General features: G+C 46.6%; 1 protein-coding gene across 1 annotated transcript; it reads left to right on the forward strand.

Moving 5' to 3' along the window:
• Nucleotides 1-1505: 1505 nt before the first annotated feature.
• Nucleotides 1506-80359, forward strand: oma1 (OMA1 zinc metallopeptidase). Its single transcript, XM_039736115.1, has 9 exons — nt 1506-1708; nt 11277-11719; nt 21140-21368; nt 29711-29884; nt 39693-39800; nt 50677-50805; nt 69096-69170; nt 69693-69842; nt 79391-80359. The coding sequence occupies exons 2-9, from the start codon at nt 11307-11309 to the stop codon at nt 79634-79636; spliced, it is 1524 nt and encodes a 507-aa protein (XP_039592049.1). The 5' UTR covers nt 1506-1708; nt 11277-11306; the 3' UTR covers nt 79637-80359.
• Nucleotides 80360-144179: the final 63820 nt, after the last annotated feature.

Raw genomic sequence — 144179 nt, forward strand, 5'->3', positions numbered from 1 at the left:
GGACTGTGATATGTCCACCAACTGTAGGGCATGCGGGGCTGGCTGGCTGGCTGGCATCTGGCAGATTATGGTGGGCCAGTCTGGGCAAAAGTCCACAGCCAGTGTTGGTTTCCAGTCCATCCTTGCTTGTGGGCCAAGGTGCTCTGTCTTCTCGATTCTGTCCACCTTAATAAAAGGAGAAGTGCATTCCAACAGATGGCGTATCACAAACGTTATTGCTGCTTTTACAAATCCCATATCAAATCACATATAACAGAGGCATATGCATTGCATTTAAATTGCCAATGGATGGCGCATCACATACATTTGTAGTAAAGCATTTTAATAGTGGAAATGTTTGTGATGTTGAAATAACAAATGCAATGCGTCCACCCAAATAAAAAGGTAAGTGCCCACGTGTCATTCCAAGAGATGGTGCATCACAAACGTTATCGCTGCTTTTACAAATTCCATACCAAATGGCATATAACAGAGACATTTGCATTGCACGCTGCCTTGTAAACTTTAATGTTACCGTCTATGTTAATTATTTGGAGTTCAACGCGTCTTAAATGGGTAGCACATCTAGTTTGTTAATAAAAGAACTGTCTGTTGGTCCGTCTCTGTGTCTCTGTCATTCCAACAGATGGCGCATTACAAACATTTGTAGTAATAAAATGCATTGCACTTGTCATTTTACCAGATGATATATCTGAAACTTTTTCAGTTAAGTTGTTATTCCAACTTATGGCGCATTATAAACATTTAAACTACTTTAATAATAATACATATTATATACAAATAATATTTTAAAATAAGCTCTTAAAGCGCAGAGGAAGCAGTTATTTCTGTATTTCTTTTTCTTCTCCATTCATCTCTATTGGCTTATCAAACTTATCAATTTAGGTATGTTTACAAGTCTTACATTTTACTCCGTTGGCCTTGCTCTCTCTCAGGGGTGGGGGGCGACTTGTTTTTAATTCTACTTTTTGTAAAAATTGATTGATTTGTATGGAATGATTGTAATAAAATTAATAAAATCTAAAAAAAAAATAATAATAATAATACATTTTATTTATACAAGGTGCCTTTCTGAGAACTCAAGGACACCGAACAAACAATAAATAAATAAATAGACACATTATAAACAACTTAAAACATCAGAAAAAAACCAGAAGATATAAAAATGAAAACCAACCAACCAAACAAACAAATCCCATACCAAAAGGCAGATAGCAGAGACTCACACATTGCATGGTGCACTGCAAACGTTAATGCTGAGGTCTGCGTTGGTGTTAAATACTTAACTTCATTACACCTTATACGGGTAGCACAGCTGATGTAAGAATAAATCAGTCGCGATGAATCCTACACGTTTCTTCTCCACCTCTCCATTAAGCTCATCTCCCTGTTTTTTTTTTTTTTTTAAGTTTCAGATGTGGAATGCAGTGGCCTCATCCTTCACCCCCTCTAGGCACTCTTTAATTAAAGTAAACGGGTTTGTACGGGTGGTGTAACAAGACTACTTGCCGGCTCCTCTTGTTTACTTGGTAACCATGGAAGAGAAAGCCGCTCCAGAACGCGCGTGCGTTTGTGTCACTACGGACGCTTTTCGGCGCTGTACCGTCGTGAGGAGCGCGAGCTCGCGCCGCGCGTCACTTCGGTGAGAGTCAAAGAGGGCGAGCGGCGGGATTTGATCTGCACGAGAAGGTCGGCGCTGTCGCGACAGGTAAGTTATTCGTTGTTTGGTCGGACATTTGTGGTGACGTGTGTGCGTGCGTGAAGCGAGACAAACGAGCAGCCAATCATTAAAACAAAAGTGAGAAATATAATCTAAGAAACCCCAAGTATACGCGCCCGGTCTCTCTGTGAAGTGTGTGTGTCTAGTGAGACCCCTTCAGTGTACGCGCCGTGACCCGTCAGTGAAGTAACCGCCGGGGGGTGGGGGCGGTGATGGGTTTCAGGTCTTTCTAAACTCGCGACCCCAGCCGGAGTTAGTCAGCACCCAACTTGTGTCCCAGCAGCAACTGCCACAGATCGGCTCTCCTAATCCAAGTGCCCTCTGCGCGGCTTCAGTAGCCAGCCTAATGGCGTTTCTCTTCGCGCACCCCTCGAGACACCCAGCAGCATTAGGGCTTTGTACAGCGAACAGCCCGTCACCTCAATGGGCATGCCGCGTGTTTGCCAGCCTGGCCGGTGACTTTGTGCCACCAACTCCTGGTACTTTAAGCACTTTGTCGCTTTCTCTTCTTAGAGCTCCGCCATGAGCACCTGCTGGGTGACCTCCTAAAAGATGAGCCCCGACTAGCCTGCCTAGTGCTTCCTTTCCCATCTGGGAGGCCACCATGGATGAACATTCTGACAGGGACGTTTGATCTTTCTTTTTTATTAACATTTTATTGAATTTTTTAAAAGTCAAACAACACTCCATACAAGCAAGTCAGATTTTACAAGACTGGGTTTAAGTCAACCCTCACCCGTGAGAGCTCGGCTAACAAAGTGAAACTTAAATAGTAGAAAAGATAAGCAAGTAAATAAATAAATAAATAAATAGAATAAAAAGGGGGAAGAGAATCCGCTTCCTCGATCTAAAAGCTTATTCTTATGTTATTGATCAGATCCTGCCAGGCTTTAAAAATGTTATTTAATATTGTTATTATCAGTATACTGCTGCTGGAGTATGGGAATTTACCCTTGGGATTAATAAAGTATCTATCTATCTATCATATAGTGCCTTTCATATCTATCTATCTATCTATCTATCTATCTATCTATCTATCTATCTATCTCTCTATCTATTATATAGCGTTTCTATCTATCTATCTATCTATCTATCTATCTATCTATCTAACTTTTGCACGGACCCTCTAAGTGACACTTTGACTTTTTCTAATTTCAAGTCGTATTTACCATCAGTCACCCACTGCCTTGACAGTTGCCAGTTAGGATTCTTCCAGATGAGCGAGACAAGTCTACGTGCCAAAAGTGTAGTAAAGGCCATGACGGTTTGTTTGTCCTTCTCCACTTGAAGCCCCTCGGTGAGCCCACCAGACACAGCTGTTAGTGGATTAGGAGGGATTGGGATGCCCAGGTGTGGTTGCCTTTTCATTTCTCATTTGAGATGCCAGTATGGCCTAAGGACCGGGTTACGGGGTTAAGGACGATGTGATTGCCTCCCAGGGGTCGTGTATCCCCTCAGTACATTGATTGTCAGCATCCCCCCTGACGTGGCTCCTATTTGGACAACTTTGGGGTCACGTGGGAGTCGTAGCTGCTGTGGGAAGCCCTGTTGTGGACTGTGGGCCCTGCTAGAGGGCGCTGCTGGGCGGAGGGTTAGGTCATCCTGGCAATGGCACTCGTGTGGCAGGGGTACTCCTGGGTCCAGGTGAAGACCGACTTGCTGGGCACCGACACACACACATTGTGTTATTGTCACTGTTGTGAGGTGACATTCACTTCCGATGTTTGTCCACATGGCCTTCAGTTCATCTTTGAAGTTTGCTCATCAAAGCTCTTCAAACAGCTTCACTCTTCACACTTCCTTCTGTGTCTTTCACAGACCCTCGTGTGTATTTGTGAGACGTTCTCCACACTGTCACACCGTCACCGCAGACTGTGCTGTTGACACCAAGCAGGGTGGCTCCATGGAGATGTGTCACTGCCGTCAAATTCTTTTCATGCTTTTAGTGCGGTGCAAAAAAAAAAAAAACAAAAAAAACTGGGCTTTGACTGAAAATTCAACTTCGTTGCCCCGAGTTACCTGCCCACCTACCTGCCCACCTTCCTGCCCCGTCATGGTGTGTTTGGCTTTTCACGTCGTTCTCCTTGAAGAAACTGTGAAGGAAAGACGCGTGGTGACAGGAGGGAAGAGCCAGCCTGCTTAGTGCCAACTATCATCCTGTGACTTGATTTGTCATTTGAATGACGATGTGATGGCACCTGATGCTTGGCATACTGGGCTGTAGAATCTGTGTGAAGGTCGGGGGAAGGCGGCATGTGCCCTCAACATTTCAACTGACTGCCCATAAAATGAAATCCGGTGACATAATTGGTGTTCCTCAAGTTACAAGACTTGCATCGACGTGATTGCCATGAAACTGGAGTGGAACTCGATGGAAAACAGTGCCCATGCTGGCGTCATTTTACATTTTCATTACTCTGTGTGTACTTTACTTTAACTGCTATTATGAATAACCGTGGTGCTGGTGCTGCCCGGCAGTAACGAGACTGGCGTTTGCACGTCCTCTCCCTGCCAGTGCGGGTCTCCTTCAGGTGTTTCACTTTCCTTTCTTTAATGACGGCTTACGCTGCACAGACACAGGGAGTCATGACAAGTGCCAGTTCAGGAGTCGGGGCCTGATGGATGTGTAGAGTCGGCAGGTGAAGGATTTTCAGGATCAGGTGACGTTATCTGCCATCTGTCTGTCGGCTTCAAAGGTGTGCTGGGCAGAATTCTAAGGCCGAGTTTAGACTTCACGCGACGCGACGCCTGCTCCAGCGGACGCTCCTGCTTCGCAAGCGTTGTGCTGTTAATACCCGCGTGCGTACTTTACGTAAATCTGGAAGAATCCAGCAGGTGGCAGTACGAGACATCATCACGGTGAGCGCAGGTTCGGCTTTGCTGTGTCGTGAATTGTCTGGAACAGCCATTAAATTCCTAGTTCACCTTACCACAAAATCTCTGAAAAGAATGTTTAATGATTAAATCCATCAGTCCAGGGATCTGTCTATTCCAGGGAGCATTGGGCACGAGGCAGAAACAACCTCTGGATGGGGCATCAGCTCATCGTAAGGTGAATACAAGCACTCACACACACTGGTGTCATTTTAATGTTACCACATCTGCATATCTGGAAGGAAACTGGAGCACACTGTGGAAACCCGGCAGGAAAACATGGAAACTCCAGGCAGGGAATACCAGCGACGTGACTCCCTGAGAGACAGCAGTGCTACCTGCTCCGCCACCGTGTCACCCCCATGTGTGTAATTATTAAAAGTATTCAAACGAAATTAACGATTTATATTGTGACAGATAAGGGGCGCCCTTGAAATCCTCAGACCACACGTCAGACACCAGATAAAAGTCCGAGCAATGAATGTGATATTTCTACAATGTGCACCGAGCACCTCCATGATATTAACAAGAAATCAACAATCATCAATACAGTAATCGCAATCCTCCACTCCCAGACGCTTCGTCACCCTTCCTGCCAACTCCACTCAACTTGCTGGGGTTTCCCAGAGTCCTTTCTAGTCCTTGACCTGGAAGTGCTTCTGTCTTTCAGTCCACGCGATCTCATAACACTTCCGGGTCGGCTGAAAACTCCTCCTTTTCTTCATCCCGGAAGTACTTCGTTATTTCCATTCCCGTGACTAATAAATACTTCCGGGCTATAATAAAAATCCTGCAGCGTCCCCTGGCGGCCCCCAAGGTATCCAGCAGGGCTGTGATGTAAAACTCCACCGTCCATGATGCCCTGCTGGAACTCGGCCCCTGGGATTAATAAAGTATTTATCTATCTATTATATAGCGCCTTTCATATCTATCTATCTGGTATATAGCTTTCATATCCTATCTATCAATCTATCTATCTATCTATTATATAGCCTTTCATATCTATCTATCTGGTATATAGCCTTTCATATCTATCTATCTATCAATCATATAGCTTTCACATCTATCTATCTGGTATATAGCTTTCACATCTATCTATCTATCAGCACCTTTCATATCTGTCTGTCTATCTATCATATAGTGCCTTTCATATCTATCTATCCGTCTGTCTATATTGATTAGTTGTTTTTATTATGTATGTATCTCTTACTGTCTATTCACATTTTATCTAGCTATCTATGTGTAGTATGGTGTAGTTCTTCACTTATCTTGCTCTTGTCATCAGTTTCTGTAGATGTTGCACCAGAGTCCCATCGAATGTTATTTTGTGGCACTGTCTGCTGCAATATGGTGTATCGATGTTTCGACAATAAAGCCACTTGACTTGACTTGACGTTTCTTTTTGTAAACTCCACATTCGTTTTCTTGTGCCTTTTACTGAGAAGAGGCCTCTGTCCGGCCACTGTTTTAAGAAGCCCAGTTCTGTCTAGTGTTGTAGTGGTGGGAAACCTTCTGGAAGTTTCTCCACCTGCACATACAGTGCTGTGAAAAACTCTTTGCCCCCTTCCTGATTTCTTCTGCTTGTTTGTCACACAAAATGTTTCCGATCATCAAACACATTTAACCATTAGTCAAATATAACACAAGTAAACACAAAATGCAGTTTTTAAATGATGGTTTTTATTATTTAGGGAGAAACCTACATGGCCCTGTGTGAAAAGTAATTGCCCCTTGTTAAAAATCACCTAACTGTGGTGTATCACACCTGAGTTCAATTTCCTGATTACTGCCACACCTGTTTCAATCAAGAAATCACTTCAATAGGAGCTGCCTGACACAGAGAAGTAGACCAAAAGCACCTCAAAAGCTAGACATCATGTCAAGATCCAAAGAAATTCAGGAACAAATGAGAACAGAAGTCATTGAGATCTATCAGTCTGGTAAAGGTTATAAAGCCATTTCTAAAGCTTTGGGACTCCAGCGAACCACAGTGAGAGCCATTATCCACAAATGGCAAAAACATGGAACAGTGGTGAACCTTCCCAGGAGTGGCCGCCGACCAAAATGACCCCAAGAGCGCAGAGGCGACTCATCCGAGAGGTCATACAAGACCCCAGGACAACGTCTAAAGAACTGCAGGCCTCACTTGCCTCAATTAAGGTCAGTGTTCACGACTCCACCTAGGGCTGGGCGATTTTTTCGATTAATTCAATTTACGTTTTAAGACGCATTTATTTTTATTAAATCGAGGTATAGCGATTTTTTAATAAAAAATTAGATACATTGTAATTGCACCTATGGCAGAATAATTAAGAGGCTTGTCCGACTCCAAACACATGATGGCGCGCCTAATTAACCTCTCACCTGTGAGTACAGTGCTCTATGAAGGAACGTAATAGGCTACAGAAATAATATCATAGAGATGGACGGCTCTTCACGTCAGGATGACCTTGTGCCAAAGAAAGGTAGTAATGTTTCCTCTGTGGTTTGGAAATGGTTCGGATTCGAGAGTTCAGACGTCGAACAAACTTTTGTCAAATGCAAAATATGCAGAAAGTCAGTTTCAACCGGCAGTGCAGCTCCACTAATTTATTCCAACATTTGCGACAAAGGCACCAAGCTGAATGGGAAGAATGCTCAAAGTTAAGAGATGAAAACAAGCCAAATCCAAGTGCAAAAGTCCACCTAAAATTGCAAAACGCCAGATGTCATTAGCGGTATCATTTTCCAATTCCGTTCCATACGACAAAAGGCCCGATGGAAAGAAATGACAGATGCTGTGGCGTTTCATATCGCTAAGGACATGGTTCCCATATACACCATCGAAAAGCCAGGGTTCATAAAAATGCTACACACTGCTGATCCAAGATACAAGTTGCCGAGCCGCAAATATTTCAAAGACGTAGCTATTCCCCGAATGTACACTGAAACACGTGAAAAAGTAGCGGAGCAGCTTGAAAGGGCATCTTTTTTTTCTACGACGACTGACCTGTGGAGTAGTCGTACTCTTCAGCCTTACATGAGCCTTACAGCCCATTATGTTGACGCAGAATGGAAACTGCGAAGTTTTTGCCTTCAGACATGTTATTTTCCTGACGATCACACTGGGGAAATAATTGGTCATGGGCTTAAAGATGCGCTGGCGTCTTGGAAGCTTGTGGAGGATCGACAGGTGTGCGTGACCACTGACAGTGAAACAAAGATGATCAAAGCAATGAAGATGAACGACTGGACCCATCTTCAGTGCTTTGGACATCGTCTTCACAATGCCATTGGTAAGAATGATTAATAATTCAAGCATTAAAATCGCAGTTATTCAGATGTTATTTCATTAATAGCTGAAATGATGATGATGATGATTATTATTGTTTTGCTTTTGTATAACAGTGCCAATCACTTAACATGAGTTTGTTGGTTATAGATTCATATTCTGCAGTTATGAAGGAGAAAGCTCTTTACAATATTTCTGTCAAAGTACAATGAACTGCTATTTCAAATCTTTTTTTTTTTGTTTGTTTTTTGTTTACTGTTGAAAATTTGCATAACTTTTTGAGTTGACTGATGTAATGTTTACATTGGTTAAAATGGTTATTTTCTTACTATATATTCAGAAGTATTTAATGTTTAATTCAAATTGCACAATATTTACTTTCATATTTCATTCAAATCTTCTGCAAAGATATTTAACTCGTGAATTTGTTTTACATTTATTTACACCTTGTTGACCAATTTATGTATGGCATGGCCATTAAAAATACAATGTTCCTTAACCAGATGGTTTTTCAAGTTACTTATAAAGAGAATGTTACTTAAGTCATGTTGTTGTAATGTTTTAAGTTGACTAGTTACACAATAAAAAAAATCGAAATCGTGAATCGGTCAAACTTTATGAAAAAACCTAGATTTTTTTTTTGCCTTATCGCCCAGCCCTGACTCCACCATAAGAAAGAGACTGGCCTGCAAAAACGGCCTGCATGGCAGATTTCCAAGACGCAAACCACTGTTAAGCAAAAAGAACATTAGGGCTCGTCTCAATTTTTCCTAAGAAACATCTCAATGATTGCCAAGACTTTTGGGAAAATACCTTATGGACTGATGAGACAAAAGTTGAACTTTTGGAAGGCAAATGTCCCGTTACATCTGGCGTAAAAGGAACACAGCATTTCAGAAAAAGAACATCATACCAACAGTAAAATATGGTGGTGGTAGTGTGATGGTCTGGGGTTGTTTTGCTGCTTCAGGACCTGGAAGGCTTGCTGTGATAGATGGAACCATGAATTCTACTGTCTACCAAAAATCCTGAAGGAGAATGTCCGGCCATCTGTTTGTCAACTCAAGCTGAAGCGATCTTGGGTGCTGCAACAGGACAATGACCCAAAACACACCAGCAAATCCACCTCTGAATGGCTGAAGAAAAACAAAATGAAGACTTTGGAGTGGCCTAGTCAAAGTCCTGACCTGAATCCAATTGAGATGCTATGACCTGCATGACCTTAAAAGGCGCTTCATGCTAGAAAACCCTCAAATAAAGCTGAATTACAACAATTCTGCAAAGATGAGTGGGCCAAAATTCCTCCAGAGCGCTGTAAAAGACTCATTGCAAGTTATCGCAAACGCTTGATTGCAGTTATTGCTGCTAAGGGTGGCCCAACCAGTTATTAGCTTCAGGGGGCAATTACTTTTTCACACAGGGCCATGTAGGTTTGGATTTTTTCTCCTAAATAATAAAACCATCATTTAAAAACTGCATTTTGTGTTTACTTGTGTTATATTTGACTAATGGTTAAATGTGTTTGATGATCAGAAACATTTTGTGTGACAAACATGCAAAAGAATAAGAAATCAGGAAGGGGGAAAAGAGTTAGATAGATACAGTGGTGTGAAAAACTATCTATTATATAGCGCCTTTCACTCTATCTATCTATCTTCAGTGTTGTCCGATGAAAAGATATAATAAACTATTTACAAAACTCGGAGGTGTGGACTCACTTGTGTGAGATGCTGTATGTCGGCATTTTCCTTCAAACATCGAATCGCGCTCATCGATCTCGTGGATCCTCTCAGCAGGTGTCTGTCACCTGTCGATAGTAAACGGAGACCCTGACGTCCCGTTCCGACTTTTATCACACTGTGCCCCCCGACTTTTTGCTAGGACTGCAAGTCGTTTACACGTCGTGTTCATTTCTGAGGACCTGCTCGGAGGACGCGTCAAATGAACGCTGGGCACGCGTGGCAGCCATGATGTGTCCGCGTTCTGAGCGTGAAGTATAAACGAGTCCTAAGGCTTCCTACTCTTTCTTCACGTGCAGACCCCCACTTAGGTAAGTCACGCCATTCCAAAGAAGGCACAGAGAGGGTACAGTTTGACGCACACACGTAGTACACGATGGTCATCAGTCCGACTGCCCGTTTCCCAGTTGTCTTATAATGCTTGCCTAGCAGATCTTGTATGGTAATAATAATAATAATACATTTTATTTATTCGAGGCCCCTTTCTAAGCACTCAAGGACAGCAAATAAACAATAAATAAAAAAAAAAAACACATTCTAAACAAAACTTTATACATCAGAAAATACAGAAATTATAAAAATGAAGCCAAACAAAGCCGCTGTAATCGTAGATAAGAAGCCATTTTAAACCGATGGGTTTTAAGTTTAAGTTTGCAAGTCGAGATTGATTCGATATTTCTAAGCTCAGTAGGTTGTGAGTTCCAGAACGACTGAATGCCATGGTGGTCAGACACTCAAATGGAGGAGGAAGAGGAGGATCTAAAGTTACGGGATGGAATGGCGACATGACGAAGGTCAGACAGACACGGAGGGGCGAGGTTATGAATGGCCTTAAATGTTAACAGCAGAATTTTAAAGTCCATTCGAAACTTTGAGCCAATGAAGCTGCTGCCAGACCAGAGTGATGTGGTGAATGGATGAGGTTCGAGTGAATGTGGTGGGCAGCAGGATTGTGGTGAACCCCTCTGCTAAATCTGGCTCTGTGAGTAGAAAAGGTCCGATTTCTAAGATAGACTGGCACCGAGCACAGTGACTGACTTCTACTCTTATTATAATACGTGTGCACAGGTAACACGGGACTTGATTCTGTGACAGTCGATAACCTGCCACCCTCCATGCCACCCAGTCCCCCCCACTTGTGAAGTATCGGCTCAAACTGTTGTCCAGTGACGTGCCCATCTATCGGGTACCTGAGGGTCCTCTCACTTGGCAGCAGTTAAACGAATACTCAACCCAACGATTCTCGTTTTTTAGTCTGTCGGTTACCCTCGGGCTGTTTGTAGTGATGGCCGATTTAAAGGTTTTCACGGAGAGCGGAGGTGACAGAGTTTTGGGTACGAGAAGCTCCAGTGGGGCCCATCTTAGATGTTGAGCTACAGCAGAGAGTTTTAACTCGACAATCGAAGGAGAAACAATCAGGTGACACGTGTCACATGACCCACAAGTTGTTTATCCAGCTTTGTGCTCCCAACGTCCAAAACGCGCGTCTTCTGAGCTTGAATATGGTGGGTTGGCCCTTCTGGGAAATCGAGAGTCGTGCATTCAAAGTGAAGTGTGTGTGAACGGCACACCAGCGCCACCACTTCACATCCCGGACAGACCAGTTCTGGTGCTCCAGCGTGGTGCTGATTGGAAGTGAGACACAATTCTCATTGTTTCTTTTGTTTTACAGGCTCAGGAGAGACGTGTCCAAGTGTACGCCATGTCATTGGGCTTCTGCCGCCATCTTCTGAGAAGCTGCCATGGCCCTCAAGCTCCCTGCGCTCCTCTCCGGTTCATCTGGACCTCAAATTTTGCAGAATGTTCAGCAGTGTGGCGGCGGTGCGACTTAGCGGGCAGGTTTGGTCCGTCGCAGAGGGTGGTCTGCAGGACTTCAAAACAGAGCCCACCGTGTATGGCATCTGAGCACATTGCAAGGCTGAGCCAAGCAGAGCCACTTTCACGGAGATGCTTGCACGTTGCCATCCAAAGACAAGCTACCCGTGGCGCTCCTGTCACCAAGTGGGCAAACTGCCACTGCTTCCATACCTCGCCATCGGCCCGAGCCCTGCCTGCACCCCTCATCTGGGTGATTCTCAAGCCTGTGCAGAAGCTGGTGGCAATTCTCCTGGGCAGGTATGACACTGACACGAGCAGAAACACATACCCGCTTGGCACGTGGCTTCACTCTGAGATCTCCTAAAGTAGATGCCCTCTCTCTTGTAATTTTAGCCATGCCAAGTCTCAGGTGTTGGGCGCAGATCTACTGGCCGTTTGTTTCAGGTGGGCCCCCCATATACAGTGATGTGAAAAAGAAAGTACACCCTAATACACCTAATAAAGTCGCCGCTGGTCCTTAGTGGGTTCTAAACTTATTTAAATCTCACCTTCGGTGTAAAACAACATATGACACCCCACCGGTGACACATTTCACAAAAATGGAGAAGCCATGTGTGGGGAAAAAAAAAAAAGAACATCCCATAATTCAGCAGCTTGTCGAGGCCCCTTTAGCAGCCAGATCTTGAAGTCCTCGTTTTCTGTCTGACTCGATCAGTTTCTGGCATCGTTGGGGCGCCATTGTGGCCGACTCCTCTGGACCACGTTACTCGTTTCTGCACCGCTCTCTTAGGGCTCGTGTATACTTTACTCTCCGAGCGCATCACGGCGGCCACGCGTGCCCAGCGTTCATCTGAGCGCGTCCTCAGAAATGAATGTGACGCGTGCACGAGTTGCAGTGCCAGCAGAAAGGTGGTGGGGCTCAGGGTGAGGAAAGTCATCGCGTGGCGTCGGAGTCTCCGTTTACTATCTACAGGTGGCAGAAAGCCGCTATGCGGATCCCCCACAATCGATGTTTGGCGAACGGCTTGACGTGGTGAAGCAAAATGGCAACATACAAATGCAGTCGTGGTGCTTTTATATTCAAGCGTCGCACATTCCCCATCATAACATTTGAAACGTCTCGCATACCGTCTTCTGTTCACCTGCACAACAAGATCAGCATTTGAGCCAAAATGAAGGACGCGGTGAAAAAGTGGAAACTTTGGCTTTAACCTCGTAGTTTACTTGATCATTAAACGTCGTAAACGTCGCCTCCAAACCACTTTGTGCTTCTGGGGTTTCCTCCTGGCCTGCCAGCAGTAATCGGCACACCCAACACGTCACATTTCTGATATTCCACTCTCTGCACTTTTAATATCCTAAGATTTATACTTGATATCACTTTCATGATGTAATGCAGTAAAGTGTCTGTTACATTTTACCGATAAATTGTTAACTTCATTTAAATAATGAATACTAATGATAATTACAAATCTGGGGGCAGCACGGTGGCAGAGCAGGTAGCGCTGCAGTATGGAGTCGCGTCCCTGGTGTTCCCTGCCTGCAGTTTGCATGTTTTTCCTGGTGGGTTTCCACAGCGAGCTTCGGTTTCCTTTTCAAAGTCACAAAGGTTTGGGGATTTGGTGACATTAAAATGACACCAATGTGTGTGTGTGTGAGTGCTTGTGATCCCCTTGTGATGAGCTGATGCCCCGTCTAGGGATTGTTTCTGCCTCGTGCCCGATGCCGGTTCGATTGGGCGTGTTGTGATGGCAGATTTTGCATGTAAGTTGATAAATATTTTGTACGTCTTTATTTGTAATTTGGACAAAGCAATGGGATATCAGTGTCACATTAGTGAGATCATTCATGTTACCCCCCAGGACTAAGTCAGGAAAGTGAATTTTACGACAGAGTTGGCGTTGCCTGAAACCAGTTTAGCTGGTGTGTCTCTGAAGTCTCTCAACCCCCATAAGAAAGCCAGGCTGCCGAACTTTACCTTAACATCTGGTTTGCGGGGTGGCAGGTGTGAAGATGTTGGTCTGAAGTATGGCCATTTGGAGCTGGCTCGTATCAGAAGCCATTAAGTACCACGACGTCCTATTGGCTCTAGGGGTTGGACAGAGAATCTAGAAATGTGCTTTCTTAACCTCATACTCTCTCTTACCAAACTGAAAGACCATCACACACACACACCATGAACTGGCCAGGACAACACAATGAAGAGCACAACTCGGCAGCCATATTGAGACGGGCATGCGGCCTGTTCTGACGAAAGCTGACCACAAATGAACGAGAGACATTTTAAGTAACTAACAAGTCTGTGTGCCACCTGAAAGTACATATCACCATTGAGCAGGTTGTATGGTTGCCAATATTCAAATGTACTTTGCATATTGTTATTATTTATGAATATTATCAGTAACATATTGTTTAAAGTGTAACTTAACTCCTGCTTGTCTTTTACTACACCTAATTGCCTGAGGTTACCAATGTAGAAGGGAAGGTGGGGAGAAGTTATAAAGTACAATACTTTATAAACAGCGGTGAGTCTGTGAGATTTGAGGCCTTCTGGCAGAGGCTACACATTAATAATACAAAGGGGGAAAGTCGAGCAAAATATTACTCTACCAAAACCAAACGGGGCACATCTCCGGATTGACGGATTGAATCCTTAGACATCCACCCTTTTCAGAGATACAGTGGAACCTCGGCTCACGAACGTCTCGGACCACGCACAAATCGGGTTACGACCAAAACGTTTGCATCTGTTCACGATCACACACTCGGGTGACGAGCAAGCCAGTTTGTCTTCCGCACGCGCCGCTGATTTCCGCGTTTCCGTGTTCAGTCTCTCCCTGTGCAGCGCGAACGAGAGCGCGAGAAGGCAGTTAAAGAAGGCACCGGGCTTGTTTTTAAAGAGACTGCTTCGAGCGTTGTTTTAACCTCGTTGTATTTAATGAAGACTTTTTTTCTATTGGATTTTAACCTCCACTTCACTTCTGTTTTCATGGGATCGTTTATTTATTGAAGGATTCTGAACGCGCGGCACTTGATTTAATTTGGGCTTTGTTTTTGGTTGTTGTTTTGTTGATTTTAATAAAAAGCACTCGGCACCTTTTTGCACCATCCTCTTGCTCCATTGTAGCGCCTCACTGTCGTGCTCATCGGTAACGTTACTGACGGTGACGCGTTTAAGGGCTCCCAGAAGAGAGATGGGGGCATGCAGCGAACCCGCATCGTCACAGACTTTACTTCAAAACTGTAATCCCCTCTCCGCGCAGTTCCTCCTCGCTTCCTTCATTTCAAGACTTGACTCATGGAAGGTTAGTTTCTTTGTTGTTTATGGTTAGTTTTTGTATAAATTGTGGATTTTTCAAATGTTCATTTTTTTCCCCTGTGCTTCAAACTCATTAAACAAAAGTGTTTGCAGCGAGGGGGTCATAAGGCGTGAACGTTAGTTTTCTCTGTTGAAGGTTTTCTCAGTGTTATTCAATGTTCTTACGTTTAGTTTACTACTACACTGTACATTCTATGGTATAATTAACAATTTTTGTGATTAAAATCTTTTAAAAAAAAAAAATATATATATATGTACATACAGCTCGTACGGTCTGGAACGGATTAATTGTATTTACATACAATCCTATGGGGGAAATGACTTCTGCCGATTTGGTCGTGACCCGAGTTTTGGAACGAATTCCAGTCGTGAGCCGAGGTTCCACTGTATATTGCAGTAAGGTGTCCTCGGAGTTTAATGGATGTTTCAGGCAGTTCACAACACGGCGAAGCCGAACGTTTTCTCACTGTGATAATACCTCGCCCTGCCACCTGGTGGGATCTTCCAGATTTACGTAAAGTACGGACGCAAGTGTAAACGGTACGCAGCGGCGTCCACACGTCCCGTGAAGTATAAAGTTGGCCTCACGGCCCGCGAGGGTTGAGGTCTGGACTCTTCTCTTTTTCAGCCACTCTGTCGTAGATTTCCTGGTGTGCCGGGGCTCGTCGTCCTGTTGCGTCACCCAATTTCATCCCAGACAGACGGCCTCACATTTGACTCTGCGATACTTTGGCTTACCGAGGAGTTCAGTCGACTCGATGACTTCAAGGTCCACTGGTCCTGTGGCTACAAACCAAACCCAAATCCTCAGCCCTCCCTCCACCGCTGTGCCGCTGTGCTTGGTGGCCAAGCCTCTCCACTTGGGTCTCCTCTGCCCAAAGGACGTTGTTCAAGACTTTGATACAGCTTTGCAAACCTAAGCCGTGCTGCCATTTTCTTTTTAGAGAGAAGGGAGCCTTTCACAGCCAGCCACACTCGTTCAGTGTTTTTCTAATTGAGCCGTCATGAACTTTAACATTTCACATGCCAACCGAGGCCTGTAGAGCCTGACATGGAGCTCTTGGGTTTTTTCTTTCATTTCTCTGCACATTGCACAGTCCGACCTTGCGTTGAATTTGCTGGGACGTCCACTCCTGGGAAGATTGGCGACGGTCTTGACTGTTTCCCGCTTGTGAATAATCGTTCTCACTGTAGAATGACGGACTTCAGATTGCTTGGAGATGGCCTTTATAACCCTTCCCAGACTGATGGGCTGCAGTGATGGCTTCTCTGAGATCGTTGCTGACGTCTTCCCTCCTTGGCTTTGTCTTCACACACACGCCCGAGTGCTGTAAGTCGGCAAAGTGCCAACACTTGTGCTTGTATCGAGGTGGTCTCACGTGCTGAAGGTCAGTTAATCGAATGCATTTGGCCGGCCAGCTACTTACCTTCTTAATTCCTGTGGAAGCAATGGGGGTGCACTTAATTTTTCACACACTGTTTCTGCTTTATGGCGCAGGTTTTGTTAAATCAGTAATGACCCGGAGTCGTATGGCATGTGTTGTTGGTCATCTGAAGTTGTTTTTTTACCTCCCTTTAGGACCTGCTAAGGGCTTTTTATGATATCCTGATATGTAAAACCTGAGAATTTAAAGAGGGTGCACTTTCTTTTTCACACGACGGTATAAAGTGGCCCAGATTTAATTATGCAATTTTCATTATGTTATAACTTATTAAGTTTATTACATAGAAAATCACCCTAGAAATCCTGGACCATCGAGAAGTGTGAAGAATCAAAAGTCATCCAGACGATCGGGATCTGCATAATCAGATCTGGACCACCCTGTACAGTGTTGTGAACAAGTGTTTGCCCCCATCCTACCATCCTCTTCCTCCAGTACAAGCCTTGTGCTTCGGTTTCTTTTTGTCCCTTCCTTTTTATATTCTTATTCCCTACGCTGTGCTGACACCTCGCCATCTGTAACCAGACGTGCCCTCCTAAAACAGGGACAACTTCTGAGGGTCTTTGTTCACCCCCAAGTCCTGCGTTCTCAGCTGGCAATTACCGTGGTGCCCAAGTCCCTGCTGTGATGCCACCACAGAACGCCATGAATTCAGTGCCGTTCCTTAGGTGTTCGTCTGCTCCAGCGCTTCCCAAACTCGGCCCTGGGGACCCCCTGTGGCTGCGGGTTTCTGTTCCCACCCGCTTCTGTTTTTCATTGGACTGATTAAGTGAGCTCTTATTTCACAGATTCTGTGTTTGGTCAACAAAATAAAAAATAGAAAACTAAGTTTGGTTAAAAAAAAAGAAAGAAAGATTTAAATGTACTGAGCAGTTATGCGGAGAAAGTGTGTTTTTTCTTTCTTTTTAGTGTTTTCATCTTGATTTTCATTCTTCTTTTCCAGGTGCTCTCATTGTTTAATGAATTCATTCTTTACTAATCGGCGCGTCTGACCTTTGATTATCCCGCGTTGTCTGCTCTGCTCGTTTCTAATTGGCATTAGTAGGATACAACAAAGGGGGGAAAACTGCACAGAGAAAGAGCGAAATAGAATGAAATCCACAAAGAGAGCTAAGCATTTCAATCAATGGCGAATGTCTGTACTGTGCTGTATATATAAACTCCTAAGTCTTGTGGACGCTAGGGGTCGCTGTTGCCCCGTTGTACCCGCCAGACAGACGTGTTTAAAGCACCAGAAGATTCTTTAATAACTTTCTTCAATAAATAGTCCACCACGCACTGCACAAGCCACAATTCTACGGTCAATAAAATAACAATAATCAATAATCGCCAACAATCCTCCACTCCCAGCAGCTCTGTCCTCTACCACCCAACTCCGGCTCGATCTGCTGGGTTTCCCATAGTCCTTTATAAAGTCCCTGACCCGGAAGTATTCCATCTCCGGGTCAAACGCATTCTTCAGGTGTCCCGGAAGTACGGCGGGTTTCCGTCCTCCTGACTCCTAAGTACTTCCGGGTTAACGTCATAATATCCTCCTGGTTCTTGGTGAGCTCCCCCTGGTGGCACCCAACAAGGCTGAAGAACCAGACTCCATGTCCCATGCTGCCCTGCGGGAGTCTGAGGAACCATTTCCATCCCGTGGAGCTGCCATCTAGCGTCCCGGGGGGATGTATTGTCCTGCAAAGGCTGTTTTCTTCATTTGTGGGATATGCTGGCCGGCCATCACAGTCTGTAAGTCTGTCTGCTTTTCACGAGAGAACGAGTTCACCGATTTAGATTGGGTGTTTTCTATAATGTGCTAGAACATTCCAGTTGATTTTGCAACTTTTCTCATCGTGCTAAGAACCACAGTTCACTTGCCGTGACGATTTATTTGTGCGGATCCGAGAGACACGTGGCGATGGGGGCCGAGCCTTGGGGGCGCACCTTAGCGAGCGAACGAGAGAACGACTTACCGGATTTAGATTGCGTTTTTTCCTAGAATTTTCTGGTTGATTTTGTGACTTCTCTCATCAAGTTTTGTATCGTAGTTCGCTTGCTGTACTGATTTAATTGAGCAAATCTGAGAGAGACGTCCCGGGCCGAGGGGTGGCAGGTGGGGCCCTCCTCTCTCACGCGCCAGCCTCGGGGCATAACCTTAACTCCACTTAGCTAGCGAACGAGACAACGACTTAGTAGATTTAGATTGGGTTTTATCTAGAATGTGCTAGAACATTCCAGTTGATTTGTGCTAAGAATCAGAGTTCGCTTGCAGTGACGATTTATTTGTGCGAATCCGAGAGACACGTGGTGACGGGGGCCGAGCCTTGAGGCGTACCTTAGCGAGCGAACGAGAGAACGACTTACCGGATTTAGATTGGGGTTTTTTTTTTCTAGAATTTGCTGGAACGTTCCGGTTGATTGTATGTCTTCTCTCATTGGCCAAGTATCGTAATTTGCTTGTGGCACCGATTTATTTGTGCGAATCCAAGAGACACGCAGCGGGCCAAAGGGAGAGGGGGCGCCAGCCTTGTACTTGACCTCCGCTTAGCTACTGAACGACTTAACGGATTTAAATCGGGTTTTTTCCTAGAATTTGCCTGAACATTCCGGTTGATTTTATGACTTCTGTCATCTAGCTATGTATCGTAGTTCGCCTGCTGTACCAATTTATGTGGGCGAATCTGAGAGAGACGTCCGGGCCGAGGCGGTGGTGGACGGGCTCTCTCTCTCTCGCGCGTCAGTCAGCCTCGGCCGTAACCTTAACTCCGCTTATCCAGCGAACGAGAGAACGACTTCACAGATTCAGATCGGGGTTTTTTCTAGAACATTCCGGTTGATTTTGCGACTTCTCTCACAGTTCGCTTGTGGTAGCGATGTATTCGCACTAATCGGAGGCGGAGGCGTGCGGTCAGGAGCGGGGAGTCGCTCCACGTCTGTGTTTTCGAGTGTACCTCACCTCCGCTCAGCTAGCGATACCTGCTTGCTTATTGCTTTTTAAAGTTTGTCGTGTTTCACTACTGCGCGGGGGGAGCTGCGGGGGGACGCCAAGTGTCTTTATAAATGTGAAAATCCTACTGCGGTGCTTTTCTGAATGTAGAAGAAGAGAAGAGGAACACAAATACCAGCAAATTAAATGAGGTGAGCTATCAGGCGTTGTCACGGATTGGGAAGCTGGTTGGAACAAAAAGCCGCAGCCACAGCGGGACCCCCAGGTCCGAGTCCTCTGTGACCCTTTCAGTGAGTCGCCGCTGGCAAACCGGCCTTTTCCTCCATTCTAAACGTTCTCTCTCTGTTTTGAATAATGAAGTTTCTGAACTTAGAAGTGTCTTTGTACGACTTTCTCTGTTGGTACGTTTCAGTTTACACGTGTGGTGTGGCGGGTCCACGGCTCAGTTTTGAAATAATCCGTTTGGCCGCGTCAGTCTCGGTGGGCGCAATCACGCGGAGAGTTGAGTCTTGAGGGACGGACCGTGCCCGGTGACTAGGTGGAGGAGTGGGTTCAATCGAGGTGGAGTCCTCCCTAGGGATCTGAGGGTACGAGAAGGAAGACAGGAGGACGGCCAACTCTGAGTGGTCTGACAGACGCCAGCGTACGCCGCCAAGACGTGGGGTCAGTAGTGTGAGGACCACGGCGGCTGAAGTCTCTCTTGGGTGAGCTGGAGACACTGGAAGGAGCCGTGCTTGGCTGGTGTGGCCCCAGTGACGGAGGCAGCTTTTTTAAGTCTCGTTTTTATTACCACATTTGTCAGCTTTGCACTTTAGGGGGACACTTGAGTATTGCTTTAATAAAAGCACTTGCACCTCTTTGCCCCAACACCTTTCTCCGAGTGTGATTTGTCCCCATCTGCCTGTTGATCTGGTTACATTACCGACAGTGTTGGGTTCGAGAGGCTCCCAGAAGAGAGGAGCCGCACCGTCACAGCACTCTTTCCATTGGCCGAGGCCCAGCATTCCTCTAGGAGCTTTGTGGTGCCCACTTTACTGCCATGGGGAGGACTGGCTGCGTTCGGTCAGCTGACTCGAATTCTTAATTCTTAAAGAACATTGGTCAGCTGTTTGAAAGCAGAACAAAGGGGACAGTTTGCTTTTTCACAGTTGCTGGATGACTTTATTACTTGAGTTTCAAGTTACAGGTGGGTTTCTACGTTCACTCGGGTTACGCTTCTCTAACACTGCATGTTGTTGTAAAGCACTACGGCTATTTATTGTGTACCAATTCTGGGAAAGAAAAGGATTAGCAAATCAAGCCTCACCTTCACTCGACTCTGACCCCGCCCCTTCTGCTGACACCTTCACTCGACTCTGACCCCGCCCCTTATGCTGACACCTTCACTCGACTCTGACCCCACCCCTTATGCTGACACCTTCACTCGACTCTGACCCCGCCCCTTATGCTGACACCTTCACTCGACTCTGACCCCCCGCCCCCTATGCTGACATCATCACCACCATCATCACTAGCCAGGCTCTCAGTCGCAGGCTCTTCTTCTCCTACTTCTCTGCTGAACCCCACTTTCTCACCTGTGGGTCCTCTCTCTGATGATCCAGGCCATTTTTGCCCCCCCACCCCTTTACACCGCTCTCCCTTGTACTGGCTGTGAGGCCCCAAGAGACCCCTAATACCATTTATGTCCTGCCTGTCCATCAGCCATTAGACTCTCGTTTCCGAATCTTGTTTAATCCAGCCAATCTTGTGTCACTTGACCGTCCCCCATCTTGGTGTGTGGACAGCAGTTTGTGACGACCCTCATTATGGGTTATGTTTCATTGTGCTGGCCTGGCGCCCCTTTCTTTGCTAAAGCTGATCGATCCTTTTGCCTCCTGGGGGTCTCCATCCCCTCTTTACAGTTGTGTGGTCTTCAGGAGGCTCAGTGACCCATCAGTGCAGTGTTGTTGTCTCGGGCACACCCAGTGGTCCCAATCGCATCGTGACGACGCTGCTTATCTTTTTATTTTTATTTACATCTTTTGCAGAAGCCTTAGGCGATGGTGGAAGGACTTGCCCCCCAACAAAAAGGAGCTGTTTAAGCAGAGCGTGCGCAAAAACAAGTGGAAGCTTGCAATGGGCGGCTGCTGCCTTGGGGTCTTGTTCTCCATTTTCTACCTCACACATCTGGACGAGTCGCCCATCACTGGACGCCAGCGGCTTCTCGTCTTCAGCAAGCAACATTTCGGTGAACTCTCCGATTTGACTGCAAAGGCGGTAAGGATGAGGTGACTGGATGTCGTGCTTTGGAACAGGGAATGTCAAAGTGGGCTCACAAGATGAGCATGTGTGGGGGGGTTGTCTTGGTAGAGTAATATTTGTGAACTTCCCCTTGGGATTAATAAAGTATCATATCTATCTATTATATAGTGCCTTTCATATCTATCTATCTATCTATCTATCTATCTGTCTATCTATCTATCTATTATATAGTGCCTTTCATATCTATCTATCTATCTATTATATAGTGCCTTTCATATCTATCTATCTATCTATTATATAGTGCCTTACATATCTATCTATCTATCTATTATATAGTGCCTTTCATATCTATCTATCTATCTATCTATCTATTATATAGTGCCTTTCATATCTATCTATCTGTCTATCTATCTATCTATCTATTATATAGTGCCTTTCATATCTATCTATCTGTCTATCTATCTATCTATCTATTATATAGTGCCTTTCATATCTATCTATCCATCTATCTATCTATCTATTATATAGTGCCTTTCATATCTATCTATCTATCTATTATATAGTGCCTTTCATATCTATCTATCTATCTATCTATCTATTATATAGTGCCTTACATATCTATCTATCTATCTATTATATAGTGCCTTTCATATCTATCTATCTATCTATTATATAGTGCCTTTCATATCTATCTGTCTATCTATCTATCTATTATATAGTGCCTTTCATATCTATCTGTCTATCTATCTATCTATTATATAGTGCCTTCATATCTATCTATCTATCTATTATATAGTGCCTTACACATGTCTATCTATCTATCTATTATATAGTGCCTTTCATATCTATCTATCTGTCTATCTATCTATCTATCTATTATATAGTGCCTTTCATATCTATCTGTCTATCTATCTATCTATTATATAGTGCCTTTCATATCTATCTATCTATCTATCTGTCTATCTATCTATCTATCTATTATATAGTGCCTTTCATATCTATCTATCTGTCTATCTATCTATCTATCTATCTATTATATAGTGCCTTTCATATCTATCTATCTATCTATCTCTATTATATAGTGCCTTTCATATCTATCTATCTGTCTATCTATCTATCTATCTGTCTATTATATAGTGCCTTTCATATCTATCTATCTATCTATTATATAGTGCCTTTCATATCTATCTATCTATCTATCTATTATATAGTGCCTTTCATATCTATCTATCTATCTATCTATTATATAGTGTCTTTCATATCTATCTATCTATCTATCTATCTATCTATCTATCTATCTATCTATCTATCATATAGCAACTTTCATATCTATCTATCTATCTATCTATCTATCTATCTATCTATCTATCTATTATATAGTGCCTTACATATCTATCTATCTATCTATCTATTATATAGTGCCTTACATATCTATCTATCTATCTATTATATAGTGCCTTACATATCTATCTATCTATCTATCTATCTATCTATCTATGACTGTCCCCTTTTGTATTATTAATATGTAGCCTTTGTCAGAATGCCTCAGATCTCACAGACCTATCACTCTTTATAACGTCTCCCCATCTTACTTTTACACCCTCAGGTAATTAGGTGGAGGTGAGTGACACTTTAACTCTTTGAGGGCTGGATATTTTTTGCAAACTACCCCCTTTTTCTGAAAAGCACACAAATCAAAGGTTTCATACGCTGCTGTGGCTGCTGCCGGCGCCTGTTCAAGTCAAAGTGAACTTTATTGTCCTCTCAATCATATACAAGTTTACAGATAGACAACATTGCTTGGGGTCCACAGAGTAACAACATGAAGTGCAAATAGTGAATTAAAAATGGAATTCAAATTAAAACGCAAACAAGACGAAGCAAAGAAGTAGCAGCAGTATTGACGTGCAGTTGTCTCTTCTTTCGAGGAGCAGCCGTGACAACCCTGTGAGCAAGAAAAGTGGCAAACTCCCCACAGTGGGGGTCTTCATTTTCAATCTATTGCTTCAATCACTTAACATAAAAGAACCAAGAATAGAAAATGTAAAAGCAAAGTGGTATTTAGTATCCATCCATTATCCAACCCACTATATCCTAACTACAGGGTCACGGGGGTCTGCTGGAGCGAATCCCAGCCAACACAGGGCACAAGGCAGGAACAAACCCCGGGCAGGGTGCCAGTCCACCGCAGTTTTATTTACTAATGAATACTAAATACCAAATAGGACAAAATATGACAGAAAATAAAACTGATAATAAGAGTCTGCATATCATCTTAAGAAAAAGCTTCTGGAAAATCATCAGCGACCAGACGTAGGAGTCGTACCGAGCGGGTTTTCTTTCTTTCTGACACTCGGATGAAATGCTTACACGTTTCTCGGTCCCTGACGTCGATTCCTCTCTCGTCCTTTTTGTCCCTGCTGTTTTTTTTTTTTTTAGGTCTGTCAGACAAGCCATATTTATCTTAAAATTCCATGTGGGGCTTTGGGACACACAATGTGATTGGCTAGAAGTCCATATGATGGATGACTTTGCTCAAAGTTTTTGATCTTTTTACGCATCTCTGTTCCCAAGTTATAAAATAATCTGTACAGCCTGAGGCATTGTAGCTGTTTCCTGGTCTAGAGTTTAAGGAAAATAAGAAATAAAACCGTTTCTGCTTCAGTTATGCTGTAAACCGTCACAGCAGATGTTTTTAAGGTGATAGATTACCAGATGAGAAGATGCTTTGACGTGACTTGCCCCTGTAAGCGTTCTGTAAATTAAGTTCATCTTGTTGGATTGAGCAAAATATTTTAAAAGATAAGCATCTACAGTTAAAAAGTTAAAGATCTGCCAATCCAGGAGAGAGAGATGTGAAGAACCTTCTGGAATCGGGAGCTGAATACGCTGAGGTTTACAGTCCCCTTCCTCTTCTGCCCGGACTCACGAGCTCTGCAGATCAAACACAGAGAGATGAGCGGCCGGAGGCTCGTTTACCACCTCCATGACGCTGAGCGCACACACCTAACCCAAGGACGCCACATCGCTAAATGATACAGAGGGGCAGTGTGGTACACACACACACCCACACACACACACCCGAGCCGGCGAACATCGCGACTAACGCACCTCCAGAAATAACTTTTTGGGTTCCCCCCCCATCGTATACTGTATACGTCCATTAAACCAGAATCAAAAGCACATACAATGTTCTGAACCCCAAAATTGATCGTAATAACAAATTCTAGAATAGGTTCAGATTTGGACACCACAGGCATCCTTTAGAGCAGGGGTCTCCATCGCCGGTCCTGGAGGACCCCCTGTGGCTGCAGGTTTTTGTTCCAACCAGATTCCTAATCCGTGACAGCACCTGATGGCACTGATGTCATTTCATTAGCTCATATTATTTTTCTTTTATTCTTCAATCAGAAAAGCACAGCAGCCTGATTTTTACATTTATAAAACATTTAGAAATATTTCTGCTTTTGCAATCGGTTTAAGTGGTTAACTCTCTTTTGTTGATTTCATTCTATTTGGCTTTTTCTCTGTGCAGTTTTTCCCCTTCCTCGTATCTTCCATCCATCCATCAACTATCCAGCCCGCTATATCCTAACTACAGGATCACGGGGGGGTCTGCTGGAGCCAACACAGGGCGCAAGGCAGGAAACAAACCCCGGGCAGGGCGCCAGCCCAACACAATTGTATCTTAATAAGGATGACTAGCGACTGGGAGCCGATCGAATCGGGCTGCAAATTCTACGTTTGTGAAGTCCATACTTTCTCTGCAAAGAATGATTTGTTTTTTAAGTCCTTGAAATGATTTTGTTATCATGGCACTGATTTGTGCTTCAAACCGATGTAATGAAGAGCATTCTGTTTAAATGGGGCTGCGAGACGTGAACTCAGCTCATTTGATTTTTTCCGGCAATCAAATTTTCAAAACAAACCGTATTTTACGACTCTAATCAGAGTCGGAGTCATAATTATGTTGGCGAGGTCATTTTAGATCTGAGATCGGCTAAAATTTAAACGATGACCGTTGTTGATACCCTGCTGTCATTACTCAGCTTGCCAATAGATGTCAGAAGGACGGATGCCAAAACCGAACTGCCCAAAGATAGATTTCGACGTACCAAGCAAATCGTGATGCGTTCTAAATTACTTACGGTTCTGGAGCTGTCGAAGGGTTTAAATCACTCGACGATGTTAGTCCTGGAAAGTACGCCTCACCAAACCAACCGAACTTACTGCTATCTGCTCGAACCAACACCGACTTGCTATACTCGGCAGTCCGGCGGCTTCACTGAAGCATTCGAACATTCTTAGCCAATCATGTGACACTGCGTCCGCGTGTGCCACGTGATGTGCTAACTACAGAGGCAGAGTCCCATTGGATGGTCCTAACTTGTATTGAGCCGAGGTATTGACGTGAACAACATACATACGGAGAGTATCAAATTATATAGAAGGATTAAAAATGAGCAGAGCAGAGCAGACACACTTGGAAACAACACATCAAAGTCTGAAAGTACTTTAGCATCAGACAAACTAATTAGTAAATAATGAATTAATTAAACAATTAGAACACCTAGAACAGTAGAATAAAAATCAAGATGAAAATATTGTTAAAAAGAAAAAATGCATTATTCCCATATACAGTAACTACTTGGTACATTTTAATATACAGTATATATATATAATATATATTCCGTTATAACGAATATCTTTGCAACAAAATTTTCATTACGACAAAGTTTTTTTTATGTTTCCCCATATAACGCCAGTCGACGAAGTCCATTCAGCAGATACTTTCATTACAACGACGTGCCCAAAGACCTTGAAATGCCTGAATGAATCGTCCGCACAGCAGTTAGTTCTCTGGTCGCAGCTCAGTTGTGCACAACGATCCCCAAACAGAAACATTGTCGTTTTTTTTTCTTTCTTTGAACTTTCCTCATACTGTTTGTTTTTTTGTTTGTTTTTTTGCTGTTTTTGTTTCCTGCGGTCTTCAGTGATACCTTTTGCTTATCACTCGTCAACATTTAAAAAACATCCATTGGAATTGAACTCATTGTCACCCTCCTATAGAAACGACAGACACTTAAAAACAATAACAGTTCATATTAGAAAAAAAACTTTACGTGTTTGCAGCTCTCGATTGCGGAAAAAAAAAAAAAAGACGTTGCCAGTGAATTCGGAATTTTGCCATCGACGCTGTCAACTTTCTTGAAAGACCGAGCAAAAAAAGAAAAAAAAAATCTCGGGTTGCAAACGTATGTGAACTGCTCACATTTGAAGACGTCAAAAAAGCCGTTTTTATGTGTTTCAGTGACGCTCATTCAAGAAACATTCCTATTAACGCGGCGCTCATTCAAGAAAATGTGAGGTTTGTAAAGTCTCTTGGGACCTCCCCTAACTGGACGTCACGCCGTGAGCGTCCTGAAGTGCGATCGCCGTGTCTATGGAAGACTGTTTATCTGTTGCCGGGGCAACAGCTGGCTCAAAGATGTTCTGCGTCTCTCTGCTAAACCAAACGAGAAAGATATTGATGATGCAGTGATGCAGCCTGACTGCTGTGTCTGTGTAGAGCAGAGTGGCAGATCACGCTACAATAAATAAGTGTGCCGTTCCTGTTTCAAGCTGAATAAAGTTGGTTTTCCATAAAGTACTGAGACTCAGCCTCGTTTTTTGGGGTGCAGGACAGGGACTTATAGCGCGACTCCAATATTTTATTTGTTTCTGTCACGTCACTGCAGTGCTACGAGCCTGTTTTTGCTCTGCCCCGGCAACGGACAAACAATCCTCCACAGACGCTGCAATCGCACTTCAGGAAAGTGTATCATAACAAGGAATTGCTGAGAAAAATTCTCATCAGCATAACTTGTAGGCAGGAGGAGATTAAAATGAACACAAAAGACGCCACTGAAAAGATTACAAATGTCTGGACACAAGTTAAAGAAAACACTATAGTAACAAATACAGAATCACATTCAATGAAATTTTAATTATAACAAAATATTTTTTAGGTCCCTGGGAGTTCGTTGTAATGGAATTTGACCTGAATTTTATTTTATTTTACCAAACTTAGTTTTCTAATTTCTATGTTGTTCCCAAAACACAGAACCTGGGAAATATCAGCTCACTTAATTAGCCCAGGAGTCCAATTAAAAACAGAAGGTGGTGGGAACAAAAACCTGCAGCCACAGCCACAGCCACAGGGGGTCCACAGGACTGAGGTTGGGGAAACACTGGTGTAGAGCAGGGGTCTCCAACTCTGGTCCTGGTGGTCCGCAGCGGCTGCAGGTTTTCATTCTAACCCTTTTCTTAATTAGTGATCTGTTTTTGCTGCTAATTAACTTGTTTTGAATTCATTTTAATGGACTTGTTTTTTTTAAGATTTATTCCTCTGAATTGTTTCATTTCTTTCCTTCAGTGGCACCCAAACAGAAATGAAATGTGAAGTCAGTGAGCCAACAGGACACCAACGCAGTCAGGGTCTCAAACTCCAACCAGTTCCTTAATCAGGCGCCGAGTCTTGTCGTTCATTAAAACTCGCTCTTTAACTCCATGGCTTGTTGCTGCTCTCCTTCCGGCAGGAAGAGGCGGGTCCATGCGGCCGGACACCGGAAGTGACATCAGAGAGGTTGCAGCTGTCAGTCATCCGGTCTGCAGAGGGAGGTAGAGAACAAGCAGTAGAACAGCAGTGCCACCCCCTGGAGTGGCGGGTCATTACAATAGCCAGTGGCCTTAAGCAGTCCCCTCTGTGCACACATGTGTGACGGTCAGGCGTCCACAAATATTTGACCATATAGTGTTTATAGTGGTGCTAGAAAGTTTGTGAACCCTTCAGGATTTTCTCTGTTTCTTTGTGAATATGACCTAAATCACAAAAAATCACGGATCAGGCCTAAAACAAGAGGGTCCTGTTCAACAAATGACACCAAGACATTAGAGCCACTAAGAAGAAGCTCCGTGTGTCTGTCAGTCAGTTAGAGTGGCGCCGGTGTCCTGGTCTGCTGCTCATGCCTTGCCGTCTTTAAATTGAAGGACACTTGTATTCAGGGCTGGAGCAGGGAATTGTGGAGGAGAGAGGGGCTAAGTGAGCAGAAGGCCAGGGGTCCTCAACATCTGACTGGCAATGCAATCTGAAGTTTTAGGGCAGAGTTTGGAGTTAAAATATCAAGTTGTGCCAGTTACCCAGGATGGCAGGCTGTATGTGGCAGGGCACATCCATTGCGATGATCCCAGAGTCGTCTGTGTCTGTGTGTGTTGTGCCACTTCAGGCAGCTGCTGAATCCTCAGTGCCACTTTGGCACAAAGACGTTTGTTTATGAAGTGGGCACCAAACAGCGCGGTGCGTTCACTCGGGTTCCTTGTGCAATGGCAGACATTTCCAAAATTGTTGATTTTCTGTTTTCTGTTAAAATGTTTTGTGGACCTGAGCAGATCAGCATTCCTCCACCCTTTTTATTTTCAGATATTGTGTGACCGTCACAGTTTGCTGGTCCTGTTTTGGCTCATTTTGTGTCTCGTGATTGTGTGGCAGGTCTGAATCTTCAAGAGCAAATCGATTACAATGAATTTAAAAAGAAGCAAAATTAGCAGCAAAAACAGGTCACTAATTAAGGAAACGGTGAGAATGAAAACCTGAGGCCACTGCAGCCCTCCAGGACCGGAGTTGAGGAGCCCTGCTTTAGAGGCCACAGTTTGCTGGTCCTGCTTTGGCTCATCTTGTATCTCGTGATTGTTTGGCTGCCAATTAAGGGGTCTGAGTCTCGATGATCAAGTCAGTTAATTAAAATGAATTCAAAAGGTTAATTAGCAGCAAAAACACGTCACTAATGAAGAAAAGGGTTAGAATGAAAACCTGCAGGACCACCGGAGTTGGGGACCCTCTGCTTTAGAGGCAGACTGGACTGACGCAGTGCATCATGTGAAGGTTATGAGCCACAGCAGGCACAGTGAATATGGCTGCACAAAGGGAGAGGAGATGTGCAAATGTCATAAATGTAGCAATAAAAGAAATTTTCAATAATTTAAAGTCCAAAATAAATAAATAAATAATATAAAAAAAGTGTGGAACACATTCAGAACGGTTCACAATTCTAAGAGCACGACGCCTCCCTTTAACTCACCAACTTCTGAATACCATTTAATGGAGCAAACGTCTTGCCATGTGTCGTCTCCCCTGTGTATCTCCAGGGCACAGTTAACAGTAATACCCTGAGAGGAATGCAGGAGGTGTACTTCGAGGGTCTCTTAAGCGGTGGTCAGGACTTTCTTCACGTTCTCTTCCATATGTGTGTGTGTGAGATGTCAGTTCACCGCAGACTGGACCTCTGAGTCTTATGGGAAGTGTTTTAATGTCCCCACAGTACCTGGAAGACTTTAAAGACAACCTGGTGCCCGAGAACGATCCCCGGCATAAAGCAGTGACGGCTGTGCTGATGCATCTTGTAGCGAAGAACAAGGACATCTCGGAGTTGTCGGCGATGTCGTGGACGGTGAACATCGTGGAAAGTCCTTTGGTGAATGCGTTTGTGCTCCCGGTAAGACTGCACCCCTCACACTTGGATGAATGTTAATGTTGGTTACTGTACAGGGGAGCAGCACTGATTGTAAATGAAATTAAATTAAGCAGACAGAGAGAACATCGTGGCTTTTTACAGAAGCTCTTTAAATAAATAAATACATAAATAACTAAATATAGACATTCACTGGAATGACGATAAAGCAGGAAAATTCAAAAGAAAGTCCCAGTGAGGCGCCGTACAGGCCTATTGCTGTTGGTGTAAAGCCCCCCCCTAGTCGTGTTTCTCGGCCCCCTTCTGCTGAATGGTTTGTTGATTGAAAGTCCTTGCTGTTGGTGCGTCACAGACTGGATGTGCAGCGTCGGTCATAACGGCCATCAGTTTTGTTTCCATTCTCTCCTCCACGACGACCTCCAGGAGGTCCAGTGTGTCCTGCCCTGTTAATTAGCTTGTTGATTCGGCCCCCCTCTTGAAGCGACGTCACCAGCCCAGCACACCACACTGGCCATCACAGAGCTGTAGAAGATGTCGAAGGACGTCGCTACTCACAATTAAGGAACGCGGTATCCCCAGGAAAAAAAGAGCCCGCATGGCCCTTTCTGATACCAGTCCAACCTGTCACTGATGTGGACCCCCCCAGTACTTACAACAGTGGACCACCTCTACATCCACTCCTTGAATAACATCCGGACATGGAGGCTCTGTGGTGCGGTGAAAGTCAGTAAGCAGTTCCTTGGTCTTACTGATGTTAAGTTGCAGGAAAGTCTCTCCACTTGACGACTGTCCTCTGTCTCATCCTGTTTATCGATGCCCACCATGAGCGCAGAATCTTCGGAGCATTTCTGCAAGTGACGTGACCTGCTGTTGTATTTGGAGTCGGAGGTGTATAATGGGAGATCATCTCCTGCTTAGTCTGCCCTGTACTTGTCATATTTCTATTGTATTGAGGATGACTTGTGTTCTCTTCTGTATATTTTATTGTATTTGCCCCCCCCTTCCCTTTTTTTTTTTTTTTGTTTGTTTCGACACCCCCTGCACGCCCAACCTACCTGGACTCTGGGGTCGCTCTCTGAACTGCCTTTCCCAAAGTTTCTTCCATTTTTGTTTTTAGGAGCTTCTCCTTGTCGTCTTAGAGAGTCAAGGCTGGGGGGCTGTCAAAGCCCCCTGCGGCCCTCCTTGTGTCATTTTGGGTGAGGATACAACATTTAGCTGAATGGGCACAAATTCCAACAGCCACACTCCAGCATCTGATAGAAGGAAGAGTGGAGGCTTTTAAAGAGGGACCACCTCCATATTTAATGTTCATGGTTTTGGAATGGGATGTCCAACCAGCTCATGGAGCTTGTAAGAGATTAGACAGACCACAATAAAAAGCTGGGACGCCACCCGGTGACCCCCATATAAGCGAAAAGCAAAAGAAACGAGCAGTAATTGCAAGGAATGTCTTTTCAGACGGGAGTTCCACAGTGAACTGATTTCAGAATGGCTGAACTTGTGGTTATAGATAGATAGATAGATATGAAGGGCACTATATAATAGATAGATAGATAGATAGAGTGAAGGGCACTATATAATAGATAGATAGATAGATAGAGTGAAAGGCACTATATAATAGATAGATAGATATGAAGGGCACTATATAATAGATAGATAGATAGATACTTTCTTAATCCCCAAGATGATATTCCCATACTCCAGCAGCGGCACACTGATAAAGAACAATATTAAATCAAAGAGTGATAACAATGAAGGTATAACAGACAATAACTTTGTATAATGTTAACGTTTACCCCCCGAGTCGCATAGTGTGGGGTCTCCTCAGTCTGTCAGTGGAGCAGGATGATGACAGCAGTCTGTCTGTCTCTGAAGCTGCTCCTCTGTCTGGAGATGATCCTGTTCAGTGGATGCAGTGGATTCTCCATGATTGACAGGAGTCTGCTCAGCCCGTTGCTCTGCCACAGATGCCAAACTGTCCAGCTACGTGCCTACAATAGAGCCTGCCTTCCTCACCAGTTTGTCCAGGCGTGAGGCGTCCCTCTTGAGGCTAGGGATCTGCACTGGCAATCGGAAGGTTGCCGGTTCGAATCCCGTAAATGCCAATAATCTCTCTGCTCTGTTGGGCCCTTGAGCAAGGTCCTTAACCTGCAGTAGCTGAGTGCTTTGAGTAGTGAGAAAAGCGATATATAAATGCAAAGAATTATTATTATTAAGAGGGCGCTCACCACAACCGTCTGGTAGAACATCTGCAGCATCTTATTACAGATGTTGAAGGACGCCAACCTTCTAATGAAGTATAGTCGTCTCTGTCCTCTCTTACACAGATCATCAGTATTGGCAGTCCAGTCCAGTTTGTCATCCAGCTGCACTCCCAGATATTTAAAGGTCTGCACCCTCTGCACAGTCACCTCTGATGATCACGGGGTCCATGAGGGGCCTGAGCCTCCTAAAATCCACCACCAGCTCCTTGGTCTTGCTGGGGTTCAGTTGTAGGTGGTTTAGTCGCACCATTTAACAAAGTCCTTGATTAGGTTCCTGTACTCCTCCTCCTGCCCACTCCTGATGCAGCCCACCATAGCAGTGTTGTCAGTGAACTTTTGCACGTAGCAGGACTCCGAGTTGTATTGGAAGTCCGATGTATGTTGGCTGAACAGGACCAGAGAATGTCCAGTACCCTGTGGTGCTCCTGTGCTGCTGACCACAATGTCAGACCTGCAGTTCCCAAGACGCAAATACTGAGGTCTGTCTGTAAGATAGTCCACGATCCACCGATGCCACCAGGTGTGAATCTACTCCCGTCTCTGTCAGCTTGTCTCTAAGGAGCAGAGGTTGGATGGTGTTGAAGGCACTAGAGAAGTCCAGAAACATAATTCTTACAGCATCACTGCCTCTGTCCAGGTGGGAGACGGATCGGTGTAGCTTATAGATGATGGCAGGATAGCATATGTGTTCTTCCGGCAGGAAGAGGCGGGTCCATGCGGCCGGACACCGGAAGTGACATCAGAGAGGTTGCAGCTGTCAGTCATCCGGTCTGCAGAGGGAGGTAGAGAACAAGCAGTAGAACAGCAGTGCCACCCCCTGGAGTGGCGGGTCATTACAATAGCCAGTGGCCTTAAGCAGTCCCCTCTGTGCACACATGTGTGACGGTCAGGCGTCCACAAATATTTGACCATATAGTGTTTATATGAACCCTTCAGGATTTTCTCTGTTTCTTTGTGAATATGACCTAAATCACATAAAAATCCCGGATCAGGCCTAAAACAAGAGGGTCCTGTTCAACAAATGACACCAAGACATTAGAGCCACTAAGAAGAAGCTCCGTGTGTCTGTCAGTCAGTTAGAGTGGCGCCGGTGTCCTGGTCTGCTGCTCATGCCTTGCCGTCTTTAAATTGAAGGACACTTGTATTCAGGGCTGGAGCAGGGAATTGTGGAGGAGAGAGGGGCTAAGTGAGCAGAAGGCCAGGGGTCCTCAACATCTGACTGGCAATGCAATCTGAAGTTTTAGGGCAGAGTTTGGAGTTAAAATATCAAGTTGTGCCAGTTACCCAGGATGGCAGGCTGTATGTGGCAGGGCACATCCATTGCGATGATCCCAGAGTCGTCTGTGTCCGTGTGTGTTGTGCCACTTCAGGCAGCTGCTGAATCCCCAGTGCCACTTTGGCACAAAGACGTTTGTTTATGAAGTGGGCACCAAACAGCGTGGTGCGTTCACTCGGGTTCCCTTTTATCTATAATTAGGATTTGGATGAAGGTTTTGATGGCAGTTCACAGCCTGGAATATGCAAAGATTCTGAAAATCCCAAAGGAGAGGAGGAATTTTCACGGGAGCGTATTTACTTATGCACTTGATGTTTACGTCGCTTGAGATAAAAGTGTCAGCCAAATAAAAGTCATTTAACCTGTGATAAGAAGGGGGGATTACGCTAGTCGGTTATCTGAACACGTGGAATTATGCATGATGGAGAGCAGGTCCCGGTAGACCAACGGCGCTGTTAGTAGCTGGTGTAGTGAAATTGTGTGATCGATAAAATCAAAAAGCTGCTCGGAGCTTAATAATCATAACAAAAGGCGCCAGAGCTTCGCTGAGCGCTCACAATAGCAAATTAGTGAGCAAATGTTGACGGCAGCTTGCCCTGCACCCCTGTGGCTTCCCTGTAACTGAGGAAGCGTGCCAATGTGACTCCTCTTTCAGACAGTCATAGCCGTGTCCTTCACCGTTCAAGACGGCCCACCAAGTCACCCCCTCGGGGGTATCGGTGACCAGTTACAGTAATATGGAAGGTGAGGTGGCAGCTCGACTTTGTGTAGTCCTGCGGGACCAGATGTGATCCTGGGGATGACAACACACGTCTCTTTCACTTTATGGCGGTGTTTGGGTGGTTTGATCTTCTTCCCAAGTCCTTAAGGGCTCTGGATGTTGTTGGGCATCTTCAGCATGGTGTGGAAGTTGGGGACGGTCCCTCTGGGTTGGCAAACTGAGGGTGGTGGTGGTGGTGGTGGTGGTGATCGCCATCTTTAACTATTTCAGGGCAGATGTTGACTTCTGTCAAAAGGGGTTGACGGTGGCAGCCGACTGCAAACCCGCCGTTATGTTTTACTTGGACTCTTCTTTGCCAGAAGAGAAGTTCGCCTGGCTGGTCTGATTGGCCGGCCGAGAGTCCTTGCGCTCGTGTGAGTAGCAAATACGGTGAAAATGGCATCAACATCAAAGCGAATGTGTAAAGTAAAACGATGGATGACATTCTGCATATCATTGCTGCATTGGACTCGGACTTGTCGGACTCCGATTTAAGTCGTGCAGCTGACACACCAACTCAACGTTCACCTGGGCGGACCACCACTTACAATGACGAGAGGTACAAACCGGACTGCCAGTGCCACCCTCCAGCCGGACTGGCGGCCACAGTGCGCAGCAGCAGACATTTTATGTTGATCTCTTTTGTGAAACCTTTGCTTTGTGTGCTTTTCGGAAAAAAATATTCAGCCCTCGAAGAGTTAAGAAAGGGGGCCTGAAGGGGACGTTCCAGCGTTTGGGGGGGATTACTCACCTCGGCCTCCATGGGAAGGCCTATGCCAAGGTTCTGGAAAGGAGGACCAATGCAGATTTCATCCCCTGACCGGCTTTGTTACCCTCACGAGAATTCTGGAGGGCTCATGGGAGTTTGGCCATCCAGTTTAAATGTTGTGTTGTGGACTTGGCAAAGGCACAGCACCACCACTGCCACCCTTAGGGTGTCCTGATTGTGCTGTGGGAGTACGGGGGGTGCCGGGCCAGCTGTTTAGGTGGGCAGTTCGGTCCTTGTACCACCAGAGCAAACGACATTTATTGTTAGAGAACATTTTCATGCAAATGATGAAGCTCAAAGTGCTTCACAGGATGAAGACAGAAAAATATAAAAATAAGACTAGGCAATGCTAAGTAACCAAGAATAGAGTGAACAGGAAAAAAACAAGAAAAGACTCGAGAGGGCTGGAGAGGAACAAACAAAATCTGCAGGGTCTCCAAGGCCACGAGACCACCCAGCCACCAATAGTTTTGATTTCTAGAGCACATTTTCATCCAAATGATGTACATTGCAGGCTTGGTTCGCATTGTCAGCAGTAAGTCGGACGCGTCCCCAGTGGGTGTGGGATTCACGCCATTGTCACCGCTTCTGTTGATAATTTTTATGGGCTGAATTTGTAGGGACAGCCAAGGAGTGACAATGTCCCGCGTGGTGGCATCTCTGTTTTTTGTGGATGATGTTGTCCTGCTGGCTTCATGGGGCTGTGACTGCAAGTGTGACGTGGCCAAAATGAGGGTTGGCATCTCCAATTCCAGGAAAAAGGGGTGGCGTGCCCTGTCCAGGCTGCGGATGAGGTGCTGCCTCAAGCGGAGGAGTTTAAGTATCTCAGTGAGGGAAGAAGGGAACAGAAGATTCGACGGTCAGGTTGGAGCAGACACTGCACTGGTCAGCCATGTTGGAGAGGGAGCTGAGCTGAAAGGTGACACTCCTGATGTACGGGTTGTCCCACATTCCTTACCCTCACCTGTTGTTACGAGCTGACAGAACAAGATTAGAGAAATGAGTTTCCTTCCCAAGGCGTCTGGGCCCGGTCTCGGAGATACAGCAGGATGTGGAGGAGCTCAGAGTAGAGACGCCGCTGCTCCGCCACAACAGGAACCAGCTGGAGTGGTTTAGACATCTGACTGGGGTGCTTCCTGGACGCCTCCCAGGGTTGGTGTTGTTGCAGGCATGTCCAGCTGGGAGGAGACCCCAGGACATTTCTGAGATCTCCAGTATCTCCTTTCATCGTTTAGACGGCTGCCCCTGGCAACTCCAACCCAAATAAGCGACAGAAGATGAATTACCCAGCTATGTCATCACGAGCCCCACACACTCGGGTGTTTCTCATTCCTGAATCTCCGTTTCGAGGGGTGATGCCTACTGTAAGAGTTGAATTTGAACCCTGGTCCAATGTGCACCTGACACGTGTCAGAGTCTCGTATCCTTCTGAGCTTGCATTTAAAAGCTAATGCTGTTATTTTATTATTCGCTATGATTAACGTATTTCTTGTTATTCTATATAACCCCTTTAAGAGAAAATGTTATATTTATGGCATAACCATTCTTCTGTAGTACTAAGTGTCCTGTTTTTTGTACCCATCTGGATCATAAAAAAATTAGACCATTGTTCTTATTAAACCACGAGAGAGAGGATAAACGTGGAGAAACTCGCACGTCTCCTAAAATAAGAATAAAAATAATACATTTAAAAAGTCACTGTGGACTACCAAATCTGTACATTTTATACTTTCGTTATATTTTGCTCAAAACAATAGTAGAGGACACATCAAAGCGTCTCCTCTTCCTGATTGTACCTCACTTTTAAAACGACTGTTCAAACAAAGAAAGGCAGACATGCTGGTGCCACAGGCTATCGATTAGTATGTAACCTGGGCATCTGGGAGAACAAGTTGCTAAATTATTTTACAGCCTGGGAAAGGAAGACATGGCGACACCTCGGGCAACTTCAAAAAAAGTTTTATTGTTTGAAAAAAAGGACAGTGAATTCCTTCATCAGATTGACAGCCAGCCAATCAGAATATCTAACAATCACATCTTGTGAAACCCCCCGGTAGAATTTTTTATAATAAATTTGCCTCGTCTGAAGAACGACATGGGAGCGAGGGAGGAAGAAGGAGGGATGAAGACATCAGGAGAAGGGAACAGAGCAACGGCAACGTGCGGACATTTCCATCTGATTGTCAGAAAAGCATCTAATGAATAGCTACGAGTGCCTGCGACCTTGTCAGTTTTACTTTTTCGTAAGCTTACAGTATATCCAGACTTTACTATCAGTCCTATTTTCTATTATTTTTTGTTCCACTGGAATTATTATTCCTGTAATAAATACCATGCTGCTTTTAACTTTCTATGCTTTGTCTTAATGTCTAAGGTAGATTTCTTTGAGCACCTGATGCAGCCGGAGATTTGCCATATGCTTTCTGCTGCGAGGTTTATTAAGGCTGAGGGTGAGAGCTCCACCAAAAAGTAGGGAACAGGACATAAAGTAAGGCATTCTTGGCTGATAGTGAGGGATGCTGAGCCTTTGTATGTTTGAATGTATTCTAGTAGACCAAAAGTAATATTTAGGTCTAAGATACAGTGGGTATAGAAAAGAATCCCCCACTTCGAAACATTACAGCCTTAAATGAAAACACACACACAATATTTCTTCCCAGCTTTACTTACTCAATGCAACCTCTGACATCCAAGTGAAAGACATCACAGCTACAGTTCAGAAAAATTTTAATAAATCAAAAACAAGACCTACTGAGATTAATGAAGGACCCCCCCAATGTCAATGTCATTCTGTTGCTTTAATGACAGCCTTGAGTCTGTTGATTCTTCTCTATCAGCTTTGCACACCTCGACTGAGACCACTCAATATTTGCCCCCCACTCCTCTTTACAGTTTAACTGTTCAAGTTCGGTCACATTGGGTGGTGAGTGTTGGTGGTCTGCTACCTTCAGATCTTTCCACATATTGTCACTGTGATTTATGTCTGGGCTCTGACTGGACACACCAGGACATTCCCTTTTTTCTCCTTCAACCACTGGGTGGTCAATTTTGCTGTGTGCTTCGGCTCGTAGTCATGTTGAAAGGTGAACATACTGCCCGTCTTCACCTTTCTGGCAGAGGGTAGCAGGTTTTCCTCACGTATTTTGCACCATCCATTTTTCCTTCTACCCTAACGAGAGCCCCAGGCCCCCCACAACAGAATGCTGCCCACTCCATGCTTTACTGTAGGTATGGTGTGTTGTGGATGGTGAGCTGCATTGGTGGACCGTTTGGTATCGAGGCCAAATAGTCTGATTTTGCTCTCATCTGACAATAAGACCCTTTTTCCACTTGGCATCAGAATCTTCAAGGTGGCAAAGCTCAAGCGAGTCTTAATGTGGCCTTTCTTGAGAAGTGTGACCCTCCTGAACAAGCCACAATGGTGGAGCGCTTGTCAAATTGTTGTCACCTACACACCATTAATGACCACTCTGTGCCATCAAATCCTGTAACTCCTTCAAAGTGGCCATTGGCCTCTCTTACCAGTTTCCTCCTTGCTCTTCCGTCCAGTTTGAAGGGTCCTCGTCATACCAAACACTTCTTTATGATGGACTTTACTGAGATTGATAAAGACTTTGAGATTTTCTTGTCTCCATCTCCTGCCCGATGTCCATCCACAACTCTAACCCTGAGATCTTTTGAAAGTGACCTGCCAGCCATAGTCAGGGAATGAATGGACCAGGAACAGCTTCACTAATCCAGTAATCACACTCATTACAACTGATCACAGCCAGTAACCGCAATGGGAATGGTGGGCACTGACACCTGACTGAGTTTGGGTGTTGGGGGGCTTTGTGATCCTTTATTCATCTCAGTAGGTCTTGTTTTTGATTTATTATAATTTTTCTGAACTCTAGCTGTGATGTCTTTCACTTGGATGTTACAGATGGCATTGAGTAAGTAAAGCTGTTTTGTTTGTGTGTTTTCATTTAAGGCTGTAATGCAAAAAGATGGAAATATTTCGAAGGGGGGATTCTTTTCCATACCCACTGTAACTTTAAAACCTCACATGTTGTTCATGTCGATAACAACAAGTAAATCTCGTGAAGTGCTGAGAGAGTGACAGGCTGTGCCATTCCTAAGGCACTTGTGCCCGAGGTTAACCAGCTGTGTGTGTCATTCGTGGGGCACTGTTGAGTTTCTGTGTGTGTGTGTGTTAATCTTAAGGTGTGACCGCAGACCGAGCCGGTCACGAATGTGCTGAGTACACGTACCCCTTGGTAAAGGGTAACTAGCGGGTAGACCCGATAACACAGTCACGTACATCCTAAGCTAACAGGACTGCCCGTCAGATTGTGGTCATTTAAGGTGTCCCGTTGGCAAGTGAGGGTAACCAATCATGTTCAGAGTTTTCTGATTATGTAATGAATTCCTTTTTTCCAAGTAGAGACCTAATCACCGGATTGTATGAACGGAGCGCAGAGGACACTTTGTTTCTTTGCAATAAACAGTAATATGACAAGTTTTGCCTCCTGCGTGATTTACATAAAGAATAACGACTGACGCTTTCTCCTGCCTGTGTTTTATTCCTTAAATCGGGACGTTTCCTTGTCTACTTCAAATCATTTTCTTCCACACTACGGGTTGCTTTTTCTTTTTCACGTTCCACTGCTGCCCATCGCTCGATCACCGTTCTTTCCGTTTCTTGCACATCAGTTATCTTCTGCTAACACGGGATTCGGCCCCTTCGCTTGAATGCTTCTCCCAATCTTTTGTCTTGACAGAGAGGACAGGTGTTTGTCTTCACTGGAATGCTGGAGGCCGTGGCTGACATCCACCAGCTCTTTTTTGTCCTCGGGCACGAGATGGCACACGCTCTCATGGGACACGGTGTAAGTAGACTCTCGTGTTGGCTTTAGCGGTCTTGTAGGGTCTCGCTATGGGGCAGATATGGAGGGTCAGCTCTGTGTGTGGTTAATGTTGTGGGTGGTGTGGTGGCACGATGGCTAGCATTACTGGACCCAGCGTTCTATACTGGCATCACACACCTGTTTAAGTTTGCAAAGCCTCTCCTCGTTTCCACTGAGTGCTGCTGTTATTCTGTCACATTCAGGGCCGTCTTCACCTATGGGCACAATGGGCACTGGCCGGGGGCCCATGAAGTTTCTGATGCCCATGTATGTTTTGCCCGTTATGCCTCTGGTGCTGTTAAGATGGCCCTGCTCACATTTCTATAAATCCTGTGCTCCATGATGCACCAGAGTGTCTTTACGGGATCATTGCTGTCATCTTGTCGGTGCTGCTGGGATACGTTCCTGCGATGCCACAATAGATTAAGAGAGATGTGTGTATGTCTGGCACTGCCCAAAAGTTGCTTGTGAGAAAATGCTTTAAAGTGGGAATGCTTCCAAAAATAACTCCATGAAGAGTGAAACTTCTTAGAAAGTTCTGTTAACGGGAAAAAAAAATAAAACGAAAAACCTCAGTCCCTGGTGTGCCCGCCCTTCACTGATTGGTCGACTGTCATGCTGTTTCTGGAAGTCCCTACATGGCCTCTCATTCCACTGCAGACTTTGGCTGTCTGACGTCTAACCCTAAACTGGGGGTCACTGTCATGATGAGGATGACGTTTGGACCAATCACACGCCTCCTTGGTAGAGTAGTATGGGGTTTTGGCCGGCGGCGGCAGCATAAATTTTGATCAAATCACCACCTTGGGAACATCCACTGTGCTTCACTGTTTGCCTGCAGACGTTCATCCGTGACCCAGACAGCTTTGGGGGGACTGGGATGGGGTATTTGGGTGCTTTGATGTTCTTCCCAAGTCCTTAAAGGCTCTGGATGTTGTTGGGCTATCGTGACGGGCACTCATCTTCAGCATTGTGTGGAAGTTGGGGACGGTCCCTCTGGATTGGCAAACTGGGGGGTGGTGGTGATCGCCATCTTTAAGAAAGGGGCCTGAAGGGGATGTTCCAGCGTTTGGGGGGATTACTCACCTCAGCCTCTGGAAAGGAGGATCCGGGTGTTGGGTCAAGCAGGAGGAACAATGCGGATTTCATCCCCTGACCATCTTTTTACCCTCTCAAGAATTCTGGAGGGTTCATGGGTGTCTGGCCATCCAGTCTACATGTTGTTTTGTGCACGTGGAAAAGGCACAGCACCACCACTACCACCTCCGTTAGGGTGTCTTAATTGTGCTTCGGGAGTGTGGGGTACCAGGCCAGCTGTTTCGGTGGGCTATTTGGTCCTTGTACCACCAGAACAAGAGCTTGGCGGTGGACAAACTCCCTTCATTTGGTTCTAAAAATGTCACATTTGTACCCGTCACTCCAGGGTACCTACTGCCATTTTTCTGCACCCCACTGAAATAAGTACGTACATCGGTTTCGGTTAGCGCAGGGAAGCCGCCTACCAAATTTCGTGAAGATGGGGCCATAAATAAGAAAGTTCAATATGGCGGACATTGTTGATCGTTATGACCGTTACGTGTAGAATTTCAAAATGAAACCTGCTTAACTTTTGTAAGTAAGCTTTAAGGAATGAGCTGCCAAATTTCAGCCTTCTACCTACACGGGAAGTTGGAGAATTAGTGATGAGTCAGTGAGTGAGTGAGTGAGTGAGAGCTTTGCCTTTTTGTTAGTTTAGATACCCTCATTATATCCATTTTTGCCAATCACTAAGATTTCAGATTTCTGCTTATTTAGTTTGAGAAAATGAGGAATCGTCCATTCAGAAACACAAGGCAGACATTGGGGTCCGTGAACCAAGAGAGTCGGGGTCATCAGGTGCTATTGACAAATGCAGTTGTGTGTCGTCAGCAGAGCTGTGGTAGCTCACGTTGTGCCCCGAGATAATCTGACCTGATGGAAGCATGTAAATTGAAAAGAGCAGCAGACCCAGGACAGAGCCTTGTGGACCACCATATAAAATATCAGGGGTGTTTGAAGTATAATTGCCACAATTAACAAAGAATTTTCTACCTGTCAAGTAAGCCTCAAACCAATTTAAGACCCTGCCAGAGTGGCCCACCCACTGACTAAGACGATTTGTAAGAATATTGTGATCGATGGCATCAAATGTGGTGCTCAGATCTCGGAGGATGAGAACAGAGAGACGGCCCAGAAGATGGTATGTGAGACTTTTATAATGTATCGTGTCATTGTGATCAGGAATATGCAACGCTTGAATATCAAAGCACCACGAATGCATCTGTATGTTTTCATTTTGCTTCACCACATCGAACCGTTCATCAAACATCGAAGCAGTAACATCGATCCCGGAGGATCCTCAAAGTGGCTTTCTGTCACATGTAAATTGTAAACCGAGACACTGGCGTCACATTCCAACTTTGTCACACTGTGCCCCCCGACGTTTTGCTGGGACTGCAACTTAATTTCTGAGGATGTGCTCAGAGGACGCGTCAAACGCGTGGCAGCCATGAGTGAGTGTGCGTACGCGTTCTGAGTGTGACGTATAAACCGGCGCTAAGACCAACACGTTGGTGAAGTGCCTAAGATGTCTGCAGAGTACTGCTTGGGCGATTTTATTGCTCTGCTTTGCCACCACAGAGAACTTCATGAACCGCTGAAAGTGGCACCACAGCGCCCTCTGCTGGGAGGGACTCACCCTGTTGTCAGGTATTCTTCACGTAGCCCTTTGGCTCCAATGCCCTATTTTCTTGTCTTTCTACCAGTGCTGAGACCTACCATTGCTGCCTTTGGGATGGCCGTTTCGCCCAGTAGAAATTCATCATCCTGTTGAATGCCAGCAGCTCCCTAAAGTTTGGATGGATGACCTCGCTCTGCCTTCATTCTTCACGTGGAGCGCCGCCGCTCTGTTTCTCCCAGATAGAAAGCCTGAATCGACGGCCTGCGCCCTGGAGAAGAGTCATCTATTTAGCTGACATCTTTATAAAAGGCAGCGTCTGAGATCAGGGTGGGCAGTCAGCAGGCTGAACACTGCGTCGTAGTCGCCGTTTGGACTGGCAGCCTTGCTTGTGATTTCGACTCCCTGGCTAAATATGATTAAATCAGCAGCTGTTAAGAGTTTTCACCTCCTTGTAATTTTTCACGTTGTGTTTAATTTGGCATTAAGGGAAACGACTCTGTAGTGTCAACGTGAAAACAGATCTCTGCAAAAAAGTCTACATCAATTATAATGCATTTTATGTATTTAGCGCCTTTCCCTTCCTCAAAGCACTTCACAGAATTTGAGAAAGAACAGCAGGGTGTGTGCAACATTGGGTCCAGATATTTCTGCAAAGAACACCAAACAGATAAATACAGGAGATACAGAACATGAAATAGAATTAAACACAACGGAATACCAAGTTCAATACTAAAAGAAAAGCCTGAACAAATGACATCATCTGTGACATCACACTCACAAACACACACACAGATGTTATCGTGGGCATCTGGACAGTGAGGAAGACCTACAGAGGGGTCTGAATGTCCGGTGAAGTTCAAAGCCTCCCTGAAGTGACTGGCGTCTGCTGATCTCAGTCCAAAGGCTGGCGCTATAAAGATGAAGGCCCTGCTGTCACCCACAGAGTGCAGCTTCGGGTGGACCCCAAGTAGAGGACCTCGGTGGGCAAACAAGAGCCGAGTGATGGAGAAGGTCACTGCTGTGGTCCGGCGTGAGGCCATTTAGAGCATTGTAAGTTATTAATTGACTTTTACAGCGGGGAGAATAAATATTGAACACGTCAACGTCTTTCTCAGTAAAGATATTCCTAATGGGGCAATGGACTATGAGATGTTCACCAGATGTCGGTAACAACCCAAGTAATCCACACATACAATGAAATCGAAACAAATAAGTCCATAAATGAAGTTCTGGGGAATAAGAATTGAACACGCTGACTGAAATGTATTTCATACTTAATTGTGGGTGATGGGAGCTTCAAGACGCCTCCTGTATGGAGAAACAAGTCACATGAATTGCTCAGCTGTGATTTTGGCCCATTCTTCTGTCTTCACATCTTGAAGGTTCTGGGGGTCTCTTCTCTGAACTCTGATCTTCAGCTCTTTCCACTGATTCTCAACGTGATTCAAGTCAGGTGGCTGACTGGGCCCATCTAGCAGCTTCTTTATTTTCTTTATTCACTGACACCAATTGAGAGTTTCCTTGGCCGTGCGTTTGGGACCCTTGTCTTGGTGAAATGTCCCCCCTCGTTTCATCTTCAGCATCCTGGTAGATGGCAGCAGATTCTTCTCAAGAATGTCCCGCTACATTTCTCCATTCATCCTTCCTTCAATTCTATGAGGTCTGCCAGCCCCACACCATGATGTTCTCTCCTCCACACTTCACTGTTGGTGTTTTTGGGGTGATGATGTGCAGCTCCATTTCTCCTCCAATGACACCCAAAGAGTTCCATTTTGCTCTCCTCTGACCAGACTCTATTCTCAGTTATTTCATTGCCTTGTCCAAATGTTGTGCAGCAAACTTGAAATGAACTTCAATGTGCGTTTTCTTCAGCATGGTGAGCGTCCATAGAGGAGGCCATGACGGTGGAGGGCATTACTTACTGGACCTGCTCCTTCCAGGTCTTCCTGAAGCTCTCGACGAGTGGTCCTTGGCTCTTCTGATTCTTCTTTTGACAGAAATCTTTTGAGGAGAGTCTGGTTGTGGCCGGTTTATGGTGTAGTGATGTTCTTTCCACTTCAACATTAGGACCCCAACGGTGCTCACTGGAACATTCAGAAGTTTAGAGATGCGTCTGTCACCAAAGCCATCAACGATAAGGTTGTGAAGGTCTTCAGAGAGCTCTTTGCTTTTACCCATCATGAGATGCTTCTGGTGTGACACCTCAGTAATGACAGGCCATCAATGAGGACTAAAGCAGCGGATGTTCATCGGCACTGACGGGGGGCTATCAGAAGTGACAGACGTCAGCTGATTTCATGGCTTTTCAGGTCTTTTTGCACCTCCTGTTCTTCATGTGTCATTCCACTTTATTCCACATGCTGTAAAGACTCACGTATAAGTCAGGTCTTGAAGCTCAAATAATCGAGCATAAAATCAGACCCCGACTTACACTCCCGTTGAAAAATGCGACACCTTTCTTTTTTTTTTTTTACATCTTCTTGCCTCCTCCGATCTGTCATCAGTTTCTCAGACGCAGCGAATTTTGCTGCAGCAGCAGCACAGCTACCATTTTCTTTCGCCACTTCCCAACGACTTTTAATTTCAGACCAGCTTCCTATTTTCTTCTGATCGAACTCTCCATCGTAGATAAGGGATGCTGTGTAGCGGCCGACTCACTCTCACTAACCGGTAGCTACACCGCCAAGACCTGTGGCCGGGCAAGCTGAGGACGTTAGACCCGACAAGTCGTACTTCGTCCAAATAATCTTTCCCCAATCGACGATCAAAAATAAGCCAAATAATAAAGTGCGTATATATTGATAATGACAGAAATGAGCAAACTCCAAACAGTGTATATATCTATATATCACACCCCAACCAACCCCGACATAACACTCAACCCCAGAAGTGTGCGGCGGAAAGTAATAATAAAAAGAAACAGCGCAGCGTTAAGTTAATCCCCAACACAAACGCTCCCTCGACCGCACACCGAACACGAACTCAATAAAACGCACAGGAAGCACGAAACGCACATGAAGGTTCAGAAGATTTAACAGAAAATGTATAACGTTTGTGAGCCTGGGTCAGCTGGAAAAATTGTCCTACAGAAATTACACGGATGATAAAGATGACTACAACAAGTCACGGTCTCCCCGTGCTTATCCTCGGTCCGTGGCGTAGTCCAGAACCCCGGGGTTTCGCTGTGCAAAGCTGCTGTGGTCGGGCGTTGAAAATGGCAGGTAGGCAAAGGGGGGAATGGTTTGGATGGCTGCCCTCTCCTGGTTCTGGAGTTAATTGGCGGTCTGGTAGAACGGGATGTTTCTTTTCTTTTTTTTTTTTTGTCCTCCTGTTTAAATAGTGAAGGACCAGATGCAGGTGATAGGACTCACGGGACCAGTTATCAAGACGGACCCACGGTTCCACAGAGTTATCCTTCCCTTCCCATTGTTTCCAGGGAGCACATTTACATAGACACACACACACACACACACAAAGAGCATGTGAACAGGACAACGCGACGAAAGACGGGACTCGGCACAAAATAGACTTGTGACGACATTAATCATGTAGCACCGCTACAATACGAAAAACACTAAACAGTGCCAACCTAGTGCGGGTAGTACTGTGTGGTCACGTAGGCATAATACATAGGAAAATAAAGGCCGTGCGCTGCGTGGTTACTCTCTCAGGTGGGCGGGCGTTCGCATATCATAATCACTTGGACCAATAGCGTGAGTTTTACACATTTGACTTATACGATCATCGACATTATAAAATATGGGAAATTATACGGTAAAATCAAACCCCGACTTATCTGCGAGTACATACGGCAACTTACAGTAATTTATGGCCTTATTTTTGTTTTGATTTGTTTGTTTTTGTGGATTGCTTGGGTTGTGTTGTCAAAATTTAACATCTTATTGAAGAAAGAAACCTCCTCTGACAGGACAAATCGGTAATCAGGCTGGAGAAAAGCTGTTCATGGTATCTTTTAATGACTCCTTGGAGGGAGCCGTCTGTTACAGCCTGGTCAGAATGGTGCGAGAAACAAAGGATCGACGTTCATTTTCTAAACTGTTGAATTTACATACAGCGTCAATCAAACAGAAAGAAAGAGTACTGATGAATGAAAAGAACGAGAGAGAGAAGAGATAGTGAATCAGGACGTGCAACGGATTAGCAAGGAGGAAGTCAGGACAGCCATGAATAGGATGAAGGATGGAAAGGCGGTTGGTCCAGATGACATACCTGTGGAATCATGGAGGTGTCTAGGAGAGATGGCAGTGGAGTTTCTAACCAGATTGTTTAATGGAATCTTGGAAAGTGAGAGGATGATGAGGAGTGGAGAAGAAGTGTACTGGTGGGCCGATATTTAAGAATAAGGGGGATGTGCAGGACTGCAGTAACTACAGGGGGATAAAATTGATGAGCCACAGCATGAAGTTATGAGGAAGAATAGTGGAAGGTCAGATAAGAAGTGACATGAAGATTAGTGAGCAGCAGGATGGTTTCATGCCAAGAAAGAGCATCACAGATGTGATGTTTGCTCTGAGGATGATGATGGAGAAGTTTAGAGAGGAACAGAAGGAGTTGCATTGCGTCTTTGTGGACCTGGAGAAAGCAAATGACAGGGTGACTGAGAGGAGCTGTGGTATTGTATGAGGAAGTTGGGAGTGGCAGAGAAGTACGTAAGAGTGGCACAGGATATGAAGTGTGACCGTGGTGAGGTCTGTGGTGGGAGTTGGGATTACATCAGGGATCGGCTCTGAGCCCTTTCCTATCTCCAGTGGTGATGGACAGATGAGATTAGACGGGAGACCCCATGGACTGTGATGTCTGCTGACGACATTGTGATCTGTAGAGAGAGTAGGGTGCAGGCTACAGTGGCTGACGTTGGAGAGACTGGGTGGACAACAACTGAGCCCCGGTGCTTCAAAAGTGTTATCTTGATGGGAGAGCAGAACAGCAAATCAAACGCGCACAGCAGATCTCGGCAGATGGGCGGCTCTGAGGTCAGCTAGAATTGGGCTCAGTGTTCACTGTGAAGCGTGGAGGCGGCAGCATTGGGCCGTAGTGTCACTGCCGATCCAAATGTGATGTGGGAGACCCTCCGTGAGAAGACCCTGATGGTTGCCATTTGTTGTTTCACCTCGCAGGGCACCCGGGGTATCATTGGGAGGAGTCGCAGCACACGGCTTGATGCCAACTCCGTTCTGTCCTGGGCACTGAGGACGGCGGCTGTGAGGGCACCTAAGCAGGCGTTTTGTTAGAGGAATCTGTGAGCTGGTGACCTGCGTACAGAGGAGACGAAGCACTACGCACATCCAAATCTGTTCCTGGGGGAGTCCTGGTACAGTTTAGAACACAATACAATTTATTTTTGTATAGGAGGTCAAAATCACACAAGGAGTGCCATGGTGGGCTTTAACAGGCCCTGCCTTTTGACAGACCCCCCCTCAGCCTGGACTCTCTTAAGAAGACAAGAAAACCCTTGAGGGGAGAAAATAAACCTCAGGAAAGGCCGTTCAAAGGGAGACCCCCTAGGTTGGGCATGCAGTGGGTGTCTAAAAAGGGGGCGTCAATACAACACAATACACAGAACAGAACACACGTCATCCTCAATACAATAGAAATAGAACAAGTACAGAGCAGAATTTAACAGTAGATGACATCCCATAATAGAAGACCACAGCCATCAAGCTGACTCATTGTCCGTTCCACAGCTGTGTCAGTGCTGGGCCAGCAAATCCGATGACAGGACCCCTCTACCCGATGATTCCTGTAATCCTCCATTAGAGATGCCTTTACCTTAGGCAGGCAGGCGGGCAGTGGCACCAAGTGCCATATTTTAGTGGCGAGATGAGGAACCAAACAGGTGAGGGTGAGTAACAAATTATAACTATTCTTATTACTTCTGTTTTAGTCAGGGTGTGCTAAACTGAAGTCGTGAGCGGACAGGACAGCTGATGGGACGGTCCTTACAGATGGCACTGCAGTTGTGACCCGCTGGGCTGGTGATCCTCCAGCTAGGATTGTTGGCCATCTCTGGTCCACGGTTCTTGAGGCTGACTTTTCATTTAGCTGAGAAAACCCCCCAGTCTTACTGAGAGATGGCACAGGTGGTGCACCAGCTGAGGGTAGGGAAGGAAGGCTTGCAGGGGTCTGTGGTGTCCAGAGTCCAGGCGGGTGGTCAGGCTGCCCTTCTGGCACTGCAAGAAGTCTTTGCTTCCATAGTGAAAACTTGAAACGAGCAGCTGATACTCTCAAAGCAATCAATGGGCCTGAAATAAAGCCATGGAGTGAAGTTAAACTCCCCAAGGGAGCCGTGAGCGCCGGATATCAAATTAGAGGAAATGCGTAGATGAGATGGTCGCCGCTACCAAGAGTTGAAACTATGGGGGCGTTTACTTTTTCACATGAGTGAGAGTGGGAAGCATTTGTTCCTTAAATGATGAAAGTCCTTATTTTAAAGCGTCATATTGTGTTCAGTCAGATCCGAGGCCGTTCATTGTGCAAATAAACAGAGGCTATCGGGAGGGGGGCAAATACTTTATCACAGTCAGCACCGTGGATGACAAGGTGTTAAAGGTCAGCCGTCAATAGGTCCTGCTCTGGTGACCCCGTGTCTGTACTCAGTTCCACTTCTGTCATTTCAAGCTGCCACTCGGTTGTCCACATCTTTAAGATGGCGGTCGTCTCTTTGCCGTCACATGGAATTGTCACGTGCGTCTGTGGCACCTCCTCTTCATTCACGCTGGTTGAATGTTCACCCTCAGTGTCATTTAAGGTTGAATCTAAATCTGCACGCCCCGAAGCAGGAGGGCAGGCAGCTGCCAGGTGAGATTTCATGCTGTTGTTGTGACGACGGTAAGAAACGGACCCCCGGGCACCAGGGAGAGAATGTGGACGGCCCTGGGAGCAAGCGAACCTTAGTAACGGCACACGTGTCTTCAATCTGCCGTCGGGTGACGCGACAGCCTGGTGACCGAGGGCATGCGGCTCTTCCTGTCAAGTTTTTGAAACCCGAATGGAAACAACTTGTGACTGCACAGTGGCAGCTGAGCGTTAGAATGAGAACTGCAGGGTCTGAACCGAGACCACCAAGCAGGAACAGAAAAGAGACACCTTGCAGGAAGACCACGGCCACCAGGTGCAAATGAGCTGGACTGGGGAGCGCAACTGTTGACAAGCAAGACGAAGACGAGGCAAATCACACTTGAGCTCTCCACATAAAGAAAATGACAATAAAAATAAGGAACAAATGACAGCTGACCAGAAATGTAACAAAACGGCAATCATCTGAAAGGCCAGGAGCAGATCTGAATTCTTCAGACCTTGAAAAACCAAATCGTCAAACTAAATGCTGTAAACTGAAAATCAAAAATCGACCGACGTGGAGAAAACGAACACAACGGGTCACGGGGCTCAGGCCTGTCCCTTCACTAGGACTCGTTGGGGGCTGCAGCACAGTAACTGGGGGGAGTGGAGGCTCAGAGAAAGAGCGGAAAGATACGTCTACATCCAACTGAGCGCTGGAGTGTGCGTTAGGTCATATGGGCATCTTCTGGAATTACTCGGGTAGTTCAGCACACTGCACGCACGGGCCTGTTGATGGGCACCTGCATGTCGGAATGTCACAGGACTGTCAACTCCTGACAATAAGGAGGACCCTGTAAACGTATTATATAGCAAACATTTATATCTGTCTGTCAATTACTCTCTATCTATCTATCTATCTATCATATAGTGCCTTTCACTCTATCTATCTATCTATCATATAGTGCCTTTCACTCTATCTATCTATCTATCTATCTATCTATCTATCTATCTATCTATCTATCTATCATATAGTGCCTTTCACTCTATCTATCTATCTATCTATCTATCTATCTATCTATCTATCTATCTATCTATCTATCTATCTATCTATCTATCTATCTATCTATCTATCTATCTCACTCCCAGCTAAGTAGCCTTGAGTGTGCCCGGTGTCACAACTCTTGAAAGGGCACACTTAACTCCCTCCTAGGTGATGATGAGATGTGTGTCCCCACCAATTCAGGTGTCCTGGCTGGGTGTATGTGCCCGCCCTCTTCGGTGCTGTGCCCACGTGTCACAAACTGCCCACAAACTCCAGCTGGGCTCTTTTGACTTTTTTTCCTGTGTTGTCTTTTGCAGGCGGAGCAGGCCAGTCTCGTCCACTTTGTGGATTTTCTGTCTTTGATTCTTCTGATGGCAATCTGGGCCGTGTGCCCCCGGGACAGCCTCGCCCTCGTGGGACAGTGGATCCAGAGCAAATTGGTGCAGGTGAGGAAGGAAAAAAGAAAAAGTGGGGAGATTTTGGGAGGTGTGCCGGGCCCCCGGGGTCAGGATGTTGTCATTCATCACATGGTGGAGCCCGCCGGTCTGCTCCGCTTTTAATCAGCGCCCTTCCTATCTGTCTTCTGGCAGCTCTTGTCAGGCTCAGTGCCCACGCCGGCTCATGATGGATTGGCTGTTCGCATCATCACTTCATTATCCCTCTGATGCACTGAGTGGCGGCGGCTGGAGTGCCGAGCAGCGCAGCCTCATCTCAAGCACCCCCACCTATTGTTAAAGACAAAGTCGGAGTACCAGACGGGCACCACGTAGAGCTGGGGGTAAAGCGCTTTGTGCAGCTTGTAATCTACCACTCTCGTCCAGTGTGCCAGCTGACGTGCTGTATGAGTTAGTAGCCTTCATTCCTGCTAAAAAAAGACACAGCTCTGTGAAAAAGTATGTGCCCCCTTCCTGATATCCGCTCTTTCTGCACTGTCGAGAAAGGGACGCTGAACGAATGCCAATGCCGTTTTTAAAGCAGGGCTTTCATTTTTTTCAGTGACCCGAGTTCTCTAACTTTCTTGTCACTTAACAAAGTTCTTGAATGAATTGGGGTCATTTTTGGCAGAGTGGCATTCCTGCAGAATCTTCCCAACTGTTCCAAATGTTGTCCATGTAGACAAAAAGTCATTGCCCCCTGTAACACTAGAGGGCACCGTCGCTCCTCTAGCCCAACAGACAGACAGACAGACAGACAGACAGACTGACCACACGAGCTAAAAGCATCAAGAAGACTTTTTTTTCTTTTCTTTTTGTGACAGCCACAAGTACTAAACAGTCACACAGTTCTCTCCTTTTTCTTTCTTTCTTTCTTTCTTTCTCCTCCACACCTCCCAGCAGGCTTTGTCCACCTCCACCCGACTCTGGCTTGTCTGCTCCTTTAAATAGTCCTCGACCCGGAAGTCCCTCCGCCCTTCCCATCACGTGACTCGTCAGCACTTCCGGGTCAGATACAGAACTTTAGTTTTCTTCTTCTTCCGTACTTCTGCTCTTCCGTTCCTGACACCTACTAGCACTTCCAGGCTGCGTAGAAAATAAAGAGTCACCAGGTCCTCCTGCGGCGTCTCCTGGCGGCACCCACCATACCCAGCAGGGCAGGGTGAAGCCGAACTCAAGATCCCATGTTGCCCTGCAGGAATCCGAGGCACCGCTATGCTGCAGTGAAATCCCCATCTAGCATCCTGGGGGTGGCCAGTGTCCCAAAGTAGCTGCCGTCCCCCATCCTTCCACTCTTTGGGCGTCCCGGCTGTCCATCACACGCCACTCGGAGGTGGCAGTCATTCCAACTGAATGCTTCGTTTAGGTTGACGTCTGCCCTTCACGTTGCTGTTGAGGATTTTGAGCCCACTCTGTTGGTAGACGTGCCTTCATTGTGACACCGCGGTGGGTTTTTGGGCGCCGACTTCTCGTTTCAGCATTTCAGTTGGGCTTTGATTGGCTTCTTCAAGACGTCTGAGCCATTAAGTTGTGGATTTGCTTGTCCTGCTATGTGACACTCAGTGACACTTCAGGTCCGGACAGACGAGTGGATGTTCACCTTAAGAATATTCTATAAAGTGCACAAAAGTAAGGTGGCCTGCTAAGAAGCCTTACGCTGCCACCACCGTGGTTTGTTTTTGGAGGTCCATAGTAGCCGTGTGGTCCTAAGGGGTCCACTTTTGACTCGCCTGTCGTTATTCCCAAAGACACTGACGCCCATATTAGATATCGGAGGTCTCCTCTCTGCTACCCTCCCATTTTTCGGCCCTCTCTTTCTTTCTTTCTTTCTTTCTTTCTCATCACGGAGTCCTGAACGCCGACTTTAGCTGAGGCCACAGATGCCAGCAGTTCTTTGGATGTTCTTCTTGAATGAGCTGTCATTGAGCCCGTGGGGGCCGTTTTGGCAGGCTTGGCCGTTTCTGGGAAGATTCCCAGCCGTTCCAAATGTCGTCCGTGTGGAGTTTAATGGCGCTGTTGCTGTGCCCTTGAGGTCATTTTGGTGGCTTAGCCTTCCATGTGAAGATTCTCGATTGTTCTCAACGCTCTCCATGTGGCAGTAATGGAGCCCCAGGGCCTCACAAGTGGCTTTGTCGTCGTTTGCTTTTCTGATTGGAAAGTTTCAACAGCTTTTCTGCTCGTCTCGGCTGAGTTTGCTGCGATTGAGGCCTCGGGTTCTTCTGGTGACGACTTCACAGTCAGGGTGAGGGTCAGCATGTGCAGAGCTTTAGGTGAACAGGGCTGGCCGGCTGACCGGCCGTGTTCAGTAACTGAGAAATGGTGTCCTTACAAAAATCAGAAGCCATTCATTGTGACAACTACACAAGTAGAGGCTGGCAGGACGGGGCCCGAACCTTATCTCAGCACTCGGTACCCGTCAGCAGCCCAGCCCCTGTACTCTCTGCTCTGCCACCCTGGCACCTTTTCATTTGTTCTCTGCCATGCCTGCTTGTTATCGCTGAACACGCCATATTGTCATTGTTCTGTGGTCCTGTCACCCTGGAATGGCAGCCAGTAGCCCACCACCTAGTAAAGGACCACAAGTCCTGCTCCACTATCTTTGACCCTCGAAATACAAACTTTGGTCTCACCCAGCAGGTCGGGTCAGGCTGGGGGGCAGCCATTGGTCCAGAGTGTTGCCACACGATGAAACGGGAACCTCTGAGGCAGACACGCAGTCCAGTCCCGCACTCCGGAAATGACCGTCTATCTGCCACAGCATCCCCTCGGCCCGGTCCTCGATGATAAGGGGCCTGTGAGCCGGGTCACTCTCGGGTAATCGTGCCACATGGCCGTAGTGCCGTAACTGATGCCCCCGCATGGTGCAGGTCATGTGCCTCATTCGGGACTCGCTGGGCAACACAAAGTCACACCAGCGGCACCCAAGGATTCTCCGAAGAGACACAGGAGTCCAGTCTTGGTGTCAGGTCACTGGATAGCGGCCATGTCTCACAAACAGGGAGCCCCAGGACTCTAAAGACTTGGACCTTTGATATCGGGAGTGCCACACACCCCTTTAAAGTGACCGCTTGACCCCACACTGTCATAGGAAGAGTCACATAATTGTCACTGCTGAGGTTAGTAAACCTCTCGTTGACGAGGTCGACACTCTCTCCGCAGACGGACACACTGCTGATGGCCGTGCCCAGGTGGTCAGTAAAGGCCCGTCCAGCAGATTTAAGAAATCTGACAAACGACAGGAGAAGATCGTTAGTTTAGCTAATGGCTTTGCTGCCGTAATAGCTCGCTATTTAATGTGGCAGCTTATAAAGTGGATTACAGTATTGATCTTCTATATAAACGTCTGCGCGTCGAGGTCTGTCTGTCTGTCCGGCCCTGAAGTGAGAGGTGGAGTCTGGGTGAGAGCTCCGCCCCCTGAGGAAATGGAAAACTCGCTTAGCCGCTAATAACAGAAACGAGGCGGGCACGTCGGCAAAACGAAACCTCAGAAGAAAGACAAAGTCGCTTATCCGCTAACGTCGGCAAAACGAATCCTCCAAGGAGGGAGACGCCCAGAGTCGCTCCTTTCAATTAGCGACATCTCAGTTTTTTTTCTGACCGTTTCAGTAGTTTCTAGGACCTCAGGGCTTTTTACAGCACAGGCTTACACGACTAGTATAATAAATATATATTTTTTAATTTAGCAGACCCAAAAAATAGTAAAACTGTACATTATCTTTAGGCCTTTCAATCAAACTGACTGGCCTAATATCATCAAAACTTAGAATGATTATTTTTGACATTTACCCATAGTTCCTCTTTATGCTAGCGTTGCTAATGTATGCAAATAATGCAATTTTTATCATCCAATGAATGCTGTTTTGTCTGCTGGAGCTCTCTGTGACTCTGCTTCCCCCTTTTTGTATTCTTTATTGTGTAGCCTTTGTCAGAAGGCCTCAAATCTCACAGACGTACCCCTGTTTAGAAGGTGGTGTACTTTATACAATACAATTTATTTCTGTAGAGCCCAAAATCACACAGGAAGTGCCACAGTGGGCCCTGCCTCCTGACAGCCCCCCAGCCTCGACTCTCTGAGAAGACCAGAAAATCCTTGTAGGGAAAAAATGGAAGAAACCTCAGGAAAGGCAGTTCAGAGAGAGACCCCTTACCAGGTAGGCTGGGCGTGCAGTGGGGGTCAATACAATACAATACAATACACAGAACAGAACAAATCCTCAGCAGAGCATAGAAATAAAAATTTGACAAGTACGGAGCAGAATTTAAAAGTAGGTGACATCCCATAATATGATTTGGATTTGTTCAGAGTCCTGGAGACCTCGGCCATCAAGCTGCCTCCCCCATTTGGCCATTCCACAGCTGAAATAGCGCTAATCCCATGACAGGACCCCTCTTTCCCACGATTCCTGCGATCCTCCATCAGGGATGACTTTACCATAGGCAGGCAAAACAACTTGACAGGTGGGCCGTGGGCACCAAGTGGCACATTTGAGTACCGAGAAGAGAAACAGAATAGGTGAGGGTGAGTATCAGATCATAACTCTCATGTTACTTCTGTTTTAGTTCTAATGACTGACAGCAGAGATGCAGTCTGCACAGTTAATCAGCAGCTCTAGTCAGGGTGTGCTAAACTGAAGTCGTGAGTCTTAAAAGCTGAGACCGAAGGGGCATCTCTTATAGAAGCAGGCAGACCACCCCACAGTTTAGGGGCCCTGTAACTAACTTCTCCCCACCATCCCTTCCACATTTAGAACCTCAGGCAGTTACACAGAGTAAAAGACAAGTAGGAGTTAAGATACACTCTTATACACTTTAGATGATATTCATAAATAACTAGGGGCGGCCTGCTCGTCTCTGCCGCTCGCAGACAACCAATCTTTTAATTCTTGTGGCTACGCCTCTTCATTGGGAGGCAACATGACTTAAAGTTTGAAGCCAAACAATATCTACATACTTCTGTCATATCACCGATGTTCACATATTTGAACTCTTTTTGCTTTTCCCTTTTCGTCTATCGCAATGAATTTTGATTCCGTGTTTGGAATTCCATCGTGACAACGCCACGTATAACTGCCCGTGAGTGAATGTTGTTTCCTTCTCTCTACATGAAATACGTCTGACAATAGCATTCACACAGATGAGAGATGATTGACCCGTGGGCGTGGCTGTAAATGTTTTAGATGTGGGCGGGGATTTTCCAAATCTCTTTGCATAAAGTTTTGTCTCGCAGGCGGGATTTCACTTTCACCAAACAGCCAGTCTTTTAATTCTCGCGGATACGCCTCCTCATTGGGAAGAAGCACTATTTTTCCCAGATAGCAACATGAATTAGACGATCTACAAGTCTCCGACTTAAAGTTTAAATCCGAACAATATGTTCGATCTCTTTTCGCTGTTCCGTTATTTCACCGAGTAATATTTTCCATTTGTTTGCGCCAATGCGATCTTTACTATCAGTTTTTTTGAGATTTTCAAATTTCCGTACTTCCCTTATCTCTATCCCGCTCTGCATGTGTGTCGCGCCAACGTTTTTGAATTCTTTACGACGTTCTACTTTGTCATCTACTCTTTGTCTTTTATTTCCTTGGTTTAAACGCTTGGCACAAAGTCTCGTCTCGCGGGATGTGAAAGTGTCTCTCTGAGAAAGATGACATCTCGCCGCAGGATAAAAAGTCTCGTCTCGTCACAGGATTTTTTTATTATAATAGAGAGATGTATGTATGCAGGAATGAGGTTTTGGATGTGGCTGATTGGATCAAAGAAGATTTCCACTTGTGGACAGTAAAGTTAAACTAAACTAAATGGTGAGGGGAACCTTCTCAAAATGAAGTGCTGTTAAAAGTGGTGTCCACCAGGGGGCAGTGCAGGGGCCGCTTCACTTTTTAATATACTAGGGGGCTATGCCCCCCTGCTCGCTTTGCGCGCCAATCCCCGTGTAGGCCCTACACGCTCGTCATTCGCTTGCGACGAATTGTGCTTTGCTTTTGTATAAACACGAATATCAACTCTGTCTTTGATATTTACGTCTTTTGAAACTATTATCGCTGACAGTTTGTCACATGTTGGTTTATTATAAATGCGAGCGTGATCTTTTCGTATTCATACAGAAATCCAAGCAATCTTCTTTGTCCGTGTTTTTCAGATACATTTCGTGTAAAGAGCGATACTTCTAGACGTATGGATTTGTCTCCATTATTGGCTGTAGAAATTCTAAAACGTCCGATCGTTTAACTCTTTGGATTCTTTGTTGCGTCGCTTCTCCGTAGTTATAAATATACACCTGACCGAATTGTGGATTCTTTGAAATTAAACTTGTCGTAGCTTTAATTGTTGCGGGCCTGCAGATTCTCGTAGCGTAGGTCCTGAATCGTGTAAATCTAAATTTTGAGCACTGAATGATGTGAACGTGTACAGATTATTGTAGACTCGGATATTTTGCCTGCAGTGTTTATGGATTTCACTTTCACCAAACAACAAATCTTTTAATTCTCGTGGATACGCCTCTTCATTAGTTAGAAACTCTACTTATCCCTGATGGCAACACGAATTAGACGATCTACACGTCTCCGACTTAAAGTTTAAAGCCTTACAATATCTACATACTTCTGTCATATCACATATATGTCCATATTTTCGATCTCTTTTCGCTGTTCCGTTATTTCACCGAATAATACTTTTCGTTTGTTTGCGCCGATGTGATCTTTACTGTCATTTTTTTTTTTTTTTTTTGAGACTTTCAAATTTTCGTACTTCCATCATCTCTAACCTGCTCTGCATGTGTACAGTGCCAATGTTTTTGACCCCCTTTAGAGCGTTCTACTTTGTCTTCTACTCTTTGTCTTTTATTTCCGGCCCAGGTCCTGGTTAAATCTCTTACCACAGAGTCTCGTGTCGTGGGACGTGAACGTGTCTCTCTGAAAAAGTCTCGTCTCCCAGGGTTTTTTTATTATAATGGAGAGATAACAATAAGCAAAGTACAAGTGAATATTGCCAACCATACAACCTGATACATGCTGATGTGTAGTTTCAGGCGGCGCACAGATGTGTTGGTTACCTTAAATGTCTCGAGTTCATTTTGTGTTCAGCTTTCTTCAGAACAGGCCGCTTGCCCGTCTCAGTATGGCTGCCGAGCTGTGCTCTTCATTGCGTTGTCCTTTTCAGTTCATGGTGTCCGAGATGCTCCTTCATCAGTTGGTAACACAGACTGGGAGGAGTAAAGCAAACAAATTGATAGGCTCTCTGTCCAAACCCTACAGCCAATAGGGCGTCGCGCTACTTAAAGGGTTCTGATTTTAAACCAAACAGGCAGCTTTAGACCAACAGATTTCTGGCGTGGCACAGTGGTCTGTCTCACAACTGAGTACCATTCATTGAGCTGATGCTTGCCAGGTGGGTCGTCTGGCTCTCCTGTGGACATTGATTGAGAGGGTCCTGCAGAGAATCGCTGGGCAGACTGGTTTTAGGCAACCCTGTCATAACATCGTAGCCCTGGGGGGGTAAACAGGAATGAAACACTAATATTACATTTGCTTTGTTTAATTCACAAATAAAATGAAACAACTTGTATATAAAATTTGACACCACAACAAAAGCCCAGCATCAGTTTTTGCAGCCAGGGAGAACTTTTTTGGCGGGGCAGGAGAAAGAGCGCATGTGAAGAGTGCAGTCGTCAAGTCTCGGAGGGTGCAGAACAGCGGCAGGCGGGCTTTATAAACTTTGAGCGCCAGTTTTAGTGTAAGCCGAGTGGAATTGTGGGGGCGTACAGATCCCCAATACCTGGGCACAGACAGGCACAGAGACAAGGCGACACACGTTTATTGGTCGTGGCGCAGCGCTTTTCCCTCGCACAGTACATCAAGCACACAAGCCATCACGCTCAGTCTTTTTCTTCTTCCTTCTCTCGTTCTCTGCCGCCTCCACTCCTCTCCCAGCAAGCTTTGTCCTTCGCCTCCCGACTCCGGCTGTCCGAATGCTCCAGGTGGTTCATCAGGATCACCTCACCTGGCATCACTCCAAGGTGTGGTGGAAATCTATTGAATGGCACTGCAGCTCCCCCTGGTGGCCCCCAGGGAACCCAACAGGGCTTCACCAAACTCCAAGGCCCAGCATGCCCTGCGGGAATCCGTGGTGCCATAGCTGCCCAGGAGGGCTGCCCCTCCAGTGTCCCAGGGGAAGGTAATGCCTCGCGGTCCTTCCATCCAGGCGGGGTAATGGCCGAGTCACCCGTCACAGCGTGTTTGAGAGACGCTTTGGACTAAATCTGCCCAATGTCTGCAATGTCTGAGTTTGTGTCTCCTCTCTATGCCAGTTTAAGATTTTTATTTTTGATCATCATATACATGTTGGAGCTGATTCGTTTTGTTTTCCAACGATGTGTCCTGGCTTAGCCAGCCTGTTCCCCCCCGGCTGGTGTCCACAGTTGAGTTTCTTGTTAGTTTGGTTATTTTATGCCATTCATTTCTATTAAGGTTTCTTATGTTGTACAAGTTCTACTTTTCTTTTAGACCCAAAGAAGTTTCTCCGATGTCTTTAATTAGTTGTGTTAGTGAATTAAAGGAGTGGATGGATGAGAACTATCCATCCATTATCCATCCATCCGTCCATTAGCCAACCTGCTATATCCTAACTTTAGGGTCATGGGGGGGTCTGCTGCAGCCAATCCCGGCCAACATTAGGGCGCAAGGCAGGAAACAAACCCTGGGCAGGGTGCCGGCCCACCACAGGAATGAGAACGACTTGTCTTTAAACACAGATAAGAGAGAGATGTTAATTATTGGAGGGAGTGACGCTGATCACAATAATAATCTGTCATTTAACTCAGTTGGAGTCCCCGTTAATTTTACTGAATCAGCCTGCAATCTCGGAGTTCTCTTTGACTCTAGAAGGTCATTTAAAGCGCACATTACAAAGTTGATCAAATCAGGTTTCTTTCATCTTAAACATGTTGGGAAGTTAAGGCGCTTTGTAAATAAACAGGATTGTGAGAAATGAATTCCTGCATTTATCTCTAGTAGGATTGACGACTGCAATGCGGTGTTCACTGGCTGTTCAAACTGTTCTTTATTCAGCCTCCAGTTAATCCAAAATGCTGCTGCAAGAATTATTACAAGAAGAAGAAAATACGAACACATCACTCCAGTTCTTAAATCCTTACACTGGCGCCTGGTCAAGTTTAGGGCAGATTTCAAAATCCTCCTTTTAACATATAAAGCCTTAAATGGCCGAGGTCCGGCTTACTGGTCTGAACTTATCATGACTTACAAACCTGAGCGCACATTAAGATCTCAAGATGCCGGTCTGCTTAGGAGTCCAAGGATTAGTAAAATAATAGTGGGAGGTCGAGCTTTTAGCTACAGGAGCCCCTAAACTGTGGAATGGTCTGCCTGCTACTATAAGAGGTGCCCCTTCGGTCTCAGCTTTTAAGACTCACGACTTCAGTTTAGCACACCCTGACTAGAGCTGCTGATGAACTGCACAGACTGTCATTAGCACTTAGACATCAGTAACATGGTTGATACTCACCCTCACCTGTTCTGTTTCTCTTCTCGGTACTCAAATGTGCCACTTGGTGCCACAGCCCACCTGCCGAATGTAAAGTCATCTCTTATGAAGGATCGCAGGAATCGTGGGACTGAGGGGTCCTTTCATTGGATTGGCTGGCCCAGCACTGACTCAGTTGTGGAATGGCCAATTGGGGGAGGCAGCTTGATGGCCGAGGTCTCCAGGACTCAAATCATATTATGGGATGTCATCTACTGTTAAATTCTGCTCCGTACTTGTAATATTTTTATTTTTATAGTGCATTGAGGATGACTTGCGTTCTGTTCTGTGTAATGTATTGTATTGACCTCCCCTTATTTTTGACACCCACTGAATGCCCAAAGGGGTCTCTCTCTGAACTGCCTTTCCTGAGGTTTCGTCCATTTTTTCCCTACAAGGGTTTTCTTGTCTTTTTAGACAGTCAAGGCTGGGGGGCTGTCAAGATGTAGGGTCTGTTAAAGCTCATTGTGGCACTTCTTGTGTGATTTGGGGCTATACAAAAAATAAATTGTATTGTTTTGTGTACATTTTACTTTCTGTTCATTTGCCCTTGGGTTTTATGGGTGGCTCCCCCCAGTGGGTGTGGTCACATGCCAATCACCGCCAAGGACGGCCCTCCAGCCTATTTAAGGGAGGGCCTCCCATGATTCCTAGCGAGGGTGGAGAGTTGGCTCTGAGTATCCTTGGCCTTCCTTTGCTTTGCTTTTAGGATTTTCTGCGTTTCTGACGTCTGCTTTGCTTTGCACACGACTGTGGATTTTGTAACAGGACTGCGTGAATTGATTTTTCTTTTTGAACATCCACTCAGTTTTGGACTCCATATTGGAACTTTGCTCACCGTGTATCATCGCCCTGTCTGGTGCTCTGTGGAGCTCGGTGTATCGCAGAGCATTTTGTAGAAATAAACCTTTTAATTTTATAAAGATTTATTCTCAGCCCTTTGGGTTTCCAGTTGGACCTTTTGATGGTGCCCAAAAAACTAGTGGGCACCTGTCCTGTCATGGCTCAGCCAGCATGTTCACCCCTAGCTGGTTTCTTGTTTGTTAGGAAATTAAGCAAAAGATAAAAGAGACAAAGTTCAGGTCCAAATCTGGCCGTCCGCACTCCTAGCAGTTGAAGGATTCAAAATCTCCAATGAAGATCAAGTATTCAGGTGTGTTTTGAGATTTACGAGTTGAAATAAACGCCTGCAGTCCTAAGCTTTGTGATTTGGCCGAGGAAGTTAGGGTCATGCGTAAAGGTGAAAGGTCAGGTGTCCGCCCCTAGATGGCCACCTTGTGTTGTCACCATCAGGTCACATGGTTCACATTATGATGAGCCTGCAGTCCAGATCTCCTACTTTACATGTTTTTCTAGTTCACAGCTCAGTATTGTGAGTTTTAAACTTTTATTCTTCACATAACAACAACAACAATTTATGTTTGTGTAGCCCCAAATCACACCAGAAGTGCCGCGGTGGGCTTTAACAGGCCCTGCCTCTTGACAGCCCCCCAGCCTTGACTCTCTAAGAAGACAAGGAAAAAACTCCCAAAAAAACCTTGTAGGGACAAATTGGAAGAAACTTCAGGAAAGGCAGAGAGACCCCTTTGGGCATTCGGTGGGTGTCAAAAATAAGGGAGTCAATACAATACCATACACAGAACAGAACGAACCCTCAAAACAGCATAAAAATATTACAAGTACGGAGTAGAATTTAACAGTAGATGACATCCCATAATATGATTTGGATTTGTTTAGTCCTGGAGACCTCGGCCATCAAGCTGCCTCACCCAATTGGCCATTCAACAGCTGAAACAGCCAATCTGATGAAAGGACCCCTCTACCCGACGATTCCTGCGATCCTCCATCAGGGATGACTTTACCTCAGGCAGGCAAAACAACTTGGCAGGTGGGCCGTGGCACCGAGTGGCACATTTGAGCACACGCCTCAGTGAGCTTTGACAGACCCCCCTTGCTAAGATGACAAGAACAAAAACACTGCAGGGAAAGAAAACTGGAAGACATCTTAGCACAAGCAGCTCAGAGAGAGACCCCCATTTAGGTAGGGTGGGCACACAATGCATGTCACAAAAATGGGGTGAATACAACACACAAGACAGAACACAGGTGACCCTCTTCATGGGGCCTGATGGCCGGTCTGTCACTGTCACCGTGCGGTGTATTTCTGATCCCAAACAGACGCCTGGTGAGGTTTTGTTCATTTCTGCAGTCTGCGTGCGTCACGACCGACGTCTGGTAAGAGTCTCGCCAGGATGGAGTCTGAGACGAACAAAACGTGCGGGACGAGCTTCACGTTAAACATTGGACTTCTGTTTATCGGTTATTTGACATTGCATTGTTTTAAAGCTAATCATCTTTTATTGCTTTATATTATATTTTCCCAAAGTAGTAAGTGTATTAATGTTTGTGTCTGTTGTACAAAGAATACACAGGCTGGTGAGGCCCGTGTGTGTGAATCAGGTGTGTCACTTTGGGCCTGCCTGGCAAACAGTAAGAGTAAGTAATAAGTAATAGTAAGTAATGGAAATAATAAGTAATAGTAAGTTGTAAATGATTAATAAAGTATCTATCTATCTATCTATCTATCATCTATCTATCTATCTAAATAATAGTAAGTAATGGTAATAGTAAGTAGTAAGTATTAGTAACTAATATTAATAGTAAGTAATTGTAAGTAATAAGAGTAATAGTAATTGTAATAGTATTAATAGTAAGTAGTAAGTAGTAAATAATAGTAAGTAATAAGTTTTAGTAATGGGAAATAGTAAGTAACAGTAATAGTAAGTAGTAAGTATAGTAAGAGTAAGTGGTAATAGTAGGTAATTGTAAGTAGTAAGTAAGACTAATAGTAATACTAATACTAAGTAGTAATACAGGGTGGGCCAAAAGTTTCCATACATAGGCAAAATAAACATATGCATATATGCTAAAACATTTTTATTCCTATAATATGCTCTACATGACTGCAATTTTTTTGAAAACACATTTCAATCCTGAGCCGGCCATCAGTATGATTTCAATTTGTTGCTCTTTATTCAAACTCATTTTTTAAGGTATCTGAAACATAAATCATCTTAGGGAACGTATCACCAACGCGGTTACAAGCATAACTCCTGGCAGTCATGTAGAGCACATTATATAAATAAAAATGTTTATTTTTGCTATGTATGGAAACTTTTGGCCCACCCTGTAGTATGTAGTAAGTAAAAGTAGTAGTAATATTAAGTAGTAAGTGATAGTAATAGTAAGTAATAATAGTAATACTAAGAGTAAATAGTACTGTAAGTAGTAGTAATCTCTAGTGTAGTGTGTGTGTATGTGTTGAGGCTGGATGGTGTTGTGAGGGTTACCAATTGATGTGCATCATAAATAATAATAATACCTTTTTACATTTATGTGGCACTTTTCTCACAACTCCAAGTGCTTTGCCAACTCCACAGAGTGGGGACCCAGGGGCACAAGGCCGTGTTCTCCATACTATGAAGCAGCAGTGCCTGCCACTGTGCCACACTTTGCCTCAGGTGGTATTTATTCCACATGCTGGCACTGCTCCCAGCTACAGTATATCAGCAAGTTGTTTCCGGGCCTGCTGTCTGCTCTGCCATGCCAGCTGTTACCCACCTTCCAGAGCCCTCTACCCAGGTTACCCGTTGGACTGCTGCTGCTTTACCATGAGCTCCCTACATTATCATTCAGGAGCACAGGGAAATTCTCACCAACCTGCAACCTGCTTGCCAGCCTTTGATGCCATGATAAATAAGAACATAATAAAGTTCGGACCTTGACTTCCATCAGTAGAAGACACAGTAGATGAGAGTCCAGGCAGAGCTTTGTCGGTTTGCAGCAATCTCATCACACACATTAGCACCCACCAGTAATGCTCTGCCCCTTCACCTTCTTTGCCCGCTTATTGCCCTGTGCCCTGTTATGCCTGCCTCTCTGATTCCTCTTCCATAGCTGTGTTTTTTTTTTTTTTGGTCTGTCAGATGCTGTTTTTCTGCTTTTTAATCGTTTACGGTGAGAGGTCGGCAGCAGGTCGATTTCCCAGAAGACACTGTGGCCTCTCACTTGTTCTAATTGTTTGATTAATTGGTCAGACGTGCGGCACTCGCTGGCTGTTATTTTACTTGACTGTGAAGAAATGTGTGAATGGATCCCTCCATAGACAAAAGGCCTGAGTTAAACGTGGGCATCCCAGTGGTGGTCTTGAAGCACAGGGCATGGAATGGTGTCTTTTGGCTAAGGTGCCAGCGTCTGGTCCTATAGTCAGCTATAACCTGAAATGATTTACCAGGCAGGGCCGTTACCAGGTGTGTGGCAAGCATCAAGGACTTGAACTTAACTTGTGCTGCCACAAGGAGCCCATGTGGTGATCTGACAAAAGGGGGTGACGTGCCCGCCACTGTGCTGCTGCATTTTGAGTCATTGGCAGTGGCTTAGGGGCCCAGGCTGGCACCAAAACCCAAAAGCAGGACCAGGAGGCCGTCGGGTACAGTTTGATGGCCCTTATAGGACAAGCTGGTCATGGGGTCACCACCCCAACGACTTGGCCGGTGTCCGCAATGAGGAGCCAAGCAGACAAGCCGAGATAACAAGAAGCCAAGCTGGAGATGGTGTTCCTTGAGGTGTGCAGGGAATTCAGCTGGTGGTAGGAACAACTGGCAGACCTGCATATCATCAGCATGGCAGTGATGGAAGAAACCCATTGGAATAGATGAGGAAGGGGCCGAGTGCCCATTTGTGGAGCACCCTTGACATCTCCTCTCGCCAGGACACACAGTGAGATCTGCGCCATATGTTGGACTCGGACCACCTCATGGAAGTCCCAGTGACACCAGGGTCACAGAGGGTGACAAGTTGACTGTGCTGAAGGCACAAGAGAAAGATCTAGAAGGAGGAAGACAGTTTGGTAGCTCTAACGTGTCACCAGCGGTATGTAGAAATGTCTCGGCCCTCCTTGAAGCCTCACTGATTAGCATCAAGCAGTTTGATGTGCAGAAGGAAGGAAGACCCTGATGAGACGGACCACCGCAGTGCTTTGGATAGAAAGGAGAGGAAGGGGGGCTGCTCTGTAAATTGACCAACTTGAGACGGGTCAGGTGTGGGCTTTTTTAGAAGGAGAGGCGCTATGCAGGACACGTGTGGGGGGCGACATGTCGAACTGCAGAAACGAGTGAAGGCGAGACAGCTTGATATGTTAAAACAGGAAATTAAAAAAACTTTCACGTGGCGCACGTACAGTGGGCACCACAGCCACAATAGACAACCTGGGGCACCGCTACACTTCACTCCAGGGGTGCTGGAGCTCGGTGTCCACAAGTAACCAATTCAGGGGCGTCCAGGCCGGGCTGAGCTGCCGGTCGTCTCTCACAAGGGTTACAATGAAAACCTGCAGCCACTGCGGCCCTCCAGGACTGGAGTCTGAGACCCCTCATGTAACGGCCGACTCGCTCTCCCAAACCGGCAGCTGCACCACCAAGACCGGTGGCCTGGCGAGCTGAGGACGTTAGAGCCGACAAGCCACACTTCTTCCAAATAAACGTCCCGAATCGACGATCAACGATAAGCCGAAAGACAAACAATATGCAAAATAACAAAGCGAGTATCTCTCTCTGTTGTAGAAAAAAATCGTTTTGGAAGATTTTCTCAAGTCCTGCGAGACTTTGGCCATGACATTAATAATAATAATAATAATTCTACTCAGAGCGCTCAGCAATTGCAGGTCAAGGGCCCAATAGAGCAGAGCCGAGTCCCTTATGGCATTTTACGGTCAAGTCCCGCCCTCCTCTCAAACCACGCCCTCTCATGTTCCTCTCACCTCTCATTGGTGTGAGTGCTTTTGTCATCACACTTCCTGTGCTCTCAGCTCTTATTTATTTTTACGTTTTCCTCACTTTAAGTTCCCATTAATAGAAGACGTATTCTGTCCAAATCTTACTGAAGAATTTCATCCCGTTGGGTTATCAACAAAAGAAATGAGTACGAGGGTAATCCTAGCACCGAGAAACGATGAAGTCAAACGAATTAACGCGAAAATCGGTTACACGGCAAATTGGTTAAATGCGTATCAATAGACTCTGCTAAAACAGTTGGTGGTGATGGTGAGGAAGATGAAAACATCAACTTACAATATCACGAAGAAGATCTACAAGCGTTAACACCGTCTGGTCTTCCACCGGCCGGATTACTGTATCGTAATGTAATTGCGTAATTGATGTGTGAGTGATGGGCTGTGCAATAGCGAACAGTTCTGAAGTGTAAAAAGTTAACAGGCAACAAGAAAGGTCATGTAGTCCATCTTAACATCACACGCCAATGGAGATCTCGATATGCCATTCGTAGTAAAACGTTTACAGTTTCTCGTTAGAACAGCTTTTGCTATGACAATTAACAAATCACAGGGACAAACATTCGAAAAAGTCATTTTATTTATTAGAGAGAAAGAAACAAAATTCACTCGCGGTCAGTTATAGGTGGCGTGGATGCAAATGTAAGACTTCACATGAAAATTAAAATCTCTTTAAATTGTAAATCTGCATCCCCATACGCGAGCGGCACAGCAAAGAGGCGAGTGCATAGTGCTGGCCAGGGAGTTGGCGAGTGAAGCAAACAGGGGGCAAAGCCCCCTAGTGTTAATAAAAAAAAAAAGAAATGAACAAACTCCAAACGGTATATATATATATCAACGCACGCCAACCAACCCCGACATAACCGTCAACCCCAGAAGTGTGCGGCGGAAAGTAATAATAAAAAGAAACAGCGCAGCGCGAAGTGAATACGCAACACAAACGCTCCCTCGACCGCACACTGAACACGAACCCAATAAGACGCACAGAAAGCACGAAACGCCCATAAAAGTCCAGAAGATTTAAAGGAAAACGGATAACGTTTGTGAGCTTGGGTCAGCTGGAAAAATTGTCCTACAGAACTTAACACGGATGATAACGATGACTACAACAAGTCACGGTCTCCCCGTGCTTACCCTCGGTCCGTGGCGTAGCCCAGAACGCCGGAGTTTCGCTGTGCAAAGCTGCTGTTGTCGGCCGTTGAAAGTGGCAGGTAGGCAAAGGGGGGAATGATTTGGATGGCTGCCCTCTCCTGGCTCTGGAGTGAATTGCCGGTCTGGTAGAATGGGACGTTTCTTTTATTATTTTGTCCTCCTGTTTAAATAGTGAATGACCGGATGCAAGTAATGGGATTGGCAGGACCAATTATCATGAGGGTTTCACGGTGTCATCCTTCCCCCTTTGTTTCCAAGGGAGCACATTTACATAGGCACACACACAGAGACCGTGAAAAAAGGACAACCCAACAAAAGACGGGACTCGGCACAAAATACACTCACGACGGCGTTAATCAAGTAGCACCGCTACACACTGAGCGGCACCATAGAAATACACGTTGTTTAGATCATCGCTACGTTGTCCCCATGTCACCTCCTGATTCTTCTTACAGGCCGTCCAGGTTTCTCCTTCAACTCCGTGTCTCGCTGTTTTTTCCCCCCCCCAGTGTCCCACACTCCTTGCGTAATGAAGAGCGTCAGTCCTGATTGCTCCTCCCCTTTATTTGCACTGACGTCCTCGAGTCTCTGATTCGCCCTTAAGCTAAAAGAATTCTGCTGGGTCTGCTTCATCGATGGCTTTGAGGACTTTAAACTCCTGGATTAGGTGAACTCTTGGAGGCTGTCACAGTAGGTCATGTCCTTAACTCCCATGATGCTCTCCTCGGCACGCCTTCAAGTGCTGCTGTGTCTTTCTTGTGCTGCGGTGACCTGCACTGCACTTGTGACTCCAGATGTGGTCTCACTGGACCATCGCGTAGTCTGATTGGTCTTCAGTGTGTTGGGGTCTCGAAGCACATCGGACTTTTCCGTTATAAAATGTTTGAACTCGCAGTTTGGTTTTTTTACTTCTGCACAAGGCATTCCACTTGTTTCTTCCTTTATAAATACTTGGGTGAGACATTTATTCCGTTCGTTTGCCGTTTCGGTGGTTTCTCCATCCGTGTCCCTGCGGTTTCTTCAGTTCCCTGTTGTTGTCTTTTCTGACAATAAACAAGTGGCATTTGAAAATGAAGACCCCTTGTGGCCATATTGAAAACTGCAAAAAGAGGAAGACCAGCAGTGTTGGCTTTGTTAAAATGGCGGGTGGTGCCCTGCCTGTGATAACACGGTGAGAACAGTTGGCAAGTGATCACCCTGAGATGTCCATACTTTGCCCAGTCTGTAGGTAGCATCTGGCATAGCTGAAGAGCTCCAGGAATAGGAGTGGGGGCCCCCAAATCAGCACATGGCTTAGAACTTGAAGACCACCCTTGTGGAGGATGCCTGGGCTTTCAGGGTGTTTAGTCAGGCAGGTTTAACCTTATATAACGCCTTTCATTGGGAGCTCCTTCAGTTCCTTGAGTCGAGGGTCTGTTAAAGCCCCCTGAGGCACTTCTTGTGTGATTTTGGGGGTCTGTTACTGTGTACTGTTGTTGTTGGTGTCATAGACTTTCGCCTTAGGTTTGACTTTTTCATACTCGCAGTGCTGCCCCTCCAGGAGCGGAGGAGTAATCATCGGTGAATTCATCGAGAATTATTAATAAAGTCAATAAAAACTCCTCATGATGTCGATGGTCTCCCCCTATTATGCTAACGCTGCACAGCTTTCTCTGGTGGCTCTTTTTTCCCCAGCCGCGATCACCTTGGGTTGCCATGTGCTGTGCCACCTGGTGCCATCTGCCAGCACATTGTCACTGAGCCCCTCTTTGTCATTTTTTTGCAGTTCCTGTTTAATCGTCCCTACAGCCGGAAGCTGGAGGTGGAGGCTGACAAGGTCGGGCTGCAGTTGGCGGCCAAGGTAAGGCTGACCTGCCACTTTGACTTTTAGGGGGAATGCAGGGAAACGTCACCTCTCAATCTTGCTGGCCACCTCACGGGCCACTTTCAGCTTTGGTGACAGAAAAGGCAATGTTGGGGCATCACAGGGGGCTACACGTCTTAATAAATAGGAATTCAAGAAAACGGTGCCCGGGGCACACACTACAAAGGCTGTCAGTATCCGACTCCTTGGGTTCTTTTCCATAGTGTCAATGAGAGCTCTGTCCTCAATGGCACATGGCCTCAAAATGCCACCTTTGTCTTGGAGGGACACCCGTTTTTTATGGCATCTATGACAAGAAGGGGCGATGTGGGTGAAGCTGGGCATTCGCTGAGGTCAAAACAGAAGATCCCACCCATGAGTGATGGTGCCCCTATTGCTCACCTGGTACAATGTTTAGGACATAATTTGGGGGGGCACACGGCTGCCCGATCCACATGTGGGGTGACTGCCGTTCCAGTGTCCTGGCCAGTAATGAGGCTCTGCTCTCCTCTCTTTCAGGCCTGTGCCGATGTGCGAGCAGGAAGCGTCTTCTGGCATCAGATGGACCTGAGTGAAGTTCTGACTGGGAAGCCCACCGTGCCCGAGTGGCTATCCACACACCCGTCACACGTGAGCCGAGCAGAGCAGCTGGACCGGCTCATTCCTGAGGTAGGTGGGGGGGAATGGCAATGGTGCCAACCTGGATTTGGCATCCCAGTCTGGTCTTCCTGACGGGCGTTGATTTGTTGAGAGCCTGGATGGGGTCTGCTAAGACAGGGTAGGGTGACACCATGTCAGGTCATCACACCTTTGGGGACCTCAGCGTCACAGAACTGAACGGAAACGCAGCCAGCTGATTTGGGCATACGAGTGACACGGGGAACTGAAATGGCACAAGTCTGGGGTCCAAGTTAAGGGAGATTAGCAGCTAAATTAGTAAAAAAGTTGTCCCAAACATTTCTAACATGTGGCTGCAGCGGCTAATCGCTTCTTCTCATTTGCTGTGCGTCTTTCTAATTTTCTGTTTGTTGAATGCCCCCCACCCCTTTCATTTGGACCCCCTGGTAAGTCTGTAAGCCTCAGGCGCCCACAACGGGTCTCCTCTATTAGGACTTTGACTGGCTGCCGGCAATTCCTACGGAACACAACTTTGTTTTTAAATTTGCGGATGACACCACCCGTACTGCATGTGAAAAAGTAAGTGCACCCCATGGAAATGGTTGCTTTCTTTTTTTTTTATCCAACTTATTTGAACAGGAAAACCGGAGATCTTCATGCAGATTGTGCCAACAGGTAAAGGGGATAAACTTGAATTAAAAAAAGAAAAATTTGCCTTTTCAATTATTTATTTAATAGAAATATCAAGAGATACAATGGTGTACTAAGGGGAAAAAAGTAAGTCCACCCTTAGCCTCAGAAGCTGCTGTTGCCCCCTTTAGTAGGAGTTTTGCCCACCAGCCTCTGCTATCGACTCCATGCCCACTCCTCCATTCCTTCAGTTCCTGCATGCACAGCCCACTTATATCCCCTCACTTCAGGGCTTTGACTCGGTTCCTTCCTAGGCCTTCATTTCTTCTTTTGGAGCCGTCACTTGGTGGGCTTGCTAGTCTTCTTCAGGCCATTCTCAAGTTTTAAGACTCCACTTCAACTTTCAGACAGGTGGTCTCAAGTTCTCCTCAGGAGCACTTTGATAAGACGCAGAAGTCACCGTTGACTTGATGAGGCCCCCCACATTTCCATCGCCGTCCTTCACGGTTGGTACGAGGGTCTTCTTCTGAAATACTCGTCTTTTCGTTTGCACCAAACATGTCTACAGTTACTGTGGCCAATCAGCTCATCTGCCCAGATCACGTGGTGCCAGGTTGGCCCGCTCTTGGCCCGTATGTTCAGTGGCAGCCCGTTGTCTCATTGTGCTGTTCTTTGGCATCTCTGATTTCTCAGATCTCTTTCTGATCGTCAAGATCAGATCTTACAAGATGTTGGCAATGAAATGTTGGGGTCCTTGGAGTCATCTCTTAGCATCAAATGGGCAGCTCTTGGGCTGAACTTGGTGGGCCGGCCAGTTCTGGACCAGTGAACAGTCATCTGCAATTTGTGCCACTTGTGGAGAGTGGAATGTTCAGTTTCAAATAACTGGCCGATCTTTTTAGATCCCTTGGTAGACTCGTAGGCATCCACCGCCTTCTTTGTGAGGGTCTTGGAGGGCTCTTTTGATCTTAGAACACCTGAGGGCACCAGACCCTCGATATTGGAGGTCTAACTAAGACAGTTGACCTGAAGACGTCCTAATCGGGGGCACGTAATCTGAAACACCTGATTCTGATTTCATGGATTTGAAGTGGTGATAAATAACGGGTTGTGCTTCACTTTTCTTTTATGACAAATCTGTAGTTTTTAAAATCTCAATTACAAGAATAATTGCACCCTGCACATTTTAGGTGTCATTTCTTTGAATTTGTCACTTTTACCTGTAGGTGCTGTGGGCATGAAGATCTGTCGTTTGCCTCTTCCCCAGTCAATAGTTTCTGTGGGGGGTACTTACTTTTTCACACTGTCAGGTCATACTGCTGACTGTGGAGATGTGAGTGACCTTGTGATGTATGCAGACACAGCAAGGGGGCTGACGTTTGATTTCAAGAGGCGAGACCCCCCACCAGCCCCCCATATCACAGTCACTCTGGTGTGGTGTCGGCGCAGGGGCTTCACACCTCCAACAAACAGCAAAGGCCCTGTGGTGCCTCTGCTCTGCTCTGTAATGGTGGTCTGACCCATCGGCCCCCTTTATTCGGGCCTACGGAGGTCTCATAGACAGAGGAGTCACCCTCTGGTTTGGAAAGCTCCACAGAGGGTGGGATTACTGGTTTTCAGCTTCCCTCCATTGAGACTGCACACCTGACACAGTGGGAACAAAACACTGGCCATCGTCAGAGAACCCCCTGTCACCCTCACGATGTCAAAGGCCACCGACTCTCTTACTGTGACGTCCGCTCCTTGCCAGTGGCAGTTACAGCCACACACAGGGGTTTGGGGCAGCCACCCATATGTTGTCCCCTGACTGCAGTGGTGTTTTGATGAATCACTCACGTGCGTTGGTTTGAGCTGACCTGACGTCATGCAGGAAAGATGGCGTCTTTAAAGTTAACAGTCCGGGCCGGAAGTGACGCCGGCAGTGTGGCATCAGACCGGATTTCCCGTATTTGGTCTGCACAGGTAACAGAGTTAGGTTTAGTGTACCCTGCCACCCCCTGGCCTGGTGTGGAATTACCTTCACCTGGTCGTTTGAGAGGTTACTAAAGATACTCAGGCTGTCGAGAAGTAGGTTTGTGTGTCTCCTTGAACCATGAGGGCACATTGTCTGGTGGTCAGAGTGCAAGGTCAGCCCTGGTGTCATTTTTTCAGTTTAAGGGCCAACGGAGTAGGATCCCTTCTGGCAGTGACACGTTTTATTTAAGTTGTGGCATGTGAGTCACCCGAGAGATGACGCCAAAGTCCAAAGGCAGGAGCCTCATCCAGCTGTGGTGGGAGTGTAGCATCTCGTGCCTGTTGGGGGTCCATCGGTGCAAAACCCCACTTCTGGTACCATGTGACGTGTGAGACACCGTCCTGCACCTGAGAGACGACACCGAGTCCAAAGGCTTCAAGAGCACCAACTTTATTCCACGGGAGCCACCACTTCATTAGACACAGAGCAGCGGCCGGGTTAGAATGTGCCCCGCGTCACCCATCGGGCAACAGACGCGTTATGCTGTCAAACCTGCAGTGGCCTCGGTGACGGACAAACAACCCTCGACAGATGTGTCTTTTGCATGTCGACTTGCCACACCGTTGGGGAGGGTCTGCACCAGGGATCTCCTTGAAGTCCTCACCCCTTTGATCTGGTTATGGATGTGTTGACTCATGGGATAGAGAAGCCAGTCCCCCTGGCGCGGCCTTTATGATGACGACACGGATGTGTGGTGTGGTGTCAGAAAAGAGGAAGTCGGGAGAAAGGAGAAGGACTTTAGAAGATGGAGGAGTGGAAAGAAATAGGATGAAGAAGAAGACCAAATAGGTGAGGTTTAGTGAGGATCAGTTAGCCTGCAAGGGGAGCCACTGAAGCGAGTGGATAAACTGAAATATCGAGGATCAGTGGCAGCCCACGACTGAAAATATGGGGGGGTGTGATGAAAGAATGAAGGTTAAAGGTGAGGCTTCTAAGACCACCGATAAAGACCACCGATGACATACGGGGCCGAGACGTGGTAGAAAGGAGAAATGTATGGAGTAACAAAAAAGGGGCAGAGTAAGAAATGAGGGGTCCAACAAAATTGGGAGAAAGGAGGTGGAAGTGGGGTGTGATGAGGAAGAGCAAAAGAGTGATGGGGAAGGAAGTCCAGAGGAAGAGAAAGCGAGGGAGGACAAATGGACAGATAAAGTAAAAGAAGAGCTGAAGAAAGGTGGTCTGACTGGAGAGAAGGAGGAGGAGGAGGAGGAGGACCGAGCTGCAGGATGAAGGTTCATCAGGCACATTAACCTCACATAGAAGTGAGAAGAGGTGAAGAAGAAGAGCATTTCTCCAGCACCTTCCTCAATAGTAGATAATGTCTCCACTCTGCTCTCCCACTCCAGAACTTCTGAGCCATTCAGCTGGTGACTTGCTTGAGTCTTTTGGCTCCTCGTCCTGCTTCTTAACTTCAGGTCATTCAGTGACAATCAGACCCTCCCTTTAAGAATATCCTGGTCAACTACACAATCCATTGTCCCTCCTATAATGGCGAGCCTTCCCTGTGCCATAACACCAGCACCTCCATGATCTATGGACGTTCTTATTATTGAACACGGTGAGCCCAGTGTCATCCAAAGCACTCTCGTCTCGGACTCATCCATCGATATTCTGAAAGGCTCAGGGGTCACCCCGGTGTTTCTTTGCTGTGATGTTCCTCTTGGTTGACAGAAGTTTCCTGCTGTGCTCCCTCTTTCTCGTCACGGAGTCCTGAACACTAATCTTCGTCGAGGTGGCACAGGCCTGCAGCTCTTTGGACGTTCATCTTATTAAGCGAGTTGTCGTCTTTGCCTTTGGGGTCATTTTGGCCATCGGGCCTCTCCTTGTTGGATTCCCGACTGTTCTCCATGTTGAGTCCCTTAGAAATGTGTGGAGTCACGAAAAAGGGGCAGAGTAAGAAATGAGCGGTCCAACAAAAGTGGGAGAAAGGAGGTGGAAGTGGGGTGTGATGAGGAAGAGACCAGGAATATGCAGGCAAAAGAATGATGGGGAAGGAAGTCCAGAGGAAGAGAAAGTGAGGGAGGACAAATGGACAGATAAAGGAAAAGAAGAGCTGAAGGAAGGTGGTCTGACTGGAGAGGAGGAGGAGGAGGAGGAGGCCATGCCCCCAACCCACTGTTTGGTGAGTGTCAACAGCAGTTGTTCCTCATCACTTATGGTGTTTCCTCTCGTTGAGGCCTCGTCTCCACTCTCGGTGTGCGTGGGGGGTGGGGGGGCTATTTAGGTTGACAGGGTGGGCTGCGTTCAGCAAACCGAGTCAAATTATCAGTGAACTTTGGTCAGCTGTTTGAGAGAGTGACTGAGGGGGGCAATTACCTTTTCACACAAGCAGTACAGGTGTTCAATATCATTATTACATAACTTTACTAAGCAGAGAAATGATCTTCTGTATTTGGTTCCCTTTCTCTAATGGCGACGATCCAAAGCATTTCATTGTGGCAAATACAGAAAAAATGGAGGATCGCCGGAAGGGGGCAAACACTTTTTCACCGCACTCTGAGTGAGTTGTTCATCGTGCCCTTCAGTGGGTGCCAGCCTTAGTCTGAATGACTTCATGGCAGACTGAGCACAGACGAGTCATATAGCGCCTTTCATCATCAGTCGGTCAAGTTAAGTGTTGTAGCGTTTTTTACAAGGTGGGACTCGTGCAAACTCTAGGTGAGTTATACCCTCAGCGGCCACTTTATTAGGTACACCTTGCTAGGACCTCTTGGGCCCCCTTTTGCCTTCACAGCTGCTGTAATTCTTAATGGCGTAGATTCATTAAGGTGCTGGAGACGTTCCTCAGGGATTGTGGTCCATGTTGGCATGATGTCATCACTCAGCTGCTGCACATCCATGATGCGAATCTCTACTGGACTGAGATGTGTTCTTCCTGGCCATCTGACCTTATAATTGGAGACTTAAAAAACATTACTATGCACTTACCAGCCGCTTGATTATGTACACCTTATTAGTACCCGGTTGGTACTTCAGAGCTGCCGTAATGCTTTGTGGTATAGATTCTACGAGGTGCTGGAGATGTTCCTCAGGGATTGTGGTCCATGTTGACATGATGACATCCCGCAGTTGCTGCACATCCATGAATCAAATCTCCTGTTCCACCACATCCCAAAGGTGCTCTACTGGACTGAGATCTGGTAACTGTGGAGGCCATTTGAGTCCAGTGACCTCATTGTCATGTTCAAGAAACCAGTCTGAGATGATCTGAGCTTTGTGACACGGCATGTTATCCTGCTGGAAGGAGCCATCAGAAGATGGCGGTCATAAAGGGATGGACATGGTCAGCAACAAGACTCGGGTAGGCTTGTGCCATTTAACACGATGCTCAGTTGGTAGTAAGGGGCCCAAAGTGTGCCAAGACAATTTCCCAGAAACCATCACACCACCAGCCTCAACCATTGATCCAAGACAGGATGGATCCATGAATTCGTGTTGTTGAATGTCGCAGCAGAAATTGAGACTCCACAGCCCAGGTGACGTTTCTGACCTCTGGCATTGAACTGCCACCCGCTGGTTATTTATTCAGACCCCTCTCTGTAAACCCCAGAGATGGTTGTGCGTGAAAATCCCAGCAGTTTGTGAAATACTCTGAGCACCACCAGCCAGGCCACCACGTTCAAAATCCCCTCTCTTTGCCATTCCGATGCTTGGTTTGAACTTCAGCAGGTGGTCTTCACAATGTCTACAGGCCCAAATGCGTTGAGTTGCTGCCGTGTGATTGGCTGGTTAGATGTTTGTGTTACCATGCAGTTGTACCTAATAAAGTGGCCGCTGAGTGTATAGTGTCTTTCATCAGAGGAGATTCAGTAGAGGAGCGTAAGCAGAGAGAACGCCCGCCACTGCCACTTCACGGCGCCCGCGCTGAGAGACGCTCATTAAAAGTCGGAGATGGCGACGGGCTTCCCTGGTAATGCGCCAGTCACCCCTCACCACTTCCAGCTCCCTTCATGTTGCTCGCTCCGCTGACGCATCTTTTAATTATTTCGACTCTTTATCCGATATAAACAAGCCGAGGCTGGAACTGGTAATTGCCGGAGAAACGTGTGCTGCCTCAGATCTTCGGGAGGAAGACGCCGGCCGTGTGAAGACTCGCTTTACGTTCTTAACTCCTCCTAAATGTGAGCCATTGGTGGCGCCTTCTGTGATGTCAACTCATTAAATTATTTAGAATCCACAACCAACTCTTGGTATCCTCCAGCCCTGTCGTGATTTATTGGTGAGGTAGCCCACCTCTCCTTTGATGAAGATGTTTAAAGTAAGAAGGATACTGAAGTGTGCCATCTGCACGTTCTCCCCATGTGTCTTTGCTTCCCCCCTCCCTCTTCCAGGAATACCCTGACAAATACCAGTCAGCCGCAACAGGTGACGGGAACAATGGCATCTGGCAAGGGGTGGCATTTATTGGGGAGCAAGTGTGATACAATGCAATTCAATTGATTTTTGTATAGCCCCATCATACAAAGAGTGCCACGGTGGGCTTTAACAGACCCTGCCTTTTGATGGCCCAGCCTTGACTCTCTAAGAAAACCCTAATAGGGAAGAAATGGAACAGAGAGAGACCCCTCTCCAGGTAGGTTGGGCATGCAGTCAAAAAAAAGGGGATCAATACAACCCAATCCTCGATATATCCATCCATCCATTAGCCAACCCGCTATATCCGAACACAGGGTCACGGGTGTCTGCTGGAGCCAATCCCAGCCAACACAGGGTGCCAGCCCTCTGCAGGGTACACAATAGGGACAATTTAGGATCGCCAAAGCACCTAACCTGCTTGTCTTTGGACTGTGAGAGGAAACCGACGCAGACGTGGAGAGAACATGCAAACTCCATGCAGGGAGGACCCGGGAAGCAAACCCAAATCTCCTTACTGCGAGGCAGCGGCACTACCCACTGCGCCACCGTGCCGCCCATCCACAATACAATCTAATAGAAATATTACAGGTGCAGAGCAGAATTCAACAGTAGATGGCATCCCATAATACGAGTCATAGGGACCTTGGCCATCAAGCTGCCTCCCCCCTTATTGGCCATTCCACAGCTAAGTCACTGCTGGGCCACCAATCCGATGAAAGGACCCCTCTACCCGACGATCCCTGCATTCCCCCAATCAGAGCTGACTTTACCTTAAGAAGGCAAAACAACTTGGCAGGTGGGCCTTGGGCACCAAGTGACACATTTGAGTACCGAGATGAGACACAGGATAGGTGAGGATGAGTAACAAATTTGAACCGTCATATTACTGCTGTTTTATTGCTAATGACGCTCTGTGCAGTTAATCAGCAGCTCTAGTCAGGGTGTGCTAAACTGAAGGGGCATCTCTTCTAGTAGCAGGCAGACCACCCCACAGTTTAGGGGCCCTGTAACTAAAAGCTCGACTCCCACTGTTATTTTAGTAATCCTTGGACTCCTAAGCAGACAGGCATCTTGAGATCTTAATGTGCGCTCAGGTTTGTAAGTCATGATAAGTTCAGACAAGTACGCTGGACGTCGGCCATTTCAGGCTTTATATGTTAAAAGGAGGATTTTGAAATCTGCCCTAAACTTAACCAGGTGCCAGTGTAAGGCAGTGAGCAGCCAGTCCATGAAGGTGAGGCTCGGACAAACGGGGGCAAGCGTGAGGATCTGAGCTACTCTGACAAGGGCCGAGTGGTAATGGCCAGACGACTAGGTCAGAGGGTCTCCAAAATGGCAGGTTTGGTGTGGTGTTCCCAGTATCTACCAACATTGGCCCAGGGATGGACAACCTGTGAACTGGTGGCAGGGTCCTGGGCACCCAAGGCTCATCAGATCGTCTGCTCTGATCCTACAGAAGAGCCACTGGAGCACAAATTTCTGAAGAACGTAATTCTGGCCATGAGAGAAGCGTGTCAGAACATCACAGTGTGTCACAGCTGACTGCGTGGCCACAGACCGGTCAGAGTGTCCATGATGACCTCGTGTGCACCACCAGACATGCCTACAGCGGGCACGTGAGCATCAGAACTGGGCTACGGAGCAGTGGTAGAAGGTGGTCTGCTCTGATGAGTCCCGTTTTCTTTTAGATGTTGTGGACAGCCAAGTGTGTGCGTGTCATTTACCTGGGGAGGAGATGGCAGCAAGGGGCATTATGGGAAATTGGCAGCGTGATGCTATGGGCAGAGTTCTGCTGGGAAACCTTGGGTCCTGGCATTCCAGGTGGATGTTCCTTTGACACATACCACCTACCTAAAGATGGTTGCAGACCACATATGCCCCTCTATGGCAGCAGGATGACGCGACCCTGCCACACGGTGACAATTTATCAGGAACGATTTGAGGAGCAGGACAAAGGGGTCAGGGTGTTGACTTGCCCTTCAGATTCCTCAGATCTCAATCCAGTCGGGCAACTGTGGGATTGTTCTGGAAAAACAAGTCCGACCCACAGAGGGTCCACTTCACAACCTACAGGACTAGGAGGATACATCTTGGTGCACAGGACACCTTTGGGGGTCTTGTGGGGGGTATATGCCTCGATGGGCCAGAGCTGTTTTGGTGGCACAAGTGGGTACCTGTTAGGCGGGTGCTTTTAATGTTGTTGTTGATGTGTGTTTGTGAGAAGTTAACTGGGAAGTGAGAATGAAAACGAGTTCCTCTCCAGACTTTCCTTCACACCACTGGTGGTCAATCCTGAAACTCTCATCATTTTAGTGGGAATTTTTATTTGTACATCCAAACAAAGAAAATAAAATAAAATGACCTGCTAAATGAATGGCATTGAAAAAGCTGAAACGTCGCCATTCAACCAAAGTGTGCTTGATCCATCTGTCTCAGATCAGCAGGGCACTGGGGGGGCCTGAGCGTGGCCGGACCCCATGGACTGGCACACTCTGACTTACAGTAGAATGTGCTGCTCTGCTGGGCTGGCACCAGACCTGATCCCGTACCCCCTGTTGCTTTTGCCCCACTGACCCGCTGCTTTTTCTTTGACTTCCAGGCCCTGAAACTCCGCGAGAGCTGCGACTGCCCCGCGCTGCCTGATCAGGACCCCCGCACCGTCTTCATGCACAAAGTGCAGCTTCTGTTAGAGAAAGTCAAAGTGGCAACGAGCGAGAGCAGCAGCAGGAGTCCAGCACAGCCACAGGCTCTGCCCATCCCGCTGGCAATACCTGGCACAGAAGTGGCCCGGGGGCTAACTGGGAATCTGCGGCCGGAAACACTGGGCACTACATCTGACAAGTAAGAGTACAGCTGGCAGCACCAGAGTGGGTGGTGATGGTGGTGCCCGGAGCACATGAGCTAGAGGTCCCAGTGAGTACTGCATGACTGCCTGAGCAGTGCCAATCACACACACTAGTAAAGCAAACAAGACCCACAGTATACCTGTGGGCACACCTGGCGTGGATATGTCACCTCGGCCAAGGATGATCTCAGGACTGCCTCGAGGACTTTGATTTGAACAGGCCAGGGACGGACTTTAGTTTGGGTGTCTAATGCATCAGGCAGAACTGATAAAGACCACCATCTGCCAGTGTGTTGTGCTCTGTCATGCTGCGCCACAATCGGTGGCCTGATTACCTGTGAAAAGAACGACATCCTTCTATAGGCAGCCACAGAACCAGTGCTCTTAAGAGGTGGCCTGGGTGACAGGGGGGTCAGACGGGTTTCCTGCCACAGAGACAGGCTGGCCCTCCCTTTACTCCTGCTGTGGGACCGTCGCACCAGATGATTGAAGAGGCCCTGGGAGAAGATGGGAAGGACAACACAACGGCAGGACTTGCCTAACCCGCCTCCCGTAGCGGACCACCCGTGACAATCAGTTGCATGCCCTCTTGTGTGAGGAATCTTAATCTTGATTAGTTTTTTATCTGAAGGTGACCACTCTCAGTTAAACAGTTCATCTGTGGAGAGGGGAGCACCTTTCTTGGGGTGTGATAACTTAATAAAAATAAAAAAAAAAGTCAAACACATTTCATACATTTTGTTTTATATAGCACCTTTCATGGCACACCAGCTGGTTCATGGATCTAATACATGAGGGGCTTTATTACCCAAACTGGCTGGTACCAGGGGCTTGATGCCTTTGTGCCCAATGCTCAGGATGTGGATTTGAAGGGGTGGGGTGACACAGAGGGAGGGTGTCTGTGCTTCATTGTTAGGGGTGGAGTCTGCAGTTATGTGCTTTAGCACCATTGGGTGGAATGTGATGTTCTTTTGGGGCGGGGTTTGTGGCTATGTTGGCTGGCATCTCTAAGGGGAGGAGTCTGTTCTTTTGGGGCGGGGTTTGTTATGTTAAACGTCATCTCTGCTGCATCATTGGGGGGTGGAGTCTGATTTTGGTTTCGGCCGATGTCGAACGTCACCTCTTCTCTGGGCCTCATTTATGTTTCCTTTCACTACACTTGGTTTGCTCTCCTCCACTGCTAGAAATAAGGACATTTCTTGTGATTTAATTTTCAGAGTCGCCCATCACTTATAACTCCATCCTTGTCATCCACACTGGCTGGTAACTGGGCTTTGATGCCCTTGTGCCAGTTACACAGGACATGGAGGAGGTGGAGACTGATGTTCTTTTGGGGGCGGGCTTTGCCTGTAGGCTGGGCTTCATTTCTGAATGAGATGATTGACTGGTGGTGGGACGTTACAGTTAGTGAGTTCATATCTAATATAGTGCCTTTACTCTCCTCCACTGCTAGAAGCAGTTGAAGTTTGCGTTGATTTACTTTTATTTTTAATTGTAATATTCTGTTTGTTGATGCTGTGTTTACTATCACAGATGCTATAGAAAATTAAAGGTAACAGAATGGCATGTTGGACTGTCCCTGGTCCCCTAATTTGTTTTTAAAGCCCCTCCAAGATTCTGCCTGTTAAAAAACAAAGCAATGCCCCCCCAGAAAAAAAACACGCACACACACTTTTACAGTTTCACTCGTCCTTAAAGAGCAAATGGAAGACAAGAAGGACCGAAACACTGGTGAGCACATCCACAGTGTGTGCCAACAAGGTAAGAAGGAAATTCAAATACAGATTTTCTAGTTTTCTCTTATATAGCGCCTTTCGTGTGCCTATGCACATGAGAAGCCTGTTTTGCAAGGTTGCATAATACAGACAACGTCATCACAAGGCGCTTTAAAACACATCCAGACTAGGCAGCTGTGTGAGACGAGGAAGAGGAGGCGGAGTCTGACATTCCACAAGGGTGGGGTTTGTGTTACCTGGGATGTCATTTGTCTTTACTAGGTGGCAAAGTCTGATGATTCTTGGGGGTGGGGTTTGTCTTCATCACTGGGAGGAGGAGTCTGATTTTTTGGGAGTGGCATTGTGTTAAATGTGATGTCATATGTGCGTCAGCACTAGGAGGAGTCTGATGATCCTTTAGAGGCGGGGCTTGTGTTTCATTACAGGGTGACGGAGTCTGATTATCTTTGTGGGCGGGGTTTGTCTCATGGGATGTCATTTGACTTCATCTCTGGGAGGAGGAGTCTGATTTTTTGGGAGTGGCATTGTGTTAAATGTGATGTCATATGTGCGTCAGCACTAGGAGGAGTCTGATGATCCTTTAGAGGCGGGGCTTGTGTTTCATTACAGGGTGACGGAGTCTGATTATCTTTGTGGGCGGGGTTTGTCTCATGGGATGTCATTTGACTTCATCTCTGGGAGGAGGAGTCTGATTTTTCTGGGAGGGGTGTTGTGTTAAATGTTATGTAAAATGTGCTTCAGCACTGGAAGGAGGAGTCTGATGATCGTTTAGAGGCGGGGCTCTGTGTTTCATCACAGAGTGGCGGAGTCTGATGATCTGTTGAGGGTTTGTGGTGATGCTGCCTGTAGGCTTGGCTGCGTTTCTGAGCGACGTGACTGAATGATGGCCTGATATTCCAATTAGTGAACTCTCATCCTATAGAGCGCCTTTCACAAACAAACCTTCCTCCGTTGGCATCCACTGTTATTTAATAATATTTGAATCGCCCTGTTAATTGTGGCAGCCCTCATATAAAATGAAAGAGTAAACGGGCTGCCACGATTCGTCCATCTTGTGACTGGGGGTGTTGGCATGCAGGATTGCCCCTGATCCCTAATGTGTTTTTTGAAGCCCCTCCTCGTTCCTGTCTGGTAAAACAGAAAGCATTGGGAGCCCCCAAGCCCCCTCCCTGCCATTACTCTTAGAGGTGAACTGGGCATTGAAGGCCCAGCAGGTGGGAGACGAGAAGCACCAAACCAGCAGCGAGCCTTTGAAACGGTGCCTGGGCTTGCCGTTGCCATGGATACCTTAGAAGTGTGGAACCTTCAGATGTTCCGAAAACTTTTCATTTGGCGCTGTTGTCATGACAACGAGACATGCAGTAAAGTTTCCTGGAAGTTAAAGTCTACGGCGGGGAGGTGGGGGGCAGCAGTGGGCACTATATGAGGTTTGCACTGCATTTGCTCACACGGAGTGCGGGGGTCCGCTGGTCGACCTTCTTGTGCCGGTCTGATTTTTTTTTTTTTTTCGCCTGCTGCCATCAGGCTGCTCTGCCCTTTTTAAGGCTCAGCTGAGGACCTGAAATCCCTTTGCTGCGCCGGACCCCCTTTTTTTGTCTGTTCTTACTAAGTTGGATGTTAATGATGAGGGGCAGAGACCGGGGGCTCAGTGTGACACCAGATGGTGACGCTGTGGCAGACTTCATAGCTGACATATTCAGTTGAACCCTTGTCACCGGGCAGCAGCTTTTCAGAATTGGGTTCACAGTTGTGTGAGAAAGTAAGTGCACCCCATGGTGACAGGTGACCGAACATAACGGATGTCAGGCCACATTTACATTTTGTACTCCAGCATATAATTTAAATAAACGTGAAAAGCAGATGTCACATGTGGAGATAGTAAGTGCCCTCCCCCCACCCCCTTAATGACCACCTCAATCCCTTGACGCCAACGATCAGCATATCAGAAAGAGAGGACCTCGTCTCGTTGGACCTTCAGACGTTCAGTTTGGTTTGTAGCGTGTGGCGTCACCACGTCGAGATTTGTGCACACAAGGCGCCCCTCAAACCTCACACAGCTGCATGGAGGAGTGGGAGATGAAGGGGCCATTAGAGCCAAGGGGGGGACTTTCTCTGCATATTGTCATTCGTTTCAGTGTTATCCAGAGATGTTCTTTAACTGAATAGCAGATCTTGACGTGTCCTCACGTGTATGTCAAGGGGTGCACTTACTTTTTCACGACTGTGTATGCTGACCACTTACATTATGTGGGGTCTTCATTAAATTGGTTTGTGCGCCCATGTGACTTGCCTGACTCTCCCCTTGCATCAGAGTGGCCGGTCACCGGTGGTCCCCTTCATTTGTGGTCCATTATGAGTGCTGGCACTCTGGGGTGCCACCTAGCAGCCCACCGGTCACGATGGCCATCGCCCATTTTCCATGGCACACATTTTCTCCAGTGCCATCTGCATCTCTTGCAATTCCCAGCCGATCTAACTTTTAAGACCCCATTGCATTTTCCTGTATATAGCGCCTTTCTAGAAGCAGGCGGTGCCCGGCTGTGTTTCTGTTTATGTCTTTTGTTGTTTTAATGGAGAAGCTCCAGCTGAGGTGCCATCCAGAGAGCCCACAGTGCCAGCCACAACACTAAGTCACTGATTTATCTTCTCAGTTTATCAAGCGCCTTTCCAGGTCCTCCTGGCCGACAGATGGAAGTCACCAGAATCAGAGGACCTCAGAGATGGGTGGTCAGAGAAGCAGTGGTGGTCTTAGCTTTTGAGATGCCATGGTGAAAGAGGCACCTGATGGCACCTGTGTAACCTCAAAGGCATCGACAGCTGCAGGGGTCCTCACGGCCACCCCACCGGGTCCCTATTCGAGTCATCCTTTAGTTTGGGTCCCCACACTCAGCGCTAATTCACTGATTGGGGGGCTTCAGACATGTGCCAATAACAATTTGGCAAAGAATCCAAAGAGTGAATGGATGACAGCATCCGAGTCCTCTGCCAGCGTCCCTGGGGTCTCCCTGTCTTAATGTGACAACTTGATTTGTGACTCCAGGGGTCTGGGAACACAATCCAAAACACCTCCCCCTCAAACCCACCCCCAGCCGTGTCCCCAGGCAGCCGCAGATCAATGAACTGACCACTGACGGATAATAACGGAGCCCCCCACCTGCCCCCTCCCCCCGTTTGTCGCACATTCTGACAGGTCTGTTTAATTTTCTTATGAGTTAATTGCACATAAATCTTTATTTTTAAAATTTGGAAAAGTCAGAGAGGCACAAACTAAAAGGGGGGCTTCTTGGTGATGTCCATCCAAAGGGGCACCTCAGAATGCGGTGGTGACTGGCGCCTCTGTTCATAAGGCCTGGGTGAGGGGGGGGTGCACCAGACCATGGATATGTGGGCACAAGGGGGGCACCCTCCCATGTCCACTGGGCCATCAGAGACCCCAAAACAAAACTTAGCAGCCACTCTGCCGTGTTACACACAAAACATGTGCCCATTACTGGTGGGCTCTTTCCTGAGTGTTGTCCAGTTTCTGGGGGTCAGTTAGCCCTCTGTGGAGGTGCAGGACGCCAGTCCAAATATTATCAGAGTTTACATGACAGGATGTCCTCAAGTGGACTGGCGATGTTCTCGTTCTTCATTTATGGGCAAACTTTAGGCAAGCCGGATTACAAATGACAAGGCAGTAACTGGGGGAGTCGGGTCAGTGACTGTGTCACTTACATACTCGACAGCAGTGGGCTTTAGGGGGGCCGTGCCCATTTGCCCACAGTATGCCCAGTGCCTGATGGCATGACCCATTTAAGGTCCACAGTGCTAAATTCTTCAGTTGGCCACCTTGACATTTACAATGCAGCACCTCCACCACTAGGGGGCCACATTCCCACCTTCCACTAATAGGGTTTGCCAGTCTCCGCTTTGGCACTGGCACAGGCACACAGACTCCTGCATGGAGTCGGAGATTTGATGTCTCTTCTCTTCACTTAGAGACCCCCAGGACCCGTCTCACTTTGGGGGTCCTCCTCACAGCATTACTTGTACTTTTTGACCTCCATAATTCTTCTCCAATGATGTCCTGTTTGGTGTTCATTCTTGCCACAGATGCGAAATGACAGTTGGCATCTTTTCGTCTCCATAGTGATTTTAGTGTGCCAGCTTGATGACTGAGAGCGTTCACTGTCTCCATGGCAACCTTACATTCCTTGGAATGCTGTCCATCACAACTTCTTAGACTTGGTGAGATTTCACTGTCACCATAGCAACTGCACACTTAGCACACGCAATTGGGTTTTGTAGCCGTGTTGGCACGTGTGTGTGGCCCAGCAAAATTCTTACGTGCATGGTGACCAAAATGCCACACATCAGCAGTGCCATAGCAGAAATTCATGTTATGCCAAATCGGACCACCCAATGTGCCCCTTACCACTGCTTCTCCATCGCAGAGTTTTGGTAAAGAGTCTCTCCATGCCAAGGGTGGCAGCTGGCAGCTGCCTAGGTCTCATGGAGGGTACAGGTTCTGTCCTGTGGAGTGAGCCTAGCAGTGGGAATTACAAGTGGACATGCTATGGAATCATGGGTATGGGGGGGCACATGTGTTCAAGTGGCACTAACTTGAAGAAACATTCATGGGTCAAGGCGCTATATAAACTAATCCTGGATAGTAGGCACCGTCTCGTCTCTGAAAGAAGACATGAAGGCCGGAGGGCTTGTTGGAACCTATGGAGTGACCTACCATACCCAGCAGTAGGTGGGTGTAGGGGGGCACTGGCCTCAGAAAAAGATTCCCACTTTACTAGAAGGCTCTAAACTGACCCACCATGAGTGTGTTTGAGCACTGGTGCCAGCTTTGTGCCCAATACTGCCTGGCCTCTATGAGCCCCCATGCCACTTTGAATGCATTAGGTGGGTTTCATAATAGATGGATGGGTGGATGGACATACACGGCAGAGCTGTCTTGTTCATCATATTTAATGGGGTAGTTGGTCACGGTGAAAGGCGCTATACAAAAAAACACAGTGCTATTGACCTGTCATGGCACCGTGAATTGCATTAGGTGGGCTTCTTAATAAATGGATGTGTGGACATACCTGTACAGGGCAGAGCTGCCCCAAGCGTGGAATGGCACACACTCCTCCTAAAGTAGAGGGCGCTGTTGGCCAGCAGGTGGGCTTCAGTTCTCACTAAAGATGCTTGGCCTCCTTCTGTGTTTTAATTGGCTGAATCTTGAATTCCATCTGCTGTAACATTGATCTTATTTCAGTATAGCGCCCTTCACATTCAGGCGTAAGACACAACTCACACAACATTAAAAAAAAAGGCCAAAACACAAGTTTGACAAGGTTTGGAGTCAGAAAACGTCACTCAGCCCTCGTGATGACCAGATGGGCACTTTTGGGTGTTTCATAGAGAAGAGGAAAGCCCAAAAGTCACAAAATGAGTGGCACAGGGGGGTCCTGCAGTAGACTGGCATCTCATCCAGGGCTCCCCTATGTACAGTATCATGATTAATGGGGTCACGGTGAAAGGCGCTATATTAAAACACCAGAGTATGTCAGTTTGCTGTCGAGTTGTGAGTGATATAATGCCAGTGAAAGGCGCTATATAAAATGCCAGTGTACCTCAATTTAGTGTCAAGTGTGAGTGATAGGATCCTGGTGAAAGGCGCTATATTAAAACACCAGAGTATGTCATTTGTGAGTTATATGATACTTTATAAAGCACCAGGATATCCTAACTTGCTGTTGAGTGTGAAAGGCGCTATATAAAACACCAAGGTACCTCAGTGTGCTGTCAGGTGTGAGTAATGTGACCCCGGTGAAAGGTGCTATATAGCACTAGAATACCACAGGGCGACTTCAGCTCACCACCCCGAGAACACTAAACAGGAATGAATGGCGATGCACAGTCGAGATGGCACTGTAGATGGCGCTGCGTGTTACCCCAGAGTGGCCCGGCCGAACAGCAGTCCCTATGACCCCCCACGGGCCCTCTGGGACCCCACTGTGCGTGTTAAGGGCGGACGAGAGGACAGCTGAGATGGATGGAGACGCCTGCCACTGCCCAGTGTGCTGACGTGAGGCTGGCAGCAGTGGGCACTGGCATGTGAACAAACGGGCACAGAGACACACACATTGGCAGCTGGCTGCCCATCCAGTTAGGGGCACCACAAATGTCTTGGTAGGCTGCATGCTGGCTCTGTAAATATTAATAAATCCAATTAACTTGAGCAGGGCACTAATTTATTGTCTCTGTCTTGTAACTAATTAGGCAGATTTCTTCACTCAGCCTTAATAAGCCAATTAGGTCTGAAGATGGAGACACGGCGGAGTCCGGAGGAGTGCGGTGGGCTTGTGTGTGTATGTGTGTGTGCGTCTGGAGTCGTGAACGGCCCGTGTGAGTGCAGGTCTTTGTGTCATATATCGCCTTGTCCTTAGACCCGCTCCCATCCATTTCCACAGCTAATATGACAAATTGCCCCTGAGCTTCTGTATTTTGGCATTCTCAAGCAGGCAGAGTCTGTGGCTTAGTCACTAGGGGGCAGCAGTGATGCCCCACACTAACATGTCACATTGTGCCCCACCTTGCTGCTACCTCGCTGTGTGGCTCACCAGTTACATTTTGCATTTCAAAAACGTGAAGAAAATTCTACTCTACCTGTGCCTTATGGAAGGCTTCAGTTTAAAAAGGCGCTACATAGAATGCAAGTGCGCTTACCGGCTTGTTGGAGTTCAAGTCCAAACCCCCTTTGTCTTCTCAATGTCTTCCATGTTCGTGGCCCGGGTGTCACACTGTCACGTCTCTGCTTTCTTCAGGCACCCTGAGTCCACCAAACACGCCACTCGGCTGCCAGCCTTCACCTTCCAGGTACCCTGCATCAGAAAGAAGGGAAGTCAGTGCCACATATAGCACTTGTCACTCTTCATTTATACATTGTCACATGAAAGATGTCACCTTATTATAAAATCAGACTCCAGTTTACTGGCTAGGTGCATTGAGTGTATGTTTCATTTAGGGTCAAAAATTGAGATTAGAAAAGCGGACTGAACAGGACTCCACAAAAGGCGCCTGCTTCTCTGACTCTACGATATTAAAGGTTTAAATGAAATTCAAATAAACGATTCAGCATACAAACATATCATCATCTGCAATATGAAGATCAAAGCGGCATCGGGGCACCGCCCATCCTACTTGTTATCTGGCCCCATGGCTCCACCCACCCCAGCCACCAATTCACAGCAAGATAGCCCCGCCCATTTCATTCCACCTGTTAAACAGCCACCAGAGCTCCGCCCTTCCTTCTTGTTAAATGTCAGGCACCAATGAAAGAGCAAAACGGCTTTGCTGATTCCTCCATGTTAAACAGCGACCCGTAGCCCCGCCCTCCTGAGCCACTTGTTAAACAGCACCAGGGCTCCGCCTACTCCAGCCACCTGTTAAATGACAGCAGAGATCCACCCATCAGAGTCTGTTACCCGCCCAAGGGCTCATTCCACCTGATAAACAGTTCCTGACTTCCACACTTCCCAGCCGTCTGGTAAGCAGCAGCAGGGCAACGCCCATCCTACTTGTTGATTGGCACCAAGGCTTTGCCCATCTCAGAATCCAATTAATCAGCACAATGGCTCCACCCATTCCACCTGTTAAACAACTTCAGGGCTCCGCCTCTTCCAGGCCCCTAGTCGGCAGCACTAGAGCTCTGCTCGAAGTGATACACCAGGACTGAAACTGGGGACTCGTGTGCCAGGGGATTAAACGTCTGCACAGGAACACGGCGTCCAGGAGGTGTAGTAAGCCATGAAGTACCCCCAGGCACATGACATGATGCCCCCTAGTGGTGAAAAAGTCAGAAGAGAAATCAGCCTGAGTGCTCCATTTGACACACCTTGACAGCATAGACAGGCAGGTGGACAGACAGATGTAAAGGGGCACAAAATAACTGTTACTACGACTATTACATTGAGAGATAGATAGATAGATAGATAGATAGATAGATAGATATGAAAGGCGCTATATAATAGATAGATAGATAGATATGAAAGGCACTATATGATTGATAGATAGATAGATAGATAGATAGATAGATAGATAGATAAGGCACTATATCTTCTTCTTGCGGCTTCTCCCGTTAGGGGTCACCACAGCGGATTATCCTGTTCCATATCTTTCTGTCCTCGTCATCTTGCTCTGTCACACCCATCACCTGCATGTCCTCTCTCAGCACATCCATAAACCTTCTCTTTGTCCTTCCTCTTCTCCTCTTCCCTGGCAGCTCTATCCTTAGCACCCTTCTCCCAGTATACCCAGCATCTCTCCTCTGCACATGTCCAAACCAACGCAATCTCGCCTCTCTGACTTTGTCTCCCATCCGTCCAATCAGAGCGGACCCTCTAATGTCCTCATTTCTAATCCTGTCCATCCTCGTCACATCAAATGCAAATCTTAGCATCTTTAACTCTGCCACAGCGTCTCCAGCCCATATACCACAGCTGGTCTCACTACCGTCCTGTAGACCTTCCCTTTCACTCTTGCTGATACCCGTCTGTCACAAATCACTCCTGACACTCTTCTCCACCCAGCCTGCACTCCCTTCTTCACTTCTCTTCCACAATCCCCATTACTCTGTACTGTTGATCCCAAGTATTTAAACTCCTCCACCTTCATCAGCTCTACTCCCCTCATCCTCACCATTCCACTGTCCTCCCTCTCATTCACACACATGTTGTTCCTACTGAACTTCATTCCTCTTCTCTCTAGAACAGATGTCCACCTCTCCAGGGTCTCCTCAACCTGCTCCCTACTCTCACTACAGATCACAATGTCATCATCAAACATCACAGTCCACGGGGACTCCTGTCTAATCTCGTCTGTCAGCCTGTCCATCAGCATTGCTAATAAGAAAGGGCTCAGAGTCGATCCCTGATGTAATCCCACCTCCGTCACTCCTACCGCAGACCTCACCACGGTCACTCTTCCCTCGTTCATATCCTGTGCCACTCTTACGTACTTCTCTGCCACTCCTGACTTCCTCATACAATACCACATCTCCTCTCTTGTCACCTTGTCATCTGCTTTCTGCAGGTCTACAAAGACGCAATGCAACTCCTTCTGTTCTTCTCTAAACTTCTCCATCAACACTCTCAGAGCAAACATCACATCTGTGGTGCTCTTTCTTGGCATGAAACCATCCTGCTGCTCACTGATCATCACCTCACTTCCTAAATGACCTTCCACTACTCTTTCTCATAACTTCATGCTGTGGCTCATCAATTTTATCCCCCTGTAGTTACTACAGTGCTGCACATCCTCCTTATTCTTAAATATCGGCCCACCAGTACACTTCTTCTCCACCCCTCAGGCATCCTCTCACTTTCCACGCTGGTAGGACCCCAAACGCGAACTCACGATCTCCTTGTCACATGGCACTGCACCACCTGCGGGGTTGCCACACTTGACAGTTTAAAATTACAAAGACAAAATTTCCGAAATCAAAGAACATCGGCCGCAAATTAATAACGAGCTCTACTTCTACAAAAAAGTTGTTCTGTAGTCCCGCAAAGCAGTCAATTTTTAATTGAATTGAGTTTTAATGAGGGTGGCGCAGTGGGTAGTGCTGCTGCCTCGCAGTTAGGAGACCCGGGTTCGCTTCCCGGGTCCTCCCTGCGTGGAGTTTGCATGTTCTCCCCGTGTCTGCGTGGGTTTCCTCCGGGCACTCCGGTTTCCTCCCACAGGTTGGTTAGGTGGATTGGCGATTCTAAAGTGTCCCTACTGTGTGCTTAGTGTGTGTGCCCTGCGGTGGGCTGGCACCCTGCCCGGGGTTTGTTTCCTGCCTTGCACCCTGTGGTGGCTGGAATTGGCTCCAGCAGACCCCTGTGACCCTGTAGTTGGGATATAGTGGGTTGGATGGATGGATTGAGTTTTAAAGAAAATTCCAAACGTTTTCCTACTTCCTACTTCGTTCTTTGCTTTGAGTGTCAATGGCTGATCGTCGTATTGTGTGAGTGGAGGGCCAACCCATCGTAGGATGAGAAGTGCGGAGACGGTGCCCGTCAGTGCCCAGGCTCTCCTTGGAGTAACAAGAAGATTCATTTGCGAAAACTGAAAAACAACGAAGACTCCGCACACACTCGACTAACGGAACCTTTTAATACGCATAGTCAGCGCCACAACCAGCTATCGCGGCCGAGGTGACAGTACACCGAAGGATGGACCGCCCGTTTTGAAAGAAAAGATTCGATTTGGAATACAATTCCCAATACAAATTCGGGGTTAGAAAGAAATGCTCGAATCCAGTTCATTATAAAAGTAAAGTATAATTGAAAGAATAAAATAAAAAAGAAAATTCAACCCGCCAATATTCATAATTACCGAATCAATAGCGTGATGTTTGTCGTTTTTCCTTTCAGATCCAAAGTGCATTTTATCAACTGCTTTGTAGACGGACCCGCCAGCATCCAAGAAGAAGGCTGCGTACGTCGACCTGGAGATTCTCTCTGCCTTAGACAACGAAGTTCTTCCCTTTGGAGCCATGAACTGAATATTTTTTGTGCTTTGTCGATTAATGGGCTAAGTGTAGAATACATCTATATTATCTACAGTATATCTTTAGTAATTATGGTACTCGTACGTATGTCACGGTGATGCGGTTTGTGACAAGATGTGCACTGCGCGCCTACTGAATGCCGACTGACTTCCTTAAACTGCGCGCTTCTTTCCCGTCGGCCCCTGCGCGCTCCTGCTGTCTGCTGGGAGTTGAAGTCCCCTCGGCAAACTCTGCCCACGGGTTAATCGCAATAGCGGACTCGTCCGCTTATTCACATACAGAACGTTCTTAGATAACACAGTCGCCCGATTGCTCTTTTATAAGAATATTCGCTCGCTTTTTCTGGTACCAATTTAACGTTTAATGTTTCTGCAAATGGATGTCGAGATTTCACGATCAGGTGTCTGTTTTGTGTGCCTACTCGATTGGACAAGGCGTTCTCGTCACTGTCCTAACTCGGGGCTGGCAGATTTGGGGTGAGCCTTATCTGGACAGGCTGATGATAGCCCTGTCCTGCTTTTTGTGGAGCATTTTGGGGGCTTCACATCCCTTTTCCTTACACAACGATCAACGTAAAGAAAGACATCATTGACACGGGCCTCCATTAGAAAGGGTGGCTGTGGGGTGACGGTGAAGTCGTACGGTAGGGTCAGGTGGGTGTGGGGCACAATACGGGTACTGATAACATTTGTGGCTTTATAGCGCCTTTCTCAATGCTACCACAGACAGATACAAGAATGTGAAACCTAAACTGGAAATCAACAAAAAGCGTCTGTCTTTTTTGACAAGAGAAAAGGAAAAGAATATGGAAGAGCAACTGACGGGAACAGGAGATAGCATGGACTGAATGGAGATAAAGGGTCATCTTATTTGGGGGCCGCTATGTTCATTCATACCTCCCTCCATTTTCCAAACCAGCTTATCCAGAAGAGGTCACGGGGAAGCTGTAGCCAATCCCAGTAAATATCGGAGACAAGGGCTGGTGCCAGTCCATCACAGGGTGAACACACACACACACACACACTTTGGCAACACCAGTTCACGTAACTGTGGGAGGAAACTGGAGCACCCGGCACCCATGTGGACATGAGGAGGGCGGCAGCCAGGACGTGAGCCCAAGTCTCTGTCCACTGTGCCACCACACTGCCCTCTTCATGTACAGTATGTGGCTTTCTTCCATATGATTGGAGCCACACGCCAGCCAGCATCTGCCCACACTGACCACAGGACCACTGCGGGTGACAGAGTTCGGCCAACACCAGGCTGGAAGCCAGTGCAGTGACCCCAGGACTGGAGTCGTGAAGTTCTAACTGAACATTTAAGGCAAGTCCACAGAGTGTAAGACGGCTCACAGAGAACGAGAGATCATATCTTCATTTTTGGATGAAGCCAGGCTCCATGTGCTTGTATTTGATATAGCGCCTTTCACATGTTGCCTGTTCGCATTTCCGGTCTTTACTGGCCTCTCCTTTCATTAAATGGTGGTGTGTTTGTTTCATGTTTGTACCCGCCGTGTTCCTAACAAGACAATCCCTGCCACACACACAATGACCCTTCTTCAAACTCACCACCTGATCATCTCTTTAGCTGGACAAATCCAAGCATAACTGCTCACCTTCCATGCCAAGCCTGTTGTCCTCCATGTTAATGAAGCCACAGCACAGGCACCCATTGTCATCTGCTCATCGGCCCCACCGGTCAGCGTTTATGGAGGTGACAGACGTGTCCAAAATGGCAGCATGGAGCCCTCGCCGCCCAATTCATCCCAAGTGAATCCTTAGTCAGAAGCCTATCTTGGCTTTCTGAATTCCAATTCTCATGTAAGGTTGGGCTTAAAGACAGAAGAGAGTGAAGGGGACTTGAAGACAAACTGCAGTGAAACCCAAACTTCTGGAGATCTGTCATTCCCTGGTCAGTTTAACGTGTCCAGTGCAGCGGTCAGTGTGTGCTGATGCCCCTTCAGCTGTCCTCTGGATAGCACAGTGGACCCTTTTAAAGCAATCTGAGGATTTGGGGGTGTAATTCTACAAGCGGCCACCAGGTGTTAGCGCTTCAGATTGGTTACTGGCCTTTTAGGTGCTGCGCGGCCAGAAGATGGCACCCTTGGAATGAGAGGCACATGTGAAACTAAGAGAGGGAGAGCCGGAGGGGAGGCTGAGGGTCTTACTGTCCATACGTGTGCAGGCCAGTCCGATGGTCTTAAGGGTCCTTTCTCTTCCCTTTGTGACCTTCAGTATTCAAGCCTTCTATCCAAAACTTTCAGAATCCCGGGGTGTCAGTCACTCAAGTGGAGGCGATCTGATGGTGGAGGCTTCACTGGTCAAGAAGATGAAAATCTGGACATTCCTAGTGCTGAAGCTCCTTTAGCTCTCCATTATACTCCGTGTCAAGTCCCACAAGACACATTGAACCCCAAAGACATTTTGCATCAGCGAATTCTATTTACCTAAATTTACCAATTTGTTCTGCTGAATTTGCTGCTTAAGATTTGACTCTTTTTTAAAATATATTTTTAGAATGTCCCCTCAAAGACAAAGTCAAACGCAGGTGCGAATGACGCCGCGTGAACGACTTGCTGCTCGCTTCCTCGCTTGTTTGCACCTGCCTCTTCTCGGCTTGGCCGGGCGGCTCAGAACCCCAGGGAGGAAAACGTAAATGGAGTGAAAAGTGCGCGAAACGGGCGAATGGAGAGGGGACACCGGAGCGAAATTGTCATGGCCGGTCAGCCGCAGGCTCCTGACTGCAGTAAAGCGCCCCGTTAAACTCCAAGTGCGGGAGAACCGCTGGAAGAAAAAGCGGAGCCGAGTCTGAGAGCCTCAGATCTGCACCAGGAAAACGGCCGACCATTTGGGGGTTTATGGGGGTCAGTGGTGAAGAAGTAAGAAAGGGAGGCACACTGAACCCTCCATTTTACACACCTCAACACCACAGACAGAGGGGTGTGAAAGGCACTATATAACTGTTATAAGTGCAATGATAGATAGATAGATAGATAGATAGATAGATAGATAGATAGAGTGAAAGGCACTATATAATAGATAGATAGATAGAGTGAAAGACACTATATAATAGATAGATAGATAGATAGATAGATAGATAGATAGAGTGAAAGGCACTATATAATAGATAGATAGATAGATAGAGTGAAAGGCGCTATATAATAGATAGATAGATAGATAGATAGATAGATAGATAGATAGATAGATAGAGTGAAAGGTGCTATATAATGATAGATAGATAGATAGATAGATAGAGTGAAAGGCACTGTATAATAGATAGATAGATAGAGTGAAAGGCGCTATATAATAGATGGATAGATAGATAGATAGATGGATAGATAGATAGATAGATAGATAGATAGATAGATAGATAGATAGAGTGAAAGGCGCTATATAATAGATGGATAGATAGATAGATAGATAGATAGATAGAGTGAAAGGCACTATATAGTAGATAGAGTGAAAGGCGCTATATAATAGATAGATAGATAGATAGATAGAGTGAAAGGTGCTATATAATGATAGATAGATAGATAGATAGATAGATAGATAGAATAGATAGATAGATAGATAGATAGAGTAGATAGATAGCTATATAATGATAGATAGATAGATAGATAGATAGATAGATAGATAGATAGATAGATAGATAGATAGATAGATAGATAGATAGATAGATAGATAGAGTGAAAGGCACTATATAATAGATAGATAGATAGATAGATAGATAGATAGATAGATAGATAGAGTGAAAGGTGCTATATAATGATAGATAGATAGATAGATAGATAGATAGATAGATAGATAGATAGATAGATAGAGTGAAAGGCGCTATATAATAGATAGATAGATAGATAGATAGATAGATAGATAGATAGATAGAGTGAAAGGCGCTATATAATAGATAGATAGATAGATAGATAGATAGATAGATAGATAGATAGATAGATAGATAGATAGATAGAGTGAAAGGCGCTATATAATAGATAGATGGATAGATAGATGGATAGATAGAGTGAAAGATGCTATATAATGATAGATAGATAGATAGATAGAGTGAAAGGCACTATATAATAGATAGATAGATAGAGTGAAAGGCGCTATATAATAGATGGATAGATAGATAGATAGATAGATAGATAGATAGATAGATAGATAGATAGATAGATAGAGTGAAAGGTGCTATATAATGATAGATAGATAGATAGATAGATAGATGGATAGATAGATAGATAGATAGATAGATAGATAGAGTGAAAGGCACTATATAATAGATAGATAGATAGATAGAGTGAAAGGCGCTATATAATAGATAGATAGATAGATAGATAGATAGATAGATAGAGTGAAAGGCGCTATATAATAGATAGATAGATAGATAGATAGATAGATAGATAGATAGATAGAGTGAAAGGCATTATATAATAGATAGATAGATAGAGTGAAAGGCACTATATAATAGATAGATAGATAGAGTGAAAGGTGCTATATAATAGATAGATAGATAGATAGATAGATAGATAGATAGATAGATAGATAGATAGATAGAGTGTATATCAGTTAGTACTAATAATATAGATATGAAAGTAAATACATAACAATTACTTCTACTTCTAATAGATAAATAGATGTGAATGGCACTATATACAATAGAAAGATCTCACAGGCACTATAAAACTTTAACTTACTACTTATTACTAATACTACTAGTATTATACTAACAGGTAGATAGATATGAAAGGTACTATATACAATATTTAGCTCTTAAAGGCACTATATAACGGTTACTGTTTCTACTAATAGACAGATTGACAGCAAAACAGAAAGGCGCTATATAATAGGCAGAAGGTACATGCGAGGTCACGTGAATCAGTATCTACCCACCACCCTCCACCTCACGATCACTCAGCTTATCCAGAGGCTAAACGCGAGGTGTCCTGTTAGTACTAAAGAACCCCACGTTAGCGCAGCACGGCCAAACCCACCGAACCCGCACCACTCGCAGGGCCGGGGGCCTCGGTTGTCACTCTTGTGACTTTGCGGTTGCTCTAACTGCGACAGTACTCGATGATTGGCCGCCGATCTTCAAAGTGCTTGACACGCGCGCCCGCTCCCCAAGTTGCGGCTTCAGTCTGCCAGATGTGGTGGTCCGTCACTTGTACGCCTGAGGGCTACGCTGTCCATTCAGCGGGTGTCACCTTTGGCACCGTTAAACTCAGTCGAAGTAAACGCGACCATCTCCAAGTGGGAGCTTTCAGTGGACATTTGCTGTAATCCGATACCGTCAGGTGGCGCTGTTCTTACACAATGCAAATCGTCTGCAATGCGGGGCGCAAAATCAGTGCGTCAGGAAACAGAGTTGGGGAGACCGAAATCACTTATGAATGACGGAGGAGCCCCTCTGCGGACCCTAAATTGGAATGTCACGTGATAAACACTCACTGAGGTAATAAACGGGCACCTTCTCACTCTATCTCATACTCAGGGGTGTCTACATTTTACAACAACTCCAGTCTACTGCGACGGTGCTCATAATTATCGGAGGCACTTCGCCTAGTCGAGTTCTAGGATGGCAGCGGGGCACAACCAATCTCAGATCAGATGGGCATAAGGCATGCCTGCAGGAGAGCCACCAGCCTGAACTAACTGCCCCCCTTAGTCCCATCTGAACAGTTAGCTCGAAATGGGGATCATATGCACAACTCCACGAAGACAGAACTCGGCTCGGATTCTGAACCCGCTTTCTTCAAACTGTAGGGCTACAGGCGCTAATCGCAGCGCCACCTGGACAAGCGTTGGTTAATCCGAAATGCAGCAAATCGCACCAGGATTAGGACTGCTACATGTTAGGCAAACTGGATCCTCCATCTGTAATGGGCCCCGTCAGTCCTAGCACGTCCATCCCGCGTATACATTTGGAGGAAAAAAATAGTTTCAAAATGAAGAGTGCCGATGCAGTTCACATCCTCACCACAAGGAGCCGCATCACCCTTTGTCGCTATTATTTATAAGGTGCCTTGGAATTCTGGCCTCTATGGGAAGCCGCTATATTGTGACCCTGAGTCAGTCACTTCACCTGACACTCTGATACATTATAAGGGGAAACAGTGTCAGAAAGGCACTATAGAAAGCCGCAAAGCTTTAGGTTCAACCCCCATGTCTGAATTCCTGACTGACAAGCGAGAAAATCACAGTTTGTTAAAGAAAGAGGATCCGCAACAAGGTCGAATATAAAAGGCACCATATAATTTAAAGGGGACACAAAACGATCTAAAAATGATTTAATGTGAAAGGCACTATATTAGAAAAATAAAGAGAGAAAGTGCTGAGCCCTAACGGGGCCCAAAATGAAAGGTACTGTATAATATAAGAAAGATGCACACAAATGATTTAAAACTTTATTTAACGTGAAAAGGTATTATATAAAAAAGAAAGAAAGATGATCCATAACAGGGCCCAATATGAAAGACGCTATATAATATAATAAAGAAACAAATATCCTAAACCTTATTTAATGTGAAAGGCACTATAAGAAAGAAAGAAAGACGCCACAGGCTTATCCTTCTCCCGGCCGCTCCACCAGTTCTCATCCCCTTCTGAGGCCCAGTGGGCGGAGCCTCCGGTTTGCGCGGCGCCGGGTTCCATTTCCTTTTTTTCTCGGGTTGCGCGCCTCCTGACCTCCGGTAGGTCTTTGAAGATGACGCGCCTCGTTGCGGTGGTGTTTGATATTCGGGTTTATTTTTTCCTGGGGGGTGGTCTTGCTTGTTGGTCGTTTCAATAACGCACACTGCAAATCCATGAAGCGGACGCGACCCCGTTGAATTTGCAGTCCCATTAATTAGGACGCGGACTTCCATCTGATCGACGACTCGTGTGGAATGAAAGCCCACTGGCTGCGCCTCATTGCCGCTCCCCGGTGATTTCTGTCGTGCCGATTCGCGTTTCAGGTGGTCGCCGTGGTGTTAAACGAGGGTTCTCTACGTTTCGTGTGTGCTTTTCTCCCACCCCCACCGACTCTCGAATGAAGTACGTTAACCACCTTGTGCACCCCCACCTCCCGCCCCCATCGTAAATCTCGGCAGCCAGAAGTGTCCAATGCAGTGAAGCCTTTCCGCTGCTCGTGCCCGTGCTGGCTGTCATTGGGGGGCGGTGGTGGTCCTCCTATTAGGAGGATTGTGGTAGTGATGCAGGCGCTCTGAGCGCTCTGGCCTGCCCGCTCGCTGCCGCCGCTATTGCCGCTCTGCTCGCCGTCTGACGCGGAGCTCTTCACGGAGCCGCCTTGGATTTTCTGTCACGGATTTCAGGGATTTAGCAGCCGTTCGGGAGTGGCAGGGACTGGCCGGAGGACTTGCTGGGGGTCTGTCCCCTAGGACAGGTAACGCATTTTTTTTATTGGATTCATTCCGTTCTCCCTTGAGGTGCTGTGATGCGGGGGACCCCGGGGCAGCTCAGTGTCCGTGTGTCATTGCCACTGTGGCTGGCGGAGAAGCCCCCCACCTCCCCCCGGGCTGCTGTTGAGGTCGCGATGGGAGGGGGGTGGACGGCACACATCATTCTTGTAGAATAGCGCCCGGGATGTGTTGTGCATAGCGGATAGGAGATGGGGGCACAGACCTTGTAGCTCATCAGTCGCCGCCTGCGTTGACAGGGTCGGTCTGACTGCCCCGGTGATGCTCTTGGAATTTGCAGCGGTGGTGGGCAGACGAGTTGTACTGGGTGAGCTGGGAAGCCGCCAGTAAGCCGCATTTGAGGGTTTCGTCCGATCGGCTTGTGCGATTCATCCCTGATTAATTGCCATGTTATCTCATTTTTCCGGTGGGCTCACGCCTGGATTGCGGTTTAAACGTAGAGCAAGTATTTAAATGAAATTACATTAAGCAGAATAAATATATGACAGTTAAAAAAAAAAAAAATCCTGTGCGGAACCTGTTACACCCGTGCGCGTGTCCAGCAGTCGAGTGCGCTCGTCTTGCGGGGTTTGTGGAGATGCGGGCACAATTAGGAAATGCGCCGAAATTAAGCGATGCAACGTGAGACGCCGACGGGAAACTTTCATCGTAACGCCGATCGCGTCGAGCTTTCGCATTGCCGCGGTCCGTTCGCGTCCTCGTCCATTTTAATCAGCACCGTTTCCGTCAACTGGCCACAGGTTGTGCAGTACGTGACCGGACTGCGGAGGGGCAGGCAGGCAGGCAGGCAGGCAGGCAGGCGTGTGCGCTACGAGAAGGCTGAGCGCCCCGCAGATATTCCCGGGGACTACGCAGGGACAGACGCGTCAAAAGCTGACAAGAGGCCACCGTCGCCGCCGAGGTTACCTGGTAGAGAGACACGCGCGCGCGTTACGCTCCGCTCCACCTTGCGTGAGGCGAGCAACACTCGTGTAGCGGGCGCTATATGTCACTTAACACGGACTCGAGGTCGTCTCGTGTTTCCTGAGCCTGAACGAGTACCGCGTATAAGGATGCGAGCGCCGCAGATTCACGCCTGTACCACAAAGGAACACGCGAGGGCGCTATATCACCAGGACAGCCGGGTGACCGCACAGTTGGCAGTGTAAGCAAATCAGGCTCTTTGAATATAGCGCCTTTCGCGTAGAACGACTCCTCCAAATACAATCGCGGCATATTCATATTTTTAATATAGCGCCTTTCGATACAGACGAATACAGTCACACCGCATGAACACTTGTTAATAAAGCCCCTTTCGTGACGTGACACGACCCTTTCATATACAGTCGCAACACATTCATATTTTTAATATAGCACCTTTCGTGTGGAATGTCTTTCCTAAATATTCAAATTATGAAATGACGGAAACGGTGTGCAATACGTGGGTCGTGAACGCGCACGCGTGGTATTTCAGTTTATGGGATGGAGCTTATACAAAGCGACTTGCAAAGCAAAAAAAAAAACCTTCATATTTCAAATGTCTGTTACTAGCGGATAAAGTAACTCATGCCGGTGGGCACATGGAGACTAACTAAACTGACAGGTTTACGATTTCATAGTGCGCCTTTTCATGCTGCTGCACTCCTATAGTATCCGCGTTTCTACGTTATGAACTCTGGCAGGTGTGGGACTTTGTTTAGAGTCCCAGCAGATTTGGTGGGGCACAGATTGCTCTTTCATATAGCGCCTTTCCTAATAAAGGACTTTACTGGTAAATCACAACTTCTGAAATGTGCACCGTGGCCTGTGGTCACCGATGCGTGAAGTGACCCGTTTGGTGGACACTGGACTGGCACTCGCCGTGCTGACTTGTTTCTGGATCGTTGATGGCAGGCGCCGTGCCCATCTGGCACATGAACTGAAGGTCATTGGTGACTCGAGACAGCCGGAGGTAGGCAGGTGCCCGTTTGTCTTTCTTCTCCTCGGTCAACGTCTATGGAATCGGCAGATGGTAATATGAGCGCGGGCCAACCTCAGGCTGACTCAATTCCCAGCCTGGAAGTAGAAGACGCTGCTTTTATTTTACACGCTATGAGCGTGGGAATGACGCGATGATGATAATAATAATAATAATAATAATACTGCGGTGGGCTGGCGACCTGCCCGGGGTTTGTCTCCTGCCTTGCGCCCTGTGTTGGCTGGGATTGGCTCCAGCAGACCCCCGTGACCCTCTATTTAGGATATAGCGGGTTGGATAATGGATGGATGGATGAATAATAACAATAATAATATCTCTTTTACCTAAACCTGCTATGTCCTGGGCAGGGTCGCGAGGAAGCCGAAGCAATATTAATTACTATTATTAGTGTTGGTTTTTATTATTATTATCATCGTGGCTACTCAATGTCGTGCTTGTTTAGTTAGTCACATCTCGCTGTTTCGTGTCCCTTTCCGGACGAATGGACGACCATCCCGTCCTTTACGATGAATGCGTTTAGTCTTTTTCCATCACGCTGCCACGATAATGATGTGACGATGAGCCATTTAATCTTCATTATCTCGTCGCTCGTTGGCATTGCAAGGTCGACCGTTGAGTTTAGTGCCATCTTGACCCTGACAGCTGAGGCTCTCTGGAGGGACAAGGGAGCTTTCGGGATTTCAGGCAATCAATGGCATCTCCACAAAGCAAATGGAAACTATATTGGGAACTGGGAGCGGAACCGAAGAGGCGTGAAACTTATTGGCTTTAAAGGACAATGGCGCATGGATGGGGAGCTTCACGCTGGGTCACTGCTCGCACTCACCAAGATGGTTGGCCCTTCCTTTTCTCTTAAATGGAATATTAAAGACCAAAAGGCGTGTAAAATAAAACAATGTAAAATAAATAAACAAAACAATACAATGCATAAACTAACGAATGAGCTCAAATAAATAGACATGTAGCCCCTCCCCCCAACTCCCTGCTCTTATTCCGCTAACCGCCTTAGAAATAAAACAAGAAATCGATGCGCGCGAATTTCTCGATCCCCTCACCATCAAGAACAGAACTTCGAAGCACACAGCGATTTGAGGCGGGAGCGTTTCTAAGATGTGCGGGTATCAAGGGTCTTAGCCCCCCTATGTGAGTCTTACGATGAGAACAAATGGCGGGGGTGAGGGTCCACTTGGAGTTTAGCCCGCATCTTATGTATACGGTGTAACATCACTCAGGGGCTATGTCGTGTATGGTGGACAACAAGATCAGGGGCTTACCGTTATTAATCAAGTATAGGATCGCGAAAAGGGTTCGGGGGCAGAGGGCTGGCGCAACAGATAACAGATTAGAGGCCTAAGTCTCTGAAGCGAACGCCACAGATTTGAACCGAGGGCCGGATCGCTCTCAAAGGACGTGATGGAGTATAAACAGTGACGCGTCACTCGCCTTGTATTGTCGGAAGGGTTTCTAAGTACGAGTCCTTCTCTTCTCTTACGTCTTTCAAAATGAACGCAGCACTCCACGAGTACAAACAGATTTCTTAAACGCGCCGCAGCGGCTGACGGAGATAACGCGCTCATCTACTGTGACAAATCCCCGCAAGAATTCCTGTCACATGACCTCATCCTGACACTTTGCCTTATTTGGGTTCGACCTTCTAGGGCCCCGCCAATCAGTAGCGTTTTTGTAATGCAACCTGGAAGAGAGAGAGAGAGAAAGAGAAAGAGGGGTTAGGTGAAGGGGCGGGGCCTGAAAGAGAGCAGCTGTCTGAAGGGGCGGGGCTAACCTGAGAAGCCTTATACAGGATGGGTGGGTGGGTGCATTGGTGTGAATGAGAAAGAGAGAGGGGGAGGAGTTCCAGCCTCCATCTGAATATTGTAAATAAAGGGGAGCGGGAAAGAGAGAGTCCTGCGGTGGGTTGGCACCCTGCCCGGGATTGGTTCCTGCCTTGTGCCCTGTGTTGGCTGGGATTGGCTCCAGCAGACCCCCATGACCTGTGTTCGGATTCAGCGGGTTGGAAAATGGATGGATGGATGGAAAGAGAGAGAGACAAAGAGATGATGAGCACCACAGCGGATGCCACATTACACGACTCCAAGTCATTTTGTAACTGAATTTGTCCGTTTAAATGACTGAAAATCTCTGGGCTTGTCAAATTTAGCGACTGTAGACGACCTCCCAGCACAATCTGTGACATCCAAAAACATACTGGCTAATGAAGACGGTGTGTTCGAAAGCTTAATGGGTACGGCGAGTTCCGCCATAATCTCTTTTTTTCCCACTCTACTGGCAAGGCATCAGACAGGCGAGTTTCTCTGTTTTTTGTTCCTCGTTACTGCAGTACATGAATTGTACTTCCTGGTGAGCATTCATGGGTTGTCAGAGCCATCCTTATGACATCAAACCTGTCAGAAGGGTGACTTGTGGACTTGAGGATGTCACACTACACGACTGTTTTTCATGGCAGTGCCCTGCCGTCTTCCTCTGACTCACTAAAGTTATGTAAATGAAAGGCTACAAGTGAAAATCGTTGGAAAAGTCACATAATGTGATACGGCCTTTAGGAGGCGCACTGTTCTGCTTAAATCCATTGGCTTTGGTACGCAGCTGCTGACGATCTTGAGACTGAGCTCACGTTACGGAATTGGGCAGAGTGAGGGTGGATGGTGTTGACTTTGACCCCATGTGAGTCTGGTGGCCTCATTGGAGCTTCATGGAAGGAGATGTGAGAAGGTGAGGGTGACACTCGTCATTTGACAGCCAGCAACAGTCATGATGAGATATCCGCTGAGTGCTACTGCAAGATATCACATGGCGTGAATGTCTACAGCATGTCTGCGTAAGGTACAACCACCAAAGGCCACAATGTCAACATCCAATACTCAACTCCTAACACAGAAACATACATTTGTTCAAAGTGCTAAATGATATAACAGACAAGTAGTGAACGTGATTCATGCTAAGCGAGGACTCCTTCAGTATGACGAGAAGTTCATGCACTCTCTGAATTGTGTCACCAAAAATCAACCAATGGGACCCTTGAAAGAGCTTCGCCTCCAGGCTCTCAGGGGGGGAACTGAAAAGTTAAGGTGGCACCTGTGATTACCTGAACAAAGGTACGGCAGAACAAACACTGAGGGTCCAAGCGGTTCACCAAGCAACCAGAGAACGGGCGTGCAGTGACAGGCACAAAGGAACTTTTATCCGACTCCAAAAGGAAATCTTGGATTGGGACAAGTGAGTTGAGTTTGCTTTACGCCGCTTCAGGAGACTTGAAATTGTTCAGGCCAGTTAGCTACTCGTTTTATTTCTGCACAACAGCACCATCTGCTGGGGGGTGAGGTGAAGTGCACCACCCACCCTTAACGCCGACAGGCCGCGGCTCCTTCTGATCTTCCTCTTCTACATTTGCCATTGCAGGCGTCTGATTTGTAAGTTACTTTGGATAAAAGTGTGGAAAAGTAAAGCGTGAAACTGCGAAAACGAAAGAGCGGGGCAGTGCGGACCTGAGCTGAGAATGGCGGGCTAATGGTGAGCCTTTTGGAGGTTTAGGGGACATTGGGATAGCTCTGGGCCGGATATGGTGGGCTGATGGTGAATGTGCAGGACATGCAACATGATATGAGGGGCATAATGAGCCACTGATGGGTGGAAGTGGAGCTTCTGGCCTGAGAGGGCACCATCAGTGGGTTCTTCAGGGTAGCAGTGAGTTATGGTGGGCTAATAGGTGGACAGTAGAAGGTGCAGTTTATTTGTAGTTGACCGGAAGTGAGTTATTAAGGGCAGCTCTGAGCTCATGGTGGGCTTTGTTTGTTCATCGTGGTCCAGAACTCACTTATCATCGACAATGGAGCAGTCGTAAGATGATGTGGTTGTGGTGGGCATGGGTGAATACTGGTTATCTGGTGAGGACAGATTAGTTTGTAATAAACAAGTAGTGAGTTATGATGGGCATGAGGTGGCAGTGGTGGACTAAGTGGTCCTTCACTCGCTTTAGAAGGCTGGAGCTGAGTAATGGAGGTAATTGGAGCCTCAGTGTTGGGTTGTTATTAGGGATGGTAAATTAATGGTGGGCTGATAGCGGGTGCTAGTGGGCATCGTTTGTTTGTGGTGGACCACAACGAAGTTCATGATATCATGGTGGCTCAGTTCTGGGCTATCATTAATAAGGTGGGCACAGGAGCAAAGCCAGCTTTAAATAATCCAAGGCATGGTGGACTCATGGTGGGTCAGGTCTGGGCTCAGTTGGTTCTGGTGGGCTCATGCTAAGTCAGAGGTGGCTTATAGGGGGCCTGCTGTGTTTCCGATGGTCTTCAGTTGAGTTATCAAGGGCATGGGTGGTCTTATGATAGACTTTAGATGAATGGCATGTTAAGGCTGTGCCAGGATTCAGTTATCAAGTGGCTGGCCAGCGGTCAACTTCTGAGAGCCTCATACTTCATTGTGGACAAGTTATGAGTTTATCAAGAGCATGGTGGTCTCATGTTGTGCCACGGTGGGCTCAATGCCAGAGCACTTGGTAGAAAAGCTTCTTGCTCCCATGTTCAGCAGTTCATTTTGAGAGGTCAAAGGCAGTGGTGTACAGGGCACTGTGGAGGTGGCATCTCCTTAGTGATTGGCAGCTCACATGAGGTACTTCATGCCACAGGACACTCTTTCACTTACTCTACTGGTCCCTTGTCTGATATTAATGTGAGAGACAGTGACAATGCCAGTCTTCTATAAAGTCAAAGAGCTGCTTGGCACTTTAGTGGCAAGGTGTTATCAATGGTGTCACCTCTTCAGCCTGCTTGTGCCAGTGCCGCTCAAGATTATGGGGCTAAATGGGCTAACCACCCCAGTCTCTGGTCTTCTCAGCAGGACATGATGCTTAAAGCATGATTTGCGGGCACTGCCAGTCTGTTTTACTCATATTTATGTTTTTATTTTTCTTCAGTTCCCTTGTGTGCCAGCTGAGGTGCCTAGAGTCACATCTGCTCCAAGGTCACCTTTTTGAATTTCTCCTCCCAAAGTCCAGAAAGGAGAAGTAGGGGATACATAAGGATGGAGATGGCTCCTTGAGGGTGGCACGGGTCAAAGGTTTTGCACAAATTGCCAATGCCAGCTCCACCCCTGTGGTGCCAGGCTGAAGCACACAAGAGAAACACATTCGGTTTGGCCAAATGGTATGGGGATGAAACGACAGGCAGTAACCATGGTAACGCTTGAGTAAATGATCGCTCCTGGGCAAAATCTGCTAATTCTGTTCCAATAGGCACCAGACCAGTTTCCGTTTCATAATTAGTGCCATAGGAAGCAAGAGCAGGTGGAGAAGGGCAAGGTGACATCTTGGTTTGGTTTGTTGGAGGAATGCTGCCACTTCTTCTCCAGCTTGTGTCTTTTTGTGTCTAAGCCACCCAGTAAGGAGATGGAGCCAGTGCCAGTCTCAAATGGAAAGGCCACAGAGCGGGCACCCCAAAATGAAAACCTGGAACCCTGGATTAGAGGCCAATGTGTGGGTGCAGGGTCAACTTGATGTTGCCCTATGTGTGCCCAAAATCCTCATAGTTTTATGGTATAGCGGCATGGCAGCCTGCAAATATTTAATGAAATTGAGAGCTGCTGATGAACTTTAGTGAAGGAAATATTAGAAAGGAATATGGGCTGGGCATGGCCAGTGTGCCAGGTCTGGTGGCACTCCTGCTGACAGCTCTCACTGTATAGTGTCTTTATTGGGTGCCACATACTAGCTGTATCTTGTGCCACTCTTGGCATTATTTCAGCTGTTCCTGTTTTTTTCCTTTTTTCTCAGTATCTGCATCTTCAATTCACTTTTTGTGAGCTGGAGTACCCCTGAGATAAAATGTGATGAAGATGCCTGTGGCGCTTTCAACAGATGCCACTCTCCACGCTGGCCATCAATCCTGTGCTGCCACTGACGTAACAATCCCTTGGTGCTGCACAGACTGCCATGACTGGGGACTTCACTGAAATGCCAACAGGCCATCAGCAACAGTGGAGGAGGGAGGGGCTTGGTAGTAGGGCGGAGCAACTGTGATTTGTGGACTCCACCCTCAGACATTTAGAAGAATCTGATGATAACCCAGGTGAGCTTTAGAACATGGCAGGCATTGCACTACAGACTCCGATTGTAAGTCCAGCCCCAAAATGTTCTCCTCTTGTGATGCCCACCAGCTGTTCACCCACTGTAGTTTGATAACCAGTGCCTGTTACAGCAGTTTTATTTCAGTGGTTTTGAATATGGCACTTTTGGGCACAAAGTAGAAACAAACTCTGGATGGAATGCCAGCTCATCAAAGGTAACACACACACACACACCCTTATTCATTCACAAGGGCCAATTTAGATTCACCCATTAGTCTGGCATCCATGTCTTTGGCAAGGGGAGATAAACCCGGGGCAAATTGCCGACCAGGAGTGAAATACAAAATCAGGTCACTGGATCTGCATGCCCGCTGCTCAACCTTCTATTCTGCCTGCTTTGGCCTATATGGAACTTGGGCAGTCTTTACATTATATAGCACCTTTCAGAGCAAGAGGCACCACGGGTCAACACAGGAATTGCAAAATCAAGCAATCCTAACATAAGTCACAGGGACGGAGACCTTGGCACACCCCTGGCCTGGCATAAGTCTTAATGACTGGACATGGAGCCACAGTGTTGGATTAAACTCCATATAGTGGACTGACAGTGGGCCAGCAGAGGGCACTAGAGGATGTCTTTTGTTTATGGTGGGCTGCAACTGCGCTTTTCATATCACAGTGGGTCAGTGCTGGGTAGGCAAGGGTGTTTGTGCTGGGTAAAGGCAGACCACTGGTCATCTCGTGAGGACTGCTTAGTTCATAACAAAGCAGCGGTGAGCTATGGTAGGTACGATGGACAAGTGGTAGGCTAAGAGAGCCATAAGTAGTTTTAGTGGGGCAGCGCTGAGTTATTGAGGTAATTGTGGTCTCAGTGTTGCTTTGTGTTGGATATGGTGGACTAGTACTGGACTATTATGGGATGTCGTTTGTTCATGGTGGACCACAACTGAGTTATTGGCATCATTGTGGGCCAGTACTAGACTGTCATTGACACAGTGGGCATCTAGGAAGCCAACATTGAATTATCAAGGGCGTGGTGGCTTCATGGTGGGCACATTCTGGGTGAGAACCTGGTATGTATATGGTGGTCTTTAATTGAATTATCACAGCCACAGAGAGTTCATGGGAGAGGGAATGGTGAGTGCTGTATAGGGTGGACATGGTGGTCTTATGGTATGTCCAGGCTGGGCTAGAACTAAATTATCAAGGGCATAGTGGTGGACAAGGTTAAAATTAGTGAACCAGCTGCAAGTTCTAAAGGGGATGGTGGGCTCATGTTCAGCCACTGTGGGCCCAGTGTCACAGGACTCAGTAGAAGAGCCACCTCTGTCACCCATGCAGGGTGCAGTATGGGTGGGACTTCCTTAGTGGTAGGGGACTCATTAGGGGTTTCACGTCATAGGATGCTCTCCCACGTACTCCACTGGTCCCATGTTTGCCTTTGAGACACCTGGCACAGGCTTGATGAGCAAATGCGGGGCCACCGGTCGTTGTGCAGATACGCTGCTTGTTGACCTCCTGTGCCACCGGTCTGCTCGTTTGCAGGTCTATAGATTTTCTCGCTTGTGTTTGCTGCTGCCAAGTCGCTCAACAGCTGGTGGCTAAAAACAGCTGGTGCCCAGGGTTCTCATGGCGCCATGCAGCTGGTGACCCCCTTCACACTTGTCAGTTCTCAGACCCTGACTTTACAGGACTAGAATAAACAAGGACAGAGAAGAAGTACAACATATGTGAGGTGAATGTCCCATCCTGAGCTCAGTGCCAGCTGCCCTATGCCCACCGGTACATGACTCGTAATAAGTCAACATCTTCACAAAGTGAGCTCTCGGGAAGTATGAATTTCAGTTTTAATGGCCTGGTAACCCCAGTTAAGGACTCTTGTTATTATAATGGTGGCAGGAGTGGGATTGGCTGGTAGACGTACCCATTGTGATTTAACAGTTAGGAGAACTGAAGGCGCCAATGGTAACTTTTCCCTCCAGTCCCAGCGAGTACAGGATGCTCAGTTAGCCTGATTAACAGCTGAAGGCCAATAAGAGTGCAAAGCAAATGTGCCCTGATGACAGCGGTGAGAGAAGTGGCATACATCAGCAGACAAAGTCAGGGCGAGAACCCTGCGCCCACCACTCTGTTACGCTGGTGGACTGTAAACCCCAAGGATGCTGGTTCAGGTTCTGCCTGTTAGTCCTGAATGTGCTTAAACGCAGATCACGCCTAATCAATCAACCTCTTTGGATGATGCCATTGGACAAATACATGATCACAATACCGAGAACGCTTCCTGTTGGTAATGCTGCTCCTCAATCCCAAGTGCCAGACCCCCGGCTAGTACCCAATAAAAGCTACCCAGACTCCTAAACTGGCATACTGAGCCAGAATGTGATGAAAATCAAGTATTATCTAAGATGGAATGGTGCTTAGCCATTTTCTCGCTGCTCCTTTTGGGATGTGGCTCCTTCCATTCATTTTTATCGATGTCCACGTAGACCCGTACGCTTAATCAGCAAGACCGACGCGTGTGGCCCACCTGTATATGTCTCTGTCCTGCCAAGGCCTCTCTACATCTCAGGTTTATTATTCGTGTAAGATGTGGGTTTACGGAGTAGAAGTTTCTGGTTAGACAACTGGTAAACATATCATGTGACAGGCCCTTGGCTTTCTCGGATTCTGTCCGTGTATTGGAGTCAGTCAGGGGAGCAGCGGTTAGTGTTTCCTGTTAGACAACTGGCTGTCCTGCTTCCGTCCTTATATTGGTGTGAGAAGTGGGATTACTTATTAGGACTTTCTGGTGACACAACTGGTAAACACAGATTGTGAAAGACCCCCGGAGTTACCCGTTTATGTCCTTTTATTGGTTTTAGATGCAGGGTAAGCTGATCCTGTTAAAACAACTGGGACATGTAGAATGTGACAGACCCCCGGCTTTTCCAGTTTATGTCCTCATATTGGTGTGAGCGGTGGGATTAGCTCTTAGGACTTTGTGTTAGGCAACTGGTAAACACAGCCAATGACACACCTGGTCTATTTATGTCTTCACATTGGTGTCAGTAGTGGGATTGCCTATTAGGACTTTCTGTTAGACAACTGGTAAATTTTAAAATATGATGGTTCCCTGGTTTTTTAACTCTTTCGGGGCTGATGTCGACTTTGGTCAAAAGGAGGAGCTGACGATGGTAAACGACTGTAAAACTGTGACACAACCGACTGTTATGTTTTAGTTGGACTCTTGTTGCTTGAAGGAAAGTGAGCTTCATTGGTTTGACCCGAGATTGCTTGCGCTCGTGCGAGTAGCATGGCACAAACAGCAGCAAAAATGGCACTGACAGCTGGCGAGAGATCAAAGTGATTGCATAGAGCAAACTACTGCGTGGTCGACGTTTTGCTGATTATCTCTGAACTGGACTATGAACTGTCGGACTCTGATTTTGATACAAGCGATCGAAAATGAATGTGAGGTTCCAGCTTCAATTGACTGGTCCCCAGCTGATCGTGGTACTGAACAGGTTCATGGCACCTATGGCAGTCTTCGCCAGGGAGGAGTGCCACTTAGCAATGATAAGAGGTAGAACCTCCTGTAGATTGCAATGCACTGCAGCCGTGATCGCTGCTGCTGCTGCTGACTCAGCCACGTGAAGACAACTTGGCAGCAAGCCTGCCGCACCTTCTTGTCAAACTGGCAGCCACAGCATGCAGCGATAGACGTTTCATCTTGATGTCTGTGTGAAACCATTGCTTTTCAGAAACTGTTTTTTGAGTTAAAGAGTTAATTTATTTCCTTCTTATGGTTTCAGCCATGACATTAGCTCATAGGATATTTCAGTTATCTAACTGGCAAATGTAAACTATGACAGGCCCCCTGCCTTTCTTATTTCTGTCTTCATCTTGGTGTCAGCCTTGGGATTAGTGAGTAGTAGCTTCCTTTTAGACATCTGGTACATGTAGAATGTGACAGACCCCCAGAGTTACCTGTTTATGTCCTTTTATTGGTTTTAGATGCGGGGTTAGCTAATCCTGTTAGACAACTGGGACGTGTAGAATGTGACAGACCCCCGGCTGTCCTGTTTATGTCCTTATATTGGTGTGAGCGGTGGGATTAGCTCTTAGGACGTTCGTGTTTGACAACTGGTATGTGTAGAATGTGACAGACATCCGGCTTCTCCTGTTTCCATCCTTATATTGGTGTTAGTAGTGGGATGACTTATTAGGACTTTCCTATGAGACAGCCAGTAACCACAGATTGTGACAGACCCCCAGAGTTACCTGTTTATGTCATTTTATTGGTTTTAGATGCTGAGTTAGCTAATCCTGTTAGACAACTGGGACCTGTAGAATGTGACAGCCCCCCGGCTTTTCCAGTTTACGTCCTTATATTGGTGTGAGCAGTGGGATTAGCTCTTAGGACGTTCGTGTTTGACAACTGGTATGTGCAGAATGTGACAGGCCCACCCTAATATTGATGTCAGAAGTGGGGTGCCTTAATGAAATGAGGAGCGTCACCTGGATATTCGGGAGCTGAAATGGGGGGATGTGATGAGGTGGGCTCAATCCCCACCCAGTTCTCGGGGTCCAGCTCCCCTTCCTTTTGTAATCCCAATCTCCAGACTCCCGTCTTCTCGGCTCTGCCGGTCACTTTATGCCAGCCGCTCGGCAGCCAGTCTTCTCCACGCTTGTCTATGAATTATCAATTGACTGAGTGAATTTTTTCCACTTGTGTAATTAAATCGGCGGCGCTTGTTGCGTGTTGCTCCTGATTAGTGTCACTTGTGCGAGACTCACTTCATTATTTCCTGCAGATGTGCGAGGGACTCCTTGGTGGCACTCGCCTCGTACGGAGCAGCACGTGTGCCAGTCCTCGGGGGCGTCCTTTAGAGAGTTTTTAACGCGGCCCGTCCGTGTAATCAGATCTTCTTGTGATTTCGCGCTCAGTCACGTGGCGGGACTCTCATTTCGGTCCGCAGCCTCCGTGCCCCCCGCCGTTTCCATCAGCGCTGGCGGAGCGGGCGCCGATGCTGGGATAAAGCTTTAGAGGATTCAGTGCTGCAATTGTTTCATTTGAAGTTGTCTTCTGCCCTCATGGCTTTGCAGTTTGGTGAATGAAAAGCAATTGGATTTTTCCCCAAAGCCCAGCCATGTAAATCACTTCAGTCGCAGGAGGCGTTTTGCTGAGACGCTCGCCGAAAACAAGGCAAATGGAGACATCCGCATCTGATTGTCACCGAGGGGGCAGCGTATGAGGCGGGGGATGTTAGACCCATTTAAAGAAAGCTGTGCCAGCCTGTCTGCAGGTATACTCAGGTGAATCTGGGGGTCCTCCCAGACATTGGACATGGGTGGGGGGTGTGCCATGAAGGTGCCAGCCTTCTGTATGGGAGGTGTCACCTGTGTGGGTACTGCCACCCTTGAACGTGGTGCCACACCCAAGGATGCAGAATGAAGAAGCTCTGCCATTTCTGCATGCAGCCTCCCTGCCATCTCAGCTTCTCACCGTCTGCCCGGACATATAAGGTTATTGCCACCTGGCGGTCTTATGGGGTCTCTACATCACGTTATTAATGGAACTGGAGTCTGTCGTCAGCCTGCTGCATGCAGTTTAAGGCCCTCAGGGGGCCCTGTGATCAGTGGTGACCCTCATGGATGAGTATGGATGAGATGGTAACACTTGGCTCCGGGAGCCACCTCTGGGCTCTTATGGTGGCCAGAGGTCATGTGACAGACCAGAGCCAACACCATGACACCAAGGTGACAATCAAAGTCCATCTCTAACCAATGGCTTCAAATGATTACACATCAGAGCACCACGGGAGATGGTGGGCTTCAAGGCTCTGCCCCTCACTGGTATCTGTAGGTCTGGGTCTGATGGACAGGACATGGACCCCCATCACAAGTGTTTAGTGCCCACTGCCTATCGTGACCCTGTGTACCAGCCTCACTGGTGGCCACCTAAGACATCTCAAGCAGGATTGGTTGGTTGTCAGCAATGAGCATTGCCACATGAGAGTGCCTGCCTGCTGCAAATTATTACAAAGGGAGCGGCTGATCTGTGGAGTTTTATATGTGAAAAGTGAAGAAGGTCTCGGCATTCTGAATGATGGATGATCTCCTAAGGCGTCTGCAGTAGGCGAGTCAGAAACTAAATGGACGGGGAAGCTTGGCTTTCAAATACGGTGATGTGACTCTGGAGAATCGCGTAGGTGGCATGCAGTGTGGCCTGGCAAATGGGGCATCAGATCTTAAACCGCAAGGCTGCCAGTCCAATCCTCACTTCTGATTCATTGTGTGAAACACAGATTGTCGCCTAATCACCCAGCCATTAAGGGGCCAACCGGAGATTATAAGGTCACTGTGGCCACCAAGGGGCACTCCAGCTCCCCAAACACCCGACACAAACAGGCTCCGGACACAAGTCTCAGTAAACATGAGTTGTTTTTATGGTGGGAAACTCTTCAGGAAGTGTCTCCCACCACAGCCACAGTTACAAAGCACAGTATTACACAGCACTGCTTGGTGGTCTTCTCTCTATCTCTCCCTCTCTCTGTCTCTGTCACAGCCTCCTCTGCTCTTCTTATTGACTCCAACTCCGTGAGATGAGGCAGGCACCTTCTTTTATATCAGACCCGCCCGGGAGAACCTCCGGTGTCCCATAATCATGGCCTGGGAGCCCCCTGAAGCAACCCCATTGAACCCAACAGGGCTGAACCAAAGAACTCCAATTCCCATGATGCTCTGTGGGAAGCTGGGGTGCTGCTCCAACCCGGGGAGGAGCTGCCATCTAGTGAGCTGGGAGAGATCATTCCCTGTGCGGGCTGTCATTCCACACTGAGGGTGTCCCAGCCGGGTAATGCCACCCCCCCATCCCTCGCACCACCTATTAACTCAGCCACTGAGGGAGGCAACATTTAAGAACAAATACACAAGGGGGCAAACACAACAGTTAGTGCCCACTCAGACACTTTTGGTAGGGCGTTAGGGGGCAATCTGAGATCACATAGCAACTCAGCCCTTTGGAGGCCAACCCGACCTAATGAGCCCCTAGGAGACCACCAGAGACCATTAAAAACTCATTGACAAAGTAGGTGACACTGTAAGATCACTTAAAAGACAGCCACTAGGAGGCCATCCTGTCACTATAAGCTCATATAACAACTGGGGTCAACATAAGACCACTTAAGAACTCAATCACTAGGGGGGCTACCTGACCCTGAGAGCCTCATTTAATAATTTAACTTCTAGGGGGGCAACCTGAGCCTACCTAATACCTCAGCCACTAGAGGGCCAAACTGAGACCACTTATTGCCACTTGGTGGGGCAGCCTGATACTATAAGCTAATTTAACAACTTACCGTAGACACTATGAACCCACCTAATTAATAATTCAGCCACTAGAGGGCCAAACTGACCCCATTAGCTAATATAGCATCTTAGTCACTATAGGGTCAGCATGAGACCACTTAAAAACTCGGTTATGAGGGGGCTAACCTGATCCTATGAGCTCCACTTAATAATTTAACCACTAGGGGGACAACCAGAGCCCTCTGAACAACTCATCTACTTGGGACAAATATGACACTGTGAGCTCACTTAGTGATTCAGCCCGTAGGGGGCCAACAATGGCCCCCATGAAAACTCAGCCACTAGGGGTCTAACCTGAGACCACTTAATGACTCAGCTACTAGGTAACCAACTTGACACGATGAGTTCCTTTAACAATTCAACCCCTCGGGGGCCAAGCTGACCCAGTGAGAGACCCTTAAAAACTCTTAACATAACACCACAACTCAGCCTCTAGGGGGCCCACCTACACAGGTGGCACTGTAAGTGACTTCCTCAGGATATCAGAGGGGGGCTCAAAGGTGACTGAAACGCACCCCACGCCCCCCAAGTTTAAATGGGGGTGAGTCTTAAGACACAAGGGTGTGGACTGAACAGTCACCCAATCTATGAAGAGGTCACTTTGCTTTTGGGCGCCCTGTTGTAGAGTGAGAGAATGGTGAGTGGGCACAGCTGGTCCATGCTGGTCTCATTTTACTTGCTGGTTGTTTCCCAGTGACCCGAGACGAAGATTGGACTCCTTTGGTGTCTCTCCAGAAAATCCTTGGGTGCCGATGGTTTGACTTTGTGTTGCTCATGGAGTCCCGAATGAGGCACATGACCTGCATTGTGAGGGAGCGTCGGTTACGGCACTACGGCCATGTGGCGCTTTACCCCGGGGTGACCCTAATTGTTGGGGATCCAAGTGGCTGGACCAGGCCAAGGGGTCGCCCACGGAGCACCTGGCTGCGGCAGATAGGGGGTCATTAGAGGGTCCTAGAGGGTAGGACTGGACCGCGTGTCTGCCTGGGGGGTTGCCAACCGGGGTCCCGAGCTGTTTCGAGGTGTAGTGGGTGTGCCAACACGCTGTACCAGTGCAGGCACCCCAACTTGACTTGACTTGACTTGTTGTTTTCATGACAAATGAGGCTTTAAAACAATAAACACTTAGAAAGTATTAGAAAGTAAAAGAGTGAAAGCAGATCTAATTTTATACTTGTGTGTATAACACACTTACAGAGCAAGTGTCTCACTCTGGGTGGCATTTCCACCTGATTTTAAAGACCACCATTGCCAACCACTTGGCACATGTGCCACATGTATGAAGCATGCACACCTACGTGTGCGCCTTGGCCAGCTTTTCAGATTGCCCCCTACACTGCCAGGCTCTCACAAGTGTTCAGTACTTTCCACTTCTTCATGTTTACTGAGATGGCACATTGCCATCCTGTGCCCACCCATTGCATTACTTGTAACAAAAGACAGAGCAGATTTTCCTCTGCACATTTTCACAGATTGGCAGCACACATGGGTGGTCCTGCAGAAATCTGAAGTTTGCCATCTCAAGGGTCCTATGAGTTTGTGCCAGTTCTATGCCTACTGTGAGCCAAGAAGTTTGTATTGTATGGTACATGGCGTTGGGCACAGTGAGCCAGAATCCTCATTGGCCTGTCGATAACGGCACCAGCCAAGACATCCTGGGCACTGTGCAGTCCTACAGTACAGCTTTCCTCCCTGACAACTGTTCTGCAATGCCAGTATGGTGGCAAGTGCCCAAGTGATTGGGTGGCGTGATGGTGCGGTGCCTCCGCTTTCTCATCCCTTTCCACCAATCGCCTGCCTTTCAGGCCAACATGTCAGGGTGACGTGAGAGGACTGCTTGTGCTGCCAGGGTGCCCGTGACCTTCATGCAGAGACAGAGACCGTCGTGCTGGAGGGGACACTTAAAAATGAGGGGATGAACTCCGACTAAGCAAGCAGAATTAATGGGTTTAGCTCGAGAATTGCGTGCCCTTTATGCCGGCTTAATGGCAATCGGCTTTAATCTGAGGACAAAGAAAAGCAAAACCGTCTTTAAAGTGAGCGCGGAGAGTCAGTGGGGTGCCCGGCGGGCACAGCTCTGCCCTTCACATCACTGGATTGTGCAGAGGAGACACTAAACAGATAAAATGACTGCCAGCTTGTCACTCTGACAAAGGAGTCTAATGTGGATGTCCAGGGTGGCAGTGCCCTCCTGAGATGGGCACCTGGGTTAGCTGCATACAGAGCTACAGTATATGGCACACTGGGTATCCTTCTGTGTCACACCATGTTATTTGGGGACGTTACTGGGTCTGATGGATTAACAAAACTTTAACACATGTGACTGTTGGTGGTGCTGCAGGCCAGGTGGTCATCACAACGGTGTGATTTGAAATGGCTGGGAAAGGCGCTATATCAGAGATTGTCCTTGGTCATGTGATCTTTACTGACCGAACTGGGAAAGGTGATTGATCAATCCTCCTGCAGGTCACGTGATCCTGAAAGTTGTTTGCAGTCTTGTGAATTTTATGTGACTATGGGATAGTGACAGCTGTGAAAGGCGCTATATAAGAAAGACTGGCAGGGATCATTCGGTGTTTATTAGCCCGTTGCTATGGGCAGTGAGGATGCTCTATATGGACAGGTTAATAATACCTTATGTCATGAGACCTTTGATTGCGTTCACAGCCGTGTGATATTTACAGCTTGTTGAAGGCTGGGGTAATGACAGCTGTAGAAAGGCACTATATGGAAGATTGGATTGGATCATTTGATCTGTAACATCACTTTGTAATGGGCAGGGAAATACTCATCAGTAATAACTCATGTCATGTGACCTTATGACGTTATCTCATCTTTAATTAAACTTCAAGATGAGCTGTGAAAGGCGCTATATAAAGAGCCCATTTAGGTCATGCGCTCTGTAATACCAATTTGTGATGGGAAGGAAAACAAAAAAAACCATTAGTGATACTTTGTGACCTTAAACAACACCTTATGATGTGCCACGAAAGGCTTACCCTGAGTTACATGATCTGTGATGAGCCGTGAAGTAAACTACATCAGCAGCTGTTGGAAGTCATGTGACCTTTAATACCAGCCGTGAAAGGCGCTATATAGAGGATTGCCTTGGGTCGCTCACTCTTCAATAGCACTTTGCGATGGCACTGGAAGATGAACTCATGTGACATTTCATAGCATCTTGTGATGAGCTGTGAAAGGCGCTATATAGAGGATTGTTCTGGGTTATGTGATCTCTAAAAACACTTTGATTGATTAATTAATGGAACTTCAGACATGTGACCGTTAAAGCTCTTTGTAGTCCTGTGACTTTTAATGGCACTGTGGGATAATGACAGCTGTGAAAGGCACTATATGACATATTGACTCAACTCATTCGCTCTTTCATAGCACTTTGTGATGGACAGGGAGAGGTGGAGTGCTAGCACTTTATGTCAGGTGACCTTTGATGGCGCTCTGGGTCATGTGACGTTTACGGGACCTTTAATAACGCGGTGTGATAACTGCTGTGCAAGGCACTATACTAGACAGCGATTGAGTGGAGCTGATCGTCTTTACTCCTTCTGTAGGTGTCAGTTCAGGTCATGTGATCCTTAAAACTGCTTTTGTAGTCCTATGACTTTTAATAATATTGGGGATAATGACGGGTGTGAAAGGCACTATATGAAAGATGGATTTAGATCATTTGCTCTTTAATAGCACTTTGTGAAGAGTAGAGAAAATGCATTAATTATACTTTATATCATGTGATCTTTCAAAGCAGCTTGTGAGAAGGCGCTATATGGAGGACTTTTCTGGGTTTATCTCCAATAACACTTTGAGACGAGCTGTGAAGTAAAATCTATAAAGACTGAATAATGAATCCTACTTTAGCTCATGTGATCTGAAATGCTGTTTGCACTATGGGATAGCGAGAGCCGTGAAAGGCGCTATATAGAGGATTGCCTTGGGTCGCTCACTCTTTAATAGCACTTTGCGATGGCACTGGAAGATGAACTCATGTGACATTTCATAGCATCTTGTGATGAGCTGTGAAAGGCGCTATATAGAGGATTGTTCTGGGTTATGTGATCTCTAAAAACACTTTGATTGATTAATTAATGAAACTTCAGACATGTGACCCTAAAAGCTCTTTGTAGTCCTGTGACTTTTAATGGCACTGTGGGATAATGACAGCTGTGAAAGGCACTATATAACAGATTGACTCGACTCATTCGCTCTTTCATAGCACTTTGTGAAGAGTTTTATTGTGAAATGTTTATCATGTGATCTTTACAAGCACCTTGTGATAAGCTGCGAAAGGCGCTATATAGAGGAATTTCCTGGGTTTATCTCCAATAGCAGTTTGTGATGAGCTGTGAAGTAAAATCTATAAAGACTGAATAGCTCATGTGATCTGAAATGCTGTTTGCACTATGGGATAACGACAGTTGTGAAAGGCACTATATAAACGATTGCTTTGGGCAGTGGAAGTTGCTGTGTAAATTGATTCATAACAGCTAATGTCATGTGTCACCCTTGATAGTGCTGTAGGCCATGTGATATCTAAAGCTGGTGGAAGTCCATGTGATTACAAATAACGGGATATGGTGAAAGGCGCTATATCAAATAATGCCTCCTTGGCTCACGCCATCAGTTCTGTGGTAGCTTTGGCACAGATCAGCGTTTCTCAACCTTTAAGTATTTGCGACCCGAGTTTTCATAACAGTTTTAATCGCGCCCCCCCTAACATTTTTTTGAAATGTTGATGCATCTCTCTCTTATTATACCTACTTAACTTGTATCCACATTTATCTCTGTATTTATTGTTCTAGTATCAGAATGTAGTTTAAGTTCATTTCTTTTTTTCATATTTTTGATTTTTGATTCTTGTTTTCTTTTTTTTCACATCTTCGCGCCCCCCTATTAGTGCCCGCCCCACAGGTTGAGAACCACTGGCGCAGATAATCGTGACTCTTGCTGAAGGTCTTCTGACCTTTACTGTCCGTTCGTTCGGGTCATGTGATCTTTCATAGCGCCTTTGGGAAGCCGCAGTCGTCTCGGGCTTGGCTAGCAGAAGGCCAGATGGTAGAGAGGAGGTCTGCCAGTTTCATGCCCCTGATGATGCCCACCTCAAAGGGCCCCACATTGCATAATACATCATTTGACTTGACAGCAGTGAGCTGGTGGGCTTGTGCCAGTTTGTAGGATGGTCACGGCTGGCAGGGCTGGTAAACGCCGAGGCGCTGGGGTGGCAGCAAATCCGCTGTTCTGCTTAGGCAGATTTATTCCATTTCGCAACTTTTAGAATTTATTTTTTTTCTTCTCATTTTGCGATGAAGTTGCGCTCAGCTAAGAGCCAAGCCGGTTTAGCATCGCGGAGAGTGTGAAATCGGCGGCTTAGGCGTGCGGGAAGTGGGGGTGGGCGAGTGGGTCAACACACTTCAAAGAAATCGTCAGGCTGTGCTGGAGCCGAGTGTGGCGGGGGTCTCAATTGGATTGATATGCCACCCGGGGGGTGGGGGCCGAGTTGCATCTGTCTGGGACTGCGGTCCATCGCGGCTAATCTGCACACGTGGAAACTCAGGATTTCGGAGCGCTGATCTCAAGCGTGCAGGCTGACGGACACGAGCGCCGCGGCACGCGCACTCACATATACTCGCGCGGGCGCGCACTCACATATACTCGCGCGGGCGCGCACACCCACACTCCGGTGGCGCACGGCGCTGCGGGGAATTCTGGTCTTGAGCAAAGGAAATAAAGCTGTCTTTGGATGTCCTCACACCGTCCATCTGCCCACATCTTCGAATCTCGTCTGGCTGCTGAAGATCACTGGCGCACACGTGACCCCCGAAAAAATATATTTAACAGCTGAAAACGGGAAGAAAACGGCAACAGGCGGGTAGGCAAGTGAATGCTTGAAATCTACTTACAGTTGGTAGCAGTGGTTATGATCTTGGCGTCCCAAAGCACGTAATTCAGAAACAGTTCCAAAAATAACCCCTAGAGGGGGACATGGGAAAGGCGCTATATAAATAAAATGTATTATTATTATTATTATTATCCTTCCTAGTAAATGGGCAGACATACTGTAGAATCGTTATAAAATAAGGTTTATTCTGCACAAAAATGCTCCATAATACAATAAGCTCCCTGGAGCACAAAAGGCCAAAAGAACTTGTCCAAAACGGAATGGCAATGCAAGGTGAACAAATCCAAAGTGAAGTCACAAAACAGAGCACAGGAAATCAGAAAAGCGCCAGTAAATCGTAAGAACTCATCAACTCTCTGGTGCATTTCAATGAACCGCAAGGGACTGTGGCAAGCCCTCCTCTTTATAGGGTCGGAGGGCAGTCCCTGGCATTGACAGTTAGGCGGTCCCACCTCTTGGAAGACCACCCACAAGGCACATAACAAAAGCTTAGAGGAAAATCACAAACAAGGAATAATACAAATAATTAACTCAACCAGGAACAAAAAGGACATGAAAGAAGGATTTGAACCCAAGGCAGGTGAGGAAATAAAACAACTAGCATACAACAAGAGGTCCAGTATGAGAATAAAAATAAAAGGTCTAATTAAGTGGTGGCCTAAAATATACCATTTGGGTTGTGGTTTTGTAAAAGCACTGCTAATGTTTGTGATGCACCATCTGTTGGAAAGGCAAATGCAATGCATATGTCTCTGTTATATGCCATTTGATATAGGATTTGTAAAAGTAGTGCAAGTGTTTGTGAATTCCTATTGGCAGGCAATTCCAGATTTTAGGTGCATAACAGCAGAAGGCCGCCTGCCCGCCTCACCACTTCTTTTAAATTTTGTTCTTGGAATTCTAAGGAGACACTCATTTGAGGATCTGAGGTTATGATTTGGAATATAAGATGTCAGACATTCTGATATATAAGACAGAGCAGATTATTTAAGGCTTTATAAACCATAAGCAGTATTTTAAAGTCAATCCTGAATGACACAGGCAACCAGTGTAGTGACATCAAAACTGGAGAGATGTGCTCGGATTTTCTTTTCCTAGTTAGGATTCTAGCAGCTCCATTCTGCACTCGTTACAAATGATTTATGTCTTTTTTTGGTGGTCCTGAGAGGAGTGCGTTACAGTAATCTAGTCGACTGAAAACAAACGCGTGAACTAATTTCTCAGCATCTTTCAGTGATATAAGAGGTCTAACTTTACTTATGTTTCTTAAGTGAAAAAATGCTGTCCTAGTGATCTGATTAATATGTGATTTAAAATTCAGATTACAGTCAACAATCACCCCTAAGCTTTTTACCTCCGTCTTGACTTTTAATTCTAATGTATCCAGTTTATTTCTAATAGCCTCATTGTATCCATTATTGCCAATCACTAAGATTTCAGTTTTCTCTTTATTTAACTTGAGAAAGTTACTATTCATCCATTCTGAGATACCAGTCAGACATTGTGTTAGTGAATCAATAGAGTCGGGGTCATCAGGTGCTATTGATAAGTACAGCTGTGTGTCATCAGCATAGCTGTGGTAGCTCACGTTGTGCCCTGAGATAATCTGACCTAACGGAAGCACGTAGATTGAGAAGAGCAGCGGACCAGGATAGAGCCTTGTGGAACACCATATTGGATATCATGTGTAATTCCCACAACTAACAAAATATTTTCTCCCTGCCAGGTAGGATTCAAAGCAATTTAAGACCCTGCCAGAGAGGCCCACCCATTGACTAAGGCGATTTCTAAGAATGTTGTGATCAATGGTGTCAAATGCGGTACTCAGATCTAAGAGGATGAGAACAGATAAATGGCCTCTGTCTGCGTTCACTTGCAAATCATTTACTACTTTAACGAGTGCAGTTTCTGTGCTGTGATTTGTTCTAAAACCCGACTGAAATTTATCAAGAATAGCAGGTTTATTGAGGTGGTCATTTAACTGCATAATGGCTGCCTTCTCCAGAACTTTACTTAAGAAAGGCAGGTTAGAGATGGGGCTAAAATTTTCAAGAGCTGAGGGGTCGAGATTATTTGTATTGAGTAGGGTTTAACTACAGCAGTCTTCTGAAGACCCCCGTATCGGTCCACACTCTAAACACATGCAGGTTCGGTGGACTGGTTGTGGTCAGTGTGTGTTTTCACCCTGCGATGGACTGGCGTCCTGTCCAGAGTTTGTTCCTGCCTTACTCCCTGTGCTGGCTGGGATAGGCTCCAGCGCCCTTCTGTGACCCTGTCCAGGACTAAGTGGCTTATAAAATGTCTGTTGTATCTCTATTGGAATTGTGTATTAAAGACAAAAAAAAATCAGGGGCTTGGCGGAATAGATCAGCGTCTTAATCCCCTGAAGCCCCCAAACACACTCCGGATTCGCACTCATAACTCTAAAGACGTGCACGTTTGGTGGACTGGTGAATACCAGATTGACCCTGAATGTGTGTGAGTGGGTCCTGGGATGTATGGGACTGGTGGCCTGTCTTCAGTGCTGTCTGGAGAGGCTCTGGTCTTCACAAACCTGCGGTTCAGATGCGCATTCCGTTACATTTGAGAAAGAAAAATAATCTGATGAGACACACAAATGTCAGGCAGCCGCCTCGATTAAAGTCAGCGTGCTGTGCCCCCGATGTATTTGATCCGCGCCCCAAGCCCATCAATTAAACAGGAGGCTCCTCCACCCTGGTGCATCTCATGAGTCGTCGTCAAGGCCACCGCGTCGCACAATGGAATTCAAGTTTTAAAATGTTGAACAGTGGACTACAGGCTGTCTGTCTGTCTGTCTGTCTGGTCTCGTCCCGGTCTGGTCGCGGGCTCAGCCTGCTGGCGCACGATAACATGAGATTATTTAGCGTCGGGCAGCCGACTGCTGCGCCCATTAATGAAGTCGCGTGTGTGTGTGTGTGTGTGTGTGTGTGTGTGTGTGTGCGCACGAATGGATTAATAAATCAACGAGCCTCCTGTGTGTGTCTGCCGGCTTATCAGTGTCGGCCCTGCTCTTCTCGAGTCCGTCGGACTTTCTGCCGAGCTCCGCTAAAAAGACGCCGCTGCTTAAGCCGATTTACACGGCTCGTTTCATAAAGTATATTGCGCGACATATTTCATGGAATCTGCTTAAGAATTTATTTGGTTCTCAGCAATCTTCAGCTCGGCGTGACACAAAATGCAATGGACCTGCAGCAGAGTGGCCCCCGCGTGGGCTTATTGACGACAATGACTTTGCGGCCCACAGGCCACCGGCTCTGGATGACAGCGTCCCGGCGATGACGCCCCCTTCAGAAAGCAGAGGCGGGTAAGCGCGTAAAGGGGGCGGCGTGTTACGAATTTAAAATCGCTCATATATAGCGCATGATTTTCATGGTGCGGCGTGACTTCCTTTTGTCTTTCTTATTATTAACGTTTTAATTGAGCCGTCCATGCAGGCTGAGGGGGTCGGGGGGTTTCGACTCGCGTCTTTTAGTCGGTGACCACATTCTAGTACAGTCAACACTCTAAAAACAATTGTTTTGGACCAACAAAAAAATTAACGCAACGCTCTGCATCAAGATTTTTGAGTTACTAGATAGATAGATAGATAGAAATGAAAGGCACTATATAATAGATAGATAGATACTTTATTAATTCCAAGGGGAAATTCACATAATCCGGCAGCAGCACACTGATAAAGAACAATATTAAATTAAAGAGTGATAACAATGCAGGTATAACAGACAATAACTTTAATGTGTAATGTTAACGTTTACCCCCAAGTCACATAGTGTGGGGTCTCCTCAGTCTGTCAGTGGAGCAGGATGGTGACAGCAGTCTGTTACTGAAGCTGCTCCTCTGTCTGGAGATGATCCTGTTCAGTGGATGCAGTGGATTCTCCATGATTGACAGGTGCCTGCTCAGCGCCCGTCGCTCTGCCACGGATGTCAAACTGCCCAGCGCCGTGCCTACAATAGAGTCTGCCTTCCTCACCAGTTTGTCCCTCTTCTTTATGCTGCCTCCCCAGCACACCACCGCTTATAAGAGGGCGCTCACCACAACTGTCTGGTAGAACATCTGCAGCATCTTATTGCAGATGTTGAAGGACGCCAGTCTTCTAATGAAGTATAGTCGGCTCTGTCCTCTCTTAAACAGAGCACCAGTATTGGCAGTCCAGTCCAGTTTATCATCCAGCTGCACTCCCAGGTATTTATAGGTCTGCACAGTCACCTCTGATGATCACGGGGTCCGTGGGGGCCTGGACCTCCTAAAATCCACCACCATTTCCTTGGTCTTGCTGGTGTTCAGTTGTAGGTGGTTTGAGTTGCACCATTTAACAAAGTCCTTGATTACGTTCCTGTACTGCTCCTCCTGCCCACTCCTGATGCGGCCCACCATAGCAGTGTCGTCAGTGAACTTTTGCACGTGGCAGGACTCCAAGTTGTATTGGAAGTCTGATGTATGTTGGCTGAACAGGACCGGAGAAAGTCCAGTCCCCTGTGGTGCTCCTGTGCTGCTGACCACAATGTCAGACCTGCAGTTCTTGAGAAGCACATATTGAGGTCTGTCTGTAAGATAGTCCACGATCCATGTCACCAGGTATGAATCTACTGCCATCTCAGTCAGTTTGTCCCTATGGAGCAGAGGTTGGATGGTGTTGAAGGCACTAGAGAAGTCCAGAGACATAATTCTTACAGCACCACTGCCTCTGTCCAAGTGGGAGAGGGATCAGTGTAGCATATAGATGATGGCATCCTCTGCTGCCACCTTCTCCTGGTATGCGAACTGCAGAGGGTCGAGGGCGTGGCAGACCTGTGGCCTCAGGTGGTGAAGCAGCAGCCGCTCCATGGTCTTCATCACATGTGACATCAGAGCGACAGGCCTGAAGTCATTCAGCTCACTAGGACGTGATACCTTTGGGACCGGGGTGATACAAGATGTTTTCCAAAGCCTCGGGACTCTCCCCTGTTCCAGGCTCAGGTTGAAGATGTGCTGTAGAGAACTCCCCAGTTCCAGCGTAAAGACCTTCATCAGTCGTGGCGATACTCCATCTGGACCCGCTGCTTTGTTGGCACGAAGTCTCCTCAGCTCTCTGCTCACCTGCGCTGCTGTAATTGTGGGTGGGGATGTCTCACCTGTGCTGGTATCAGCAGAAGGATGGGTGGAGGGTGCAGCACTCTGAGGTGAGAGTAACAAGAAGTTGTTCAGTTGGTTTGCTCTCTCCAAGTCTCTCTCGATGGTGGCACCCCGCTTCGAGCTGCAGCCAGTGATGATCTTCATCCCATCCCACACTTCCTTCATGCTGTTATTCTGCAACTTCTGCTCCAGCTTTCTCCTGTACTGCTCCTTCATCGCCCTGAGCTGGACTCGGAGTTCCTTCTGTACGCTCTTGAGCTCATGCTGATCACAGCCTTTAAAAGCCCTTTTCTTCCTCGATGCCACTTGTAATCCATGGCTTGTCGTTAGCATAGCGGCGTACTGGTCTTACTGGAACTACAACGTCCATCCAGAAGTTGATGTAGTCAGTAGTTACTACAACTGCTGGTTAAAATGCACAGAAACAACCGACAACACTGAGCAACTGGAAAAGGTTTTTCCTTCAGATCTTAAATTACTTGTAAGTTCCATCTACTTAATAAAATATAGGATACACCCAACTTTTTAAATTCACTGCACATAAAAATTAAGTAGTCCCAACTAATTTATGTTACATTTGTAAAGACACTTTTAAGTTCTAAATACTTAATTATTCATATATTTTAAAGTTGTGGTCATGTAAAAAAAAATGAAGTTGGTGTAATTTGTGTTTTTTGCCTATAATTTTAAGTTTAATTACTTATTAAATTATTAAAACCACAGCCACTTAAAGAATGAAAGCGTTGCAAACTGTACTTTTTTTACTTGCATTTTTACATTTTTCAACATCTTTTAAAAACTTTGTCTAACAAATAACCAGGTTACAGTAGCAATAGGCCTCGATGTAATATTCAATGGCCGAATACGTCAAACCTGAATTCTACTGTAAGATCCTAAACTGTTTTACATTACAGCTTTGGGGTTTACTCTAAACTAACAACTGGAAAATAAGTAAAGTCAACGAACGATTATTACAACGAATGAGGTGTCTTCTCAATATGCCGTCAGGCTTACATGCAGTAACGCGATATTGCGTCTAAAATCCTTAACCAACACACAAACGCACGTGAGAAATCATACGCGGCTCGAACAAAAAAGTCATGTTGAGAAAATCTGGTAAGATGGACGGCACTGAATCTCACTAGCGCTCTTCTACCGGATATGCAAAATAAGTCGATGATATTTACTATGTTAGAGCAATGTAAGTAATTCTCTTACCTTGAAATTGCTCCTCTGTCACTAAAATATCCGCTCTGTCACTCGCCGTAGTTGATTTCGTCACTCGCAGTGTGGCGTCACGACGTCGTCACAGCACGTTAAGTGGGCGGGGTTTCACACTCATGAAGCAGAGAAACGAAGCAGCCACAGCGTTAGATTAGGCTAGTTAGACGAACTTAAACTTTGTTTTTCAATAAATGGAAAAAGGAATTTGAGCTTAGATTACTTGAAAGTCTAAGCTAAAGTATGTACTAATATAATTCTTTCACGTCAACATATTAAATAATGTTAAAATATGTAATAAAATCATCGAACTTGCATTTTTAACCTAATAGCACGCACTTGATTAAGTGATCGTTAGAGGTCCCTTGAGTTGCTTTTTACAGTGTATGGTGGGACCCTCTTCTGTGCCAGTCTTACGTACGTTTTCTGTCTGTGCCAATCACGTGCCCAGATTTGGCACCGTTCAGCTGCTGTTCATGTACTCCTCCCTCCTTTTGAAGTTGCCCACCGGATATGAGGAAGAAGTGTGCGTTTCACTAACGGCTCTCACCCCAGGGCACCCGAGTACACACCTTTCAAAATAACGAGCTCATTAATGGCGCTTTCGGTCCCTTTGCTTGTCAAGACCCGCTCCGTTCACCGAAGGCTTCTTCTCATTTGAAGTCGCCGCTTTGCGCTTTGTGAAGTTTCATTACATGTGGACGAAGCGGAAATCCTGACTGCATAGCAGAGCACCGTGAGATCAGGAGAAAGTGAACGGAGCCTGCGCTAAATAAATCACAATAACTGCAAACAACGGCAATGCAAAGGGCGGTTAAAATACACGCTGATGAGAAATACGCTCCTCGATTAACCCTTAAATGACTGGCAGCTGAGCTTTACCCATCAAAAAAAAAATAAATAAAAACGGCCAGCAGCTCAGACCAACATTAATGTGGGCAGCAATTAGAATTCTAGCCATCCATCCCTTATCCATCCCGATATATCAGGGTCACGGGGTCTGCTGGAGCCAATCCCAGCCAACACAGGGTGCAAGGCAGGAAGCAAACCCCGGGGAGGGCGCACACACACCCGGGACAATTTAGGATCGCCAATGCACCGAACCTGCATGTCTTTGGACTGTGGGAGGAAACCCACGCAGACACGAATTAGAATACTATTACCATTAAAATTGAATCAACCTGATTTATTGTGCTTCTCATTTACATCTTTCTGCAATGCACCGTTCATTTACCTGTAAGAGACTTAACAACAATGTCTAATTATTATAAAGCATAAACTCATTTCAACCAACGGCTTTAATTTTAGTCATTGGATAGGATTTAATTATTACAGAATTCAGTTCGTGTTGTCCAGTGGAGAAAGAAATGCCGGGCGTGCTACAGTTTTGCCAGCATATCAAAAATAACTTCGCATATTTCAGCTTCCACAACCAAATGATCACGATAACCATCATTCAATGTTTGGTTTTCACAGGGGATATAAGGAAGCATTTGCAGATTTGCTACAAAAGAGTGGTGGGCGGTGTGTGTGAATGTGTGTGTGTGTGTGTGTGTGGGGGGTCTCGGGGGCCTTATGCAAATATGTAAACTTTAAACAAATTTAGAATTTGGTACCATTAGGAGTTCACAGCAATACAATTACTCAAAAAATAATCTCGTTCATTGAATCAAATAATTGATACTGACCGCGAAACACTTCATGTACTGATCTATTCTTTTTACTGTTTTTAGCTGTGAAAATAGATGATTCATGTAGTGTCGTTTTACTGATTTTTTTACTTACATGTACATTTAAGTAGAGTTTTAGCTGTCAATATCAATTACTTGTTCCAATGCGCAAGACTATTTTATGTACAGCGATCCTAAATTGGTCCCGGTGTGTGTGTGTGTTTGCCTTGCGATGAACTGGCGCCCCGTACAGGATTTGTTCCTGCCTTGCGCCCTGTGCCCACCAGGATAGGCTCCAGCAGAACCCGGCGACCCTAATCAGAACTAAACGTGTTAGACGTTTACGGTGACGCAACAGACAGTCGGTCTGTCAGTCATTTCTTTTTTTCATTTTGTTGAATTTATTAAGATCAAATAGCATTCCATACACATAACTCACGTTTTACAAAAAGAAAAAAAAAACAAAGATAAAGGTTCGAAGCAAATCAAACCCCACCCCCGAGAAAGAGAGCCGCCAGTCATTTTCTAACAGAACTGTGTATTTGCATAAAGTTCGTGTATTTGCATAAGGGAACGCCCCCTGTGCGGCAAGACTGCAGATTCTGCCTCCTAATGACCCCCATGTGTTTGCAATGCGAGAAATAAAAGTATAGGATGGATAGCAAAATCTTTTTCAGTAAGTCCTGAATGCTCGTGTTTTTTTTGTTTTTTTTTTTGTAGTTAAGGGAGCTGATTTATGCTCAGTTATTTTCAATATTATTTTCAATATACTGGCGAAACTGCGGCACACCCGACGCTTGAAAAAGCAACGTTTCCTTCTCAACAGGATAACGTCAACGGCACTTTGTATTCACCGATTAGATCAAACGGCGGGCATTTCGATGCACTTAAGTGATAGTCCTAGAATGTAATACATTGTGAAATATTACATCAGATTGTAGCTGATTATAATTGATTCTCAATGATTATAATCGATTGATACATTGTAATGAGTGGTAGATCCTAAGTATGCATCAATAAAGTATATTTTAAAGAATAAAGGAGAAAGATTCTGTCAAAGTGAATCAATTCATTTGATTCATTCAGAATCTATAGCGCATATGGCCAATCGGGATGGAGTCTTTAATAACGATCCATCCCAAATATACGGTAACAGGCCTGGGGTCCAAGAGACAGAAGAATGGACGTCACCTGTTCACGCCGATCGCCTGTGAGTGGCTGCTGGCATCTTCAGCGCTCTTTCGGATGTTCGGCGCCCTCAGCTACTCCATCCCTTGTGATGTGCTATCTGTTAGAATGGGAAATGCAAACATTAACAGTGCTTTTACAGATCCCATACCAAATGGCATATGACAGAGACATATCTATTACATATATCATTCCAACAGCTGGGACAGCACAAACATTTTTAATAATAAAATGCATTGTATTTGCCATTCCAACAGATGGTACATCCAGTGGCATAGCTAGGGGCGGGCGGAGGGGGCGGTCCACCCCAGGCGGCACATTTTTGGGGGCGGCATTATTGGCCAAAAGGCTCCGTACAATTCGTGTGTAAGCAGCAGGGTTCGGAAAAAATATCACTCATGTATGAAAAAAGTCAAATTCTCTGATTTTTAACCACAAATGCTTGAAAAATAATATTCAGGCTGTCCTTCTGCATCAGACACAGCAGTTGAAATTTATGAGGCAATGACAAAAATAAACAGAAACGTTACACCGATAATAATTTCTAGGAAGGTCAACAACTAATTTATAAATTCGTTTCGTTATTAATCCAAATGATTTCTTGCTCTGCGCAGAAAACATCCCCACCTATCACTTGTACCCTGCTTTGGTTTTGGTTTTCGTAGCGTAATTAAACTAATAATTAGAACACGGCTTATCAGTGCGTCTGTACTATTATTCTTGTCTAGTTATAAATGTATATAAAGAAATATTGCTGTTTCTTTATATATTAATAAATCTATGCAAAATGTATCTTAATTTTTCTCTAAACGTCATTTGAATTTTCTATTTAAATAGTTTAACATATTCAGATATGTTGGAGGGCTGAGAATTGAAGCACCGCCCCGCCCCATCCCGAGTGGCACAAACTTGAGCTACGCCACTGGGTACATCACAGATATTAACAGTGCTTTACAATCCCATACCAAATTCATACAACAGAGACATGTGCATTGCATTTCTCATTCCAACAAATGGTGCATCACAAACAATTGTAGTCATGTCATGTCCTTTTCTAATTCACTTATTCCAGATCAGGGTCACTGCAGGGCTGGAGCCTGTCCCATCATGTGTAGCACAGGGCTCAAGTCCATCACAGGGCAAACAGACACACAGGCCAATTTAGCATTGCCAGTTCACCTAACCAGCAAATCTGTGGACAGCTGGTGGTAGCTGGAGCCCACAGAGGAAACCCACGCAAACATAAGGAGAACATACAAACTATACTCAGGCAGGACCCGGGACATGAACCCTGGTCGCCTTATTGCAAGGCAGCAGAAGTACAAGTATACCATCTTGCCACCTAAACATTTGTATTTTTTTTTTTTACTACAAATGTCTGTAATGCACCATCTGTTGGAATGACACTTAGATTTCAACACGTCTCGGACATGAAAAGAACAAAATAAACCAAACATCATCAGAGGTGTGATGACAAGCTGGTGGCCTGCTTTAGACGTCCGTGTCAGGGATGACAAGCCGAAGGTCCAATAAAAAGCCACGCCCCTTGACCACACCCCTTTCCTTATGCACTGCAGCCCACTTGACGAGAGAAGCAGCAGCAGCCGCAGCACAATTTGTGTCCTTAATGGAGACCCCGTCACACTCATTAGCAAAGCACATGCCACTTTTTGTCAGATGGCAGAAAATGAGGACGGCAAATATTGAACTCGTCATTTCAAATCCCTCGCTGCTCCTCTAGGAAATAAGAAGCCGGGCCAAGTCTGATGAGCTGCTTGACAGCTTTGGCTTATTTGAGGAGTTCTTAGTACGTGTCACGTGGGAGATGCCGAGGGGCCATTTAGACGAGAGAGAATGAATACGGAGTTAGTAGACTGAAATATCTGAACGTGGGATAATAAACACGGAGAACGCCCGCCACCTGAAACCCCACACGTGCCTAAATGTCCGTAATACCGCCTGACAGGAGGTGGCTGCTTGGGTGGCATATGTAGGTCACATTCGGTGCGAATCCACTTGTTTGTGAGCCCCTCCTTCAGTGGGGACGCAGGCTCGTGGGGAGTACATCTGGTGGTACAGGACCATTACACAAATGCCTCCGGGGGTCACCCCAGACTGGGGTGCACGGAGCAAGACAATGTCCCTTTTGTTTTTTTTAAAGAGCAAAAATGAGGAATGAGCTGAACCAGTGTGACACAAAAATTCCAACAGGTCCACTAAGTCTGCCTTTACTGTGGTCCCAGTCTGCCCCCTTTACAAACGTAGTGTTGATCTTCAGCCATCAAGTGCCATGCGGCTACTTCACCTGCAGATTCCAGAGAGGACGTGGAATTCTGGGCATCCGCATGTCGATGAGCCACAGGATGTCCAAGGAGGGTTTTCTGAAGTCCAGGAATCGGATTTGGACATCGTAGGAGGCACACAAGATTGGTGTGGTCACAATTGGCGTAGTCGGCAGGATTTTGTGGCTGCCTGGGAGGCAGAAGACCTGCTTTGTAAATTTAATTGTGATAGAAACCAGGCTGTCAGTGAGCCCCAAACCCTGAACACGAACACACAAAAAGTCCTGGGTTCAAATAATGGAAGGTTTATTTACAAAATGGCTTCCAAAGCTGCACCAAACAAGCCCTAATAAGAGGTTCTCTCTTCTCACAACACTGTCTCTGTTTTGTTTTGTCACCACCGCACTGTCCTCCTCCAGTCGAGTGTTGCTCCATGTCCTCCCAGCTCCGACTCGCCTGGATAACGAAGTGCGGTCCCTTTTATTAAGGACCCGGGAGTACTTCTGGTGCCAGGGCCACTGCCTGATGATCATCTGGAAGTCCCATGTTTTAGAAAGCACATCTTCCTGCTTCCCGGGTCCTCCCTACGTGGAGTTTGCATGTTCTCCTTCTGTACTCTGGGTGCTCCGGTTTCCTCCCACAGTCCAAAGACACGCAGGTCAGGCGCATTGGCAATCCTAAATTGTCCCTAATGTGTGCTTGGTGTGTGTGTGTGTGCCCTGCGGTGGGCTGGCACCCTGCCCGGGGTTTGTTTCCTGCCTTGCGCCCTGTGTTGGCTCCAGCAGACCCCTGTGACCCTGTAGTTAGGATATAGCGGGTTGGATGGATGGATGGACGGACATCTTCCTGCAGCACCCCCTTGTGGCAACCATGGACCCCAGCAGGACTACAACTCCCGGCATTTCCTGCTGGTCCCTGAATGTGCGCTGCTGCCATCTAGCACTTTTGGGAATAAACATCTCCAAGAAACAGTCCTTCCCTCTCTTCTTCTGTCGTGGCCAGCGAAGGTGTAAAGTCCATGCGTGGTCGGGATGCCTGTCCATTTATTTAGGGCCTCCCGTCCGGCTAAGGGATCTTCTGGACTCCGTCCATCTTGTGTGCCACCTTCAACATTTATTTGCTCTTATTGAGTGGCACAAGATGGCGGTCATGCAGAGAATGATGACACCACATCTAAATGGTAAACACGGGCAAACAGCAAGTCAAGATAGGCCTGGCGGTGGGCACTGTCAGCAGTGGCAGGGGGCTGTTAAATGATTCAGCCAGCACAGGAAAAGAGGTTTGGAGGGGGCAGCCGTCTGCATACTTGAAATTGGCTACCAAATTGTTGCAAAAAGTGTGGTTCAGATTAGAACATTAGAACACTCTGGATGAGAACAGGCCATTCAGCCCAGCAAAGCCCCCCCCCAGTCCTCTTCACTTATTTCTTCTAAAAAAACATCAAGTCGAGTTTTGAAAGTCACTAACGTCTTACTGTCCACCACACTACCTGATCGCTTATTCCAGGTGTCTATCGTTCTTTATGTAAAGAAACTTCCTAATGTTTGTGCGAAAGTCACCCTTATCAAGTTTCCAACTGTGTCCCCGTGTTCTTGATGAACTCATTTTAAAGTCACCATCTTGATCCACTGGACTACTAACCTTCATAATTTTAAACACTTCAGTCAGATCTCCTCTTGATCTCCTTTAAAGGCTCAGCTCTTTTAATCTTTCTCATAACTCATCCCATGTCACTCTGAATCAGCCTAGTCGCTCTTCTCTGGACCTTCTCTTGTGCTGTTATGTCCTTTTTGTAGCCTGGAGACCCCAACTGCACACAGTACTCAAGATGAGGCCTCACCAGTGTGTTATAAAGGTTGAGCAGAACCTCCTGTGACTTGTACTCCACACGTCAAGGCGCTATATGACCTGACATTCTGTTAGCCTTCTTAATGGCTTCTGAACACTGTTGGGAAGTTGATAGCTTGGAGTCCACTACGACTCCTAAATCCTTCTCATAAGGTGGACTCTCGATTTTCTGACCGCCCATTGTGTATTCAAACCTCACATTTTTACTTCCTATGTGTAATTCTTGACATTTACTGACATTAAATTTCATCTGCCACAAATCTGCCCAATTCTGTATGCTGTCCAAGTCCTTCTGTGATGATATAACGGATTCCAAATTATCTGCTAATCCACCTATCTTGGTATCATCTGCAAACTTAACCAGCTTGTTACTTGTATTCCTATCTAAATCATTTATAAATATATTAAAAATAGCAGCGGCCCCCACACTGGCCCCTGCTGGTCACCACTCTTAACATCGGCCAGTTCTGATGAGGTTCCTCACACCATCACCCTCTGCTTCCTGTGTCTGAGCCAATTCTGCACCCATCTAAAAACATCACCCTGAACTGCCACTTCTTTTAATTTGATGCCCACTGTGGTATCTGGCCGGGGCTGGAGCCCGGCCGGGACGCCCAGGAGGGACCGAAGGAGGGCTTGTGCCTCCTCCAGACCATGAGGGGGTGTTCGCCCTGGTTATGTTGGGGGCCTCGGGTAAAGGGCTTGGAAGCCCAGCCCTGTAGGGACCCGTGGCCAGCGCCAGGCAGCGCCCCGGTGCCTGAATATCCCTGGAGCCCAGCACTTCCGCCACACCAGGAAATGCTGGGGGGAAGACGACAGGGGACACCCGGACAGCTTCCGGGTGCGCAGCCGGCACTTCCGCCACATTGGGGCGTGTCTGCGGAGGAGTGCCTGGAAGCAGCTGGAGCCCATCCGGGTTCCTATTTAAGGGGCCGCCTCCCTTTGGTCGATAGTGGAGGTCAGGTGGAAGAGAGACGGAGCTGGAGAGAGGACTGGAGGCGGCCAGGAGAGAGAGGCATTGAAACTGAGAGGCCTGGACATTGGGGAACCGGTGCTGAAGGCACTGGGGGTGCACGTGATTGTAAATATTTGTAAATAAACAGTGTGTGGTGGATCCAACGATGTCCGTCTGTCTGTGTCCGGGTTCAAGTCCACACCACCTTCTCATGTGGCACCTCATCAAATGCTTTCTGAAAGTCCACATCGATCATCTCATCTGCTCCTCTCTCCTCGTATCCTTTTGTTGCCTCCTCATAGAATTTCAGCCTGTTAGTAAAACACGACCTCCATCTTCTGAACCCACGCTGACTGTCCTGTCCTTGCCATGTGTTGCTCAATCTTCTCCTTAATAATTCCTTCCATTAATTTTCCTGTGATGCCCTTTAAGCTTACTGGCCTATAGTTGCTCTGATCTGCCCTGTCACCCTTTTTTATATAATGGGATGACATTTGCCATTTTCCAGTCCTTCAGAATCTCTCCAGTGCACAGTGACTTCCTAAAAATATGTGTCAAGGGTTTCTATCTGCACTCACTGGCCTCCTTAACAATGTGAGGGTACATATTATCTGGTCCTGGTGATTTGTTTGATTTCGTCTTATTTCATCTGAGCAGCTCTTCTCCGTCTACAATTTCCAAATCCCTCAGTACCTCCTTAGTAGTCCCTGTTACTGCTCTGAGGTTATCCACTTGCTCACTTGTGAACACCTCAGAAAGATGTAAGTTTAGGGGGTCTGCTATTTCATTGTCTGTATCTTTTAATTCCCCTTTACTATTCCTGATGAACTTGACCTCCTCCTTACTACTAAAATACTGAAAGAATCTCTCAGGGTCGTCTGTCTCCTTATCTTCTCAATTCCTCTCCAACTGTCTTTTAGCCTCCCTGATCTCCTTCTTAATGGTTGCCCTCATGTTCTCATATGCGCTACGGTTCTCTTTGCAGTCATTAGTCTTATGTGTCTTAGTCGTCTGTTTTTTCCTTTGCAGCTTCTTTTTGAACTCTTTATTAACCCACTGTGGAGTTGTTTTAATTTTCCTATTAATTTTAATTTTAGGTCTGCATCTCTCCTGCATTACATTTTTAAACCTGTTCCACTGCTCCTCGACTGTCTCCACATTTAAAAGCTTATCCCAGTCTATCCTCCTTAGACTTTGTCGCATCTTCTCAAAATTTGCCCTACCAAAGTTCAACTTAACAATTTTAGTCTTTGCATCTGTACTCTTACAACATACTGAGACTTGTATTGTATTACGGTCACGTGACCCTCGTGGTCCAATCACCTCGAGACCCTCAATTCTGTCCTGATTATTACAACAAATTGATTCAGCTCAGTCCACAACAAGAGAACCAACAGATAGGGAAACATGGCGGTTAAAGATGTGGTAGATGGGAAATGATGTCATCAGGCAGGAACAGGAAGTGACGTCCTCGGGGTCGGACCCAGAAGTTGTGTCATCGGACCCAAGTGGAATTTCTTGTGATCGGTCTGCCAGTGGAAAAGAGTAAGGATTACTGCACTCTGCCATCCCCTGGTTTGGCGAGGAATCGCCGTCTTTTGAGCCACTTAGCTGTGTCCCATGCCCACGTGCGTGACGGGACATTTTCTTTCATTTCTTTCAATAGGAAACCATTGATTGGGACGAGGGCTGTATGGTGACTACTACACTTCTCGTGTGACATTTTTCTCACATGTCATTATTCTCACGAGTATGTGACTCACGCATTAGGCTTAGGTGACATAAATACTTGCAAGAAAAATAACATTGAGAATCGTAACGTGTGAGAAAAATCAAACAGTCATGGGGCTGAGTAGTGAATATAAATGTTAATTTTTATCTGACCCCCTGAAACCCATCCATGAACCCCCTTGGGGTCTACGGACCTCTGGTTAAGAACCCCTGCTCTAAGAGAACCACACACATACAGTATATAAGGGGGACCCAAAATAACAAGACATTTTTTTCTGGATGCTGCAGGGGTGTTAGTTCCGATGTGTGCCAGTTAGGTGCGGGTACCAGACTGCCCTCTGCATTATCCGGCCAGGCGGCGTCCTGTAAGGTCTGTGCGCTCAGTGTCATTTGTTTTCTTGAGTCTCTGTCACCGTCTTCACCGATTTGGTGATGGCAGACGCGAAAGAATGAGGCGTTTGCAAAGATTTCTGTTTCCTTTTGGGGAAAACAGCAGCAGTAGCTGTCACAAAGCTTCAAGGGGCTTTCAAAGAAGAAGCATTGAGCCAGGCACGGGGGTCTTTACCTTAAAGTGCTCAAGCGATTGTGGATCAAACGACCCGAATTGCGGTGATCAGGCGAGTGGCTTCTGCATTACGACAACAGCACTGAGTGTGCGTCAGTTTGTCACGTAAAACTGGATGACAACACTTCAGTCCCCCTCCACTCCCTGGACTTTGCACCCTCAAGAATGAACAGAAACCTTAAAGGAAAGCGTTTTCAGGGTGTAGAGGAGGCACTGAAGGCTGTCACCTTGGAGAAACAATGGAAAACGTGGAGGGACAAGTGTATCGTGGCTCGGTATTCTGAGGGGGGTTACATTTTTGGAAATATTCAGAGAAATATACGATTTATTTAAAAAAAATATTCTCATTATTTTTTGTCCCCCCTCGTACATTCATTGGTCATCATAGCCAGTAAAGCTGCAGACCACTGTACCCACTGACACTCGTCGTGCACCGAGGTCAGAGTCGAGAACTCGTACACCACAGCTGCTCAAATTACTCGAAGTGCGACCTTGCAGTCTTCATTAATGCCGTGGGCAGGAAAGCCCACACTTGATGCCCTCTTATTATTCCAATAAGGCGACAAGGCGACGTGGCATTTCTTGACACCAAGTTGGAGAAAACCGAACAGAAAGCAAACTCGACGGCAAAATGTGGAAGTCAAAAACGCCTTCGAAGATCTGGCTGAAAATCGCGGGTCGCGTTCTCCGACGTCCTGATGAAATAGTCACCCGTGTCTCGACCTCTGATGTCACTTCCTCTCTCGTCCCTCGGGCGAGTCCTAGTGATGTTGAAATGCACATGTGACATTGCACGCGTTTGATTGGCTGGCTGGCTGCCTTTGTCATTAATGGCCCTCCACAAAGCCTTTGATCGTTCTTTCCTTTCCCGGGTTATAAACTGCCTTCTCTTATAAACCGAAAGAAACGCTGGTACAAAACAGGAAGAACGTTCTAGAAATGACGCGTGCAACGTCTGTAATTGAAGATCCGTAAATTCCGTTTCCGTTTGTTTGCTCAAAATAATTAGAATTTGAATAAAAAACACCTTACAGTTCAAAAACAGAAGATTTTAGGCATCCGTCGCGATTTGTAGCCATTTGAGGGGCCGTGTTTGGGTAAACAAAAGACTTTGCGTGTTTTTCTCGGCGTCTTTTTGTCGTCTGACTTATTAATTTAAAATCTGCCAAAGAGCTGCAGACCTCACTTTACCCCACTCAGTCACTGGGTCCAACCTGACTGGCCAAATGGTGGTGCTGGCAAAGGCAGATGTGGAGATGCAGTCTCACCCCGTAGTGTGGTGCTCTGGGTGACTGCAATGGGCATGAAATGATGGGCAGAAATCTGACAGGAAAAAAGCTGTTATTGTAAAAATCTCTAATAGTTTCTGAAAGTGAAGAGCAGCTGGGACAAATAAAGAACTACTTGTTATATAGCGCCTTTCACTCCTATCTATCTATCTATCTATCCATCAACTTGCCTGGATGAGGCCAAGTGGCTTTTTTTTTATCTTGGACCTGGGAGTATTTCTAGTGCTAAGGCTTAGCCCATTGGAAGCACCGGAAGTCCCACAAAGTAGGCATCATTAATCCCTGCAACTTCCCTTGGTGGCCTCCATGGAACCTAAACAGGTCTGTCCCATGAGACTGCAGGTCCCAGTATGCCCTGTGGGTGTTCCATGTGGGAATTCTGACCCTGGGATTCTGCCATCTAATGTATTGGGAAGCCTGCAGTCATCTCTATCTATCTATCTATCTATCTATCTATCTATCTATCTATCTATCTATCTATCTATCTGGTATATAGTGCCTTTCATATCTATCTATCTATCTATCTATCTATCTATCTATCTATCTATCTATCTATCTATCTATCATATAGTGCCTTTAACGCTATCTATCTATCTATCTATCTATCTATCTATCTATCTATCTATCTATCTATCTATCTGTCTATCTGGTATATAGTGCCTTTCATATCTATCTATCTATCTATCTATCTATCTATCTATCTATCTATCTATCTATCTATCTATCTGGTATATAGTGCCTTTCATATCTATCTATCTATCTATCTATCTATCTATCTATCTATCTATCTATCTATCTATCTATCTATCTATCTATTACTGTAAGAAGACCACTGGCAGAGCTGGTCCTCACACTAATGTTCCTGTCCATCACTCCAGTGCTTTGCTGTGACCCTGTTTAGGATAAGCAGATAGATGGATGGATGAGTGAAGTGTTTAAAATTATGAAAGGATGAATACAAATGAATCTCAGTGGTTATAAAATCCTCAGGATCAGCACCGGGACAGAGTTAGAAACTCGTTAGGGGCAAATGTCCCACAGATGTCTGAAGCTTTTCCTCCACACTAAGAAGCGCAGACTCGTGGGGTAAATGCCAAGGTAGCATGGCGGACAGTCGGGTTTTGTGGGACCTTGAAGTTTGCCCTCGACATTATTTCGGAGATGTGACTAAATAGAAGGTTGGATGGCCTGTTGGACTGAAAGGCCGCCTTGAATGCTCTTACCGGTGGTCCCGTCTCCTCTGATGTTTACTCACTTTAATTGTACCATCGACTGAAGCCTACTTGGTAAGGAAGTGTAACTTGGAGATATCCAACTACTGTATACAGAGCTGAGATGCGGCCGCCCCAGCATGCATCAGTACAACAACATGACCACTTAAAGGTTATTCCCAACGTGACCAATGAAAGGTTAGCGATGCCACATTTCAGCCGCGCACCCTTCAGCAGGCGGGTCAGGTCTATCAAAGCATCTTTCATTTCGCTCGTCAGCACGTCCTCCTCCTCCTCCTCCTCCTCCTCGAAAGACGGAGAGCCCACATTAGCCCACTGCCATGTGTGCCAGCCCTGCCCCCACTCTCGTGACATGAATGTGACATCGGAGCCCCACTTGAAATCCCACGGAGCGCAGCAGGCGCAGCCCCGGTCCCGTCATTCGCTGGATGCTGCGGATGGCCGCTCAGTCTCCCCTTTTGTCCTCCTCCTCCTCCTCCTGCTCTTCCACACTCACTTGTGCCCCCAGCCCGAGTGTCTCACCGCTGCCTGCCCCCCGGAGAGCGCGTGTCAGCGCCATTCCCTCGGGGGGCTTTACATCGTTATGTACGCTCCTCGACCTGACAGGAAATGAGAGTCGAGATGAAAGCGACTCGCGCCGCGCGCTTCCTTCTCTTACCGCTGGAGTCTTTTTCTTTTTTTTTTTTCTCTCCCGTGGGACAAATGAAAAGCGGCGACATGAAAAATATGTCCTCAGATGTTCAGTTTGTCGCGCTGGAGGAGTCTGGGGACGCGCGCATCTCCTCGTCCTCGCGCGTGCGCGTGCGCGTGCCAAAGCGCCGTCCGCTGAAGGGCTGGTCGAGTTTAAGCTGCGGGACTCCAGCGAACCTGACACTGGTGGTCTGCTGGTGAAAAGAGGGTCCAGCCTTGGCTTCCAAAGCTTGTATTGCTGCCTTTGGAAAAAATGACTTCTTGTAGATGATTCGTCTAACTGCATGCCCATCAACTCAGTGACATTTTTGCCCAGTCCATTGTGCACAGTTGCTTCCGTTGCAAGATGTTGGTGGGTTTTTTTGCCTGTCCTTCCTTTTTCAAAGCCCCCCACCAGGATTAGGGTGTTGTGGGGCTTGACTTGTATATTGTAAACTTTATAATTAACCAATAAAAAGGGGTCATTTTGCTTGGCGACTCAAATCCCCCCATTAAGTTTAAAGAGGATCCACACGTGGACTTTGACCAGGCCCGTCCATAAGCCTCCATTTCTTCTTTTTGAGCCTTTCCTTGGTGGATCTTCTAGTACGTTTTGGATCGTAATCATGTTTGAAGGTTCATCTTCAGCTTTTGGACCGATGGCCTTACGTTCTCCTCAAGCACCCGTGGATATAATGGAGGATTCATCGCTGATTTGATAACCGCCAGCTACCCAGAAACCCCAAACGAGGACACTTCCAGCCCCCTGAGTCACAGCTCGTTTCAAACCTGAGCAGAGTCGCAGAGAAGCTGGAGAATTGGGGGCAAGGCAGGAGCACATGGCTGGGCAGAGTGGCAGCCCACCACATGGTGAACACACACCGATCTGCCCAAGCAGCATGTCTTTGGACTGTGGGAGGAAACCCACCTAATATGGGGAGATCTTTGTACGATCTCAAAAAGAAGAAATGGCGGGTTATGGATGGGCCTGGTCAAAGCGCACATGTGGATCCTCCTTAAACTTTATGGAGGGATTTGAGTTGTCAAAGAAAATGACCCCTTCATGCAGGGAGGACCAGACACGTGACGCCTGGTCACTTTAGTACAGTGAAGTGCTTTGTCATTTTATTATTATATGCGCTGTCGTTAATTGTTCTGTTGATCCTTGTCTATTGTGGGTGGGGCCACAGGAGGTGGGGCCACGCTGACATCAGCACTCCCACAATGTTATATAAGTGAGCTGAGACTTCAGACACTTGAAAGGCTGTGATGTCGTGTCACTCCATGTAGGGAGGACCGGACCCGTGACACCTCGTCACTTTACTACAGTAAAGTGCTACCACCGTACCCCCCCCCATGCTACCCACCCATTTCTTTCATTTGTCATTTTATTATTCTATACTCGACTTTGATTGTGGGCGGAACCACAGGAGGCGGGGTCACGCTGACATCACCACACCTGAGCCTTCACTCTGCTATGTGAGCTGAGAAGGCTCAGGAGCAGGAGATCATTCATTCATTTTAAAGTTACTCGAGTTTTGTTTTTTCTGCGTTGGATTTTGTGGATTTCTTGAATTATTTTGCTCCTCGCACTTCTTTCCTTCCCCTGGTTATAAACTACCTGAAATGGCGTCTCTTATAAACCGGCTGAGACGCTGGTACAAAACGCACTTCCCCCTGACTCCTCCCCTCCATCTCTCCCCCCTTTATCAGTAAGACCCACGCCTGATAATTCAGAGTCGTCCTGGATGACCTGACCTGCTGTTCCATTTCCAGTCTGAGGTGTGCAGAGCGAAGCGAGAAGGTGACAGGCCTGGTGCTCCAGTGTTCCTCACACAGTCTTTGAGTCTGCACGACAGGTGGTCCATCAGCCAAGACCCCACAGGCTCATCCACCTGCAGATCTCTGAGTTTGGATGTCTGGATGGGACTGAAGGAGTTCTAAAAAACAGAATCCTCAGAGTGCAGCCAGCTTTGGTCAGCCTTGTTGAGCAGATGGATCATCAGATGATGGTCAGAGGTGGACTTGTCACTGGCCCTTCTAGCGTCTTCCACTCCAGTCTTTGTCTGATAGGCAAACAGTGGTGGGTCCAGGTGGTCTACCACTCATAGAGCCCAGGACCACCTTCTCAAAGGTCTTCACTGGTGCCACTGGTGTGTAGTCATTAGCTGGAGAGGTGGCCGCCTTAAGTGCTTTCCACAGCAGTGGCAAACTGAACAGGTGACAGGGGTCACCACTAAGCGTTTCAGCGCAGGCCTTACGATTTCAAGGACTCGACTCCATTTAGTTTCCTGTGCAGGTCTTCCTCAGTTGTCCCCTTATGTGTTTGTCAGAGGTGGGCTTGTCACTGGCCATTCCAGTTGACATGGCAGAAGTTGTTAGGAGTGGTAAGGATGGTGTGGGTGGGCTAATCTTCAGAAGATGGTGGCAAAGAAATAAGTGGGTAGTACTGGCGAGCTTTGTTGGGCTGGATGGCCTGTTCTCATCCACACTGGTCTAATGATAAAGTCGATTATTTAAAAATGGCGTCTCTTCGTTAGCTTCGTCCACATCTCCTTCTGGCCGTCAGATGCCAACTTTGGCCTCTGAACTCCTCCTTTGGACTCAAAGCCGAAGGTGCCGAGTGAGTTGGCCTCGCCATTCCAGTACCTTCAGAGGAGGCCCTGCATTTTAAAACCATCCGCTTGTATTTATTTTATATAACTTAGTATTTGCTTCCAAGTAAGTTTCTGATTCTGGTCTGAGTGGGCAAAGCGGCACTGCATTGGCATTTGTGAAAATGGAGGCCAGCATGACCTTGTGCACAAAAGTGGCAGCTGGAGACACGGGGACACCACGGGGACACCACGTTGAGTATGTAGGCCAAGTCTGCCGTACAATCAGCTCCCACAGAGCTGGTGGGCACCTGGCCAGCGTGGCATGGGCTCTTTACAAAATAAAAAGAAGTTCTCTTTGACCCCAAGTGGCATCTGTGCTTTGGACGTTTTGCTTTCATCCGTAAAAAGAAACAGCCAAGCAAACTGCCAGCAAGCTGTGTGGGCGCTTCACACAAATTAACAAGTCAAATGAGGCAAATAATTAGAATAAGAATAGTTGGTGCGCGCCATCTCTGGCAGCTCGGATCAGGCTGGCGCTGCCCCCACCCCTCCCATATCTAAATTTATCCTGAAAGTGTGCCATGTCTCCAGTGCTGGGAGGATTAAATCCAGGGCATCTGAAGACGGGTACAATGCAGCCTACATACGGTCTCATCTTATCAGACAATCAAAGGCAGTGACGGGGGCAAGGGGGCCCTGCGATAAAATATTTAATTACCAGCAAGTGCAGCACAACACGCAGCAAACAATCGGGCTGTGCAGTGAAAAGCCCCTCCTGCCAGCTGCTATTGAAATTATGTGTTATCATAGAGTGGGGGAGTGGGGGGGTGCAGGCGGTCATGGGGGGACGGGGGATCAGGGGGTGAGCACCACAAGAGCATCTGTGATGTGTGCCACCGGCCGTCAGATTAAGTTCTAAGACGTGGGCAGCCGTCCACCTTCTGTCTCCCTGTGTGTTTTGTTGGGGGTCCCGGCCAGTTTCAGAATTCAGGTCAATGAGGGCTGTGGGTCTCTGCGCTCGATGAAATCTTCATTTTCTAAAGCTGTTTACACTCCTTTGTGGATCGGGAAGCTGGCGTTGGCATTCAAACGTTGTTCATTTTCTCCTGTTAACAGTCGGGATCATTTGGTTTCGATGTGCCACTGTGTTTTGTGGGCGGTGCCCTAGGAGGCGGGGCCACCTGCC

Source organism: Polypterus senegalus, chromosome 14 (genome assembly GCF_016835505.1).
Source record: "Polypterus senegalus isolate Bchr_013 chromosome 14, ASM1683550v1, whole genome shotgun sequence".
Lineage (NCBI taxonomy): Eukaryota > Metazoa > Chordata > Cladistia > Polypteriformes > Polypteridae > Polypterus > Polypterus senegalus.

Coding starts and splice junctions, on each gene's coding strand:
- oma1 (XM_039736115.1), top strand. CDS start 11,307: ATGTCATTGGGCTTCTGCCGCCATCTTCTGAGAAGCTGCCATGGCCCT. Junction 11,720..21,139: donor GTGGCAATTCTCCTGGGCAG/GTATGACACTGA, acceptor CATCTTTTGCAG/AAGCCTTAGGCGATGGTGGA. Junction 69,171..69,692: donor GGCTGCAGTTGGCGGCCAAG/GTAAGGCTGACC, acceptor CCTCTCTTTCAG/GCCTGTGCCGATGTGCGAGC.